This window comes from Mugil cephalus, chromosome 21, assembly GCF_022458985.1.
Source record: "Mugil cephalus isolate CIBA_MC_2020 chromosome 21, CIBA_Mcephalus_1.1, whole genome shotgun sequence".
In the NCBI taxonomy this organism is placed as follows: domain Eukaryota; kingdom Metazoa; phylum Chordata; class Actinopteri; order Mugiliformes; family Mugilidae; genus Mugil; species Mugil cephalus.
In genome coordinates, this window is record NC_061790.1 from 17,608,113 (window position 1) to 17,752,291 (window position 144,179).

The window sequence follows — 144,179 nt, forward strand, 5'->3', positions numbered from 1 at the left end:
ATGTGAACGCAGTCCTCATGGTAGCAATTTAAAAATAGCTTCTTCATTTATTTTTTTTCCCCACTTCTCTCTTTCATTTGTCATGCTATTGCACTCCTTCCATATTTATGTGCAATGATTAATAGGATTCCGCAGTACTGGACATTCAGTGCTAGCGTGACGTTAACAGCAGCTGTGGATTTTGTTCTGGCAAGTCGTTGATGAGAAGTGAGAGGAAGAAAGCAAGGACAGGGGAAGACAGGCGAGCTGCTTTTTCCACTCTTCATCCCCACTTTATTTTCTAACTTTTAGCAGAATATGTTTCTCTCTGTCTCTTGGGGTGACCTGACTTACGTCTGTCTTACAAATAGTCAAACTCAATAATTGTAGAGCTCTTTGTTATTCAGCGTTGGTGTGGAATGAACAACGGCGTTCGTGGTTCCGTATTGTTTTATGGGGTGTGGGCCTATAGAACGAGGCCCAGCCAGTGGAAATAACCAGAGGAGCAGCCTCACAAAAATAAAAGCTGTTCGGTGATATGACAAAGCCCCCACCACTTGGTTACGCAACAAGCAGAGGGCACTTGCACATGTTTTAAAGGCCCGTAGAAAACTCAGCCTTGTTAAAAAAAAACAAAAAAAAAAACAACAACACATGGTTTACATTTCTGGACTCTGGCCTTGACTATGCTGCAGAATTCGAGGGTGGGGAAGGATTGCATACCTTAGTACCAGCCTGCTCAAGAAGTGTTTTCTGCTTAATTTTCTAAATATGCATCATTCTTTGTTAGCTTAACTAAACTTTATTCTAAGATGTGTTCAAGTGTTTGCTTCAGTGGCGAAGTCTGTAAATGAATAGGGGAAACAAAACCTAATTGAATACATCATGTCTAATCTCTATTACCAACAGTTTTAATTGCGGGCCTTGGTGTTGGTGCATATTTGGGAACGATAATTAATCCCTGACCAGAGTCTATAAACACTGGGAGCCTTCCTTCATTCTGGCAGGGCCTTCATGACCACAAATGAGTTTTAGGAGCTCGTCCAGTCCACAGAGATTTATGACCCGACTCATAGTTAGAAGCTAGGAGAACAGATCAGGACATTGTTTTAGAGACCTCAGCATCTCTGTATACGATATATGCAGCAAATTACCTTTACGAACAATGAAGTCACAGTTAAAGTCCTCTACTCAGCTGCAGTTTTTTTCTTTTTCTAATGCTTGTATTAAAGAATTGAGATTCAGCAGTGATATTTTTGTAATGCCCGTATTCTTATGAAACTTAACTGAACAGAGCAACTTTGGAAAGACTGCGTGGTGCCTGGACTCGTGTGAAGTTGAAGCTGGAATAATTCCCCGTGTAACCATCCAGGAACAATGAGCTGCTGTCAGAGGATCATTTTAAGCTCTCTATATTTTAGGAGAAGGGTATTAACTCTCACTTTAAATGTTTAAATGCTTGGTTTACTTCACACACCAATGGCTGAAAAGAGGTGATAATAGTTTGAAACATTCTGTCTTATCACAAATCAGGGAAAATTTGGAAAATTACTACAATGTTCAGTATCAATTAGAGTTTAAAACCTGCACTAATCGAATGTATTAACAGCAACTGCACAGCATCCCACCGGATTTAGGGGATTCGAGGCAAAGTACATGCCATCCCCAAATTAGCAAAAGTTTGTCACAGAGTACTTTGAATGGGGACCCTTATAATGATCTTTATTAGTACTGCACTTTTTTACAAGTGCTTCCCAGAATCATAAAATTCTACAAAACATGCACATAAAACAAAGTTAATAAAAATAATATGTTTTAAGTGGTAATTTAAAAGAGTTCACACAGAGTTCATCTGAGGCCTGACTGTGAACGCGCTGTCACCTTTTGTTTTCAGCCGGGCTCCTGGGACGTACAGTAAAACTCTGCCAGAGGTATCTCAAGGTACGTGCTGACCTGTACGGTCGGTGACGAGGCACAGAGGCACAGCTACAAAGAGCTCTAAAAGTAATCAATAAGATCTCAAAATGGGTCCTAATACATAAAGAGAGCCAGTGGAGATCTGCTAAATCTGAAGTGAGGTTAACCTACCCCCTCTAAGCAAAGATTGCTTTTGTGTAGTTTAAAGTAGAGCTCATGACAACTATATCTACTACACAACTATGTGATGTCTATCCTACTTAAGATAGTACAAAACTATATTGTTTATATGAAATACACGAAGCCTGCAAAACTGGTGGTTATCAACAATTATGCCAGCTGTGTATCCTCTAGGATTCCAGTCACAGCATGTGCACTTACATTTATGGATCTAGTTTAAAGACATTACACAATTACAAAAACCCTCAATTGTATCAAATGTAACAAAGCAGAACAAATAGGCCCTATAAGGAGAGTGGACTTAGTGTTCTATGACTGTAAGTGTTTCACATTTTAGTATCATCCACACAAGTACGAACGGAAAGGGAAAAAAATACACAGAAATGCAAAGCAAATATGTGCCACACACACTCATCATCTCCTGCTGTGTTGTGTAGTAGCTGGTATTTCCTCACTAATCGTCTGGACATCTGCTCAGACTGTGAGACAATCCTCCTGTAAGAGAAAGAAATAAAAAAATCTACCCAAGTAAAAATTCCATCAATGTTGTTTCAGAAAGGCTTTTTTATTATTGCAAAACACAGTAGGTGCTTCCACTGTTATCGTTGCCACATTAGCTGTTGTGTGTACAGGCCTGAAAACATATGCTTTTAAAGCTTTAATAAAAGAAGAGGATGTGGGCTAATGGCCTTTTGCTTAGTTAAGTCACTGCCCTCTGTCAAGACTGAGAAGTATCTCCGGTATCTCTTCGCTGCACTTCCAGGCAGTGACAGTTTAATTGTTGTCCGGGCAATTTAGCCTGTCAGCGCTGTGCTTCTTGATCTGTTTGTCGTATTTCCAAATGGAGAAAGGGCAAAAGGAAGTTAGTACAGGGGGAAAAAAATATTGTATCTCTATAACATAGTGTGTTATTTGGTTTCATATTTTACATCTTGAATCATTCCTCTTTTGGACTGTAATTCATTCAGTATTTTCGTTTTGTTGTCAAAACACAACAACAACACAACACAACACAACAATTATTCATATTTTGCAAATGAAATGTTGAGTCCGTAAGATTAACACCCCACTGTCAAAACTCAGCTGTCCCAAGGATGTGAATGTCAAATCTCCAGTTGTAATGACAGACAGGGTGTGTCTGTGTTGAGTGCTAAATAGCAAAAGTGTGATTTTTCAGTTGCTAAATTAACTGTACCTACTAGATATAATGACTGTTGCAGGTTTATAACAGTCACTGTGAAGATGTAAAGAACACTCTCCACAGTTTCCAGCTGCTAGTGTGGTTGTAGACTATTGTAGACAATTAAAACTTTACATTTGACCAAGAAACATTATGTTCATCAAATATTTTCTCAAACTACATCCGATTCCGATTCCAAGGCTTAACTTTAAAACTTTTTTAAATTTAGGTTTAGCCAGGCAATTTGGCCATACTGCCGATTTTTAAAAGGCCTGCTCAAATGGCAAATATCTCTTCTTCTAAACCACTTTAATTTGACATGGAAACAGTCAGGAATTGTTCAATTGATGGCAGTGTAAGAGGGAAAAAGGGAAGTGATTGGTGTAGTATTAACTGTAGTACAGCTACTCTGCGCAACCTACGTATGTAGCCGATGCCTGTGTGAGCCATTTATACTTGTGCGCTTGTCCGTCTGGCTCACTGTGTAACAACACCGCCCAAACGTTAGTGAGTGCTGCATCTTTTTATGCCAGTCAGGTTCATTTTTACTCTACTCTATTTCTTTTGCTTCACTTTCAGCAATGGCGACTGACACGTTCTGTGAAATTGCGCAGAAGATGAATCACACAAATGTTTGCATCTCAACCTCCTCAGCTGACGTTTCCTCTGTGTGTTCCATGTTATTGGTCTCCCATGTTGGCCGTGTTGTTTCCTGAAGCTCCACAACGGCTCTTCTTTCTCAGAAAGTTGAAGCGGACTGGACCCTCCACTCAGCTGCTCAGAAACTTTTACAGGGCCACAATCGAGAGCGTCCTGTGTCCCAGTGTGACAGTGTGGTATGGCAGCTGCACAGCACAGGAAAGAAAGGACTTAGCTCTGGTGGTGAGGACAGGTGTTCCAGGAGACGGCCAAATCTGACGTTTGCAAACACAGACAGAAGCTGGTCATCCAAGGGGATAAATTCAGCTATGATCAGCTGGGATCTTTCTCTTTATTTTTCAACGTCTCTTTCAGTGTTGGCTGGCTCAGCACCTGCCATAGTTGAGTTGCCAGCATGAACTTATTATTGGGCAGGGTGTTTGTTTTTCAGGTGGCGTATCACATTTGTAGAGCTGAATGCAGCTCTGATCTTTGGATCCTGACTGTAGTAACTACAGATCAACAACTACAGATTAGTACACAAATGTATACAAATTCAAAATAATTCTCAGAGTAGCTGTAGTGTAAAATTGATGCAGAAGCATAAACCGCACATTAGTTGTAACTGGTCTGGATTTATTATTACAAAAGTGTAAGTAAGTGTACACAAGATATTTTTTTATAGTTTTGTTTAAAATGCAGAATTTACACATTTCTCCGGTGTTTGTTGATCCATCCACCCACCCTCACTTCCTCCCTTTCTCTTTTGCTCCCTTTTACAGTTGGTACAGGGAAATTTTGCTCCAGATAGACAGGAATCACAGCCAGTCCTTTTCCTTAAGCCATCTGAAGAAACAATTTCGTTCTGTTGTTTCATTCGGGGGGAGGACATTCAAACAGTGAGTTCGACTGGATTGATAAAAATCTGCAAGACTCATTGCACAAGAAACGTGAGGGCGTGCACTACCACAGAAATTACAGATGGTCAAAAGGTCAAAGTGGCATCAGCAGGTCTGACTGACTGATGTTCACAACAGGCAACATTCCTTTGCACAAAAATCAGGTTGAGCTTTTGATGGTGGACGCTATGGTAACTGTGACTGCAAACAAACAACCCAATTTGACCCTTCTGGTTTACACAAGCATTGGATCTTCCGCTTTCAAAAACTAGCCAGCTCCACCGCCACCACCGCTTCCAACAACTTAGTTTTGCCCTCCAGCTCCATCCATCACGCTCAATTTGTTTTCAAACATTCCTCGCCTCGATGTCTCACAGCCGTCGGTTGCAGCTCAACATTTCTCCGCTTTACAGCTGTCTGCCCGGCACTTGCAGCTTCAACATGTGGGAATCAACAAAAGCTGCCTGGATGCTGGGCTCCTATCCACTCAGGAGACCTGAAACCAGATGTGGAGCTTCCGTTCACAGTGTCCTGTTTCATCGTTTGCGCCAACAAATACAATATTTCAAAACCCTAAATCTTGATTTGCTGTCGAGGACAGAAATGAGTGATAGCCGTGGAAAACGTGTCCCCATATTTTCGTACAGTGATGAAATCTCGCCTTGCTCCTTGAAATCTGCAGTGGCTTGACTCTTCTCATCGTTTAGTTCTAAACCAAGATTTACCTTGTTAAGCCTAATTTGGAGGGTAGATCCAAAACATGCGTCTTTAATTTGGCGGCAGACGGATAAAAGCTGAAGTCTGCCTGGATTCCACGACAATTCCTCTGTCGTGGGAAGAGAGTTTGTGGCCACAGTGTTTCTATGTTTGGACGATGTTTACCTTCGTAATCAAGTTTGCTGGTACAGATTCAAATGTGCGTGCTTTCTCAATATTCTCTAAGTCAGTGAAAGCTGACTTTCTGCACACACATGCTGTAGAATATACAATAGTTACCCTTGTCTCGCTTCAGTTTTTGAAGTGGAAACTGATGGTTATTAACTTGAGCTGGTGCTGGATTTTGTTGGGGAATGTTTATGATACTACTTTAGCAGAGAGCGGTGCTGTTTTACAGGAAAAGGTGCTCACATGAAATATTTAATGGTTTTTGGTCTCTGTTTAATGCACATTTGCAAGTTCTGAAATATAGTTGAAATGGGCTTCACCTTACTCCTAGTGCCTGAACCATTTGCACAGTGCTATTACACCGATCAGACATAACATCATGCCGTCATCAGAGAAGGGACATGGACCTCCTGAGGGTGTCCTGTGGTGTCTGGTAACAGGATGTTGTTAGTGGGAGTCTTTGGGTCCTATGGGTTGAGGGGAGGGGCCTCTATGGATCATCCCCCAGTCTGTAGTCTAGTGAATTTGGAGGCCAGGTCAACACCTTGTGCTCTTTTCATGTTTTTTTTTTTTTTTGTTGTTCCTGAAGTGCGTCTGGGGATGACTTCTGCCAACAAGGAGCATCGTGTCTATGGGGTATACCAGGTCCAAAAGTTTCCCACCAGAACACATCATTTTCCCCACAACACACAATTTGTCACAATATGGTCAATGTTATTTACTCCTTCTCTCTGTGATTTTAATGTTGTGGCAGATTGGCGTATGTTAACCAGTGATTCTGGAAATAGATGACAAGGTACATTAATAACAGTGCTCCTCTCTTTTAGAATATTTATAATGCCCATTTTATTACTGCAACACAAATAAGTAAACCAACTGTTTTTTGTTTTTGTTTTTTTCTGCACTTTTTGCTTTTGGCTGTGATGTTGGTCGTTCCAGAGATCAGCTGTTCGGGTCGGTGGTGCCGTCTTTGCTCACGGGGAATGGGGGGTCTTTGGCGGCAGGACTGATGGACTGTGTGCACTTGATGGGACCCACAGGGAGTGTGTCATGAGAAGTGCTTTGGAGATCTGGTTCATAGGACCACAGTGCATCTGTGCCCAGCTTCACACTCTAAGGATGAACACACTCCATTTGAGTTTACATCCCTCCGTCAGCGACAAGGAAACACCATGCGACACAATCCATGCCACTGTTGCTATGCAACTGGCCAAACAACCACATCAGCTTGGACACTGTTTTGCCAACTACTTTTTGTATATTTGGTCATAATGCTGTAAATGTTTTGATTACACTGTTTATTTTTATTTTACTTTAGTGTAATCTCATCATGTTTTATCTCATTTTATTTCCCTCGTGGATCATTAAAGTCTGTCTAAGTCTAAGAAACCAGGTCTAAATAAAAAAACAAAAACAAAACACTAACTGTATGTAGACCGTGCTTGATGAGCAGGAAAAGATTGTATAAACACAATTTCAGAGTTGTGAATCCGTAGCTCTATGTTAAGTACGCCAAGACCTTGTCCACGTCTGCCTGGATGATTATTTCTTTCCTTTAGTTTTCTTCCTTATTAAAGTAATGGCATTTCTTCAAAGCTGGGTGTGATGTGAACACATTTCAAGCTTAACTGAAATCATTTTAATAACCTTTCAAAACAACTTTTAGATGAGAAAATTTATGGCTCAGTATTGTTATCTCAGTTCCCCTCTGTGCTCCCCTTAGTAAATAAATGACTTCATACCGACTCAGGGGTTATGTCACATAAATATTATGAAGAATCCTACTTAAAGTTAGGAAAATATGTTCATATTTTGAAAGAGATGTGCACACATGGCGCCCCCTCCATCTTGAAAGATTTTTTTCTGTTTACAAAATAAAAATCTCCAGTCAATGTTAAAACACATTAATTTTGTTGTTATTATTCATGACACACACACAGCATAGCGTTCATTGACCTTGCATGAGTCATGGTGCATTCAAAGCCCCCCCTCAAGTCACTCTGCTGCTATAACTTGATCCTAACCACCCTCCTTTATTTAAATTGTGTCCATGGCAACTAAGCTGAATCACATGGAAGCATAATTCCTCTCTCCCTAACACCCTCCTTCCTTTGATTTTCTGTTCCCTACACTGATCTCGTGAATAGCCTCTCTGGAATCCAGTTCACCCAATCCAGTTAAGGGTTTTCATGTTGAAAGTTGAATGAACCCTTGTCCGGCTCCATTTTCTTCCAGCGGCTACAGGTCCTGGAGACCCAAACCTCAGACCAGGTCGCCACACTTATTCCCGTGTGCAATGCAGGCCAGGCGTTTGAAGAATACGTGGAGTATAAGAAACCATATCTCTGCAACATCAGTCTCTGACAATAAAGGAATGAGTGGAATGCAAAACTGGTTACAGAATACATATGCTTTAAATCTATAGCTTCTCTAAAATCAAGAGATAATCTCCTTAAAACAACATTTATTATGTTGTAAAGCTTATTACAAGTGTGGCTGCAGAACTGAGATCATGAGGACATAGGAATCTGGAGGAGAGGCCTCAGGAGGTTAAAATTATGAGACATTACTTGGCTTTGCCTCCTAAACTGGTCCACCCCTCCACTGATTCGACAGTGATCTCTGCAGCATAATCTTGGCACATCGTCCAGTTCCTTAGAAAACCTTAATTGTTTTTGACACAGGCGTGCTTGGAAGTAACCCCAAGTCCACAGTTGTTTTCGGTTTGTTGGAGATCTTTGATATCTCTGGAGCTGGATGTGTGAGGTCCTGTGTGTTATTTTTGCCTCTTTGTGCACTTAAATACCGAAGATTTTTGGAATAAAATGTCAGAAACATCAGCGTTGACAGACGTGACTGGAAATAACAGACTTACTCACATTTCTGTCTCTGATAAGAGAAAAGAAATCCCTCCTTGACACGCTGAACCCTCCCCCATTCCTCTCGCATGCACACACAAAGACAGAAAAAGCTCCTATCCAATGAACACACACTAAAAACGTAGATCCATTTTTTGGCATGAAAGACATGCTGAGGTGTCCAAACGACTGTGTCTTTTCATGACTCACTCTCACTACTTTCACTATTCATGATGCTGTCTGTGAGAATTATTTTTGAATTCTTACTTAGAAATGCGTAAATCAGTATTTTCAGGTAACAGACCCTTCGCAGTCACATCACAATTATCAACGAGGGAGACGGCAACATGCTGGACAGTGTAAAGTTATAGATAGACGGGGAAATTCTAAAGTGCACAACAAAACTAAACAAAATTTTGCTATTCTATTTTGAATTTAAGCCATGGCTGAAGCGAGTCACAAAAGTAGGATGGCAAAAAGAGCGGTATTTGAGGATAGCAATAGCAGGGTTAGCTGCCGACCCCTACCTTCTTCCAACAGACGTGTCCCATTATGTCACAAACAGAGCATCCCCATACAGGTGCTGGTCTAAAAGCATGTGAAAGTCTGGATGCTAATCAGTTCTTTGTAGCTGCTTGGGTTACCAAATGCTAACAGAAGGGTGATGTCTGGTGCTTGTGGTGAGTGCCATGTGGTACTGGCCAAAAGAGTCCTCACTTTATTGCCTGAGGTCCACATGATCAAAAGAGATGCACAACTATACACACCCTCACAAACACCAGAGACGTGATGCTTTGGTGCCCTCATTCCAAGTTATGGAATCATGGCAGCTCTTGACCAAGTGGAAGATTTTACAAATGATCAATACAAGGATCCCGATTAGCTGGTACCATAGTAGCCAGCTAGTCTTCCTGGGGTCCACAAGGAACAACACAGAATATACACAAAAACGTCACATCCTAATACATTTTCAATGTACATTTTACAGTTAATCACAATATACCAAAAAGTTAAAAAGTAAAACCAAACATTTGAACGTTTCCACTAATCGTAAGCAGAGTTCTTTACACAACGGAATGAAACCACTGTTACTCATGTACAGCTTGTATAAGATATGATTTAATTTTCCTTTTAAATACCTGTTTACTTATGGTACAACTGAGGTAGTGAGGCAAAGTATTCTACAGAATTATTGCTCTAGAGATAAAAGATTGTGATAAGGCCTGTGTTCTAGGGTGAGGCACTTCCAGCTGACCATTGCTGGACCCTCTAGTACAATAGTTGTGCACAGTGTTTCTAAAAACAATTTGAGTGAATAAAAAGTCAGGCGCTTTACTAATCAAGACTGACTGAAACATTACGGCAGTGCTTGATGCTAACCAAATTAAAATGCTTTTTGTTTTAAGAACATTAAGAACGAACTTATTACAAGAAATCCAGTCATGTGGAATTTGCAGTTCCTTATTAAGGACATCATTCAATCCACACAACCCACCCACAACACAATTTCTTTAGGGAATACCAACAACCCACACAGCCAGACGGTAGTGTTAGAGGATAGTAACCAGTTTAAAAATGTGCTTCAACCGATAACACAATGTGTTATGGCAGCAGCCTCTATAGGAAGATCGCTGAACACATAGGTCCATGTACATGAATTATTTTCTATATTTTAATAAATATTTTATGGATTGTAAGAAGCAGTCTTAGTTTTCCTTCATGAAGAATTAACGGACACGGATTCTAACCTATCGAAAGAATTCAAGGGGCAGTATAGTAATTTAGCGTTAATAACCTGCCTCCATAATGTTAGGAGTACTTCCAAAGGAGACACATTTAAAAACTATGGTTCAAATTTTAGCAATTTAATGAAGCTCTATTACAGCCTCTCAGTTTAGTCCACAGACGGTATAAAAACTCCATAAAACAATGCAGTGGGAGGTAGAGCAGAGCGTAGTATTAATCAAACAAAAACGCAAGTGAGTCAGGAGGTGTGATCGAGTCATCGATTTTATGGCTCCGCGTGGCACCGCGTGGCTCCACGTGGCTCCACTCTTGGACCGTACTGGTTAGACTCTGGCTCCCAAGTGGCAAAATGATGCCGCCCGTATCCTTTGGAAAACAGTGTATTTGGCCAATGTAAGCTGATCTGAGTTCTCTGTGGGAAGAGTTGATTCAGTCAGTCCTGCTGGCAGTGGTAAACAAAACTAAACCATTGGCAGTACACTCACAGAGCTGTTCAAAATACATCTGTACCATCACCAAGATGACGCTAATGGCCTCCTTCCAACAAGTCAGGATTTAGCATGCAGACAACAGGGAACGCCAGATATTCACTTTTACTGTGATCTGTTTCTGAGTATTACCATAGTAGAGGGGCTGAGCTGAGCTGGTGTGGTTCCGAGCATGATGAGGTCATCTGTTTTATCATCGGGCCATCACGCAAGGGATGTTTTCATAAACCCCACAATGGGATGTTTAAGCCAGTGAGACTGGTCAAAAACATGTTCCAGCTGTTTTGCCGTTAATATGGATTCCCCTGGCGTCTGCGAATGTGCAAAGGGCCGGGCCCAGAGACGTCTTTTTCATGCAGTCACTGCTCTGAAGACAAAAAAGAAGAATAAAGTGTAGGCATTAAAAACAGCTGCTTAGAATTACAACCACACATTCATTCAGTTTGTGGAAAGTTACAATGAAAGATCCAATGAAAATGTCACCTATTGGGAAGCCTAGTGAGCGTGCAAATGCAAGCAGAAACGAGGGAGTGGTTCTAAAAGAGTAATATGTAATCAGGAAGTTAAGCATGTGTATGATTCATCATACATAAGTTATATACAAAAAAACCCAACAACAATTGAACAGACTTTTTAAACAAATGTAGAACACTGACAATCTTGAGATAATACAATGTTCGTTTGGAAACTTTTGGCATACATGTGTCTGTTACTTAGAAATGCAGCACCCATCTAGACCAGGCCAGGTACCCTCACCCAGGATGCGGCCTGACACACACACACAAAAACAGTTTAGGAACAACTAACAAAACATGAAGAACAGCACAAGGTGTTGACCTGGCCTTCAAATTCACTAGATCCCAAACTGATCAAGTGTCTGTGAGATGATCCAGAGAGGCCCCTCCTCTCAGTCCATAGGACCCAAAGACCCCCACTAACAACTTACAAACAACTTACCCACTTACCAGACACCACAGGACATCCTCAGAAGTGGGGGTGGTGTCCATTCTCTGATTAGTCACAACTGTTTTGGAGGCACAAGAGAGACCTACGCTAGGAAGGTGGTCATGATGTCATGTCTGACCAGGGTACTAAGTGCTACAAGCTGAACAGGTAATGCTGACATATTACTGTATCATCTTGTGAAGGTGTAAAGGCAAACAGCACAGCTACAGCACATCCAGCAAATATTAGTATTTGGAATTATGTGTCAACCCATTTGATGTACAGTTATAGCCAGCTCCATCTCTTCCAGCTAAATGTTGTAATGTGCAAATAGTACACAGTGGACTTTAAGAGTTTTGCTAACTGAAAACAGCTCCATGCTCCAGCTGGACATAATGAAACAGCGAGAGTGAACCAAAATTGTGAAGTTGTTTACCTTCACAGATTTAGTGCAATTACAGCTGCAAAAGCTTCAGCACTGAATCTTCCCCGTGGTCCTCAGCTGTAGACATGGGGAGGTACAGAGAAATACATTCTTTAATTGTCCTGAGTGATTCAGTTTCTGTGACATTGAATCTCTCATGCATTCTCAGGGAGATACAGGCGCGCCACCATGCAATCCTCCACCCTGACCTCTGAGAGTCTTTAGACAATCCTGGCAGATACATTTTCAATATTTTGCATCTCTTTTAAACCACTGTTGGATTCACTGCAATAAACATCTTTGTCATGTGTATTGGGTATAACGCTAAATCTGAACTGATCTTCTAAACAGCATTCAGGAGTGTATCCGGGTCCTGTTTCACAATGGATTGCTTCAGTTTCACTGTTGATTTGTGCTTGCCGTTTCTCCATCTGGCAACATTCCCATCATAAAACTATTCTGGTGAAAGGAGAACACAGACATAGAAAAAAATACCTGGCTCTCTTTGGGGCTTTTCAGTCTGGATGCTGCTTTTGGACCATAAATCCTATTTGAAATTTACCTTGAACTGGGAGTTGATGGGTCACACACAGAGCATTTCCCTTAGCTAGACAACTAGAGGAAGCCAAGGACAAAAGGAAGAAACACAGGATAAACTTCAGGGTTTTGGTCTCACGTTAACCTATACTGTTTTAATTATAATATGCATATACAGTAGAAGCTAATCTAGTATTAATATTTTATATGTTCGGCATATCATAAATATTGGTATGCAAGTACAGCAAATAAACTACTGAAGTGGGTTTTGTAAGCAGACTTATGGTAAGCTGGAGCTCCCATCAAAAGGGGTTTTTGATGTCTGCTGCAGTGAATTTGAATATTTTTTTGTCTGTGCTTCAGCTAAAAGTCAATCCACAACCTCACAGTAGCTTCACATCCATCTGCTTCATTTTGCACACATGCAAACGCTTATGTTCTGAGGTTGAAAGACGCCGACCTCAGCTGAGTAACCAAAGCATGCAGTATGGCTCCGTCGACGCAAGGCCTAGCGTAGTTTTCGTGACAGTTTTACAATCTTTGTGAATGTTGTGTGAGAGACTGAAAATTTGCTGTAATTTCCACTGGCTGGATGGAAAAACAAAAACAGCAGACTGGCCTGGTTGTTCCATTCAAATGCGGTAGTCGCTGGATCGGCACTAGTCAGTAGCAAATGAAGGCTGAGGAGACTCCTAACTGCCAATGACCTTGCATGACCTGATCACACTATTCTGTTTATGTATGTGTGGGAGAGCATGAGGTTCACCGAGAGAATGATGGTGAAAAACAAAATAACTGCACGTGGCAGAATAATTCTGTAATAAAATAATGAGTGCACAGTGTACGCTGATCAGTCACAACATTAAAAACCACTGTCAGGTGAAGTAAACAACATTTACCATCTTGTGACAATACACTGTTCTGCTGGAAAACTTTTGGACCTGGCATTCATTCATGTGGCTGTTACTTAGACATGTGCCACCCACCTAAACCAGGCCAGGTACCCCCACCCGCATAGCAATGACACTGACACACACACACACACACACACACACACACACACACACACACACACAAAACAGCACAAGGTGTTGACCTGGGCTCCAAATTCACTAGATCCCAAACTGATCAAGTATCTGTGGTCCCCTCAGTCCATAGGACCCAAAGACCCCCACTAACAACATTCTGTTTCCAGACAGATCGGTGTATGTGCTTTTTCTTGAAGTCATCACCATAGTGCTTCCTCATGGGTTTCAGGCTCTGAGTTCTCAAGTGTCTTGAGACATTTACTCTGTAAATAACACAGCACATAATTGAATTTCGAAGAAGGACTGCAGTCTATCCCACCATGCACACACAAGCAGACAGCATAAACAGCTCTTTCATTTAACAGACTCTTTGTTTGGCACATTGCTGCCACTTCAAGTCATTAAGTCCCTCTCTAGATCCAGGAGATGGTTTGTCTGTTCTGAGCTACTGTGGAAACACGACAGACTCTGCGGAAGAGGTCATGCTCCCTATAGAGGTTATGTACGTGACATACCGCAAGCAAAGTCCCCGTGATGTCGGGTGTGAGTGGCAAAAAGTGACAAATGAAACGTAGGCTTTAATAGCGTCCTACTGCCAAAGAAATGAGAAGTAAGTGGATCACTGCATTAGGAAGAAACGACTTCCTAATGCAGAAACCTGGTGTTGCGGTTCACATTTAGTGTCAGGTAATATTAATTTATGCTGTAATTTTTAATAAAGTCATACCTTAAGTTACTTCTTAAGTCAACAGTAACTATTTCATTTCCAACAACAAATAACAATAATTTTTCTTCTAATAGATTCTCCTTAATGGTATGAGGCTGAAGAGTCTCCCTGGCGCAACAAAGAGGAACAGATCTTTGGCATCACTTCGCAGCAGTTGTTCTCCTTCATTAGAACGTTTTACCTGGAGATTGAACCCCAAAAGTTTACGTGCCCTACTTACACGTCTTACCTGTTGCACTGTTGTCCCACACTTCATATCCAACTGCATTAATAGTCACATCCTGTGAGTGAGTGAGTGGGTTCTCAGAAAGCTTTGAATAGATACACACACAGAAAACAAAAGCATTCCATAATTCCAACTAACTTCCACTCTCATACCCTGTTGTTTCTACGTTCGCATATTTATTTTATGTGGAAACAGAGATAAAATGTTTTCTGTGGCTGAAGGAAGCATTGGGATGTTTGTTATCTTGCTTATTGTGACGGTTTCAAAGAGTTTGTATTTCTCTGACAACGCACAGGCTTGGATGATACATCTAAAACCCTGGACACTTTAAACATACTGTATCTGATAAAAGCTTGACAACTGGTTTGCAAAGTGCCGTGGCCTGTAAGAGGAAACCTTCACTCATTTAGATGTGGGGGACCTCCCTGCAGAGCAATTATTTCTGTGCTGGTTTACCAGGAATAGTATACATTTAGAAAAAAAGATCCTCATGCTGAATTATGAACAGACACATCTGCATTACAGCATTAGTTGTGTTGAAGAAGAGATGAGCAGGGTTTGGCAGAATGCTTGGCTTTTAGAGAACAACTTAAATATGGTGAACCACATAGCCTCCAGTAGCATTCTGCGAGTACCTCAGAGTCAATTTATCACGTCACATTTCATTTACTAGATTACTACTCTTTATATAAAAGAGGGGACATTTTCCTATAGTAACAAAACCAAAAAAGGAGAGAACAAATCCAAAGACTGTGTTCAGTTGTAGCTAGTGAGACGTGGGAATCAGTGTTTGCTGAAGCCTTTTGACTCATAACCTATGGTCATAAATCTAAATATCTCGGGCTCTGCTCTTAGTGGTCTTTGTGAGCACGGGACAGATAATGAGAAAATAGGCCCCTCGGCACAGAAATGTTATAGGTCTTTCCGGTCTCTTGCACACCAGAAATGAACTTCATTCCAAACACACGTTTTGTACTCGTTACTATTTTGCTTCTTTTTTTTTTTTCGCCGTTCCATGACCTGTATTTGTATGCTGCTATTTTTTAGTCCTGCTATGTCTTTATGTGTTATTTCACATTATATTTTGTTTCTCTTTGCACTCGTTCTGTATCTATCCGTGGTCATTTTGTTGTTTCTTTGTCTTCATTCTTTGCACTTGTTTTGTGTCACTTTATGTTGCATTGTCATATAAATTACACTCTCAGGTTCTGCGAAATTTCAGCTGATGAAGAAAATTGTCAGTTCCTACTAAGACATTCAGACCACTGTCCTTATATAAAATAACTTGCAGATTTAACTGTATTTGAATGAAAGGAAACCGTACCCTCAGCATGGGGTGCTCTACTTTGCCTGAGCTCCTTCTGTGACCAACGAGAAACAGACTTTAACCGAGGAGACTTTCAGCCAACCTTCCAGTAGGTGGTGCTGTTCTGCAACACACGAACCAACAGCTTAGTTAAATATCAGTGACTCCAGATCAGGTTTTGATCCCTAGTCAAAATGTGTGAAACTTTTTTTTATTTCTTTTAGCATAAAGAAAATATTCATCAACCCAGAGATTAAACCTGAACTCAATATACTGTAGGTTCACTGTGTGTGAACGAATACAAACACATGTTCAAGTGGTTGTGTTGGCACCAAATACGTCACCGACCAGAGCAGAACATTAGATTAATAAATTGACTTTACAAGAGAGGAACTGCCGGATTGAACTGCTGTGTATCGCATACGGGAGTCTCCTCAAATAACATCTAAATCTAATCCTGACAAATGGCTCCATGTAAGCAGAGGAGAGCTGATGCCATCTATTGATTAGTTCCACATTCTTTTTGTTCGGAAACATAGTGTTCTTTTCAAACATGAAGCAGACATGAAATCGTTGATGAAAATAACTCCTTATAGGTGCGATCCTTATAATCCTTGCTATTGTTTCTCTACATTCATTTGTGGTATTTGCGCAGCTCTGCAATGAAAAAAGACTGAAAAAATGAATACATATTGTTTTGTTCGTTGAAATGCAGCCAACAGCGGCTCACACACAGTCATGTTTGTTCAGTGCCTGCTGGATGACACTCTGGTCCAAATGTCAGATTAGAAAAAGCTGCTGTTTGGTATTTATTCCAAGCACACAGAGCCAGTTTAAGTGACATGGCCTTGCCTGTGTACAGCAGGTCTGCATTTAAAGTATTAGCTATTTAGAGGAGATCGTGAATGAATTCAGATACGAAGAGGAGAGCAACATTAAATCAGAATTACAGCAATGCAGACACTGATGAGCCTTTCTAGTTAAAAGGCATCACATGAAGCGCTGTTGGAAGACGTGATCAGAGGTTTACTGCTACCATCCAGTGGCAGCAATGATAAATTACAGTGGACAACAGACTAACAGACTGAATTTACAAAATGTTTAACTCAGTGTTGCCAGATATACAATAATTGTAGTTTAGTAACATATGTATATATATATGGTTTCTCTTTTAAGCACCACTGTGATAGATACAGTTTCATTGTATTATGTATGCAATGGCAATAAAGACTTTGAATCCTCTTGTTAGATTGTGTAATATAAGAAACTGGCATCCTAATAGCGAATTGTCTGTTTGTTTTGAGGAGGGAAGAGACAAATCTGACTTCTCTAAATAAGATACAGTTTTTTGAGAAAAAAGAAAAAAAGAAAGAGACAACTTTGAATGATTTCGTATGAAGTCAATGTTAATAAGCCAGCACTGCGTTCAACATAATTTAATCGAGGAATTGCACTTGGTTCTGTATAATTTTTATTAGTTCGAGTTCTGTGACAACCTGCAGTTTCCACTCTGCTTCAACCTGAGGGGATGTGTAATAAACTAGGGTAAAGCGTCTATGTGCGTATGAAAAACCCTTACAGGAGACCCTCGTTTAGAAATTCATACAGTCTGATAAGTCCATGTAGGCAACACTGTAATGAAGCAGTTTAAAGAGTGCTCTACGCACATTAGAGAGATGCAGGATATTTATAGAATAATTTGTATTGAAAAATCTTGACCTGCAAACCAACATGCACCAGCAAGAAGGGAGGGAGGAGAGATGGAGAAGTGGAATACTGTATTTTCCTAGTGAATGTCTCTTTCTATTTAGAGGCTTGTTGTAGATTCATATCTACTCATTTCTGCTTCAAACTTTAACAATTTAAACATTTAAAGGAACCAGTGCAGCCATTTTTCAGTTGCAGCCTCGGAACTATATGTAACGCGAACTGACACACATTCCACTATTATCTGTTCATGCTGCAGGTTCAAGTGCCTACCCTTACATGGTGTGGAAAGAGACCCGATGAAGACATTTATGTGAGGGCTCCTTCAACCATGTCACCACTTCAGTACTCCTCCAAACATGAGGACTCAAAGTTTCTCCCTGCGGGAACAGACGTGTGAAATCGGTGGTGGAAACTCCAGTGAGATTGTGTGACTGTATGACACTGAACAACGAAGTGAACACTGAGAGGTTGAGCCTGCCTGCGTTTCGTGACTTGGTGGAAGGGGAAGAAGTGTGGGAAGGTTTCCTGGCTGAGGCTCAGAGGGCTGTTGATGCTACACAAGGGGCTTACTAGAAGACATGAGAAAGCTGAGCTGCAATGGGACTGAACTGAGTAAACCCTGGGAAAAGACAAGATAAGAACAGATACCACCCTGATTCCAGCATATTTATATTCTCCACTGAAATACCACATGACTCTTCAGGATGTACACGTTTGCTTCAGTGAAACAATATGGCTCAAATATTGTTTCTTTCACATGCACGGGGAGTCAGACATCTACAGAAGAGGATTAGGGCCACTGTGGGGAAAAAAAGTGAGTTCTGACTTCTGACTAATCTCAGAATTCTGGCTTTTTTCTCAGAATTCTGTAGAATAAAGTCAGAATTCTGAGATTAAAGTCAGAACATATTTTTTTTTCTCACAGTGACCCTAATCCTCTTCCATAGACATCAAACTGTAAGAGTGGTAGTTTTTCAAAAAAGAATAAAATAACGCTGATGGGTACAATTACTCTCACTAAAATCCCATCACTGAGCAGAGATAGGCTAAATCACAATAGAATCTAAGAGGCTTGTGACGTATAGAGAAAACATCTTCTATAAAATGTTTGATGTCTTTACAACTTATTGTACCAGCAAAGCACTGAAGGTGCATATCTTTCCAATATCTCTAAGTAGCTGAGCTTTGCAAGCTGAACCTCACAATCGGAAGTGCCAGAAAGTGCAAGATGCACAAACATAGTCCAAAAAGAAACCAAAAGCCACACACTAGATTGTGGTGGAGACATTGCACTCAGAACAACATGTTCTACTTGGTAAGGCTGGTTAAAGACAGAAATGGGTAAACTGAATTAATTCATACAGACGCCTTTGATATCGTTACACTTGTGTGTCCGGTAACTTCATACATTTCATATTAAAATGGATATTTTAATTTTGTCTTATCTTTTGTTTTCTTAGTTGTGTTCATTTTTGTATTGAAGATTTTTTTATTTCATACAAAACAGAATATTCAGTTATTATTCACATATTTTTTCCTTATCATTTTACTGCAAATGTAATTTCATTTTATTCTATACATATATGTATATTTTTTGTTATAGTGACATTTTACCTTAAACTGATGATATGAGAACATCAATTGCATTACATTATTAATCTCTACACAAAGTATGTGTGCATATTTTAATTCACAGAAGAAAAAAAATCTATAAATGACTTCTGACATTTGTCATGAGAAAATATGAGACATAGTCAAAAGTATCAAATTATGACCCTGTTTCCCCAAGACCCTAAAAACAGATTTCAATTTGAAACTTTATGCCTAATCAGTATTTATTTATTGAAGTGTTTTTCTCCTCTTAGAGATATCTATTTTTGTTTTAAGGTGATATCACCAAATAGAGAGGACCACGGGAAGTTTAGAAAGGAAGACTCAGCTAAACTTCCTGCTCCACTTGCAGTTGTCATTTTAGTTATCGAACCACTGTGAAACCCCAGGAAGTAAACACCAGGAGTATTTCCTCGATTAGCATCATACGTCTTTTTGTTTGTGGGAAACTTCCAAACAAGGACTGAATGAATGAAATGAATGAAAGAGTAGTTCCTGCTGTCAGCTTGTGTGTGCACGACGGGACAGACGGCAGTTATTCTTCCCATTTTCAGTTCAATGTTATTTACATCTCAAATTGTCTCAAAGCACAGGGACATACACCGATCAGGCATAACATTATGACCACCTTCCTAACATTGTGTAGGTCTCTCTTGTGCCTCACAAGGGTCTTCGTAGGGTGTCCTGTGGTGTCTGGAAACATAATGTTGTTAGTGGGGGTCTTTGGGTCCTATGGGTTGAGGGGAGGGGCCTCTGTGGATCATCCCACAAATACTTGATCAGTTTTGTTCTAGTGAATTTGGAGGCCAGGTCAACACCTGTTCTGTTCTTCATGTTTTGTTACTTGTTCCTAAACTGTTGTTGTGTGTGTGTCAGGCTGCATCTTGCTGACGATGGCTGTTGGCATCAAGGAGTGTCATTGCTATGGGGTGTGGGTGTCCGGTCTGGTCTAGGTGGGTGCTACATGTCTAAGTAACATCCAGGTTCAAACGTTTCCCAGCAGAGCGTTGTATTGTCACAAGATGGTTAATGTTATTCTTGTCAGTGGTTTTAATGTTGTGGCTGATCAGTCACATATACTGTAAATATATAAATAAGTAGTAGTTTTATTACAGGTAAGTTAGCTGGCATCATGTATTAATATATGATGTGTCACATCAGGTTGGAAAAGTATGGATGACATTTATGTAGGAATGGATAGCTGTGAGCAATTAAAAAACAAGAATAGATTAAAGATTAAAATTTCTGTAAGAATCTATACTAATAATTCAATATTGCCCAGGTACTTTTAGCCAGGCTGTGTTGTAGCTGTAATGGAAATTATTTTGTAGTTCACGGCATGGTTTATGGGATCTGCTTTGCTTCTGATCAACCACTGGGAGGCCCCATTTGACACCTTCAGTTCAGCTCGTGCTTTGGAGTTCACAATTTAAACAAAACAACTAAATTCAAACTGGTTCTAAAGCTGGAAACGCTTCAAGTTTCCAGCTTCGCATACATTTCACAATCTTCTTGACAAAACACTGATACAGTAAGTGCCAGTGTATTTGCCTTACTGTTTCCTGGAAGAGCACTATCTCTGGACTACGTCTGAGGCCACATGATTTAACTGTGAAATAATTTCAAGCAGTATGACAGTTTATCACTGGAGTCTATTTGTGTTAAAGGAAGTGGACCAACTGCCTACGAAACAACAAACCGTCAGATGTAGCCCTGCATTAACAATGATTAACTGTTACAAGAAAATGACCACAGTATATAATATTGTACATAACATCTTATTATATTATTATTATATTATTATTATTATCATGACATAATATCTTATTAAAAAATAAATTTAACTAAATGCAAATAACTCCTAGCGTCCATGGACACTGACAGGCATCAGTGTTAATATTTACATCGGTTGACATATGGAAATAAAATCCTATTTTAATTCTGTATCACATGTAAACTAAGGAAAGTTATGCATATATTATGTATATTATATTATACATTCAATTATGTATTTAGCCGCTAACCAATATGGACAAGTCTTGGATTAAGTCTCATTTACTAGTACAGGTAGAATCTTATAGTAGTTATGATACTAGATATTAAAACATGTGTCTGCCACAAAGAAGTGTCTGTGACAAACAAGCTGGAAGAGGAAAGCCAGAACTCATGTATCACATTTTAAAACAAAATCAAAGGTCACACCAAGACCTTTGGGACATTTGCAGCGAAGCAAAACATTAGCTCATCTGGACTATTTTAACAGTGCTGCAATCAGACACAGGCAGCCTTAATCAGTCATGATGCAAAGCATATAGCGACAGTACATTATTATTATGCAAACCACTTCTGAAATTACTATTGCCCAAAGGCGAAGGGAGCCAGACATCCTATAAAAACATAAAGACTTCTATAAACAAGCAGCCCACGGACTGTCCATGGACAGTCCTTGACAGCACAGCACGGTCATCAACAGTGGTTTGTTTCTAAAGCACTTTCTTTATTTCCTTCCTGTTCATATTTATTGTTATTTATTACCCACACTACCCGTGCAATAACGATAATAATAGATAATAGATAGACAGGTTGATAGATACTTTATTTAGGGGAATTCAGTGTCCAGTAGCTACATCACATAGAATAGAATATAGCAGTAACAACATAGGATAATAATAATAATAGTATAACTATAGTTATAGTTTAGTTCCTCACAGGGAGGCGCTGTAAGGTCTTATGACCTGAGGGACAAACGACCTCCTCAACCTGTCCATGGAGCAGGACAGAGACAGCAGCCTGTCACTGAACAAGCGTCTCTGTCTGACTATGGTGTCCTGCAGAAGTGGTGGACATTGTTCATGATGATTTAGTTTGTTCAAGGTCGTTGTCTCCACTGGCACCACTAACGAAAAAAAGTCAGGTACAACATGTCCTGCAGCTTCTCGCAGATATTAAACGATCTTAGTCTCCTAAGGAAGTAGAGATGGCTCTGACCTTTTTAGTATCCTGGGTCTATGTTAGCGGACGAGTCCAGGTTGTGATCCAGCTGTGGACCCATGTACTTATAGGTCTGAACCACCTCTACACATACCCCATTGATGGCTATAGGCGGCTTGTGGGGCCTGTAATTCATGTTTACATTTGCACTTCATTTACTTTACTTTTAAAGTTGTGTTTACATCCTCCATGGATGGTTTGGAAAGTTCCAAACATGGGGCATAGTTTTTTGTGTATACCGTGTTCTGTACATTTCCTTTGCGATGCAAAAAAAAAAAAAAACCAGTGTGACACATCTCAGGGGAGGCAAAAAAGAACAGTTTCTTATCAGCCAGCTGAGCTGTGTGTGAAACAGGAAGTGTCCCAGTTGCCGTTACAGAAATTGGTTTTTATGATTTATTGCATTTTCTTGTGTGAGATTAATTAATTCGGATTAACTAGACGAAAGTCTATTTGTCAGTTATTTGCTTCATGGGATTAGTTGTGGTTATTAACCATTTCTAAACTGACTGTACACAACATTTACATGTATTATAGGCCTACAACAGATCCAGTGATATCCCTATTACCTTTTCCTTATACTCTTTAGTTATTAAATTTAGATAAACCTATTTATTATCAACTGGTATTACCAAACCAGTTGACTTTGTTTATATCATTCCCACCGCACCTCTGCAGATTTCATATTTTTTAACAGGTAACACAGGTACAATGAGCACTACATTGTCCTAGTCCATCTTAACAATGACCCAGTATCCGATACCAGCCAGGGAAACTCTACTTCCATCTCCCGTTGTTATGCCCTCTCCTGTCAGATGTATCGAGTTTCCCAGCCTTTTTTTTTTTGTGTGTGTGTGTTGATGTGTTGAACCAGTCAAACCTGAACAGTTAACAGTGGGGATCTGAATACTTGCGGGACTCAAACGATTCCAAGGTGATACTACTCAACAGCTAGCTATCCAGGCTCAAAGCGGAATAACACATGTGAAAGTGGTATGTGGGTTAACTGCTTATATACACAGACTTCCGTGTTGTGGATTGTAAAAGTTGTATTATTTAGTTGTTCGGCGGTAAAGTAAATGCAGCCACAAGTTATACCGGAGCCTTTCTACTGTTTAGTATTCAAACGGAGCCTGATTTACATTTCCTTCTCGTGTTACACAACTATAGGTAGGAGAGTGATTCGTTGAGCAGGAGCTCGGTCTCTCCCCTCGTTGGCTGGGTTGTACACGTCAGCAGTCAATAAGTTGTACTAAAATGTATCATAGTCCTATCACCCTCTTCCTGGTATGAGCGCGTTGACACATTTTACTTACTTCGGGTGAGTCAAATTAAACCAACTCCTCTTTTAACGCCGAACTAACACATAACTTGTATCGAACGCTTACTCACTCGGTTCGCTTTGTTCTTTTTTGTTTCGTTTTTTTTTCCCCCTCGCAGGTGGTAAAAAGGAGAGACGTAAGTGTTCGGCTAATGACAAGGCGTTGTGTTGTGGGGGACAGCCGTGGAAGAGGAGAAGGAGCCGTGGAGAAGCCACACGGTTTAAGACACGGTCACGCGACGTTGCGTGCGTCTGTTGGAAGAGTCGCACGAGGGGGGTACGATGGACAGACGTCTCAGATGAAGTCGCGCGCGACCCTGTGAATGGAATCCGCTGCTATCGTACTCCAAAGTTGCCGTTTTTATTTTTTAACTTTAAGAAAATGAGGTTCCGGATACACAAAAAGAATCTGCTGGTGCTTTTGGGTGTTTCCTTTGTATTGGTGACTCTCTTGATTTCGACGCGCGTGTTGATAGTTTCTGACAGCGACGTGAGCGACAGCGTCGGCGTCCTTCAGGTGAACCGTGGCGTGCGTTCCAGCGAACCAGTGAAGTTTAACTTCGCCTCGCTGTCAGAGTTGACTCAGTCCGTTTACATTGCCAATTACAAGCAGTGTGTTCACAATGCAGATAAGTTTCCAGGGGAACCTCAGCTGGTGCTGGTCGTGCAGGTCCACAACAGGCCTGAGTACCTCAGACTGCTCATAAGATCACTAGAGAGAGCCGCTGAGGTCCACAGCTTCCTCCTTATCTTCAGTCACGACTACTTTTCAGAGGAAATCAACACAATTGTGCAAGGGATAACATTTTGCAAGGTGCTGCAGATTTATTTCCCCTTCAGCATTCAGCTGTATCCCAGTGAGTTTCCTGGGCAGGACCCACGAGACTGTCCCCGAGACACATCCAAGGACAACGCTCTGAAAACAGGATGCCTCAATGCAGAACACCCTGACTCATATGGTCACTACAGGGAAGCCTTCATCACTCAAACCAAACACCACTGGTGGTGGAAGTTGCACTTCGTGTGGGAACGAGTGCAGGCGATGCAGGGCTACAGCGGCTTTGCAATATTTCTGGAGGAGGACAACTACATCTTACCTGACTTTTTCCATTTTTATAAATCAATGATAGAGTTCAGGAAGAAAGGCTGCCCGGACTGTGATATGCTGGCTTTGGGTAACCACAATGGCCTGACTGATTTTACCAGACTGACCAATAAGGTGTTGACCACGGGGTGGATGTCCACTAAACACAACATAGGCATGGGCATTTCCAGAGAGGTGTACTACAAGCTGATGGGCTGTAGCAACGAGTTCTGCACATATGACGACTACAACTGGGACTGGACATTGCAGCACCTCTCTGGAACCTGCATAACGAAGCCCCTTAAAGTGCTCGTAGCGCAGGGCTCCAGGGTTCTACACACTGGAGACTGCGGCCTTCACCAGAAGGAGAACTGCCGGCCTGAATGGGCTTCGCAGAGGGTTGACGAGGGCCTACAAACCGCCAAAGAGGGCCTCTTTCCTCCGTCTCTCGTCCTCAGTAGTGCAGAAACAGTGGAGCACAAAACGCACATGATGAACGGAGGATGGGGAGACATTCGAGATCACAGTCTATGCAATAATTACGCCAAACGCCTTTAAAGTTTGCCTTTTCTGCCATATATGTCAACAAGTATTCTTCAGACGTGCCATTTTAAACAAATTTTCAGGGTTGTAGAGGCCGTGATGGGTTCTGTTTTCACTCTGAGCTCTGATTTTTCTTGAGGAGTGTAACAAAGGGCTTCCATTAAAGTGGGACTGAATCTGTTGAAACATGTTGCATGATGAACACAATTCAACTTGTGTTTAAATCTTTCACTTTTTAGCCACACCAAAGCTGCACAGGTGCCAAAGTCATTCCTTTTATTCCTGTTGTGTGGAATGCACACACGCATTTGTCCTGTTTGGTTTCATGTCAGCAGGTTGATTTATCTCTGGATGTCTTACTGTCCATAGCATTACTCCAGATTTATTGATTGACATGAGAGCAAACTACTGTATATCTAGAATGTGAATATACAGTACACATGATAGTTTGCAAATTTTTTTTGCAAATATATTTCGTTGACTGGCAACACTGCACATGTTGTTAATTTGCAGGGCGTTAATCTTGTTGGTGTGTGTTGAAATAGTGTCTTGCATGAGTTTTAGCAAACATTGAGCTGCAATGTTCTTTTTTTTACATGTGCTTTTTTTCATGGTACGGTTGAAGTGCAACAATAAAAAGGCACATGTAATGCACAGGCTTAATCAAAAATTTTATAATAATAATCTACAGTATAATGGGAATGTTGTAGTTTATTCACAGCTTTTAAAGTTGACTATTGAATTTAAGGGTTTTGTACACATAATGGAATTTGTGTTACTGAATGTAACCTTCTGTTTTTGCCTGTTGTAACCAGGGATCAGACTTTGAGGTGATGTTGGCAGACAACACTTATTTAATCAGTCTCCTACTCAACATCATATTGATCCATGGTTGTAAAAGCAGGCCCAACATAGATTTTTTTCTTTTTTTTTTGGTGGGTGTATATTTACTTTCTGACATGCAAAACAAAGTGACCTTTGAGAGCCAAGATTTTTGTTCTGCAAATATCAGGGCCATCTATGATGCTGCATCATAAATTTGCACCTTACACACATTAGGATTTGTCTTAAAGTAAACACGTAAAACCTTCTGTCCCATTTTTTAAGTGCAAACAAGTAAAATTATATTTTTATTGTCTTTAAGTTGACCAAAAGTGCCTTTCTGCCAAAACTTGTTTTAGAAGAGATTTAAATGTGCACTGATAACACTGTTATGTAGTACTTCCATGGTTTCCAGTGCTGGGGCTCATAAATATCTTTTATATTTTATTGTAGTGTCTTTATTCAATAGATACTTAGAGGAAATGTGAATGTGGATTTCACCAAAATCTTCACTCTGCAGTAACAGCACTGGCATTGTATCAGGAACGGGTGTCAGTGGCCCCACATATGTGGTCTAATGAAACGGTGCACCCAGTGGTGCCTCGTGGATATTTCTGATGTAGAGATATATGGAACAAATGTGACAATGAAATAAATTCCATTCTATTTTTTTTTTTTTTAAGTCTGTTGAAAAGCACAATCACTTCAGAGCATGACAAAGGTTGCCTAATACACAAAGATGTCCTTTGTGAAACAGACTTTATCGGGTGTGTGTATGTATGTGTATGGAAGTGGGTTGTTTATAATTCCTGTTGAGACTGAGACCACAACATTTTCTTTGTTTATTTTTTTTCTGATCATCACTTGAAATGACTGTTAATTGTTCACATTGCCATATAGGAAAATAAAAATGTTGAATTCATGGTTTCACCATGGATTAAAAAATGACATGTAATATCTTCTTTTTTTTTTAAAGTTGGTGGATACACCTCAGGTTAATGTCATATTTTAGCAGTTACACAGCTGGTTCATGAAACGTATAAAAGTAAAAGTTTGAAATTAATCTCCAGGGAATCCGGCATTTTAGCAAATAGACCAATATGGCTTATGTTAATTATTGTAGTCAGTTGTCGCTGTTGCACTGCTAACTTTATGAGCTCATAATCTCTTGAACAACTTGTCCCAAATGTTATTTGATAGATATCTTTATTGTCAATGTACGAGGACAGTGAAATGCAAATGGAGCAAACCTATAAGATGCCTAGGATCCAAGAAACAAGGTACGAACTTAGAAAAACTTAAAACTTACTATTTACAAATGAACACTTTGCAGTTTCCCTTCCCCTTTCTTTTCTCTTGGTTTCTAGAAAACCAAGGGAAATAATAAGTAGACAAAACAATAATCCCAGGCAGATTATGTGTAAATTTGAAAACTGACATATCTTTGCATCTTCCTGGCTTTTCAGGATGGTTGAAAAAAAAAAAAAAAAAAAAAAAAACCTCGGAGATCTGTGGTATTTTCCGGATTTGTGTCAGGTGACTGAACAGTGCCGTTTCATTGGTCGGTTGCTCCTCCGTGTTTATTTCCGGAAGTAAGTTGTTGTCAGTCTCAGACTTTCCTTAAGGGCTTTTAAATCTCAAATCAACCGAGCCGGTTCGAAAGGTAAGTAGTGAACGTATATTGTATTAAAGAATTGTATTAAATAATAAGTTGTTTTAGCCGTGTAAACAGTCAGTTGACACGTCGTTTAAACGAACTATATTTACGTTTGTAGATGTAGCCAGTGTTAGCTGTTAGCCTTTGATTCTCGTATCTTACGTAATGGACTTTTGTCTGTAACAAACAATACATAGACTGATTTAAACACGATCCACAGCTCATTACAGTAGCCTGAGAGGCGTAGTGTGATTTTAATTTAAGTTTTAGTAAGGACAATTGGTTCCTTTTGAGAGTGCTAACGCGGCGACTGTTCGATGACGTTAGCCAAGATCGCACACTTGCTAGCTTGATAAATAACTAATTAACAATTAGTTAATTAATTAATTACCACGGAGGTCATCCACACCACTATTACATATCAAAATCCAGTAATAGTAACAGAGCTCACTCGTTGAACTCCTGTAACACTGTCTTTTTCCGCCTCTCTAGGTGTGTCCTCATTCACAGGATGGCACATTGGTTTCACAGAAACCCACTGAAGGCAACAGCGCCAGTGTCCTTTAATTTCTATGGCGTTGCAGGGAGCCCTGCTGCAAATAAGATATGCAAGTAAGTATTATCTGCACTTGAATGGGTCATGTTGTAGCGACAGAATTGATACACAGCTTTTGCTTAGTCCTCAGGTTGTAAGGGACCTACCGACGGCACACACCTGTTACTGATCACAGACCCCCTGTTGTGTGACAGAATTACATTTGAATTACATATGTGTAGCCTCTCTGAATACTGTAACAAAAAAAAAAAATGCTACCAAAAAACGGTCACACATTCTTATATTTCGTTGGATATTTCACTTTTAGCTTTGAATACAGCAACATTCACTGTAGCATTGTTTCGATAAGAATGTCCATCCAGTGTTGCATTCATTTTTAACCAAGATCTTGTATTGATGATGGGAGACTCTGACCACTGCGCAAAGCCTTCTTAGGGACATCAGGGACAACATCAGCTGAAAGATAATCACCCATGCATTAATTATCCAACAGGAGGCTCATACATATTTGCTTTGTTAAATCCAGATGGCTACTTTTTTTGGCCAAGCAGTGTACAACATCAATTAATTGCTGTGTGCTTAACACATTCAGTGACCTGAGGACGACCAGGGCAAGACTGCTGGATATGTTCACTGATGTCACCTGCAACCCTGAGATCATGAAAAATGCCACAGATGCATACTTCTCCCTCCTGCAAGGTATGCGCAAAGCACAAATGTGTGATATTATCTGGTCTTATAATCTTATTATCTGTCTTGTGACAATGTCAACCCTTAATAGAGTGGCCTGTTGGTGTGTCCTATCAGATTACGTGATCAGTGACAATCATGTAATTTAGTCAGACTTTCCTGAAACAAGCAGAACTTAGTGTTAATTTTATTTCCACAGTTTTCATAGATACCAAATAGGACTGAAATAAATCTGCATATGAGGGTGTACTTATCTATTATGTCCATTCGTTGGAATGAAGGAGCCAGAGAAACATGTGGTTTTCAGTTTAAACTTTTCACTCAGTGTAAATATCACATCTCTCCAAAAAAAGAGCTTAAACAAGTAAATAGAGAATGTACCAGCGAAGTGGAAGAAGAGCTTATTTCCAACTATAATAAGGAAAATTAGATGTTAATTGGTTAAAAGTCAGTTTTTATGCGAATACTTAGCATAATACTGCAGATATTAAGTGTGATATTGTTGTTTTTTAACCTCCAAACACTGATTAAAGAAAGGGAATTCAAACTTTTGAAAATTGTTAGATTAGTAAAGAACTAACCACGCCTTGTGTGCTGAATAGTAACAGAGTTTCATTTTTATGAATTGTCTTTCTCTGTGTTTGCCTTCTAACGTTGCATTACTTTGCTTTGCACCTAACCAGCTGCTTGTCTATTAAACCTTGGTTAATGATACACTAGGCTTTATCGCATCCTTGGATGGAACTACACAGGAGAACAAGATGAGGTTCATCCAGAACTTTAAGTGGACTGACACCTTACAAGGAAACACACCAAGGTAAAAACCTAGAGTGAATACACCTGGTTCTAAATTAGGTGGAAGGAATTTGTTGGTTTGAAAAAATGTCCTTCATTGAAAGATGGAGTGATGCCTTAGCTAGGTTATTACATATAAGGTAATATAAGGTTATTACATTTATCTGCTTGCTGTTGAGAACAGGTTCAGATACATGATGGAATTCTAAAATGAAGTACTCTGTAAAGTTGATCACTTCTTAAACTCAAATGCATCAAAACAGTTTTTTTGTTATTTATTTGGTTCAAGTGGCAGAAATGAACATACCAATCCATTTTCAGTAGTATTGGGCTGCTTGCTCTGTCTAATCCCATATCTTAACACCAACACTGAGTTCTGCTCTGAGCACCATTGTGGTTTGCTACCTGTCAAAAGTTGCCTAAAGAGTTAAAAACAGCAAGTGAAACAACGTTTTGTCAGTGCAAATTTTCAATCATGGAAGTGTTGTCTTGTGTAACCCACTGTCTCTTCTTGCCTCTCCCCAGTGCTCAGCAGGATGCAGTCTTTGAACTGGCCTCTATGGCTTTCAATGTAGCCCTCTGGTATACCAAGTTTGCCTCGAGACTAGCAGGGAAGGAAAAGTAAAGGCTTTTTTTGGCTCATTCTTGAACTCATTCTTCATTATTATTCATATATACATTTAATTACACGTAAATACACGTAGCTTTGTAGCACTACTGACCATGTTTGCCTCTTTATTAGTGTAACAGAGGCTGAAGCGAAAGACGTTCACCGGAGCTTGAAGGTTGCTGCTGGAATATTCAAAAATTTGAAGGTGAAGTGCATATGCAGGCACATTATTTTATGTAGAATTTTATGTAACCATAATGAAGTTGTGTTTCCACTCTCAGCCTCATACCCCATTCACACTGACAAATGTACGCTGGTCACTCTGCAGTCACTTTCTTGTGACGCTGGTCACAAGAAAGTGATGGGCAGTGGAATGAGATAAAGTACAGTATTCCAAGCAACTCCACATCAGAGGCTTGGAATACTGTATTTTCTCTAAGATAGCAGTTAGCGTTGCTAGCTATGTTGTTAGCATAAAGGCTACCATATCTGAAGCCTGGCAAGGTGGACTGTGAGAAATTTTGCCAGCATCTATCTGCTTTGCTAGATAACAAGAAAACATAACATATAAGTCCTCTCCACACCAATACATTTTACCACTGCACACAGATCTCATTCTAATTTGCACCATTCTTTCTTTAAGCAAATGAATTGATAGGTTCATTCGGTATGAAAAACCTGTCAAACCTGTTTGTTTTTGCATCTTTCCTACAGGAGGTCCACATCCCCCGCCTCATCACCCCGGCTGAAAAGGGCAGAGACCTGGAGCCCAGAGTGATTGATGCATACATTATCCAGTGTCAAGCAGAAGCCCAAGAAGGTAGCAGCAGCAGTTTCAACATCACTGTAACATAAATAACGGTGCTTACATGTGCATAGTGTAGGTCACTGATGATGATAACCCTCTGTCTTGTGCTGTGTTATGGCTTTTTAAAGCCTGATAGATTTCCTTCATTATTTGCAGATCTACATTCAACACACACTCTCCCTGTAATGGCTAATAAACCTTATCTTATCCATCCCACCATAACCTTAAACAATAGTAGATTAACATTTGTATTACCTACAATGGGAGTATAAAGTAAATGATCTTTTATTTATATAGCGCTTTTCTACCTATTGGTACTCAAAGCACTTAACTGTCACAGTGACATGTTTACCTACTCATTCACACAAGTGGACAGACATCACAGTCACGCATCAGTACCAGACATTGGGAGCAATTCAAGTTCAGGAGCAACCCCTTGCTAACCCTCTGGTTTGTGGACAACCTACCAACTTAGTGTTGGTTTGACCTCTGTAATGTTTTGATAATAATTCCACCACCACCAGTTTGTATCAATAGTTCAGGTCTTTCTTCTTTTTTAACAGTCACAATTGCCAGAGCGATTGAACTGAAGCACAATGCCACACTCATCGCAGCTTTGGCATTTGAGACGGCAAACTTCTATCAAAAAGCCGGTCAGTATTTTCCCATCTGTTTAAAGCATCACTGCTAATACTGTCATTTTGCAGGCTATTAAGAGTCAGTATTTGTCTTCCTCCAGACCACACACTCAACACCTTGGAGCCAGAGTGCAGCAGCAAGTGGAGGAAGTATCTTCAGCTGAAGCAGCACTTTTACATGGCTTATGTGTGTTGACACCTCTGTTTTGCATGAAAACTACTCTTCAAAGATAGGAAAAACAATCAACCCGTCTCAAAATGCCACTCCATAATTTTGTTTGCAGGCGTACTGCTATCATGGACAGACACTGCTGGCGAGTGACAAGTGTGGTGAGGCCATAAGATCCCTCCAAGAGGCAGAAAAGTGTAAGTACATCTACATATATTTTGGACAACGTTTGTTTCAACTCACCTCAGATGTGTGTATTTTTAAAAACTTCAAAAGCACATTAAACAAAAAAATTGTTTCCCTCAACTATAGGTAAGTATCTTGTCATTAACAGACCCTAGTCGTTTGGGTTTCAGGTGGACAACACCCAAATAGGTTCCTATTTAAACCTTAGAAGTGAAGAAAATGCTTGGATGAGTGGGGAAACGTAAAGAAATCCTCCCCGTCCAGTTTCCTTTCTTTCAACTTTCATACTCTGGCTTGACTAGTGACTGAGAACGTTCGCCGATAAAACCAGTACATGATGTGAATCAGCTTTATTGACTTTATAACAATATAAACGAGGAATTTATTCTCTGCATCTAACTCATCCTTGTGTACACGGAGCAAGTATGTTCTTGGAGCAGTTTAGTTGTTAGCTGCCTTGCCATCATGCATTTGCATTTGTATGTGGAGGGAATACGAACCAGTTCTGTAAGGACAGCTTCCCCTAGATCAGGGGTCTTCAACGTTTTTCAGGCCAAGGACCCCCAACCTGATGGAGAGATTAAGTAGGGACCCCCTACCTATTATGTGTTCTATATTAAACTCGGCCTATTGCTACTTATAAATACACATCATTGTTATCATTTTGTAATCAGTATTAAGCTATCCCTTATGTCTTCACTATTGGGGTTAATGTGTGAAATTTTATAAATATATATATATATATATAAAAATATATAAAAAATGTCTAATCAACTTTAGATTTTACCCCCCCCCCCCGCGCTGCCTCCGCTGACTCCCAGTTGAGGACTTGCGCTTTAGAACTGTTCCTCACAGGGCTCTCAACCATGACCATGCCATTGTTAACACCGTGCTCTAAACAACTGAGTTAACCTGAAAGCACAAGCGAATCAGAAGATTAGCTAATCAGAAGATGTTCATGTGACTCACACAAAGCATGCATGTATTGTTGACTTCAGTCTGTTGATTTTAGACTTAAGCTGCTACAGAACACGCTCATTTGGGTTCAGTCACAGTGAAGAATTGCTGTATGCGCATGTAGGCCATAACACAGGTGTTTCCTGCGTGTTTACTTCCTTTGTGTCGCTACAGTACTTTTGTACACGTGATGAAATAAGTCCCTTCTATTCTTTTGTATTAACACAATGACGTCTATGTTTAGGTTACTCCCGTGCTGAGGCGCTGTGTAAAGAGTACCGTCAGACCAAAGGCCCAGGCACCACGGCCAAACCGTCGGAGCAGCTGTTCTTCCTCAAACTGGGCGGCCTCATTAAGAACACACTGGAGAAGTGCCAGAGAGAAAATGGCTTCATGTGAGTCAGTCACAGCCAACACACATTCAAAGCATGCACGCCCTGTGCCGTACACGCATTTGAACTTAGATGAAAGCATCTCTGTCTTGAAGTGATGAACGGAAACATTTGTTCATTTTAGAAAATGTGCACTTACTTTTATTGATGACAACAGTTACTGAGATCATGTGACTTCAAGCGTGTAGCACATGTAAACACATTACCAACAGCTGGTTACTAATACTCACAACCATGCTAACAAAGCCAGACACACACAGCCTGTTCAGGTCAACTGAGATACTTCTGTTGCAGCTGCAAAGCATCATCATTTACAAATCTGAAGGATAGAGAACAGGAATAACTTTTTGGGGTTATTGCAAATACTTTTTTATCTTTTGAGGGTATACACTCATTTGCATGTTCATTAGGTAAAAAAAAAGTCCTGCACTAAATTCCTCTAGTGACTGTCCTGTTGTTCAGTCCATATTGAAATAGCATCAGAAATGTGTTTTATTACCTATATAATTAATTTGGAAGATGTAGTTTGTGGTGCTGTTAAACTGTATTCAGTTAAACTATTTAATTAGCAAATGTGTGATTCCACCGGCTAAAATGAAATATGTAACACAATGCATTTCAATAGTACTACAAATGAACACACAGTTAAACAACTCTCTCTGTTATTTAAAAAAAATGCTGAACACCATAGCCTCCATGGATACAAGGTTACTCTAGCGTTCCTAATGAGCTGGCAAGTGAGTGTATATTTCCCTTTTTCAGCTTTGTGCATAGCAGTGCTAGAAATAAAAGTGATGCATGTAGTCAGTTAAAGCCATGCTCAGGTAGCTGGCTCTTTTCTAACACAGTGTAGTAGAAAAGAATCCGCCTCAGGACTTCCTGCTGTTAGTCATTATTCTCTCTAAAACTGAACACTACAGCTTCAATTATTGTAGGGTATATCACACAGATAATCAGGTGCCACCTCTTTGCTTGAAAAACGGCATCGTCAAATCATTCCTCTTAGCTGTCTTTTCAGGTCTCCTTACACATATTGACATACACATGCTGAACTCAGTGGATTTCCAACTGCTCTTTGGTGTGAAAGTTAATAGTTTGGTGAATCTGACGTGAAGATTTTGCCCAATAAAAATATGAGAATATGAAACCTCGAACATATCTGAGTGCAACACTAAAGCCTGTGTGGAACCAAATTATTCAGGTATCTCAACCAACTCCTGTTCCCTCAGATACTTCCATAAAGTCCCAGCTGAGGCGCCGCAGCTGGAGCTGAAGGCGAGCTACGGCTTGGCTGAACCAGTCGCCTTTGAGCTGCCGCCTGTCAGCGAGCTGTGCACTCCTGAAGTCTACGCCACCTTCGACCTGACCAAAGGAGCTAAGAATGACAAGGTACTGCTGGCAGACAGCACATAACAGAGAGGCTCTAAGTCAGTGGTTCCCAACCTCCCCACTTGTGTCTAACAAATGCAGCACATCTAGCAAATGTTATGTTATTAGTACTGTTTTTAAGTCTTTTAAGTTTGCAGTTAGGACACTTTCTCCTAGCTTCATAAAATTACTCTCCATCTTTCTGACAACAGTGACTTCGATGAAAAAACTCTGCTGAGATGATGCCTTCATGAAAACTCTGAAATTCTACATTCCAATTTGGAAATTTTAGTGTTCCGATATCATCATGTTCATGTTACAGATCATCTTGGAAGAATAAAAAATAAGTTTGGTATATTGTCACTGTTTGCTGAGAATTCAAATATGTGCAGCAGCTATTTTTTATTTTGGTTGTAATTTCTGAGTTTGACAACTCAGAGCTCAGTTTTTCCCAAGTTGTCTTGAATGCAGCACCAGCTGCAGCTAGATCTCACCCAAACCCCACCCCCACTCCACTTTTAATTGGCTGGTCATGTTAGTTTGGGGAGGGAAAGCTGCGTTACTCTCATGCCATTGGTAGGTGAACTAAATGTTGATGTTTATGTTTTTTTAAATTGCGATTGAACAGCACACACTGGAAATCTGACACGGTGCCGGGATACTTTAAGCCCTGCATATTGCACATGTAGGAGACACATGCAATGCTGGTTAAAACTGGTGACTGCGGTGAAACAGATCAAAGCTGATGGTGAGCTCAGATCAGACAAGTTTTGGCGCCCCCTTTGTGATCTCTGGCGCCCCCTTTGGGGGGCCACGGACTCCATGTTGGGAACCACTGCTCTTAGTGATAGTATTGTGTTTCTGAGGGTGTATTCCTTCTGTGATTGTGTTGACTTTTCTTCACCTACAGGCCAAACCCAAGGACGAGGAGGTGAAACCGGTGAAAGAGCCAGATTTGAAGCCCCAGAAGGACACAGGCTGTGTCATCTCTTAAACTTCCTACTCATTACATTTTCAGCCTCATGCTTCAGTGCCATCGATTATAATGATGGTCTACATTTAGCTCCCCATGTGAACCTCCCTAGGGAAAAAAACAACAACATTTTTTTGTAATATAAATCCATGTTGTTTTACATTTATGCTGAGACATGTGTATTGTATCTGAGTATGACAGTCATTAACCCTGCATTTAAGCCACAGACACTTCACAGTATGTGGCCACATGCCTGAAACCTTTACCAAGTAAGAACAGTTCTTTCAGGGTCTGGCGAGTGATTACGTGTCAGCTGAAAGGACTGCTTTAAATTAGATGATAACTAAGGAGTCTTATAGGTAACATGTTTTTATCAGTGGTGCCTTTGGCTGCAACTTAAACCTGTTCTCCATAACCCCTTTCACACCTGGCCTGATTATAGATGACGCAAGTAAAAGAAACTGACCTATTCAATAAGCGGATCCAGTGCACATCCAAACAGAAACACAATGCATTTGTAGTATTCAGTGATAAATAGATGAGACTTATATGTTGAACTTTTAACACTACATAAGAACAGGTACATGTAGGAAATATTGCACTCCAACAATCAGCCTTTATATTACCAATTTAATACTTTCAGATTATTTAAATGCCGTTGAAGCAGATTTGTTCTGATCTAAAACAGACAAAAAAGTTCTGAATTCTGAAATAAAAAATCAACAGTTGAAAAGGGCAAGACTGCATGTGCTGCTGCTGGTGAATTTGGTTCGTTTTAGCTGTAGCAGTTTACAATCAATTCAGATCAAACAACGTATGTATTATAGTTTTTTTCTTTTGTACGTGACATGATGGAGCTGTTTTCTACTTTGACTATTCATTTAAGGAAACCATTACTGCATTTGACTCTCTTTACCATGAAGGCTGTGTATTTGGGGATATTATGCCTTATAACAGTAGTTCTTAATTTATTTCTGTGGCTATGTAATGATATTTAAACAGCTTAGCGCAGTATAAACTCATATATATATATTTTTTTCTTTTGCTGGTGTTGATTTTAAGTAAAATTCTTACTCCTGCTAAGTTCTCAGTCACAGTTGTCAGTAGTTGACGGCACTGTACATGTACTGACCTTTAGCCCCTTCTTAAAAGATCTGGACATGAGCATTTGTGTCTAAAACAGTTTTACGTCCTCCTGAAGAGCTGCCCCAGCTGCTCCACTGAAACCCCCCACTTTTAAAATAGAAGTCCAGTCAAATGAAGAGTAATACACGATTGCTACGAACTTGTATAAACTGTAATATACTGCTTATGTGCTCTGAATTAACCTACATGTATATTTGCCGACTCGGATCTAAACGTGAGGAGTAGATTGAACCAGACAAACTTCTCCACTCATTTCTTCATAGCACATCTTAACATGTTTGAGTTTGCATTCAGCTGTGCAGGCATTTCAGCTGGTTGAGATCCGTAGCATCCTCGTGGTTGGGTTCGCTATTCTTTAGCATGTAGTTCATGTAACTCAGATGTGTGGATGTAAGTGGGAAGCACCGCAGAAATCAGACGATGTGGATTCTTCATCCTGTTCAAGGTGACTGTTTATCATTAGGCCGTGTCACATCATCATTACAGTGTACTGTACTGTATCTCCTTCCTCCTCTAATGGTGTCCTTCATGTAAAATGTATTTCAAATGGTATTAAATCATCCCTAAAACTACTTCTTCTTTTATGTCATGTTTACACATCTCAAGTATCTCCCATCAATGACAGAGGAACTACAGACACTGGTAAAATGAAATAAAATTATAGATAAAGTTGCCAAACATTTGTAAACATAGGGCATGATATCATGTAGTTGCACCTAAGAAATAATAATAATAAAACAAAAATGTATAAAGAAATAAGGTAAGAGATATGAAGGAGGTCATGTACCAAGTCAGACAGATTTGTGACTGGCATAAAGTAGATGCTAAGTCTGTTATAGCTGCAACAGGCGAAAAATGGTACAAGCAACTACATGATGTTTATCAAAGCATAATCTGTCACTGAGCTTTATAAGCACTATGCTCGACCAGGAAGAACCTCCCAGGCCAGAGCCATCTACTTTACTGGAATTCACTGTTTGCTCTCTCCAAAGCACCAGGTAACTTGTCCACCTTCTCTTTGATCATATCATATTATTGTACAGAATGAAAGTATATTCAAGAATGTACCGCAGTCAATACGTCTGAAAGCACTGCCTGACAGCAATCTAAAGTCCATCCTATTTGGAAATTGATTTTTCTCTGTATGACAAACAAGAAACTTATTTAAGCAAGAAAAACAAATACTTTTTAGGGTTCATACTGTATATTATAATGCACTTATCTTTTGCACTGATGGGAGAGCTGCACCTCAATTTCGTTGTGTAATGTATATTGTTATATGCTACCGTGCAATGACAATAAAGACTAATCAATTCATTCAAAACAAAGAAGGTAAGATTCACCTCGGGTCTTACAATGTTCCTATATCACAGTGTTCCCATACCATCAGAGGTCGGTTAGACAGCAAGAGACATGTACAGTTGAAGTAAAATATTACATTTAGTCAAAACATTAATCAATTATCTTAAAAAACGAGCGTTTTAATACACAGGCGGACGCAGATTGACAGAAATGGTGTATTTATCGCCATCTGTTGGTTGAACAGCAGAAAAACGTTCCAACTTCAAGCCTAAAGGACAGGTTCTGACATCCACTTTGTTTGAGGACAGTCATTTCAGAAACTTTAGTAACAGAGTCTCCAATCAAACTGCATACTTTTAAAATGTCAGGTGCATTTGAACACCCGGAGAAACCCCAAGCAAGCTTGGGGTGAGCTTATAAACTATTCAGAGAGGGCTTCTGTCTTTTTTTCCCATGACCTTTGACTCAATCGCATATAAAATTATCCTTTGGCTTACTGTATCATAGACAACCTTGAGCTGGTTAGAGGCTGTTGAGCTGACTTTAGGGTCAATCTCAAACCTTATTTATCAGATAACAGACAGGGGTAGTGTCAAAAAGTGCATGGCACTGCAACCTTGTGCACAAAATGCCAACCAATCAGTAACAGCTTTCAGTCAAAGTCCTTAAGTTACTCTTTATAGCCAACATAAACCTCATCCAGTTCTAAAGGTCGTATCTTGTCTGCGTGTAAAGCATCGAAGAGACGTTTACCTGGTGATTTTCTGCATGATGATGGAGAGAGCACTGTTATTGTTTGGACTGGTGGCTCTGGCCACTTCATACGCAGTGAGTATTCATCTTTTACAGTTAGCATCATTTCCCTGAACTGCACTTGGACTGACATTGATTTTGCTTCATGCAGATACCAGTTTCAACTAAGGTACACGGTAGGTCATAAGTGAATCTTTGCTACAAGACGTCAAAGTTGTGAAAGAAAGAAATGTGACAGCTAGCTTTGTCTGTCTTTATTACAGAGGTGTATGAGAATGGTGAAGATGAGAATCCCATCCTAAACAAGGGTGAGCTGCAAAGCTGCATTGCTACATAATCCACGCACTAATGTGGAAATGTGTAAAATGTCGAGTAACTGGATAATTAACCCTGTTCTCACTTATGCTGCAGATTCAGACGACAGCCTCTTTGAAGGGGACATTTTGATTCCTGTAAGTTGTAATTAAAGGGAATCTTTTAGATGATCTCTGTTAAGAATTTGTTGATAAGTGCAATATGTATCTTAAATAATGTTTTTTTGTGTGTATTTGTGCATTGATTGGGCATTAAAATCACAGTTATTTAGAGTCATGTTTAAACACCTTGTGCATGCTACAGCAAGAAGGAAAAAATGCCCTGATTGACAAGAGATACAGATGGAAGTTTCCCATCCCTTACATCCTGGGTGATGACTTGGGTGAGTCGCTTTAGTATGCGTCACACACACACACGCACACACACACACATATATATATATACACACATATATATATACATCCATTGTTGTTTGTCACGCTCCCCAGATCTGAATGCCAAAGGCTGCGTCCACCAGGCGTTTGAAATGTATCGGCTCAAGTCTTGCATCGACTTCAAACCTTACGAAGGAGAGAAGACCTTCATCAAGTTTGTCAAGAGAGGAGGGTATGGCAAGACTTCCACTTTTGTGTCACTAGCTGTAAAACAAGCAAAAAAAAAAACCTCACAACTCACCTTCAGTCTCTGCGTTCAAGTTCATGCTATCTGGTGAACTAAAGCAATATGTGACTTTGTGTTAATGGTTTCAGTTTGATTAACTATTCACTTCTGACATTGAACTGGTATTAGGTGTTTACAACTACTGCACCTCTTGTTGCATCTACTGTGTACCACATATTCAAATACTTTACAGAAAGATAATTCATTTCCATAGTCCTGGAACTCTTTCTTCAGGACCTTATGTTGTCCTGAGGGGGCAATCAACGTACGTACTTTAGTTCAAGTGCTTTGCGACTTGTTTACCGTTGGTCTATTTCCTCAGTAGCTCTGGATGAAGCTTTGTCAAGACAACCAACTGTCGCTATGTCATCACTGTGCTGTCATAGGTGCTTCTCCAGCGTTGGCGTCCAGGAGAATGGTCAGATCTTGTCTTTGGGGAGAGGCTGTGACCACAAGGCGGTGATTGAGCACGAGCTGCTCCACGCTCTGGGGTTTTACCATGAGCAGTCGCGCACGGACAGGGACGACTACGTCGACATCTGGCTGGACCAGGTTACGCCAGGTCTGTCTAGCAGCTTGATCCTGCATCGTTTCCTTTCATGCTCTGTAAAAGTATTTTTTATCACAGAAATGATAACCTGCTGAATGACTATCCATCTTATCACCACCTTTCTGTGGTTACTTAAATACTGGAAATTCCCTTGCAGGACTTGAACACAATTTCAACAAATACAACGATGACTTCATCACTGATCAAAACACGGCATACGACTATGAGTCTGTGATGCATTACAGGCCGTTCTCCTTCAATAAGAACGAATCCATCCCCACTATCACCACCAAAATCCCAGAGTTCTACAACATCATTGGCCAGTACCTCGACTTCAGTGAGAAGGACACTCTGAGGCTCAACCGGATGTACAACTGTTGTACGTATATCTTGCCAGGGTGACCTTTATTGTTTGACCAGTTTCTTAACAGCTGATAGTGTGAGAATTGTTCGATAAACCTCCAAATCCCCCTCTCTTCCTCCATAGCTGGCCCGCTCACCCTGCTGGATCAGTGTACTTTTGAGTATGCCAGCATCTGTGGGATGATCCAGACCTCATCTGATGATGCTGACTGGATACATACCAAGAGCAGTGCGGGTGCTGAGGATCACACAATCCTAGGAAAGTGCACAGGTCAGAGCTGAGGAATGTTCCTTATTGAAATACCATTTACTGGCAGACAAAGCGAGAAAAAAAGAGCAATATTTAAAGAGAATGTTTTGTTTTTGTTTTTTTTCAAGATGCTGGTTACTTCATGCACTTTAATACTAAGACCGGGAAGCCCGAAGAGTCTGCTCTGCTGGAATCCCGAACCCTCTACCCCAAGAGGAAGCTTCAGTGTCTGCAGTTCTTCTACAAGATGACCGGTAGCTCCAAGGACAGGCTGGTGATCTGGGTCAAAGAGGATGATGGCACAGGAACCGTTCGCAGAGTGAAGAAAATACACACATTTTATGGTATTTGTTTAAAGGGCACGTCTATGCAGGGTACATTTTTCACAGTGAATGCCGGGAATTTTCCATCAAATACCTGAACACACAGCTTAGGTTAAAGGCAAATATTCATTCGAAGATTTGTTTAGCTGTTCGGTGGCCGATAGTGATATTCAAATCAAGTTGTTTGTAGACATCCTGAAACATAAAACTGCACAATTATGAAATGTGTTGATATTTAAGAGCTTCTTACAAGCACTCAAGCACTGTCATGGGAAAGTTTTGAACAGTGAAGGTTCCTCATGACCCTTCCGTTCCTTTTCCCCTACCTTTTTCTTCCAATGTTTATGCTAAGCTAAGCACAACCGATGAGTTGTATATTTCATAATACTCAGTGTTACACACTGGATCATTTTCTTTGCAGGGTCGGTTAACCTAAACTGATTTTGGTTCAAGCTTTCCCTTCATCATCTTCTAGTCTTTATGCTACGCTAAGCCAAGCTATTTGTTTTCTGGCTATAAATTTAAGGCCTGATATAAGAGAAGTTAAAGGTTAAAAGATTTGTTGTCGGATCCCTTTCCTTCTTACACAGCGGATTCTGACCATACATGGAAGATCGCCCACGTCCCATTAGAAGAAGGAGTGAAATTCCGCTACGCTTTCCAAGCTGTGCGTGGTGACCCCTCTGGCTCAGCTGGTGGCATCTACATTGACGACATCAGCCTGACCGAGACGCGCTGCCCCAACGCTGTGTGGAGGATCCAGAACTTCTCCAAGATCATGGAAACAGCTGACAGCACCACTGTTATTGACAGTCCTCGTTTCTACAGCCCTGAAGGCTACGGTTACGGTGTCCGCATTATGCCCTTGTCAAGTTACAGTGATTATACGGGGAACTACGTCGGCCTGTACTTTCACCTGGCCAGCGGGGAGAATGACATGGTGATGCAGTGGCCAGCTGTAAACAGACAGGCCACGTTGGTGGTGATGGACCAAGACCCAGACATTAAGCTGAGGATGTCCTCTGCTCGCAGTCTCACCACTGACATGAGTAGTAAGTACATTTTGTGGCCAGAGGGATTAGAATAAGAACAGTGCACTATGATGACACAATACTGGACCATCTGTGCTTATTCGTGTTTAGCTGACCCAACAAACCATATAAATGTCTTCTGTACATTTCTGTAAGAACTAAAGAAAACCTTTGGATCATGTCAGATGGACCAGCCTTCATGTCAAAATCACCCTCTAATATTTACCTTGCATTTTGAACCATAAGGCTGTATCTACACCAGTTTTCAGCAACATGAGTGCGCAACATGGCTGCTGTTTGTGGTCTACACTGTCTCCTCACTTAGTGATTCTGCCCTTCTGTTTCCTCTAGTGTCAGATGGAAAGCTACTTTGGGACAATCCCTCGAATGTGGGGAGTTATGACTCCTCCTGTGATTGCTACAGAGGCACATCGTGGGGTTGGAGGAACTTCATCAAGCACTTTGACCTGAGGAGGCGCAACTACCTCAAGAACGACGATCTCATTATCTTCGTCGACTTTGAGGGTTAGTGGGCCATGCCGTATGTGAAAATGTTTGGTGTTTTCAGAGACATTCAAATGATCTGTGGCCAGTGAGCAGACAGGTCATAAAATGTTCGTGTGCCCACAGACATAACATCACTAATCAAGACTGAAGTTCCCATTTCCGGGTAAAGTCACGCAGACTTCTGCCATGAACCAAAGGTAAGACATCCGACATGTTTCTGTTTCACTTGGCAAGATAGCATCACATAATTATGTGTATTCTTTGTTTCATTTCTGTTTAGAAAGGAATGCAGCACATGAAGTGAACGTGATGAGAAAACTCTGAAGATGAAGAAAGAATGGACAAACACTGCAGTATCACAATAAGATGCAAAATAAAACATGTTTGGTTATATTTAGTATAAAAATATGTACATAACATATATGTTCTTAAAAGTATGCACTAGCTTTGAATTGTGTTATCACTGAAGTACTGTCTTAATTAAAGTTATTAAATTAAACTCGAACAGCGAACAAGCATGTGTTCATTTGTCAGTGTTTTTTTTATTTTTTATTGTTGTTGTTTTGCATACATGGCAGTCACCATGTGGGTGTTTTATGTGCACCTTTCCATTTATTAAATTTGACTGGATGAATGCAACTTTAACCAACATGAACTTAAGGAACACCAACACATAATGATCGATGTGGCCATCACACAGAGTATAATTTACATCTACACTCACTGGCCACTTCGTTAGGTACAACTGTTCAATTGCTTGCTAACACAAATAACTAATCAGCAAATCACATGGCTGCAATTCAGTGCATTTAGGCAAGTAGAGGTGATCAAGACAACTTGCTGAAGTTCAAACCGAACATCAGAATGGGAAAGAAAGGGGATTTAAGTGACTTTGAACGTGGTATGGTTGTTGGTGCCGGACGGGCTGGTCTGAGTATTTTAGAAACTGCTGATCTACTGGGATTTTCACACAAAACCATCTCTAGGGTTTACAGAGAATGGTCCGAAAAAGAGAAAATATCCAGTGAGCGACAGTTGTGTGGATAAAAATGCTTTGTTGATGTGAGAGGTCAGAGGAGAATGGGCAGACTGGTTGGAGATGATAGAAAGACAACAGTAACTCAAAGAACCACTGGTTACAACCAAGGAATATAGAATACCATCTCTAAATGCACATCACGTCCAACCTTGAAGCAGCAGAAGACCACAACATGAAAGCATGGATCCATCCTGCCTTGTATCAACAGTTCAGGCTGGTGGTGGTGGTGTAACGACGTTTGGGATATTTTCTTGGCACACTTTGGACCCCTTAGAACAAACTGAGCATGGTTTAAATATCACAGCCTGCCTGAGTATTGTTGCTGCCCATGTCCATCTCTTTATGACCACAGTGTACCATCTTCTGACGACTACTTCCAGCAGGATAATGCATCATGTTACAAAGCTCATATCATCTCAAACATGACAATGAGTTCACTGCACTCCAATAGCCTCCCTAGTCACCAGATCTCAATCCAGTAGAGCAGGAGATTTGGATCATAGACATGCAGCCAACAAATCTGCAGCAACTTTGTGATGCTATCATGTCAATAATGGACCAAAATCTCTGAGGAATGTTTGTTTGTAATGCTGTCTGTGGCTCTAGAGGAGTCACCCATGAAGACAGAATCCTGATAGTGTCATCAGGTTCTACCAAAAAGAACGTTGTATCATGGGAAATGTAGGGTCTACTGTAGACATGTATCACCACCTCCAACCAGCTTTTAAGATCAATCAAAGTTATGACCATTAAATTGCAACTCAGCGTTAAGTAGACAGAATTACACTAAGGCTGGAGGCATCATCTTCTTAGAAATCTGCCCTAGCTTTATATAAAAGCCTTGGCTGCTGAGACTGCTTAATTTTTGACTATTGTTTTCAAAACCTGTGTTGCGTTAGTCCCTGAACTTTATATACTGTAGGTGCAATAATCATTACATTGCTTCTTTAATATCACCAGAATCAGCTGTGTTGACAGATCATGCATAACAGGAAGATAAGATAAGGAAAATCTAATAAACACCATAATCACCAGGTTTATGGACCTTTACTTCAGCCTGTGTCACTCAGTCTGAAGTGTGACACGTGTGAAATGGCAGTTATCCATTAAAAACTGTAATCCTGATCAAAGTTCTTCTCAGGCTGCTGTCTTTATGGGCATGTTTACAGTGGCATCACAGAAACACGATTCTGTGTGAATAGAGACATGGGCTCTGGAGACTGTTTGAAGAAAATTGCGGCTCTGATTGCGGTCGTTGCGGTTTTGAAGGTAGGGAATCTTTTAAGAATTCAGAGAAATGGGAAAGGTAACGTCCCTGCTGATAGTTTGACTTATGATGAATCTCTTGTGTGCTAGGTGCAAGCTCTTCCGACGCCTACCGGTTGGTTTCTTTTAACTTTTTCTGACAACATGCACAAGCTCTTTCTTTTCCTTTCTTTTCTTTTCTTTTCTTTTCTTTTCTTTTCTTTTCTTTAATTTTAATATTAAGTTTATCCTCCAGGTAATGATGCAGATGCAGGTGAACTGAGAGACGACATACCTGACATCAACAGAGGTATGGTGTTTTAGCCCTATCTGACGCTGATACACTGTACTGATTTCTGGATATTCATGTTTTGTTTTGTTTAGTTTTGTTTTTTAAAAAAATGCTCTGTGCACATTTTTAGGGTTGAATCATCTGTTTGAGGGAGACATTGCTGGTAATGTAAGTATGCAGAGTCGAAACTGTACTTGTCAACAACCAAAAGTCAAGAACTGAATTCTGTCAACGTGTCCTGCAGCCCAGCAGAAATGGAATCCTCGATCAAACAAGAAGATGGACGTTTCCCATCCCTTACATCCTGATGGATTCTTTAGGTACACTGTGCATGACGGAATACATTTTTACCAACGCATATGTGGATGAACGTGTACTGATTTAGAAATTGTTTACTCTTGCTTTAGAGCTGAATGCCAAAGGTGTGATCTTACAGGCGTTTGAAGAGTACCGTTTGAGATCCTGTGTGGACTTCAAGCCCTATGAGGGAGAAACCACTTACATCTCATTTACCAAGCTGTCTGGGTGAGCTGCAGCGCACCACCCTGACTCAGGCGCGATCTCTGCTCTTGCTCAACTTCATGGGCCTTGGGCCTGATAAGTCATCATACTTGAGTCATAAAAGTTCAGTTTATTTGAAGGGGGACAGCATGAGACAAGTAACGATTTTCAGTGTATTAATTGCAGTGGATGGTGGGCTGTACACCCCAGTTTGGAGGAGTAGATGAGTGCCTACATAGAAGGAATGAACCACCATGAATGGATTTTTTTTTTTTCACCTAAAACAGTCAGTCTTAGTTTAAATGTGTGGTATATTTGCAATATCAATCAATTAATCAATATATCTATCTGTTTGTCAAACAATCAAACTTTATTCATAAAGCAATTTTCATACAAAAGATGCAGCCCAAAGTGCTTTCATAAAAAAAAAAAACAAATACAATAGACCCAAGAGACCACACAGGTATGTAAACACACAGGCACACACACGAAAATTTAAAAACACTGAGGAATTAAGAACACCACCACCTTGAAGTTGAGGACACACTACAGACATAAAAATAACTGTATACATTATAACTATAATTTAGTAATGGTCTAAAGGATATAAATAAATACAATTCAATTAATCAACTATAAATGTAAAAAAAATAAATAAATAAAATGAGTTAAGTTAAAATGAGTTAAAAGTCAGACTAAAAAGATAAAATACTAAATAAATAAATAATATAGTAACGAGACTTAAGGGTAAAAATAATTTAAAAAACAAAAGTAAAATTAAGTTAAAAGTCAGACTAAAAAACAGAAAACGATAAAATAAACAAAATTCAATAAATAACCAGACTAAAAGGTAAATAAAATACAAAAAGGTAGGTCTTTAGTTTGCTTTTAAAAACGTCCACATTGTCTCCTCAGGTCCTCAGGCAGACTGGTCCACAAGCGGGAACCATAACGGTAAAAGGAGGCCTCACCATATGTTTTGGTTAAAAAGTTTGGAGTAGTTAAAAGGACGCTGCCTGAAGACCTGAGAGTTCTAGAGGGCTCATAATGTTAAAAGCAAATCACATAAATATTAGGACCAAGACCATTAAGAGCTTTAAAAATCATTAAGAGGAACTTACGATCAATATGAAACAGCTTTACTGCTTTCATTTCTTTTTCATTATACCACGTAGATTACATACATTCCTAGTCTACCACTGCCTTGATTGGTGGTGTTTAGTTGCTTTAAAGGAGAGTAACATAACAGCTTCAGTTACCCATTGGAAAGGACTGTGTACCATGAAGGTAAAACCGCGATAACATACAAAATCTATCATACAATGAAACTGATACTAACTTATGGATAAGCACTTCATATCAGCCTACTTAAACATCGTGATGTCCCTTAACCAAAGATTAGGAAATGCGATGGGATGCTATTTAAAGCTCAAAATAATAACAATGACATGATTTATTCAGGCTGATTTTATTTATTTATTTTTTCATTTCAACTGTTCAGCTGCTGGTCATATGTTGGAGATGATAAAACGGGCCAGAATGTGTCCATCGGGGCCAGGTGTGACAGTAAGGCCGTTGTGGAGCACGAGCTTCTCCACGCTCTGGGCTTCTATCATGAGCAGTCTCGTTCGGACAGAGACGACTACGTTAAAATCTGGTGGGACCAGATCGTAGAAGGTGGGTCCCAGTTATTTCACCTTTGTTAAAGATGACTGCGTGTAGAGTCCTCAATGAGAAGCCTATCAACCAACCAATGCAAAAGTGTTACATTTACTGAATTGTAGATGAAGGCAGTTGTCGGTCTAGACGAGCTAAAAATAATTCTAAGTTTGCAACAAAAGGTGAGGCATTATAACTGTATTAATTTTATTTAACTCATATACAAACAACGGATGTATTTGGTCTGAATAAGAGTGTAGCACAAAACACAAAACTGAGACAGTTTCATCAGTGTCATCACTTAACTTAAAACATGCCTCGAATATATTAGATACTGTTACAGATGTGTTTTTGGTGGGCTTTGGTGATTTCATGGATGGATAAGGTCCATATACAGTCACACACACACGTTAATGTTACGTTCTCTGACCCCACAGGGATGGAGCACAATTTCAATAAGTATGAGGATGACTTCATCACTGATATGAACACGCCATATGATTATGAGTCCATCATGCACTACAGACCGCTTTCCTTCAACAAGAATGAAAGCATCCCCACAATCACCACCACCATACCGTTCTTTAATGAGGTTATTGGCCAGAGGCTGGATTTCAGCGCCGAAGACATCACAAGACTCAACCGCATGTATGACTGTGGTGAGTGTTTCCCCCTGCTGACTGCATAAAGGTTACTCTGGTACCTGGTTAATGTCATACATTTGGCAAATGAATGTGGCAATGGGTCACTATTACCTTACTCAAAAGACAAATCATGTTACGTGTTGGTGTAAGCAAACTGCTGAAGAAGAAGTTGTAACACCAGAAATGTAAAAATGTTCTTAGAGCTGCACAGTATTTTCACTGGCTCAAACCTAGGTAACCCTAACCCACAAACAATCACCACCTAACGTTGTAACACTTTTCAGATTTTTGGTCTGTGTTTGGAGTTTTGAATTTGCTCTTCCCAACTATATAACCAGCCACAGTTGGAAGAAAAGTCAGATAAATAAGTTCTACTAAAGCCACCTACCACTACCACATGGCAATCTAGCAAATGAACACAACTAAACATTTAGCTGTTGAAGAGCAAAATATTCTCAAGGGTTAGCGGGTGGTAAAAAGAAGACTAAATGTTTACGAGCAATGGTGGGAGACCAGACCCCTGTTAATGTTGGTCCATACAACATTGGTCCACCACGAACGCATAAAAAGCCACTTGACACAAACATGTTGTGATAATGTGTCATATTTTCAGAAATCCATCACCATTGTGGTAAAAAACTATGCTTATTGTTTCTTTTAAACAGAGTCCTTCAATGCTGCCTTAAGGCACAGTTTGGTGTAAAGTGACTTATTGTGTCTTTCTGTTAATTACAACCAGTGTTGTATCTATCCTACAGTTGTAATAGTTAGTAATAAGAAGTGGTGACTACTTCTTTCTGACTAAATCATTAACTGTTTACACTGGGGAATAAGTTACTTACAATTTATAAGTTTTTAAAAATTAACAGCAGATGCAGCTCCGCCAAAGGACTAGCTGAAAGGAGGAGGCTTTTTGAGTGTGCAGCTGACTGAAATGTGTTTGGACGCAGACACAATATAGAGCTGCTTCTTTTACTTTTGTTATTGTGTCTAGTGAACTACGGTTAACATTTGTATGGATAGGTAGTGCTTTCTGTTTTGTGGGCTGGCTGCTGATAAGTTTTCTTTTGCAGCAAACACACACACTCTCCTGGACCAGTGCTCATTTGAGCTGATTAACATCTGTGGAATGATTCAGAACGAGGAGGACAACGCAGACTGGATCCAGACACTGAGCAGTCCAGCAGATGCTGATCACACCCTGGCAGGTCGCTGCAGAGGTACGTAGAAAATTTTGGAGTGCAAAGGTCTTATAGTAATAAAAAGCACAGGTATTGGTTACTTTTGTTACTAAATACTGTTGCAGTGAGATATGAGTAATATTATGTACAACTCAGTAACTGAAACGTATACTCATGGCCACGTTTCTCTTTAAAGATTCCGGTTACTTCATGAAGTTCGATACCTCTTCTGGTGCAGCTGGTAGTAGCGCCTTGCTGGAGTCACGAATCCTCTATCCAAAGAGAGACGAGCAGTGCCTGCAGTTCTTCTATAAGATGACTGGAGCAGCTGGGGACAAACTTGTGATATGGATCAGAACTGATGACGGGACAGGGACTGTACGCAATGTCAAGAAGATCTATACTATTACAGGTATAAGACTGAAAATCTTTTTTTTTTTTTTGTTCCTGAGTTTGTATTCCTGTCTTTCTATGTTGTGGCTGGTCTAAAGACAGATTACATCAGCACTGGGCAATGGCCAATAGCCTACGTGCTGGCGATTTTTCTGAGTCTGCTTTTTCTCCCTCCATTTACATGGTAAAAATAACAGTAATGAATGTTACAAGTGTCAATTTAACCAAAAACATAAACATTTATTGAACTCAAAGAATTCTAGGGGAAGAGCTAAACAGCTTAACAACCACACAACAGCTCCAATCTAAACTGTGGACAGTGGTTGATTGACAACCTGCACTATTAGTTTACCAGAGAGAGGACAAAATATCAGCTAGCAAACTCTGCATGGGCTACATGGGTATGCAGCATCTCTGTCTTTAAATAAATAAATAAATAATAATAAAAAATATATATATGTGTGTGAGTGTGTGTGTGTGTGTGTGTGTGTGTGTGTGTGTGTGTACAGGTGAATGCACCCGCGTATTGGCCAATACTGATACCAGTAAAAAACAGAAATATCGGCCCGATATATCGGCCAGCCGATATATTGGTCGATCTCTAGTTCATGGTGTGATTCAAGTAGGCTAGTTAACCACTTACTTTCTGTCTCTCAGGTGATGGGGATGACGCCTGGAAAATAACCCACGTCACTCTCAAGGTGACAAAGAAGTTCCGCTATTTCTTTCAAGGCATCAGAAGTTCAACCACCTCCTCAGGTGCCATCTTAATCGACGACATCACTCTCACTGAGACAGTTTGCCCCAGTGCTGTATGGCAAATCCGCAACATCACCGCTGTTCTCGCCACCACTCCTTTTGGCCATCCACTTAGAAGCAAATGCTTCTACAACTCGGAGGGCTACTCATTTGGTATGAGTATTTACCCTAATGGAAGATCGGCCGACTACCCGGACTATGTTGGCATGACCTTTCACCTCTGCAGCGGGGAAAATGATGCAGTGATGCAGTGGCCAGTCAAAAACAGGCAAGCAACCATTGTTGTCATGGACCAGGATCCAGATGTTAAACTAAGGATGTCCTCCACGAGAAGCTTCACCACAGGTACCACAAGTGCGGGCATAGAAAGCTAACTGGCAGGATGAATGTGTTAGCTCACCAAAGGTACCACTGGTGGTGGTGAGGTAGTACAGAGACTTTTGTTGCGAATCAACATTTTAATATTACAAGAACACTGCATGACATTACAAGATAACATTACAAGAGTTGCATGATTTGGCTCTTCAGTTGAATTCAGCTTTACAGAGATTTTTTTTTTACTTTTACGGGCCACAAATGTATTGGTTTGATTGAAAAATCTCGGATGAACCCACCACACTGAACAACAGACAGCACTGGCAATGAGCTAGTGAGCATAGTCGGACGTTCAGCTGCTAAAGACCTGGTTTTCGGCAAGCTTGGGATCTTAAGTTGTCCTTGGACCTTAAACTGCCCACCAAATCAGCTGCTGCTTTAAAAACACCTTGTTCAAGCCCTTACACTGATCAGCCACAACACTGAGACCACTGACAGGAGAAGTAAATAACACTGACCATCTTGTGACAACACAATGTTCTGTTTGGAGCTGGCCTCCAAATTCACCAGATCCCAGACTGATCAAGTATCTGTGGGATGATCCACAGAGGCCCCTCTCCTCAACCCATGGGACCCAAAAACCCCCACTAACAACATCCTGTTACCAGACACCACAGGATACCCTCCATGTCCATTCTCTGTTGAGTGACAACTGTTTTTGAGGCACAAGGGAGACCTACACAATATTAGGAAAGTGGTCATAATGTTATGCCTGATTGGTGTATTTCCATGTCTTATATTGCAACAAAAACATCACAGACCACCATACATCCCCTCTTGTTCCTCTCGCATCATGCCCTACGCAGTTTGTGTGGTTCATCTCCAAAAAGCTCTGATACTCTCTGTGGGTCACATCTGAATCGTACTTATTTCCATGCACGCTCACACATACAAAGAATTTGTCTTAGTGTAGTAAATAATACAGTATACACTATATACAAATTATATTTAGTCTGATTGCAGATGATTGCAGCCAGTTTTTCGAAGTTTATCATGAAGAATCCTGTGAATTCTGAGCATCTGTCTTTGCACTTTGACACCTTCATTTCAGCCTTAAATATGCAGATTTCATTTCAGTCTTTCCTTAACAATGTTGCCCCACAGATTCTGATGCCATCTGGAACAAGCCTACAGCCACATCAGGAGCTGAGTGGGATGACAGCTGCAAGTGCTACCGTAGTCGTGATTATGGCTGGAGCACGTTTATTTCTCACAATCAGTTGCACAGGAGGAGCTTCCTCAAAAACAATGATCTCATTATTACGGGTGACTTCAACGGTGAGCATATTAACTCCTTTACCTGGCAACACCAGGCTATTACTCTTATTAACATCCATATTAACCTGATGTTTCATTAGATTTGACCCACTTGATTAAGACCGAGGTGCCTGTCAAACCGGCTCCAACGAGCGAAGGCATTGCTGTGGAGAAAGACGTCAGTGAGTTGGAAATTAAGCCGGAGGCTCCAAAACACAGGGAAGCACGTGCTGCCAACCCCTGTCACTCTAACCCGTGTTTTAACGGAGGTGTGTGTGTGGAGAGTGGGGGGATAGCCTCTTGCAGGTACGTACAGTTGTGGACTCATTTAACATCCTCACTTCAAAAACACACTTAGCTTCATTAACTAAGTCAGCTTGTTGCAGTGGAAGTTTGTGTACAGACATGCATTCAAAATTGCCACAAGGTTTATGATACATGTTCACAACCCAATTTTGATCAGCAAACACAGAAACATAAGCAAAAGCCCATGACCTGGACCGGACCCTGAAACTCCTTACATCCCCATTTGATCATACAGCTACAGGTTGCACCCAAAGAAAAACTGATAAGACATCATCAATTGGTTGTAGCCACAAGTGTTGGTATAGTCCATAGTCTGTATATAAATATGGACAACATGTCCCCACTCCCTTTGATTGACCAAACTGATGCTACTTTCTGTGGGATATGGGTGACACTATTTTGCAGGTTTGGAACTGCCCAGTACTGTCCAAAAGTGTCTCGTTATCAATGACCCGTCCACACTTCCTCCAGACTCGTTTTCTTTTAATAAATACTGTGCTCTGTTCTATTTCCTGTAGTCACAACGAAATGGATTATTTACTGTTTATTTATTTAATTTTCCTACTTTCACTGTCTATGTCTATGGGACAGCTCTATAGAGTGGTTGCCATGGAAACTGGTAGTTATCATAATGTCACCCCCTAAATCAAAATCATCAGATAATTTGACACTTGAACTTACATCAGGATTATATAAACTACCTAAAATGACAGAAACTAGGACACAAGGCTACGGGCAAGTCTAGCTGTATGTACAGTATATCACTACATTACGGTTAAAAGCAATTTCATATTTAAAGGATCTGTCTGTTTCTTTCCAGGTGTGCAACAAGCCAGGCCACCTACTACACTGGTAAGTGGTGTGAGAACACGAAAATAGACGAAAGACTTCTGGGAGCTCTGATTGGTGGCACAGCAGGAACTTTAGTCCTGACGCTGGCCATTTTCAAAGTCATCAGGAGAGCTCAGGAGTAACGAGTCCGCTGCTTTCTTCCCAACACAAACAGAGCAACACTGGACATATTAGTAGCCTATTTATTAAATGGTTCATGTAAGTCCTCACTTCCAGATATTACTTATAGATAGATATTACAAGGCACACTTATGTTCCACATACGCTTCAGAATCAGAATTACTTTAATGATCCCAGGGGGAAATTACTTTTCGTTACAGCAGCTCCTACTCAAAGTGTACTGGTGTTCAGAACAAAGAGCAATGAAGGCAATAAGAATAAGTAGACATTATAGTTAGAATACACGCATCAATGTGAAAAAAATTATAAGAAATATATATAAAAATATGTAAAAAAAATTTGGATTACATCCCCAGTTTTGCATAATGAAATATAGTAAATGTATGTAGTAAAACTGTACGTTCAGTCCGTCACAGTCACATTTTATAATGATTATAGTGGAAACAATGTCAAACCGTATACTGTACATACTGTAACAACAGTGGTTCTGTGTATAAGTTTGGTGTTTCCATGCTGAATGTATTCTGAACATTTGGATTGAAATGTATCAGCAATAAAAGACTGAAAATTGCTCACGTTTATTTTATTGCATATTGGAGATACATGCAGTGCTTATACAGATATATTATACTTATTATATAGTACATGTCAAATGGTGCACATTTACATTTACACTGATCACCTATACAGTTTTTGTGTTTCCGTCAGTGCAGATTTAAAACCTCTCAGCAAAGCTATACAGTAACATTTCTCTATCTGTATTACACAGTCCAGCAGCATCTCTACGCCCAAAGAAATAATAGTAATGTACTGTCAGTTTAATTTGTGGACAATGACAATGATAGGGGCTATGCATAATATCATCAAAACTTCCATTCTAATAGTTAACATTATTATATCTAATAGACAACCAGCTATACCAGTGCAGCTGCCTAGAAACTGTCCTATAACACAATGAAAACTCTCCTGTAGGATACAAGCGCAGCTGCGCCCATATTAACCGCTGTTTCTACCTTCACAGTTTGAAAAGTAGAAATAAATGTGTTGAAAACCTGGACTACATTCACAAACTACCAAAAGACGTTTTGTCCCTACACAGGGTTCAAAGTTAATTGAGAACCATTTGACCTTTGACTTGGCACAGCCTGTAAAGACACTATGCTTACTGGAGCTCGATATTGCTGCGACAAACTGTAGAATGTGCATTATGATCACAAAAGAGTGCGCAAGCGTGCAGCATCTTATTAGTGGTGAAATACACTAAGAACAAGGCTCATTTTCTTAAGTAAAAGACTAGGAAGGAAACATTTGAACTGCTAAAAAATGGGATGTGATAAAGAATTTCTAGTCATGCTAAGCCTGGGAGCGTGTCTCTGTCAGTGTGTTGCAAAACATTAAGAGATATTTTGAGCAATCCAATATATTTTTACATTCAGCTCAACATTGTTGCATTCAGTAACTTATACAGCATATGTATGAAATCAGTAGTGTAATTCTGAAATTTTACCTAAGGTTTTCTTAGGTGCGTTACAGAGAAACATATATTCCACACATTTAACAGTCACATTCGTGAAAGCATCACTGCTGTGATGTGTGCCTCTGGCTGTCTACATGGCACATCCATAGATCCTAGCCGTAAGTAATGGACAATACATGATTTCACCTCATTAAACATTTATATCTAGGAATGTAAAAGTGTTCTGAAAGTCACAGAAATAGATGTCTATCCTAAAGATGAACTGTCTCTAATAGCTTTCTATACAATAGGTTTAGCTACCTAAAATAAAACTTTTCATCAAGTGCTATCATGGGGTAAAATTAATCCAGTGAATATGATAAAAATTAACTTGACAGCATATTGATGTTAGCAGCAAACACAACTGCAGAACACAACTAGGGGAATCTACAGAGCTGCCAGCATGACTATGAACTACTGTTAGAGTTTTACGACTTTCCTTGATGATGCAAATGAACACAGACTTCCTGCCAACAGTTTTATTTTGTTAACCTAGTTTGTTAATTTATTTGTGGAACCAAAAAGGCCGTCATCTAGTTTGGTTAACAAATGTGGTGCGATGGTTTTTGCTCAGTTTTGATCAATGCAAACAAGATGCCGTGTGTTTTATGACAGAAAACCTGTGTGTTTGTGCACTGATGCAACTGCATCTCAAGCAAACATCCCAAAAAGAAACTCCAGCCTTTACACTAAATTAACTGTACCTAAATGCCTAAAATGTCACATATATTGGCACGTTGTGTCACAGGTGATGCCTCAAATGGAATCAGAAAGTAAAAAATAAAAAATAGTCTGTTGGTGAAATTGACCTTGTCCTCATTTGTCTTTGGTGTACATAGTGGAAGTCAAATTCTTGGTACTCTCACTTTTTCCTTTTGACTTTGCCTGGGTGGAGATAGAAAAAGAGTTATGACGCAGGTTTAAATCATCTTTAGATATAATCCTGAACATATTGTTACTGTATATATGTGTGTATTGTACGCATGTGTACTATACCTACCGTTATGATCTTGAACAGTTCCTGTCTGACCTGAAAATGGTAACACAGATACAATACATTATAAATCTGCTTTGTGCTGAACACTAAACATCTCATGTCCATTAGACTTCAGCGAGATATTTAGCAAATAACAATAATTGAAAATGACACAAGCCATTGTTGGCAAAATAAAAATCCTACCTTCGTCTCCGCAAAACACCCCGTTATCAAAATGAAAAAACCCTGCAAGAGAAATGAAGAGGTAGGTTTCACACTGTTTTTAGAAGCAGATAATTTTGAGGAAAAAAAAATGTATACCACATTTTCTGGCTTTTTTCTTATAATTTATACTAAATATAGTTTGCAGAAATGTACAATATCAACCAAGGTTCCACCAGTCCAGCACACAAATATTACTTAATGAGCTTTTAAGTCTTTAGGTCTTTTGGCTTTGGCATCACCAGTTCCTACAAAATACATTTTTAATGAAACTGCTCTTATAAATCGATTTCTCTCTAAGCCTCCGACTAAATACAATTTCTTGCATATGCGATTCTGATTTAACACAATTAATGGATAGGTTGCGTGTGTGAGTGCTGATCAGTTTTGAACCACACCTATCTCCTATGAGTGTTGCTTTACCTGGAAGGAGTTCAGGATGGTGAAACTGTAGTTCACAATTTCTCTCATTGGGTCCTCGTCGTTCATTGTAATCAGAAAGAAGCCAATAATCCATGTTACTCCAAAGACAGGTGTTAGGAAGACCACCACTTTAATTATGCTTTTGGCTGTCTCCTTGTCATCTGCCTTGCTGTTGTCAGGGACCGAGGACTTCATCAGAGTAACAATGACGACCACCATGGAAAAGAGATTGGTCAAAATTACTGTTCCCACAGGGAGGATAAAAGCGTGAATGGAGCCCACCAAGAGTTTTTCATAAACCAGCCAACATGATTTCTTATTATAGTAGGGCTGGTCGGTGTATTTACAATACACATAGCTTGACCCCACAATCAGGATTGGGCAAACGTAGCCCACAATGCTGGAGAGGAACATAAAGACTCTTTTCCTCAGTGGACTGAAGACAAAGATGAGCTGGTGGACAAGCATGACGCTCAGACACAGCATCCAACAGAACTTGGCTAAGAAAAACAGGTGTTTGCCTACAGTGAAAGCTAGGCATAGGTTTTCACTGAGTTCCTCACCGGAGGCGGAAGCCAAGAAACAGCCATCGGCAAGCAAAAGGAAAGTGGCAATGTTCACCAAAGCTGTGTGACGGAAATGCGAAAGATTGGTCTTGACCACAGCTGACCACACTATGAACTCAATGATGAGAAAGATCAACAAGGAGCAAATGGACACCCCAAGGCCTACGTAGGTAATGATGTCCAGTTCGGGAGAAGGTATGTTGCTCCTGGACATGAGGACAGAGAAGGAAGTCAGGTGGTTGCATTCACACAGTGTGTAGTTCACATCAGTCTGGTTGGCTGTACATCCTGCATCCGACCACTCATTTGACGTGGTGTTCCAGAAGACACAGCGTGCATCTGTGGTGATTAACCGGTCATTGGGAAAGTTCAGTTTAATTTGTATGGACGAATTACTGCTGTTCTGCATTGTGGCTGATAATAAGAGGCGGTTAGGGTCAGTATTTTGGAAGTTGTTCCTTAATTTCTCCATTAGATTTCTCACAGCCACGGTTTTCACCAATCCGGTAGTATTTTGCAGACTCACATCAATGTCAAACACTGATACATTGCAGGAGCTACTTGAGCAGAAACTGAGGTCTAGGTTTGTACTGTTAAATCCAGTGCTGTTGTCGACCATGACATTCTTCACCAGATTCTCCATAGACACGAGGTATTTTGAAGACATACTATGACGAATTGTTTCATTTACATCGGTCCAATTGGAGTTCAACATGTTGCTTGCAGCACTCACTAAGTTCTGAAACAGAATTAAACAGAATTATTGTGGTGCAAAACTCAGTTGTATTTGAGAGACACTTTAGAAAGCTGAGCAAGTTATCTGAAACGGTATTCCTTGAGAATCTTCTCCAGCCAGCACAGTACAAGGAAATAACTGAAGCCTATTCACATACAAAAACAGGCCATTAAAACAAATCTTGCAGCCAATAAACAACATTTAAATCTACTCAGTTGGCTACCTGTGGAAGGGTTTCCTTAGCTACATGTGAGAATGATGTACAGTTTTAGTACAGACAGAGCTTCCTAAACCCCAACTTGCTGTTGACCAATACTTTAAACCATCTTTTGAGGCTTCACCAATAAGACCGTTGTGCTGTGACAACCTAACCTGATTCTGTCACACAGATATACACATGTATGTGGGAAGAAAAGCATAACCCTAGTCGCTGATCAGAGATGGTCTTAGTAATTGATGGCTTTAACCAAGTGGATTTATTTTTGTCCACTTTGTAGTTGAACAGCGGTGACGCTATTTCAGATTACTTTACTTTCTGAACCTTTTCAAACCCGGTGTAGCGGGGTTCTTCTCCCGTTCTACAGGCTGGCTAAGTTTTAGAAGAATTTGTTTACTGAGCATCAGGTGCTTGTGGACAATGCGGTACAGACAAGGACTACAGTCACAAAAATCATTTTGGTTTGTCAGTCAGTTTCCTATTATGTACTTGTGGAAAAGCAATTCAACTCATTTGACACTAGACCATACTATACCTTTGGTCATAAAATGACAACTAGAATATCTTCATGGACAAAGGAAACAATGAAACATGCTGAGGATTAAAAATAAACAATGTCCCCATATAGGACCTTATGAAATAAAGGTACATAAAAGTAAAGCAACTTACAGGAAAGACACTCTCTGACAACTGTATCGTTGCTGATGCCTCAGACATTACATTCAGAACATTGATGGAAGCGCTGACATCGGCTGAATCTGCATCGTCAGTAGAGTTCGATTCAGAGGTGTTCTTGAGTCCTTCAAATATATTCAGGGCCACCTCCTGGGTAGCCCCTAGTCCCTTGATGAAGTTCTAGAAACAAAACAAAACAACAACATAAAATAAATAAATAAATAAAAAAATACATACAAATAAGTTCCCCTCCCTAAAATTTTGAGGAGGTCTACAACCCCATTTTAAATAATACTAGGACACCAGGCAACATCTATTTATAAAAACTGTTTTATTATTTTAGAAGAAAATTACATGAATTTTACATTTGATGCCAACAAAGCATGTGGGCGGGGTACAACTCTGGAAGCATTTGGTGGAGACCATGAGGTTAAATGAACGGCATCGTGGTCTAAGTATAAACCACACATTAATGCTAAGGTTAAGCTTATGTAATGTCATCCAACTTTCCTAGCATGGCATAATAAAGGCCTGAAATGTTTTAAAGACTTTTACAAGGATGGTATTTTTCGCAGCTTTACAGATCTCTCAGGAGAATTTCATTTCCCACCTTCTCATCTTTTCCAATACTTTCAAATTAGACACTGCGCTTGTGTGGTGTACTGTTCATGCCACCTTCCTGATGTCTTCAAATTAAGAAAAACACCCTAGGAGGTGGACTGTATGCCTTGTTCTTAATTCTTCGAGATGCACAATATTTCTATGGTATCAATATGTACTGTTACTTGTTATACAGAGATGATGTGATACCCAATGTGAAATGGATATACATTTCTGTTGTAATGTGCATTACCTCCTAATAAAAATATGTAAAAAAAAAAATAAATAAATAAATAAAAAAGTGTCAGAGCAAAGAGATTGAGCTTGATTTATACTGTTGTTTGCGGTTGTGTATAACAAAGTTTGCCAGTGATTGCTTTGAGTTACATAGTAACTCAGGTGAATGTCACTAATTTCTGACATACATGTCTGATCAAGTCCGTGACCTTAAAAGTTTCAGTACAACAAGTAAAGCCACACTCACCTCAGCTGAATCCAGGACTTTAGTCAGCTCTATGCTGACACAGGAGGAGAACACGTTCTGCCATTTAGCAGCAGTATCACAAGTACGTGATAAATAGCCAGTCTTGCCCTCTGGACATTTCCGAATAACCACTGTCTCTCCCACTGGGGTTTTTGGCCACGACACACCATTTACCTCTCCTGACTCGCAAAATTGGGAATCAGCTTGGAAAAAAAAAAAACAACAAGAAAAAGCGAAGGAATTATTAGTTAATGCAAGCAATATCAGTGAAATTCAAACAACAAAGGTATCCAATATAATTTTATACTAAAGACAAGCTGAATTACAGCTGGTTAAATGCACCGTATTCACAAATAACTGACAACAGTCACATACGATAGATTACTGGGATGACCACGTATGCAGTTTTATTTTGGCCCTTCTTGTTTGTAAAAATGATGGTGGTATTTTGCCCATTCGTGGTTTTCTGGCAACTGACGTTAGATGTAAAAGTGTAGACAATGTTATCTTTCTCCGCTGTAACAAAAAAAAAAAAGAAAAGAGGTTGTCTACATGAGTTGTGTAGGACCAGTGCCAGTTGAAACGTATCATTTGAAGAAAATCTTGTTTTCGATACTGGAATGAAGATGACATGTGAAGAAACATTTTAGGTTTGTCTTACTTTTGTTTTTTAAAGTGTACACAAGACAGTTCATGCACTTGACTGCATATGCCTCTGGTGTTTGTCGGATGGTGGTAGAAACGGTCACGGAGTGGTTTGGGCATACCACGGTGAGGGGGTTTATTTCCATGGTGATCTCATCAGGTAGGAGTGCCACATTCAGCTTAGTTTTGGCTGTATGCCTGACCGACCCTTCAATAAATCCACACTCATATATGCCTGTAGGGAACATGCATGTATATTACATTGTATTTCTAAAGCTGTGTGGATAATGTGTCTTTCTGTCAGAAATGTTTCTCTGGCACATTTGTCTGAAATTGTCTGAAAACACTTAAAGACAAACAAAACTGCTGAATTCTGTCCCAAAAATGTTCTGTAAAGGAAAAACCAATCAATTTCAAGCTGGAAAAGTACTCAGACAGTATTACGTAAAACTACAAATGCAACCTTTAAAAAAAATGCCTTCCACTGTACTGGGATTCAAATAAACTATTAAATAATAATCTCTTAGCAATAGTTCTGTTGATACCTGTATTGTGTTCTGACGAAGGGAGCAATTGACAGAATATTGTCATGATGTTGTGTTAAACCTTGGTTTGCTAAGTGTTCATAAGGTAATCCGGATAAAGTAATCGAGACACACCTACAACTCTATGTTTTGTGATTGGTCATAATTTGTATTTCTGTAAAAAAAAAGTGGAGCATGGACAGCGAGTATGGGCACTAGCACTTGCGTCTGTTCTGTGTTGTTCATGTACATGTGTTTAGCTTGATCAGAAGACCACTTGAATTGTCCAACCTCTCTAACAGAACAGGATCAGCTCGGTTCATTTGTACATTTGAGTGAAATTGTGTTCACATCAGCCCAAATTAACCAGCCTTAGGGATAAGTGAAAAGGAACTGACCTCAGAATGCTTGTGTGGTTTAATGGAAATTTTAAAATGTTTTTTTAGTCCGCTTAAGGCAAATTTAATACCAAACTTGTGGTATTATACACTTGAGATTTGGATGCTACAGCCTCTCTGACGGATATTAAACGGTGAATTCAGGGCACTTGAATGGCTTATAATCATCATATCTGTATCCCGTAGAATGTGAGATTGGCAGAATGTATATGAAGCTGAAAAATGTGCACAAATTATGAGATTTGATCAAGTCAAAAAAGAAAATTTCCAATAAAATTTGTAATATTCAACATTGTCAGCGTGACACTTGCCTTCCCAGATCCCGGTCACTTTTTGGAGCGTAACTTTAACACAAGATTTGTAAATCTCTGTTGCACAGCTAGTGTGTAATTGAACCACAGTGCCAGTATTGAGCTCGAAGCGTTCATTGTGTCTGGTCATGTTCCAGCCAGCACTCCCTGTGGCCTCCTCAAATGTGCAGTTCATTTCTGGTGTAGAAAGGTAGCACACTGTTGTCGGTGGGGCATTTATCTCGACCATTCCTGTGCAAAATAAGCAAAATAAACACACAAAAACAGATACTTCCAAGCTCCTAATCCCATGCTCATACCCTAAACCAGGGGTTCGCAAACTTCACAGTGCCATGGCCCCCTTTAAAATCTGAAAATCTCTCGCGGCCCACCCAACAACTCTGATCAACACACAAGAAGAATTATTTCTTTAACCATACTTAAGGTCCTAAACCAAAGAACTCATGCTCAACATCCTGAACTAAATCCCAAAATTCTAAACTCATGATCATACCCAAAGCCCTAGGGATGCGTACCAATACTACTACCGGTACCATAATGGCACCAGTGCTGACGCAAACAGTAGTAACCAGACCGAAAAGCAATGCAGATCTGCTTCATTTCCGTGCCACTGATTTTATATTTACAGCCCCCTGAGCTCTACTGCAGCAAGTGTTCGAAAGCGATATTGTTCAAGGGAGGTAACACCTCGAATTTGATTGAACATCTGACATCATCTGACCCATGATCAAGATCCTAAACCCATGCCAAGAAACCTGCAGAGGCAGAGTATTAGCCCATGAGTTAGAAAATCAACAAGTGTGATGTGATGAAATCACCAGGTTGCTCTTACGAAACATTATACTTAGTAACACACTGAAAGCACACACTACACCTTAGAAACAATCATGATCTGAAAAAACAAACAAACAAACAAACAAAAAAAAAACGTTTTACCAACCTAGAGTGTCGACAAAAACTTCAGCAACAAGACTGGTTTTCAGTTGCGTTATCACTGACTGAAGGACATGGGTGCTGAATTTGACACTGACAGGTGCCTCAAATTCAACAACGTCCGGGGAGATTCTGGAGAGGATTTGAGGAAAGATGAACAGTCAATGATAAAGTGTCCATTTGCATGTCCACATCTGCAAGGTATTTCATTGTAACACATGAACACATTTAAAACAACATTTGAAAAACGTCCTTATCCATTGTGTATACATTGGCAGCTCTAGAATAGGTTGCGAGTCCACAAATAGACAGCATTACAAAATATCCAAGAAAAATTTCGACAAAATGATTGTCTGTAGTTTGTAGACAGGACTGCAAAATATATATGGTTCGGCAATATGGACACTGGTATTAATTATAAGTTCTACATTTAAAACAATGGTTTGGGGGGGTTGAACACAAACTACAATCTACTTTGTTTTGTGAAAAAAGGTGAAAATATACTGCAGATTGTGTGTCTGAAAAAACAAAGAAATCCATATATTTGCACTGTACCTGGTCACATTCACATACTGTACTGCATTCAGTCCGTCAAAGGCCTTTGTAAGCTTTGAAGAGAAAGAGCATGAAATCATTTATATTTGGTTCATGTATCGTACTGTCAAACGGTTTCAGCAATATAACAGAATGTAACGTGTAACGTGATGAAAGTGAGAAGTACCGTGTTTGTTTTGGATTCATCCCACGTAGTACTATATATTGATCCATTGATGTGAACTGTGTTGATTGCAAATATTAACATTAGTTTAAGTTCTGATATCAAAAAACATCTTCCCACATGGCAAAAAGCAAATCTACCAACAAACAAAAGTGGCACATACACACTTTTGGATCGTCTAACAATGTTATTCCATTGTGTCAATAAGTTGCAGAATGCCACGAAACATTTGGACCAGTACTAGAAAAAACGATAGGACACTTGTCACACGTCAGGGCATTTACCGTTGAATTTGGCAACGCAGAGTGGTGTGATGTTGGAGACATTTCCTTTGCAAGTTGTCTCACGGCAGCAACTGAAATTGTAGCACACTTCGTTGCTCCACACATACCCAGAAGAGCAGTTGCAACTGGTGTCGTCTCCAATGATCAGACACTCTAGAGAGAGAAGCACAAAAACAAGTTAAATGTAAAGTAAAATTTTTTTACTTTACTGACTTCAGGTTTGAGTGGCAACAAGTCAGGGACTATAGTATTCTGCTAATAATCACAAGGCAAGAAACTTCATTGTCATTACAACGTCATATGATTGTCTGGAAACAAAAATGTCTAAAGCACCCCCCCCCCCGTACCCGTTGATTTCAAGGGGGCCAAACCAGTAACCAGTAACATTACGACATCTGTCTTTTATTTTCCACTTTGTTTTAATGCAAAGAATTACACGTCCATTGTGAAACCGTTACATTTAATCTAGCTATCCTTTAAATAAAGAGTTTTATAAACGAACCAGCATAGCAGGATAGCTTAGATGGTCCATTCTCTAGTTGGCCAGACTCTCTCTAAAATACGGCTCTGCTGTGACTTAACCAACACAGCCCCCAAACTATAAACAGCAGTAACGTTTATTTGAAAATTGCAGTTAAAGGCGGGGTATGTAAAATCTGTCCTGCACCCCACCTCTGCTCCTTCTTGTTTACAGCCGCACCCTCCTCCTGAATGTGCTTAAACCCTAAACCCAGGCTCTTTTTCAATGCGAAAACAAGTCAAATGGTGGAGTCAATGGAGAAGTCGACCACTGAGCCTTCATTAGCAATGGGAGCGAATGCGCATCAGCTTATGTGAAGTAACCAACAGTGACACACAAGACAGCAAGGCTCATGATACCGTCACTGGGTGATTTTTATAAAGCCTATAAATACAACCCGAAGTCAATTTTTCTCTCATAACACTTGAATGTCAATATGCTAACATGCTATTATCGAATGTGGACAAAATAATGCCAAAAATAAATTACATACCCTGTCTTTAATGTCTCTGTCATTTTCACACTGCAAATTCAGCCTGCGGGCCAGATTAGCCCGCTGATGGACAGGTTGTGGCACCCTGGCCCTATGTTTGACACCCCTGACCTAGGTCCATTATTTTAATCAGAAAACTAAAAACCAGCTAAATTATGGATGGGTAACTGGGTTCAATAGGACTTGTGAGGAAAAACGTCATAGAAAACCAGCAAGAATCAGGGTCCACCTCCTGACCAGTCAGCTTTGAGTAAAAAAGTGAATTGCAAAAAACATCTTGTTTGGCTGGCTCTAAAAACGCTAAAAAGTTAACCCCCATATCACAGCAGAAATAAACATGTCTCCATGTTGCTACATGGAATTATTTTGATGTCCACTGTGTCGTCTGGAACTCACTTGTTTAAATATATAGTGGTCACTACATGGGGCGGATATTTAAAAGTCCTTTTCTGTACTGGATAGGATCTATTGCTATAGCTACATGTCATACAACACAGTGGACGATCATCCCTCATCCCTTACACAGCCACACACTAGCCAGTCAGTGTAAGTACTAAAAAGAAACTGTTCTCAAAGTCAAGGTGGCCACCAGGACTTCAGAAATGCAGAGCATATCCCGCCAATCCTTCTAAAAAAAGAGATTGTTGCACGTAGGAAAAAATATGATAGCGATAGCCAAGGAAGTTTTGATTTCGCGTACATCTGTCCACTAATCTGGACATCATTCATCACTGTAACTGACCTACAAATCAAATAATTAATGTTGTTTTTATAATATTTTATGAGGACTATCTCCATTATGGGTCCGTAGCTTCGTGTATTGTCAAGTTCCAGCTCAGTGTTAGATGAAAAAGCCTTACCAGACGAGTGAGGATGATGCCAGTGGCAGAGAGGACAGTAAGTGTTGAAGTAACAGAACCAAAAGATGTCTTCATGCACATATCAGTGGTGAAATTTAGTGAAACTTTATATCTCAAAGTGTCACTGTAAGACTTTTGTTTGTTGCACGGTAAACGTTTGCAGCATTTTGCATTAGATTAAAGAAGAAAGTGCCTCTGAAATGTACCTGCTATCAGTTCAGTGTTTGTGAGGGACACTGATACGTCGTTAATAGTGAGGTCAGTGCCATTCAAACTTGACAAGACAGTCTGGGAATCCAGCGTGACGTTACTCTCCACCATCAGCTCAGCAATGTAGACATCTTCAACGACAAAATACGATGTGTTATAGAAAAGACAAATTTGTACTAAGAATAGCTATGCAAATTAAAAATGGATGGTACGAGACAGACAGGAGCTGCAACAGCTTTTTCATTTTATGTGTATGTGTATGTGAGAAATTGTGTTTTTACTTTTACACAGCTTGTGAGAGTTACAATGAATAATGAATGAATAAGCAGAACAGAACATCACTTCAAAAATAGTCATGAGTGCTCGACTGTCAGCAAGTGACTCACCTTGCGCTAGCACCTGCGACAGCAAAAAAAAAGAAAGAAAGAAAAAGAAAGTCAAAGAGCAAAATCAGTGTTTGCGCCAAAATTAAAGTTGTTAAAAATCAACATTTTGCACATACAAAGTTGGATTTTGTCATTTTAATTTTAGAATGCAAATAAAATATTGTGCTGTAAAAGAGAGTATACAACATTAACATTGGACACGAAATAGTGCTGTTATAAGTATATAATGCAATATATTGTTTAAGACATTATACTAATAAAGATGCCTACCTGACGGCAGATGTACACAGCTCCAATCAGAAAAACAAACACCCTGGAACACATTTTGTTGTTTCTGTGATGGGAGACGCACAAGAGACATAAGTGAATAATTAGAATCTAAATAGAAACACTTGCAGATGCTTGGGCAGTGAAGAGCACATGAGTACGTGCAAACACTCCTAAATACCCCTAAAAGGAAGTGTTTGTACAACTGCATGCCTGATTACGATCAAAATGGATACTTAGAATGGTTAATAATAATTATGGCAACTATTTCATCTTTTGTTTAGTGCGTCACAAGCAAAACTGTAGTTTAGGGTGACTCAGGTATCAGCTTTGGCACTGCATTAAGTTTTCTTTAACTTTGCCAGCTTCTAAACATCTGCCTCTTCAGCTGCATAAAGCTTAGCTGTCTTTATGGGCGAGTTGGTTAGTCCGCTGTTTGGTTCAGAGCAAGGAATATACAGGATTGAGGAGAGCAGTGACAGCGAATTATAATATATTATTATAGCGACGTCAAACCAAGCTATTAAACATTATAAGGCAGTAACACACTCATAGCTGAGTTGTTTGTGTTTGCCAATATGCAGAACACAACTAAGGTTCATGGTTAGCGAATAGGAAAAATAGCTTTTAAGACCATTTCCAGCTTGATGACAACAATCAGTGAAAACTTGTCAGTTCTAACCAACTGCGTGTACTGCTTTCGAGTTTATTTGCCATCTAGTTATCCGTGCCTTTTCTCACAGGATGTAAAAAGGATTTAAAATTGTGGAGTCGCGTCATTTTTCTTTGACTTGTCACCCACTGTCTTGGCATCACTCCTGGTCTACACTGAATTGTTCTGCCCGTCTGACAGTATTATACCATGTTTACTCTAATATCCTTTTAAGCAGCTAATCTATTTGTTTTTGTTTTAGTTTTCCTTTCATACCATAGAGAGCTTGAATGTATCTAGGAAAATTTCTTTGCATTACTTTGCATTTGATGAGCTTTGGCTATGAATACACACAATGGGTTGGTGGTTTTCACTGCCTCTAACAGTGTGCTGTTCATCACTGCCCACATTAGCCGCAATACGGTCAAAGGCTTGTTGATGTGATACACTGCAAATACACAGATGCCTCCTATACACACATATGCATACATAAAATAGCTCAGCAATTTTCTGTTCTTTGGTCTGTGGAAGGATGGAGTTGCTATTAACAATACAGCACTACAAGTGTTCCTTACCATGGGAATAACGTATACATTCTTGGCAAAACATTTGCTTCTACTGCAGCAACAAGAAGAGCTCTCCGATTCAAACGTTTGGGCTATTTATTCAACAGGTCAGTGTTTTTCATATAAGGTTATCAACAGTACAGTCCGCTAATAGTAAGATCTCGCCTCATTCAGATTTCATTAAAAAAAAAAGCCATGAATACATGGTTCTCACCTTGGCTTTACTCTCCACTGCAGAGGAAAAAGAAACCCGGACAATCCGTCAACTTTTCTTGCAATTAGTGAATAGAAATCTGACGGTACTCCATATCTGTCAGACGCACATCAGAAATAGAGTCAAAGTAAGCGAGTGCATCTGTCACAGAGGCTAGATTAGGCTGGAGAGGGAGTGCGTGGTGAGGGTGGTGTGTACCTGTTAAGGTGGGTGGGGGAGTTACGGGACACAGTGATGTCCCGGCTTTGTGCTGAGGGACCATTTGCATTGATGGCGTGTCTCCATGTCAGCAGGAGTGGTCAGTAGGAACAGCTTTCCATGTGTATTTGTCTATCAAATCAAGCAATGACTGACCTTCGGGAGGTCACAGATCAACAGCCTGTCTCATGGCACACATCAGTGTGTACAGCTGGCATCACAAAACCCCCCAGTGATCTGTAATGACCACATACAGTAGCTGCTTACTGGTTGGCAATTCAAGTATGTCATCGCTAGTCACATGCAACACAGAGATCCAGCTCAGAATTCATCAGAGGTGGAAAGTATATTTATTCTATTACTGAACATGTGCTTCATTTGACTACTGAATTTTACACTCCTTTATCTGTGCGACAGATGACTTTCCAAATAAAGACTATAAAACTTAAGAACTACAAAGCACATACAGTATACAGTACATGGAATACAAAACACAAGGCAGAAAGCTACACCAATATAATCCGTCAGATTGACATAGGCCGTTTATTATCAAGAGAGAACTGGTTCTCGCATAGATAGTGACACAACAGGTGCACACACACATGCGTGCACAAGTGCACCCCTGCAAACTCTGCTCTTTGCATTTTCTCTTGGTTTCCTTACTCATTTAAATGAAACCTAAACCCGTGACATCTGCATCTGGCATCTCAAGGAGGGGCGTGAGGGTTCTTCCAGCTTTGGAAATAGCTCGTCATCTTCAGTCAAAACCAAAACCCCTCCCTCGTCACTTTTTATCCTTTTTATGTTTGCTGCGTGATGAAGTGTGACAGAGCCCACCTTTCAGGACAATCCTTTTGTGTGTCCCTGTTTTTCTGTTTAGGATAGCAGCCTAACACATCTGCATATTTGCATTGCAGAAAACATGATATAATGAGACTGTGAACCCTGTAAGTAAATTCTAAAAAGGAATATTAGACATATACCTATTGAATGAAACCCTACAGTGATGTTTGCACTGTAACACGTTTATACCTGTGACTACATGTATATCCTAATTGAATCCCAAATTAATATTATTTATTTAATTGTTGACAGTGACAACTTAACATGTGGTTTAGTGTCGTGTTACCTGTCCCAAAGAGTCGCTTCTCATATTTACATATGGCAGAAAGAAAAAGAGAGACCACGTCAGAAACCACAAATCAAGTGTCATATTTCATTTGCTTGGAACCTGTTGTGTAAAAATAAATATTTCCATACTTCCTGTTTCCATATGTTCATTCATAGATCACATGTGACAGTAAGAGCTGTCACAAGGCACTGTCCATCTGTTACAGAAACCAGGACACTCTCAAAAGCACATTCGAAATTCTGAATTTACGGTATGACACCACAAAAGGCAAGGATGAAAGACGAAGGAACTACTGAGATGGTAAAGTCCTGGTCGTCTTGCAAGAACTCCACATTTGTAGCTTTCTTAGTATTCTGACCTTTTTGCAGAATGATGCCTGTTCAAGACATACCCAAAGTATGAATGCTGTTCATAAACAGTTCGTTTGACATATCTCTTTCTTTGTCCAAAACACTGAAACAGCTCTACATAGATTTTTATGGAACTAAAACTAGTTTTTGGACTGAAAGTACGACTGAAATGGACAGTTTGGATTCTTTTAAATACAAAAGGGGAGTTTTGACCTGAATAATACTGATTGTTGGATCCATATGAGGCTTTTCAGGTGACTTTTCAGGTCCTCTCCAGGACAGGTAGGTTGTCTCACTGTCCTGCTAGTGTTTTGTGAGCTAATGCCTTACTTTGCTTACATGAAGCACGTGGTTTACGTATTAAAGCAATGATTTCGAATGGTTTCAATCATTAAACGCAAGAATATGAAAACGATCTAATTTGTGAATTAAAACTAGCCGTGTCTGGTAACTTTCGTGTAGCTAGCTTAAGCCATCTACGGGTAATCTACGGTGTCTGCACGATATGCGGTAACATAATGTCTCATTAGGCTGCTTTAAACAAAAACACGTGATTTGCTTATGTGTTTTCAATCAAACCTTTCTGCATAAAAAACAAATCCAGCTAGAGCACTAAAGATTTGCCTCTGTTCTTCTTGTAGTTGCTGTCAAACCATCTCCTGACCTCTGACCCTGAATCACCTCACCAACCCAAAGGCACTTTTAAGAGCCACATCTCTAGGACCACGCCGTGCCACTTTTGTGGCATGTTTCACGTGTTTCATGTGTTTGTGTAATGTGCTCAGAACATTGATAATCATTCTGATTATGTGTGTTGGTTTAAATGAAAATAAAGTCAACTAAATGCATTCCTTTTGTCTTTACTGTCCAGGCTCTCATTTCATTGTGCCTCATATTTGTTTATAATAGTCTTATATCCACAACACCTCATTTGCACTAATTTACCTAAAGCTGACAAATAACACCTATGATATTAACATTGTGCATATGGGGTAAAGATGCCAGACTCAGGACTTAGTTCATTGCACCTTTTAATTACTCATAGTAACTTATATCTGTTAATAATAGTGTCACATTCTTGTCACTTTACTTAGCACTGACAAATAGCACTTATGATATTGCATAGATGTTTATAACTGTGTGCTGTAGGGAGATGTATACATTATTATAACTTTATTACATATACTTATAACTACAGATATAAAGCACTATAGGCGAAGTCAAAACTCAATATGCATTACTGCACATTTAGCAAAGCAAAGTAGTTATGATGCATCATAAAATTAACAAGTGACTAGGCAGATATTGACATATTTATGATGCACTATTCAGATTAAAATTATAATAATTCATAACCAGTTGTCATAGTGCATCATGAAGTTGGTTATGACGACTTGTGAATATGTATAAATGGTAATAATGACCATTATAATGCTTTATAGACACTTTATAAAATATTATGAGTGCATTCATAGGGCATTATAAATACAACCTTCATAGAAAGTGTTACCTATCCTTCCAGTCATGCAATGTCCTGGAGCCAGAAGTTTGTTCAGGGCCGTATAATTTACATGCAGTTAAGCAGCAAGACATTGCTGCTAAGTCAAAATAGCCTCTTGTTAAAACATAAAGGTGATGGCTGCGACTTCCTTTACCGGCTGCAATTAAATTTGACTGAAAGAATCATCCAGGACAATTCATCATTGTGAAGCCACACCTTGGATAAACAAGTTCGCTGAACCGTGTAAGACAGCCTTGGCTTGTGTAACTGATTTGAGTTGCAAAGTAAACAAAAAGAAGGGCCAGTTTGCATTGACAATGTAGAGATTTTGTTAATTAAAATTATTGAATACTATTAGATTTCCAACAATGAAGGAAGGACCTTTCGAAAGTACAATTAAAAAAACTCCAATATTAATGCACATTCACTCCAGCTTGTCTCTTTTTATGTAATATTGCAGGTCTCACATGTGCCTCTCCTCCCCTTGTGGGGAAAAAAAGTCACCATATTTGGTTGGACCGCCTTTAGCTTTGATTCCAGCAGCATTCACTGTGGCACCGTTTCTATAAGAAGCTTCTGCAATGTCACAAGATTTATTTCCATCCAGTGTTGCATTCATTTTACACCAAGATCTTGTATTGATGGTGGGATGAGTCTGAGCAGTGCACATCCGAAAGATTCTGAATGAGGTTAAGGTCTGGTCTCTGTGGTGGCCAATCCATGAGTGAAAAATGATGCCTCCTGCTCCCTGAACCACACCTTCACTATTTGAGCACCATGAATCCTGACATTGTCATCTTGGACTATCTCCGTGTCATCAGGGGAAAAAAATCCATTGATGGAATAACCTGGTCATTCAGTATATATACAGATAAGGTAAGGTATGATACGATGCGATGCGATGTGATAAGTCGGAGCTGTGTGCTGCCCAAACTGCTGTTGTAGTGGGCACAAAGGAGCATCTCAGCTGCACATTTGGGAAGACGTTTTTACAATGAAATTTCAGCATTTCAAATGAAGTAAAATAATAATAATAAAGCTAATGAAGCAAAAGCATATGATATTTATTGGAATTAATAGCCATGCCCCGTGAGCACTAGATGGGGCAGTGCATAGTATTTGCACTGTAAGCAACAAACCCATCTTTTAAAACACTAAGAGACCAAAAACAAGGCCATTGCTCTTAGCTTTGCCCAGATCACCAAATCAAACACAGGTGGAGAGCTAGATTTTCTTAGACTGACTGAGCAGCTCCTAAAAGGCAGTTGTCTTGATGACCTTCAAATTTACCATTTGCTTACGAAATGTCTGCTTTACATCCTATAGTTCCTTCACCAAATTCTCCAAAGTAGTACATGAATTGTACATAATGGAATTGTACCAATTGCTTTCTCATGTTTGTATCATCTGTGGGTGTTTGGGGCTGCACTGTGGTGTGGTGGTCAGCACTGATGCCTCACAGCAAGAAGGTTCAGGGTTCTCTGACACCAACCTCCTGTCCTCTAATCTCTTATAATTTCTTTTCTATTACTAACTGCTTGTGTCTCCCTCCATATGAGCTGGGTTCTGTTCAAGGTTTCTTCCTGTTGAAAGGGAGTTTTTCCTTGCCACTGTCGCTCTCAGACTGCTCTGGAGGTTTCAGGGCAGGTTTTGTAAAGCGCCTTGAGACAATTTGTATTGTTATTGACGTTATATAAATAAAATTGAAATGAAATTAATTAATGTGGGGCCTTTCTGGGTGGAGTTTGTATGTTCTCCGTGTGTGTGCCTCCCACCGTACAAAGACATACTTATTAGGTTCATTGGTGATTCTAAACTGGCCATAGATGTGAGCGAGTGTGAATGGTTGTCTGTCTCTCTTTATTGGCCCTGACATAGACTAGTGACTCTCGCCCAGTGACAGCTGGGATAGGCTCCAGCCCTCCCGCAACCCTCCCGAGAATGCGGTTACAGAAAATTAATGAAAGATGGGTTTGTGATCGACAGGTAAACCTCCATTCCTCTTTTGTACAAAAATCAGCCCGGATCAGAAAGTGACAGGTGACCACTTCCTCTGAGCATAAACAACAACAACAAAGCACAACACTCAAACTAGATAGTAGCGCACATGCCGTATCACCAATAGTTTGCGCCAGAACTGCTTTAATAGGGAAATGATGTCCTAGTGGCTGATTTGCTTTTTATTTGTGTCAGATTTGCCTGTGACAGGGCAGTCCAGAAATTGCACCTTGTAAGGGCTGTCGATAGAGCACTGATACAAATCTGTCATCACATTTCATATTAGGGGGGTCAATTAGATTTCTGTCAGAACACTGGACTGTGTCTCCATACCAGCTCGCAGACACACAGTCCTGGATTGAAGATCAAGTAAATAAGAATTCTGTATCCAGTGTATATTTGATGACATGTTACAGTGGGATGAATTGATCATTAAACTAAATTAGGAGTTGGGTTGTGATATTTTGGGACAAGCGAGTATTTCATGCCCAGCTGGGAGATTAACATTGTACATGGACACATTTCATGAAAAAGTAAAAAAAAAAAAAAAAAAAAAATTCAATACATCCAAGATTATGCGTATGGTATCCCATTTAGATCCAGAACTGGGTTTACTAGGTAATCTTCAAATTATCCTTGAAGAAAATTAAACCAAATTCACAGAATTTGTGACATGGAAATCTGATTCTCCCATCCTCATTTCTAGATGGTCCCTGGAAATGTTGTAGACAGTTGTATACCTCAAAAAAACACATATAACATAAGGAAAGGATACAGAATCTTTTGAAAATCTGGCAGCCATATCTTGACCTTATAAGCAAATTGGTGATGAATTGTGAACTCATAAAATGGTGTGCTCTGTGATTTTTCTGTGACATTATTTTTCAGTACTTTGGCTCTTGTAGGATCCTGTGAGAAGTTCTGATTGTTTGCTGTTCACAAAGAGTGGGGGGAAAAAACTCTAACAGGGTGACCAGTGATTTTATCACAGACTTTTGAAGTGCTATGGAGCCGGTTAGCAGGCTAAAAGAATAAAAGGAACAGATTAAAGAGGAAGTGAGCACACTTTCAATAAAAGAATGATAGACGGTCACTTCAAAGGATCTCAGCTCCCTAAACAGATGTTGCCTGCAATGACATTTCTAAGGATCTCCTCTATGTTGGGAGAGAACCTCAGAGAGCTATTGAAAATGGTGTCTGTATTCTTCCACTGGCTGCCCTTGTCTCATTGTGGATGCATACATATCCTCATGTAGTGGCCACAACGGGCAATTGCACCAGAAACAAAATTACTGTAATAAATGACTTCAAACATTTACAGACAAATCTTCCTGCATACAGAGGGGAAGTGGATCAGCTGGTCCTCTGACTGTGGACTTTAGGAAGGGTCTCCCATCCACCTCATCTCTTACCCTCCTTAACAGGACCATCCCCGTCGTAGACTCTTTCAGGTCCCTAGGGTCCACAATCTCACAGGACCTGAAGTGGGTCTCCCACATATACTCCCTCAGAAAGAAGGCCCAGTAGAGGTTGAACTTCCTGAGCTGACGCAGGAGCTGCTGATCGTATTCTACTCTGCTATAATCCAGTCTGTCCTGACCACATCCATCACGGTCTGGTTTGGATCAGCCACCAGACAGCACAGGGACAGACTGCAGAGGACAATCAGGTCTGCAGAGAGAATTATTGGCACTGACCTCCCCTCATCCAGGACCTGTACCGGCCCAGGGTCGGGAAGAGGGCCGGTAAAATCTCCTTACACCCGGGACACCTATTCAGACTCCTCCCCTCAGGCTGGTGTTACAGAGCACTGTACACCAAAACCACTCGACACAAAAACAGTTTCTTCCCCTGGGATGTTGCTCTGGAGAACTCTGAGCAGTCACACAGTGTGTGACCAAATAACTCTCACTACATGTACACACTACTGTTCAAATTCAATGTATACATCTGCTTCTATCGGTATTTTATTGTGAAAGTCTCATTTATGTTGTACACTTTTTTCTATTTTTCATACGTTTTTAATTTTTCTGCTTATTCAAGTGCTGTTTTTATTTTCTTGTACCATTGAGCAAAGTGACTGGAGTCAAATTCCTTGTATGTGCACACATACCTGGACAATAAAGTTGATTGACAAATATATTTGCAAATTTGATATATTTTATTTTATTTATGATGAATTCAATTGAACACTGAATTAAAACTGCTCTATATTTACAACATTTACAGTTGTTCCCATTCTAGTGTGTAATTCCAGTTAGGTTCAGGGCCATAATTGTGCCTCATTTGAAAATGCTGTATATTCTTAATTATGCTTTTACCAAGACATAATTTAGCTGTTCTCCTTCATATCTAGTGGGTAACTGTTTAAATGAATACTACACAATAAATAATCTAACATAATATAATAATAATAAAATAACTGTGCTTCAGCTTCGTAAAAAAAAAAAAAAAAAAGCGTTTTAATATTGTGGCTGGTGGCAGAAGAGAGTAGTTTTACTCATTCTACGACTCTGGAACACTGTTTATGCATCCGCATGTTTCACCAACAATGGCATCACATTCTGCTGATGAACTCAGTGGAAAAACAATCAATATCCCTTGAATGATTTCATTTTTTTGTTATTGCTGAAGATGGTATTTTGCTTTTTTCTTATCTTATGAAGTCCTACTACTGTGTGAATGAATGGTAGGGTTAAATGTAGAGACTTTTTTTTTCTTTTTTTTTTTTTTTTTACCACGAGGAATCATTAAATAAAACAAAAAATACTTAATATATGTCCCATTGTGTTCTGGGCGAATGTAAATGTTTTGTATTTTAGCTTTTTTTTTAAAATCTGTACTCAGGTAATATTACACTACTTGGTTTGACAACATAAATTTCAGTTTCAAATAGAAAGTATCTGAACAGAATGTGGAGGAGAAGCTGATGGCTGATCACAGTAAGGTTTTAGATCTTGTCACTTATCACAGGAGGATATCAACATCGAACTGAATTTCTCAACACAGTGGGTTTATGAATGCACCCCATTGAAGTGAGTAACAGTAATGTTACGGTGCATTTCAGCACTACGTTGATATCAGCTGTGTCAGAAGCATTAAGGAAGAGGAGATATGCACTTAGTACAGTATATGGTCTTTGTAATGTCATGTTAGAATTATCCCCATACACACACAGCCTTTCTTGAGATGGTGCTGACTCAAAGCTGTACTTGTTGGTCACATCACCTACAACAACAAACCTGCTTGTTATAGTTAAATTGATGATGCACAATTTTACCTAGTACTCTCATTAATCCTAGAGTCATTATGCAAATCCATCAACCAAATAGATCTGGATGACGAAATCTTGCAACTAAAACACGACAAAAAATGGTCTTTTATGTAGATGACCAGGTAAAGAGGCTTGATGTTTTAACTGTGCAAATTATATTACTGATGAGCAAGAGCAATATAGGGTAACCCTGAACAACCTCTCAGATTGCTGGTGGTGTCCACCGATTCCTCCTTTTGCCTCAAGTAAAACAAGGAAGGTATGGTCTTAGGAATTCCCCAACGACTGGAGTCCCTCCGCTCACTGTTGTTCTCACTTCGACTAGAAGCATTTCAATTTTAAAATTTGTGACGTCAGACAAACTGATCCAGCTGAGCGATCAGCTACTACAATATTTACCTCGCAGACAGAAATATTTTTAACATTGCACCAGATCAGCAATTCAATTTGTAAAGGAGGAATCCCACAAAGTCAGATGGCTTTTCAAATGTTTTAATTATAATTACCAACATGATTTCATTAATCACCAACACACAAAAAAGCAATTATCATTTCTGCTTTCAGATGAGGAACAGATATATAACATATTACATATAAACATATTGTCAGTGGCAACATATACACAGCAAAACAAATGAAGTCATGCTAATAAAATGCATGAAGATATGTCACATGCGGTAGGAACAAACATATTGACTTAAAGTAGCAGCAGAGGCTCCTTGATTAAAATAAAAAAACAAACAAACAAACAAAAAACAGAAGTAATTGCTGACACCTTTACCTGTTGGAACTAAATGAACTAAATGAGAATAAAAGGATCATCCAGATCAGCCACACTGTGAGTAAACAAGATCTATGTTAAACAGCCTTGTCTTGCTGATTTGAGTTGCAAAGTAAACCAAAAGAAGAATTTGCATTGTCGATTTTTTTTCGTTTGTTTTTGATTTCCCGCAGGGTTTCACAGCCTTTACACAAGCTTGTCCAAACCCGGTCTACTTGAAGCCCTTCCAGTGCTGGTGCTCTACAACAAAAGTAAAAATGTGGTCCATTACAATATCTGAAAGCAACCACTGAGCTGGAAAAAATAATTTTTCAGAAACCAGTTCTTACCGTTGTCCCTCTGTTGTGTCGCTATTCTTAACATTGACCATACCTGTAAAGATACATCTCTGAAATAAGTACACTAAAATAGCATCAAGCATTTATTTTCAGAGGCAACTGTAAATTTCAATGTTGGTAATTGTTTACAATGTTTTGGGTTTTTAACTTTCAGACTCTTCACTTCAGTCATATCAAGCTATATTTGTTCAAGATGTCCAGCAATAGGAAGCTTGTGTTCCTTACATAAGGACATTGCTATTATACTTTCTTGAACATGTAGAGGAATGTGAAAATATGTCCTTTTGGCATCATTAACTGACACAGAGACAACATGAACTGGCCTTTAAAGGTGACAATTTATCCAGTTATCTGTATATATTAAAAGAGGGATTTGATTAAAATGTTGAATATTGAGAAGTACATACCTTTTTGTCCAAAAGTGTTCCAAACACCAATATGAAGAAACCCTTTATAAAGAAACACAGAGGAAAGTCAACTATGAAGGGTTCAGTCGTAACAGACTAGCTCACTATTTGTACTACCTACATTATTTAATGGATCCAAATCTATTATATAGATTATTTCATTAGTAAATACTGAATTTGTACCTGCAGTGAGTTGGACAATGCAAATGCAATATGGATTCCTCTGATGTTTGGGATGGCTAATGTTCCGACTCCCAGAGCCCAAGTTAATCCAAAAAACGGTGTAAGCACAGTCAAACTCCTGGCAATGACCACAACAACATGACTCTCAGCTGTTTGTGCAGCATCAATCCCCACCCTTCTCACAATTTTATATATCACCACAGCAATGATTAAGAGGTTTATCAGCACTATTGACAGCACAGGTATCACAAATGCCAGTAGAGCCCTTGACTCAGCCCACTTGAGCCAGCAGGACCCAGTACTTTGGATGTATTCATCTTTGGGTGCAGTTACAGCTATGGTGGTAGTTGCAATGATGATGGGTGCCCCATAGCCTAGAGAGAACCCAATAGCCAACATAGATGTTTCAGACAAACCCCCTTCAAAGACAGTGACAGTGCGGTAAAGCAACAGCAGACCTGATGCTAACATCCAGAAGAAGAGGGATAAGTAGAAAAAATGGATAGAAAATGTAACTGCAGTGCATTCTAGGATGTACATTTCCTCCACCTCTGAAATGACTGCTCCGATGATAAACCAAATGTCTGCAATCAGAAGAGACATTGCAATGTTAACAATGGAAACATGACGCAGGTAAGACGTGTTGTTTTTTCTTATTTGTCTCCATATGGTAGCTTCAACGATGAGACATATGACCAAGGAGCCGATGGATATGCCAACTCCAATGTAGGTTATATACTCCAGGACAGGGTCATTGAAACCACTGGGTGACATAAGGATAGAGAAGGAGGTCAGATGGTTGCAGTTGCAGGTGACTATTCCTTTGACACTGGATACCAACTCACAGCCCTGGTCATCCCATCCTCCAAGACCATCAAACAAGCTGAAGTTCCAGAAAACACATTTAGGATTGTCAAGAGTGTTGTTAATGACATCAAATGAGAGTGAGATATTATTGATGGTGCCACTGGACTGAACAAGTACAACCCTGCCATTGATAATGTTGAGGGATGAATTGCCTTCGTCTCTTGCAGGGAGTACATTGTGCATTGAGGAGAATGTTATAACAGTGATTGACTCATTTCCTCCACCAGACTCTGGTATGTCTATCTCAACTGAAGAATTGAAGTCAGCACAGAAAGTGTCTGTGAATATAGTTTTGTTCAAGATAATAGAAGGAGTATCAATGTTAAAAGTGCCATTGGTAAGGCCGTATGTTATAGTCTCAAGAGACTGCAACAATATTGAGCTGACACTTTCAGCGGTGGGGTCGTTACTTCTTGTTGATGATATGTTTCTGGTATCATTGGTGTTCAGAGACTTCCATGACTCTCTGGCCCCATCTGTGGTGAGAGCACCTACAGTTAACAGCACATCCTAAATAGAAAGAAAAGAAAGTATTAAATCTAGAAACATTTACTAGTTACAACATTTAATCCAAGCAGACTAAGTCACTTACCTCCATTGAAGTTCTGCTTATTGAGATATTTAAAGATAATGATGTGTTGGCTACGTTTCTGAGTATTTGAACAATGGACCTGATGGTCGCAGGAGATTCAGTCACGTTCTGAGTAAAATTGACAGTGGTGTTGCTGACCTCATCCAACAATTCTGGCAGTGAATTATTATTAAGGGACTGTGAAAGCAGAAAATGAAGATTTTATGGATTATGTCAAGGATCCATTTAAAGTTGGAAAATTCAATCACAATGTCTAGACATTTTGAACCCAGACTTCCATTATTGGGTTAAACAATTGTTTAAATGAGCATAGCGTAATCAATGTTGCATATTCTGTAATTTACCTATTTATTGTACACTGAGCATAAGACATTTAGTGAACTGTGTCATTTTAATGTTTACTGAAGCAACAACTTTTTTTAATAATAAAAAGTGAAGAACTGAGGCTGAAGGAAGGCCCCAGCTAACGCCATCATCTGGTGACAGAAACAGCTGGAGAACTGGATCACCTGAGACTGCACAAAGAGCTCCTGAACAAGTTTAATGATGCAGTTGTCTTGGCGATCTTCAAATTTTCCATTTTCCTTACAAACTGCTGTCTTCTCTCCCACCTTGTCTGGTTCACATGGTGCAACAGCTGTTTGACCTTCAGTTGCATTTCCAAATTCTTCATCAAACAAACACACAAATTCTAGAGGGAAAGAAAGAGATTTTGAGGTCAGTGCTTGTAGTAACAGGAAAACATATCTGGACCCGATTTGTATTAAATATGCTTTAACATTTGGGTCAGCACTCACCATCTTTTGAAAATGTCACTTTTATCTCTTTTTTATATTCTGGATAATCAGTTGATTGACAAGTGAGCTTTCTTTCCTGGTTTGTTGTACAGTTATTAGGGGCCTTAACCGAATAAGTAATGGTTTGTTTTTTTTCAGCTGACAAGTTCAGAAACTGAACCTTGTAAGGACTGTTGACAGAGCACTCCACTTGCACAGGTCCATCCGCACACTTCACATTTGCTTGGAGTGGTTTCACTTGGATTACAGGTGACTCTCTGAAAGTGATGGATCCATTGGACTTCTCTCGGAACACTGAACCGTCTTTCCGTATCAGCTTGCATTCATAAAGTCCTAGAATCAATGAAGCCAGTGTTACTGAAACAACAGCATGGCCATTTTGTTCCACTAGGGTTGTTGGAATACTGTTGGTTGTCCTTTCAGTTAAATTCAATTCACACAAATGGAGTTACACTCTGCCATAACCTAAAACTCTAAACTAAAAGACAGTTTTAGACTAGATAGCCATCTGCTGCTGCAGCATGTTAAGGCACACATAACCACATCCTTAACCACTTTAATATGAATGGTGCTCTAACAAAGCCATTGTTGATCAGAGGCTCCTGTCTCAAGGTGTGAATGGGGTTAGCGACAGAAGTTAAGACTGGATTGTAAATTGATGGCAGATTATATCTCAGTTCACCACCTCTGTTTTTCCAATCTAACACACGTCTTCCTTGACATCTGTGCATTTGTGGATTGGTTTCTCCAATGTACAAATCAGTAATTCCTTACCAGCCGTTGATGGCAATTAGTGGCACTGGTTCTGGTGCCTACAGAAATTAGTCAAGCAAGTTTCTGATGGGTTTTACCCACAGATTTTCCTATTTAAACCTCAACTTCCCACCAGTCTCTTAGAACTGAATAAGCTACTCAGATGAGGGGTGAAACTCAAATCTTCTCAAAACTCTACAAGTCCAGTTGCCTTTTTTTAAATGCCTTTTGGGTTATATATAAAAATATAAGTCAGACATTATAATCATATTCGATTTGGGTCTTACCAATGTCAGTTCTGAAGAATCTTGACACAGTTAATGTTGCCGATCCGTTCTGTCTCAAAAATCTGTGGTCACTATCTTCAAGTATGAGACTGCCATCACGTGTCCACTCAGCAGTCCAGTTTGTCCCAAAATTAATCTCCACTGGTGGAAGGCTGCAGTTTACAGTCATAGTATTATTAAAGAAGAATTCTTTTGGAGCAAACGTCAAGAATGCTGTACCTGGATGGACAAAGAACATCACACAATTACCATAAAACCATCCAACACAGAGACTATACACATGAAAATAATCACACATGTATAAAACTGCCTTACTGTCAAATATCACAGGGTAATTCTGTTCTGTCAACTCTGTAAATAATCCAGATATAAGTGCTGTAATTTCTGGTAGTGGAAAAGACGTAGCACTGACAGTAAAGTTAACAATGGTGCTTCCGTTCCTGTAATACACAAATGAATATCAATAAAAATCCAAAAAAGCAGTGACAATGTCAGTAAATTAAGACCACATTACATGTGATCTGGAACCATGATGCTGATCTCTATTTGTTACACACAAAAAAGTGTTAAGACCCGGTTTTAGTTGACACTACCTTTAAAATACATGACTGACTTCTGCCCTGTCCCTTTTCTATTTAACATTAACTTAAAGATGCAGTGTGTAGGTTGCAACCAACAGAATGTCCCTGAATCACATCTACCTTTCCAAGTGTGCAGAAGAAACTAAGGTGATTGTCGCTTCAAAAAAGGCCAACTCTGTAGCTGCAGACAATAACACATGTAACAAAATAACACTATTTGAAAAAAAAAAAAGAAACTTCAAAAAAGTACTTACTGAAATGAGATTAACGTCGCTGACTGAAAAGTTGAGATGTGCTTCTTACACTGGTTTTGAATCTATTTGACAGATTAGCATATCAAGCCAGAATTAATCACATTCATTGGATCAACACTGTGACATCACTGAGTGATATAGACAGAAAAAAAGCCTTAACACTTACTGACTTATCAATGTCTTGGTAAACTTTACTGCTTGGATTGTTGTATGAGGGTTTGAAATCCATGTCCAGGGTAAGAGTAAAGGGCCTCACTTCAGGTGTGTGTAAGATGGGTGTTGCTGTGCTGGATGTTGTTGTTGTTGTTGTTGTTTGTATTGTTGTGTTTCTGGTGCTCATCAGTGGTATTGTTGTAACTGGTTGTGGTTGTTTTTGGTGTTGTGAAGTTTTTATTGTAGGTGTTTGAATGTTTGACATTGTTGTCATAATTTCTGTTGTTGATGTGGCGGTGCTCGTCATTGGTGTTGTTGTGTTCAAGGTAGACGCCACAGATATTGTTGTATTTACCACTGTTGTGGTTATTTGTGTTATGTTTAAGGCAATTGACATTGGTACTATTGTGTTGGGCATTGTTGTTGTTATTGGTGTTGTTATGTTTGGCACAGTAGGCATAATTTCTATTGTTGTGTTTGCAGTGTTCATCATTGGTGTTGTTGTGTTCAAGGTAGACGTCATGGATGTTGTTGTAGTTGCCATTGGTGTTGTGTTCAAGGTAGATGTCATGGGTGTTGTTGTAGTTGTGTTTGAGGTTGTCATCGTTGATGTTATTTTGGTTAGCATTTTTGCTGACACTGAGGTTGTTGTGTTTGACATTGTCGTAGTTGTGTTTTGCATTGTTGTGATTGGTGTTGTCACCCTGTGTGTTATTGAGTTTAGCAATTGCGTTGCCTCTGAGGTCCCCGTGTTTGTAGTTGTTGGTGACATTGTTGTAGTTGTGTTTTGAATTGTTGTGTTTGGAATTGTCACCATGGATGTTATTGGGTTTAGCAACTGTGTTGCCTCTGAGGTCACCATCATTTGTATTGTTGTGTTTCTGGTGCTCATCAGTGGTATTGTTGTGACTGGTTGTGGTTGTTTTTGGTGTTGTGTAGTTTTTGTTGTAGGTGTTTGAATGTTTGACATTGTTGTCATAATTTCTGTTGTTGATGTGGCGGTGCTTGTCATTGGTGTTGTTGTGTTCAAGGTAGATGGTATGAGTGTTGTTGTAGTTGTGTTTTGCATTGTTGTGTTTGGTGTTGTCACCATGGATGTTATTGCATTTAGTAACTGCGTTGCCTCTGAGGTCCCCGTGTTTGACACTCTAGGCATAATTTCTATTGTTGTGTTTGCAGTGTTCATCATTGGTGTTGTTGTGTTCAAGGTAGATGTCATGGATGTTGTTGTAGTTGCCATTGTTGTTGTGTTCAAGGTAGATGTCATGGGTGTTGTTGTAGTTGTGTTTGACGTTGTCATCGTTGGTGTTATTGTGGTTAGCATTTTTGCTGACACTGAGGTTGTTGTGTTTGACATTGTCGTGGTTGTGTTTTGCATTGTTGTGTTTGGTGTTGTCACCCTGGGTGTTATTGAGTTTGGCAATTGCGTTGCCTCTGAGGTCACCATCATTTGTATTGTTGTGTTTCTGGTGCTTGTCAGTGGTATTGTTGTGACTGGTTGTGGTTGTTTTTGGTGTTGTATAGTTGTTGTTATAGGTGTTTGAATGTTTGACACTGTTGTCGTGATTTCTGTTGTTGAGGAGGCAGTGCTCATCATTGGTGTTGTTGTGTTCAATGTAGATGGTATGGGTGTTGTTGTAGTTGTGTTTTGCATTGTTGTGTTTGGTGTTGTCACCATGGATGTTATTGCATTTAGTAACTGCGTTGCCTCTGAGGTCCCCGTGTTTGACACTCTAGGCATAATTTCTATTGTTGTGTTTGCAGTGTTCATCATTGGTGTTGTTGTGTTCAAGGTAGACGTCATGGATGTTGTTGTAGTTGCCATTGTTGTTGTGTTCAAGGTAGATGTCATGGGTGTTGTTGTAGTTGTGTTTGACGTTGTCATCGTTGGTGTTATTGTGGTTAGCATTTTTGCTGACACTGAGGTTGTTGTGTTTGACATTGTCGTAGTTGTGTTTTGCATTGTTGTGTTTGGTGTTGTCACCCTGGGTGTTATTGAGTTTGGCAATTGCGTTGCCTCTGAGGTCACCATCATTTGTATTGTTGTGTTTCTGGTGCTCGTCAGTGGTATTGTTGTGACTGGTTGTGGTTGTTTTTGGTGTTGTATAGTTGTTGTTATAGGTGTTTGAATGTTTGACACTGTTGTCGTGATTTCTGTTGTTGAGGAGGCAGTGCTTGTCATTGGTGTTGTTGTGTTCAATGTAGATGGTATGAGTGTTGTTGTAGTTGTGTTTTGCATTGTTGTGTTTGGTGTTGTCACCATGGATGTTATTGCATTTAGTAACTGCGTTGCCTCTGAGGTCCCCGTGTTTGACACTGTAGGCATAATTGTTGTCGTGATTTCTGTTGTTGAGGAGGCAGTGCTCGTCATTGGTGTTGTTGTGTTCAAGGTAGACGTCATGGATGTTGTTGTTGTGTTTTGCATTGTTGTGCTTGGAGTTGCCACCGTCTCCATTTTTGGTGACACTAAGGTTGTTGCGTTTGACATTATTGTGTTTGGAGTTGTCACCATGGATGTTACTTGGTTTAGTAACTGTGTTGCCTCCGAGGTCGTCGTGTTTGACATTATTACCATAATTTCTACTGTTGGGTTTGAAGTGCTCATCATTGGTGTTGTTGCGTTCAAGGTAGATGTCATGGATGTTGTTGTTGTGTTTTGCTTTGTTGTGTTTGTGGTTGTCATCATTTGTGTTATTGTGGTTTGCATGTTTGCTGACACTGAGGTGGTTGTATTTGACATTGTTGTTGTCACTTCTATAGTTGTGTTTGCAGTGCTCGTCATTGGTATTGTTGGGTTTTGTAATGTTCCAGTCACTGTTGTTGTTGTGTTTAAGGTAGACGTCATGTTATGAAATGTCATCGCTGCAAATCAATCAGAAACCATTAGGATCAACAGAAGCTCTTCATTGCTAAATATTTTAGCTCAGTAATTACAGATTGTGTGGAACAGAGAACAAACTAAAATGCTGTCCATACCAGTTGGAGTTGGGGTTGGTAATGCCATGATATCTGTGGAACATTAAAGATTCAGTTATTCTCCTTTCTTTCCAGAGAAACTCCACATCTTCACTTAAAACCAACATCAGATCAGACTTAGTGGTAACTGTCATAGTTTCTTTGTTTCCTGTCTGTCTTGCCTCCTTGTGTTTCTGTCATGATTATGTCTGTATCACGTTTTGAGTTTCCTGTTTGATTTTGTTAAGTGTCTTTATTTCCTGTCTGTTGTGTTTCCTCATGTGTCCTTGATTACACATTGGTTTCTCCCCGTTTGATTGCCCTGTTTTGTCTCACCTGTGTCTTGTCATCCCTCAGCCCTCGTGTGTATTTATAGCAACTCCAGTGTTTTCCATGTAAAAATATTTTGACTAAACATGTCTTGTTTATTAACATTAATAATTAGAAAAAAAAAAATGGTCAAACGTAATCACTCTGCATGTGACGGATTCCTCTCTTAATACATGTGGAAAAGTCAACTACTTATCTTCCTTTACAAAAGCATTAATCATCCTGTCTGATCTGCGATAGCAGATTCAGAAGAGGCACGGTTGCGTTGTACTGAGTCTGACTATGATAATTGTCTGTATTAATCATTTACTGTGAGACAATACAGTTGTTTTTTGTGTGTATGTTCATTCATCTAGAACGTAACCAATAACTACACATGTATCGGTAAATGTAACAAAACAATGACGTAGCCTAAATATTGTAGGAAGTGCGCAGTATAAGTACACACAGTGTGTGACACAATGGTGTGACAGCCCTCAGTGCTACCTGTTTGACTGATGTTTGGCTGGCAGTACTGGCCGTCATCTGGGATGCTGTTAATGCATCCACATGTTCTATCAACAATGGCGTCACAGGCTCCATGTTTAATGCAGGTGTCATACGACCAAGCAAAGCTCTCTGCACATCTGCACCAGTCTCCAGTCATAGTTGATGAACACACTGAGAAGATAGCAGACACAGCAGCACACATCTCAACCATTGCTGTTAGAGTGACAACACATCAAGCTTTTGTTAAACTACTGAGCAAAAAACAAAAAACAAAAAACAAAAAAAAGGATATATATTTTACCTGTTGTAACTTCACTGCTTGTGATTTCACTTGTGCAGTTGATTGTTAATGGAAAGCTGAGGTTGTTCAAAATCATTTGAAGATTCTCCTTGTTAAAGACGCTGATAACAGCTTGGAGCTCATAATCAGTGAGATCTAAAGTAGAAAGAGACATGATCAGACACTGTGTCAATATTGAACAGATCATCAGTAGCAAGGAAAGAAGAGATTCACTGATAGGTATTTATTGCTCTAATAATCAGTTCAAAGGTGTATAATAATCAGTCAGTTAGATAATAGTTGATGCACTAAAATGTGACTTACTTGCTCTTTTTTCTCTGACATGAATGGGGGATCCTTTTGTGTTGTTTGCTTCCTGGAAAAGGCATCAGACTGTACAGATTAATAACTGCAACTAAAAACAAATCATCATCTACAAAGATAAGAGTATGTTTAGTGATCAAATCCCATTACAGGGTATATACTTGAAGTTAATTTCAATAAATTTTGAAGACTTTTTCAAACTTCTTTTTAAAACCTCACGCCACATCGAATTGTACCCACTTACATCAGTGAGACTCTTAGTTTATAAAGACTATAGACTGTGACTATCATACGACCAGGTAATACCATTTAATTTTTATTATCATTAAAACCACGTCTTCATTACTTGCTTTTTCAAAATAAAATTTGGTTAAATTATTTCAGTGTGGGTACTTAAATAATTACTTTTTGAAGACTTTGAGCAGATTTCAACAATAACGTGATAATAATGATAACCGTGATAATTTTGGGCATAACAATAATTAACCGTGAACTTGTGATATGACATAGGGTGAGTTCGTAATATGCATCAAGAGTGCCAGGGCTTACTCGGGGCACTCTCTGGTCTTTTGAAATGTTGTTTGTGCCTCTAAATTTCCATCCTGTACGTTCTGGCGTTCTCAGAGACAATTAGAAGATTACTTATTAAGGATCTTAACTTCCCCAAAATTGAATGATCAGCTTGTAACACTTTTGAAGACCCCGCGGACACCCTGCATTAGTTTCAGTATCTCATGGTATAAAACTCCAGCCTCTAGTGTTAGTACTGATTAATTCCTTCTCTCACCTCATAGAAGACATTCAGAGACTCTCCATTTCCTTGATTCGCTTGAATGCAGCACATAGTCAGAAGAAAAACCACGTATCCTACAGCCTTTGGTAAAGCCATCCTGACTAGAGTAAATACAGCAAACACAATCACGTTTCATTATTAGATTAAGTAGAAACATGTGCATTTATATATTGTGGGGGGGAAACCTGTGATCATTTTTAAAACTACACATTGTGATGATTTCTTATTTGCAACGCTACCAGGAAGAACAGATACCTTAGTTTTTACCCTTATAGACTTTAAAAACATCAGTGACAGCTACACATACTTAAGGACAGACTTAACAGATATGGCTCAGGACTGACATCAGGATGGTTAGTTAAGTAGAATTGTTGTTTTTGGGGGTTGTAAAATGCTGCAATACTAAAAAAAAAAAAAAAAAAACACAAAATATTCTTACACAGTGCTTTAGACAAACAGTGTATCACTGAATTAACCCTTGGGGAAATTAGCGGAAAAAAAATTATAATTTCCATAAAACTCATTTAAATGAGTATTTGCATATTTAAGGGCCTCTACATGGTTAATGATTGGCAGCAACATTGAGTTTGATGCATCATTATGTTTTCCACATTATCAGACTAAAAAACTCACAGGTGCAGATCCTTGTCACTCGAGCTCCTACACATCTCCATTGCCCATATTCAGTGTAACTTGAAATACATTGACTTAAAACACAGAGAAACTAGTTTTCAAACATATCTGGAATATGGAGATATAAGCACCTCACAATATGTTGTAGTAATATGTCATAGTTGTTAAATTAGTTGATGCCGAATTACACTTCCTTCTGTGCAAATTCTGTAGCTAATCTGGTTTGCATATGTGATTTCCTGCCTGCATTTAACAAGCGACTATATGTTTTTCAAGCCCTGAAGTTATAGGTCCATGCAATGTAATATGTCATGCCATTTGTATAGCAGTACATCACAGTAGCTAGTAGGTAGCAAAATACGGTTGGCTGGTTTGGTTAATTGTGAGAATCGAAATACACAGATCAGGCATAACATTATGACCCCTGACAGTATGCAAATAACATTGACCATCTTGTGACAATTTAATGTTCTGCTGGGAAACTTTGGACTTGGCATTCATGTGGATGTTACTTAGACATAGCACCAACCTAGACCAGTCCAGGCACCCCCACCCCATAGCAATGACAGTCCTTGATGCTAGCAGCCATCCCCAGCAGGATGCAGCCTGATCCAGACATGAAAACGGTTTGGGGAGAACTAGTTAGAAAAAAAAAAAAAAAAAAAAAAAAAAAATATATATATATATATATATATATATATATATATATATACAAATAAAATAAAATAAAAAGGATGTAAATGTTTCTTTGACTATAGATGGAGTTGACATTGAGAGAGTGTTTGAGTTGAGGTTTTTGGTTGTAGTAATAGATGACAATCTGACATGGAAATCTCATATAGCCTATATTAAAACAAAGACTTATAGAATATCCCTGTTCTGAACAAAGCAAAGTATGTGTGTATGTAATGTATTGCGAATTTTGTATTTATCCCTTATTCTGACATATTTAAGTTATTGCTTGGAAGTGAGGGGCAATACATTTATGAGTAACATAAGGCCTTTGTTTATTGTACCGAAAAGAGCAGTAAGAATTATTCACAAAGTGGATCCACGAGAGCACACCAACACACTGTTTATCAAGTCAGGACTTATGAAACTTCAAGATTTAGTTAAGTTAAGTTACACAAATTATTAGTTATGTATGGAACAAAAAGCAAAGTACCACCAGAAAGTTTGCAGAAGTTGTTTGTTTTTAGTTTAGAAGATCAGGACAGTAGAAGGAAATTTCATTTTAAACATAAATTTGAAAGGACTACTTTAAAACAGATGTGCATTTCAAGACAAAGAATCGAAGATGTGTGTTAATATTTTTCAGTTTAAAAAAATATAAAAATAGAATATTTAGACTGTATGAGCATGATGAATTGTGGCTATTATGTACATTGTAAATTAATGTCTGAGTGTTTGTGTTTAAGAAATGGGCAGGTATTATAAGAATTTCTTCTTCATGCTACTCTTCAACAACCTTTACGAGATCTAGTCAAGCAGTGAATGTAAAGTATTCTTTTTAAAAAAATAAAACTTGGTTAAAAGACTTCAGTGTGTGTGTTCAGTATTTTTTGAACATTTTGAACACATCTAACAATGCTGTGACAATATCGATAACCGTGATAATTTTGGTCACATATGAAATTTTCATATCGTTATATCTGTAATATATATAAATTTCAACTTTTGCACATTTCTTCCTCATTTCCTTCATTTCTGACATTGTGGTGGGTTTCCTCACATGAACTGCTTGCTGCAGGTTCTTCCACTATTTCTACTGGATTAAGGTTCACCTCATTGACAGATGTTGTGACATTTTCTTTTAGAATAGGCTGGTATAATTTAGAATCCATTCATTTTTTCTTTAATGAGCCATCCCAGCCCAGAGGTTCAAGAATGTTAACATGTGCCCATGTGAGAGAAGGCTTTCAATTCAAACAAACTATCAGAACTATCAGACCATTACTTTCTGAACATACCTTCAGTTTCTTATGTAACTTATGTGCTCGCCCTGTTGGCTTCAGGGAGAGTTTCTAGCCGGGTTTTGTAAAGCGCCTCAAGACTATTTGTATTTTTATTGACGCTATGTAAATAAATCTGAATAAAAAATAATTAAATGGTGGATTACAAGAGCCTAGGATTTTTATTTAATAATTTAGATTAATTTTTCATATAGCTTTTGTAGCGATCTCTGTTGGTCAACCACTCCTGTGGAGGGTAACAATCGTCTTTAATCTCCTCCATTTGTTCACAATCTGACTGAACGTGGATTTGTGGATTCCGATCTCTTTATAGATGTTTTTTGACCTTTTCCAGGACAACAACTCTTTTTCTGAACTTCACAGAAAACTCCTTTGTCCGTGTCATCATACACCTCCACAAAAACAGTTCACCAACACCTTTGTCTCATTACATTGATTGCAAACACTTCTGAACAGATAGACTCTAATTCCACTCTATCCTAGTTCATCCTATCCTAGTTAACTGAGTTGTCTTTGACTAGCAAATCTAGATTAGATTTGCTCAAATTAGCATACGTCTTGCTACACTTGTAGAGAATTACCACTTATAATAACGCATGAGTGAAATGTTAGGAAGATTTTTACCTGTCTTTGTCTTCTTCCCGCTGAAAAGGCTCTTGTCAGGAGGACGAACCATTTGACTGCACTACTCCAGATACACAGACAAATATTCACTCACGGATTATTTGTTAACTTCCTGAGATACTTCATGTGACTCCCACACCTGCTTTTTCTTTTTTTTCTTTTGGTAAAACAAGCCACACACTGTGTTAGCGGTAGGGCCTATAAAGCCTATTAAACACATTTTGTGTCATCACATGCAAATTCTAGATGTAAAATAGTACTGTAGGCCAACCCTCAGAAGGCCCAGATACAATGATACAATGTCTTATGTGTCCTGTTTCTTCTTTTTTCTCCTGAGCAACACCGCGGTGAGGTTTTGTCCTGTTTCATTTTTGTCTCATGACAATCTATTTTTGATACTATTTATCCCGATGAAGATGTAACCAACAACTTGGCGGTGTTTAAATCAGCTCCACCTTTGCCAATGAACAGTATAATGGTTGATTTAATGGTTTCATCCATCTAAACGGGTGACTTACACCTGTCCAAACTTTAAATTATAGGACATCCTTGATAATTAGGTGACAAGAGGCAGAACAAAACGCAATTCAAACAAAAGTCGCGAAAAAGTAAAAACTCACCCCGAAATCACTGATGTCGACTAGCACTGGATTAATAAGCCTATTATCAGATTATCTCTGTTACGAGAATTATGGTAGGTAATTTGCAGTGTAATTTTTACTTCACAAATCACGGACATGGACATCGCACGGGATTAAGATCACAGACGACTAACATGATTACCGGCGGTCCCCAGGTAAAACTAATCCCGTGTGAATAGGGCGTCAAAATACCTCACAGGGTAATTCTTATAAAGCCTGTAAACACAGGAAGCAAAATCAAGTGTTCTCTCACAATTACTAAATGCTAACAGACTACTGGCGAATTTGGATGAAATAACGCTAAAAATAAATTACATACCAAGGTCCTCATGTACAAAGACTTGCGTGGGTTTCCTACTAAAAATGTTCACGCGTTCAGAACCAGAAAACCCAACCTACCCTAACCCTACTAAACATCTGTGGGTATACATGAATCCAAGCACTTGTCCCTTGTGTCCCAATTAAAGCTGGGCTATCAATCTAAATATCGATAGTATCAATACCAAGTCCGGTATCGGTATCTCAAATCCTCCCTTCACAGCAGTATTCCCACAACAAATTCCCCTCTCTGAGCAATTTTTATATTTATTATTTTTGCTTTTGTTTACTTATTTTGCTTAACTGACGACTGTTACTGACTTTATTTTCCATTGGTGTTGTGTTGTTGACATTGTCATATATGTATTTTTGTTAAATAGTTTTTCTTATTTTGCAATAATGGCTTTTTTTCTAAAACGATTGTGTGTAGTGAAAGGGGAATTATTTAAATTTTATACAGTTAAATTGTTTCATACTGTAATTGGTTAAGAAAAAATGGTTTATTTGCCTACATATTTGTCCTGTATTTTATCATAATTACCAATCAACTAAAAGCAAAATTGCGAAGTTATTCAACACTTATGACATTTCAAGAATAAGAGTCAGTGATACTAGCCCAGTATTTATTTGATATTGGATGGATACCAAAATTCCAGGTATCGCCCAGTCCCAGTCATTGACTGTATATACTATGGACAAACCCATCGTGACATCACCCATTGGATTCTGAACCTCAAAAATGAAGCCCGAAGTGGGCGGAGCCAATTTGGATGAGCTTTACTCCACCCACACGCGGATACTCCACATATGGATATAGGAGGTTGTGTCGGACCTTGAGAACCACCCCCCAAAAAAAACGTTTTGGTCTCAATGGTTTAGTCACTATTCATGACAACTGTACGGGGGGCGAATGTTTTTCCAACTCGTTCATTTAATTTTTATCAAGGTTTAGGCTCCACCCACTTTCGGACTTCATTTTCGAGGTCCTGAATCCAATGGGTGACTTTACGATGGGTTTGCCTATAGTATACACAGCCACTGGTCCTAGTCCCAATTAAAGTGGCATTGAGCGCGCACATGTTGAAGTACCCTAACCCTCCTTGTCCACGCCCCATTTCTTCTTCTTCTTTTTTAATGGTGGCTGGTAAACAAGTGTTAGGTTTATTACTGCCACCATCTGGTTTGGAGTATGAAGCTGGGCAGTTTACAAATTTAGGTTAAATTCTATGACAATCCCTGTGCTGTGCAAAAACCTAAATATAGTCATATAAACCACACCCACAGATTTAATGATTTCATCCCTGGTGGAAATGGATGAATATTTCAGCGACATCTCCACTTTGCTCCCAAACATCTGTCCAAACTTTGATTTGTAGCACATCCTTCATAATTCTTAAGTAACAGGAAATCTTGGAGATGCTGATTCACAATGGATATCTTTTTCTTAGGACCTCTGTGTTACGAGAGTTATTTACAGTGCAAATTAACAGTGCAATTATGACTTTACGGAGATGACCGATTTGCACGGTGACCTCTGACATAGTTACAGATTACAGGAGGTGGGCCGCTGTTAGGTAGGCATGAAGTGGAGGAAGGCTGCCCACCCAAAAAGAATAGAATAGAATATTCATTAACACACAGGATGAGGTGTTATGATCCCTTGTGCCATGATCTGAGTCAAAACTCCTTTAGAAGCCTAGTCCAACTGGAGAACCGACCAGCAGACCAGCAGTCAGCTACCAACTAGCCTAGCCAGCAGCAGTAGGTAATAGAGATGATGGGACATGCGACTACACTTCAACCAACATCTCTCCCATCTGCCAATAAGAGAAATAAGATACCACCAGACACCAGTTACATAACCTAGTCCACAGCGACAGGTAATAAGAGGTGGTGGGACATGCAACTACACTTCAACCAACACCTCTCCCTTCTGCTAGGATCAGAAATAAAACACTAATAGACATCAGCTACTTAACCTAGCCACGGAATAAAAAACAAGAAAACACCAGCTAAATAGCTTAGCCAACAGCAGTAGGTAACAAATGATTGGACATGCGACTACACTTCAACCAACATCTCTCCCCTCTGCCAAGATCAGAAGTAACATACAAGAAAGCACCAGCTAACAAGTCTAGCCAACAACAGTGGGCAGTATGCAGCACATCATTGGGCTTTTCAAGTCAGCACCTCCCTTCACCTATGTTTCGTTAAGTTAGGCCCACGACACGTCAAGAAGTTAACAGTGAGCTCCAAATAGAATGCCCTTTAGTGTCATGATGCAGTGTACAACAAGGTTGGAGAGCTCCTCCTTTTCAGTGCAAAAATAATTTTCAATAAAGTATTATGACAGTTTCCCAGCATCACCTCTAAGTGTCGCCAAAGTATCAACAGCTTTAGATACGCACGTTTAAAATTGAAATAATGAGTCTGAAATGAGAATTACAATTAAACTTGTATTGTATGATTTTGATACGTTCAATGTAGTTCTTAAATTCAGTTTGAAACACAGGAAAGAAAGGTCAACCATTTAGCCTTATGGATAGGAAATTTTGCTATTAGATAATCAGATTAGTTAAGTGTTGAAATTTTCACTGCTTATTATAGTATAATAGTACATCCTTGGCTTCCAAATGAATTGGGTGGTTGGATTGTAGGGTGATATAATTTAAAAAAAAAAAAAAATTCCAAAACAAAAATTGGGAAAATTGACATAAAAAAGGTGCTTAATTGTTTCTTCTTTAGTGTTAAAAAATACACATTTGACATAAATTTTGATAAATCTTGACAGATGTGTTAGTTGGGTAAATGTGTATAATTTTAAGTTGAACTTCTTTGATTTTATTGAAGATAGCATATTTATGAGGAAGGAACCATGTTGTTTTCTAATTAATATCAGAGAAAGAGGAGTTCCATACAAATTTTCCTCTCGGCGTGTATCGCGTTCTTTTCCTGGGAAAAAAATGATTCTTTATAGGCTTATTGTTACAATGGTGACTCATAATGTTTATACCATTAATGAAGAGGGGGAAGTCGACTTCTTCTGTCTCTTGCCTTTCAAAATGTCCTTTTATCAATTGGAGAATTCCACTGGGAATAGCTTTTATCACCATTTGATATTCTTTATAAGTAACCGGCAAGATTTTGGATCTGAGAAATTCTTCATAACTTCACCACCTTCACCATTTTGTAAATCTTCCAGGTGAATTATTTTTATGTCAATCCAGGGTTTCAGGTATAGTGACATGTCTTTCCTTGTTATGAATTTGTTGTTTCGGATTTGAGCATCAAAATTGTCTTTTGGGAAGAGGCAGGGCTTGACGTCAGTAGTTGTAATGGAATTGTACTAAATGCTTTCTCAAGTTTGGACCAGCTGTGATGGGGTGTTTGGGACTGCACTGTGGTGTGGTGGTTAGCGCTGATGCCTCACAGCAAGAAGGTTCATGGTTCTAATATACACACAAAATACAAACAACAGATAGTAAGAAAAAAAACAACAACAGACAAACGAGGATTGAAGAGCAAAATGACCATGAGTAGTGTCCACATTAACATCAACCATTACACCTGCCCTCCGAGAGACAGAGGCAAAGCAAAAATAATAAAAAAAAAGTGTTTTAATATTGTGACTGGTGGCAGCAGAGAGTAGTTTTACTTATTCTACAGATTGTGACTCTCATAAATTTCTACTACTATGTGAACGAATGGAAGGGTTAGATGCAGAGATTTTATTTTATTTATTTATTTATTTTACCACAAGGAATCATTAAAGAAAACAAAAAAATACTGTATGTATGTCTCATTGTGTTCTGTGCGAATGTAAATGTTTTGTATTTTAGCTTTTTTTTTTAATCTGTACTCAGGTAATATTACACTACTTGGTTTGACAACATAAATTTCAGTTTCAAATAGAAAGTATCTGAACAGAATGTGGAGGAGAAGCTGATGGCTGATCACAGTAAGGTTTTAGATCTTGTCACTTATCACAGGAGGATATCAACATCGAACTGAATTTCTCAACACAGTGGGTTTATGAATGCACCCCACTGAAGTGAGTAACAATGATGTCACGGTGCATTTCAGCACAACGCTGATATCAGCTGTGTCAGAAGCATTAAGGAAGAGGAGATATGCACTTATTACAGTATATGGTCTTTGTAATGTCATGTTAGAATTATCCGCATACACACACAGCCTTTCTTGAGATGGTGCTGACTCAAAGCTGTACTTGTTGCTCACATCACCTACAACAACAAACCTGCTTGTTATAGTTAAATTGATGATGCACAAATTTACCTAGTACTCTCATTGATCCTAGAGTCATTATGCAAATCCATCAACCAAATAGATCTGGATGACGGAATTTTGCAACTAAAACACGACAAAAAATGGTCTTTTATGTAGATGACCAGGTAAAGAGGCTTGATGTTTTAACTGTGCAAATTATATTACTGATGAGCAAGAGCAATATAGCATAATCCTGAACAACCTCTCAGATTGCTGGTGGTGTCCACCGATTCCTCCTATTGCCTCAGATAAAACAAGGAATGTATGGTCTTAGGAATTCCCCAACGACTGGAGTCCCTCCGCTCACTGTTGTTCTCACTTCGACTAGAAGCATTTCAATTTTAAAATTTGTGATGTCAGACAAACTGATCCAGCTGAGCGATCAGCTACTACGATATTTATCTCGCAGACAGAAATATTTTTAACATTGCACCAGACCACAAAGTCAGATGGCTTTTCAAATGTTTTAATTATAATTACCAACATGATTTCATTAATCACCAACACACAAAAAATCAATGATCGTTTCTGCTTTCAGATGAGGAACAGATATATAACATATTACATATAAACATATTGTCAGTGGCAACATATACACAGCAAAACAAATGAAGTCATGCTAATAAAATGCATGAAGATATGTCACATGCGTTAGGAACAAACATACTAACTTAAAGTAGCAGCAGAGGCTCCTTGATTAAAATAAAAAAACAAACAAACAAACAAAAAACAGAAGTAATTGCTGACACCTTTACCTGCTGGAACTAAATGAACTAAATGAGAATAAAAGGATCATCCAGACCAGCCACACTGTGAGTAAACAAGATCTATGTTAGACAGCCTTGTCTCGCTGATTTGAGTTGCAAAGTAAACCAAAAGAAGGATTTGCATTGTCGATTTTTTTTTTCATTTGTTTTTGATTTCCCGCAGTGTTTGACAGCCTTTACACAAGCTTGTCCAAACCCGGTCTACTTGAAGACCTTCCAGTGCTGGTGCTCTACAACAAAAGTAAAAATGTGGTCCATTACAATATATGAAAGCAACCAATGAGCTGGAAAAAATAATTTTTCAGAAACCAGTTCTTACCCTCGTCCCTCTGTTGTGTCGCTATTCCTAACATTGACCATACCTGTAAAGATACATCTCTGAAATGAGTACACTAAAATAGCATCAAGCATTTATTTTCAGAGGCAACTGTTAAGTTCAATGTTGGTAATTGTTTACAATGTTTTGGGTTTCTAACTTTCAGACTCTTCACTTCAGTCATATCAAGCTATATTTGTTCAAGATGTCCAGCAATAGGAAGCTTGCGTTCCTTACATAAGGACATTGCTATTATACTTTCTTGAACATGTAGAGGAATGTGAAAATATGTCCTTTTGGGATCATTAACTGACACAGAGACGACATGAACCGGCCTTTAAAGGTGACAATTTATCCAGTTATCTGTATATATTAAAAGAGGGATTTGATTAAAATGTTGAATATTGAGAAGTACATACCTTTTTGTCCAAAAGTGTTCCAAACACCAATATGAAGAAACCCTTTATAAAGAAACACAGAGTAAAGTCAACTATGAAGGGTTCAGTCGTAACAGACTAGCTCACTATTTGTACTACCTACATTATTTAATGGATCCAAATCTATTATATAGATTATTTCATTAGTAAATACTGAATTTGTACCTGCAGTGAGTTGGACAATGCAAATGCAATATGGATTCCTCTGATGTTTGGGATGGCTAATGTTCCGACTCCCAGAGCCCAAGTTAATCCAAAAAACGGTGTGAGCACAGTCAAACTCCTGGCAATGACCACAACAACATGACTCTCAGCTGTTTGTGCAGCATCAATCCCCACCCTTCTCACAATTTTATATATCACCACAGCAATGATTAAGAGGTTTATCAGCACTATTGACAGCACAGGTATCACAAATGCCAGTAGAGCCCTTGACTCATCCCACTTAAGCCAGCAGGACCCGGTACTTTGGATGTATTCATCTTTGGGTGCAGTTACAGCTATGGTGGTGGTTGCAATGATGATGGGTGCCCCATATCCTAGAGAGAACCCAATAGCCAACATAGATGTTTGAGACAAACCCCCTTCAAAGACAGTGAGGGTGCGGTAGAGCAACAGCAGACCTGATGCTAACATCCAGAAGAAGAGGGATAAGTAGAAAAAATGGATAGAAAATGTAACTGCAGTGCATTCTAGGATGTTCATTTCCTCCACCTCTGAAATGACTGCTCCGATGATAAACCAAATGTCTGCAATCAGAAGAGACATTGCAATGTTAACAATGGAAACATGACGCAGGTAAGACGTGTTGTTTTTTCTTATTTGTCTCCATATGGTAGCTTCAACGATGAGACATATGACCAAGGAGCCGATGGATATGCCAACTCCAATGTAGGTTATATAGTCCAGGACAGTGTCATTGAAACCACTGGGTGACATAAGGATAGAGAAGGAGGTCAGATGGTTGCAGTTGCAGGTGACTGTTCCTTTCACACTGGATACCAACTCACAGCCCTGGTCATCCCATCCTCCAAGACAATCAAACAAGCTGAAGTTCCAGAAAACACATTTAGGATTGTCAAGAGTGTTGTTAATGACATCAAATGAGAGTGAGATATTATTGATGGTGCCACTGGACTGAACAAGTACAACCCTTCCATTGATAATGTTGAGGGATGAATTGCCTTCGTCTCTTGCAGGGAGTACATTGTGCATTGAGGAAAATGTTATAACAGTGATTGACTTATTTCCTCCATCAGACTCTGGTATGTCTATCTCAACTGAAGAATTGAAGTCAGCACAGAAAGTGTCTATGAATATAGTTTTGTTTAAGATAATAGAAGGAGTATCAATGTCAAAAGTGCCATTGGTAAGGCCTAATGTTATATTCTCAAGAGACTGCAACAACAATGAGCTGACACTTTCAGCGGTGGAGTCGTTATTTGTTGATGACATGGTTCTGGTGTTCAGAGAGTTCCATGACTTTCTGGCCCCATCTGTGGTGAGGGCACCTACAGTTAACAGCACATCCTAAATAGAAAGAAAAGAAAGTATTAAATCTAGAATCATTTACTAGTTACAACATTTAATCCAAGCAGACTAAGTCACTTACCTCCATTGAAGTTCTGCTTATTGAGATATTTAAAGATAATGATGTGTTGGCTACGTTTCTGAGTATTTGAACAATGGACCTGATGGTAGCAGTAGAATTAGTCACGTTCTGAGTAAAATTGACAGTGGTGTTGCTGACCTCATCCAAAAATTCTGGCAGTGAATTTTTATTAAGGGACTGTGAAAGTAGAAAATTAACATTTTATGGATTATGTCAAGAATCCATTTAAAGTTGGAAAATTCAATTACAATGTCTAGAGATTTTGAACCCAGACTTCCATTACTGGGTTAAACAATTGTTTAAATGAGTATAGCGTAATCAATGTTGCATATTCTGTAATTTACCTATTTATTGTACACTGAGCATAAGACATTTAGTGAACTGTGTCATTTTAATGTTTACTGAAGCAACAACTTTTTTTAATAATAAAAAGTGAAGAACTGAGGCTGAAGGAAGGCCCCAGCTAACGCCATCATCTGGTGACAGAAACAGCTGGAGAACTGGATCACCTGAGACTGCACAAAGAGCTCCTGAACAAGTTTAATGATGCAGTTGTCTTGGCGATCTTCAAATTTTCCATTTTCCTTACAAACTGCTGTCTTCTCTCCCACCTTGTCTGGTTCACATGGTGCAACAGCTGTTTGACCTTCAGTTGCATTTCCAAATTCTTCATCAAACAAACACACAAATTCTAGAGGGAAAGAAAGAGGTTTTGAGGTCAGTGCTTGTAGTAACAGGAAAACATATCTGGACCCGATTTGTATTAAATATGCTTTAACATTTGGGTCAGCACTCACCATCTTTTGAAAATGTCACTTTTATCTCTTTTTTATATTCTGGATAATCAGTTGATTGACAAGTGAGCTTTCTTTCCTGGTTTGTTGTACAGTTATTAGGGGCCTTAACCGAATAAGTAATGGTTTGTTTTTTTTCAGCTGACAAGTTCAGAAACTGAACCTTGTAAGGACTGTTGACAGAGCACTCCACTTGCACAGGTCCATCCGCACACTTCACATTAGCTTGGAGTGGTTTCACTTGGACTCGTGACTCGTGACTTGCACAGGTGACTCGCTGAAAGTGATGGATCCATTGGACTTCTCTCGGAACACTGAACCGTCTTTCCGTATCAGCTTGCATTCATAAAGTCCTAGAATCAATGAAGCCAGTGTTACTGAAACAACAAAATGGCCATTTTTTTCCACTAGGGTTGTTGGAATACTGTTTGGTTGTCCTTTCAGTTAAATTCAATTCACACAAATGGAGTTACACTCTGCCATAACCTAAAACTCTAAACTAAAAGACAGTTTTAGACTAGATAGCCATCTGCTGCTGCAGCATGTTAAGCCTCACATAACCACACCCTTAACCACTTTAATATGAATGGTGCTCTAACAAAGCCATTGTTGATCAGAGGCTCCTGTCTCAAGGTGTGAATGGGGTTAGCGACAGAAGTTAAGACTGGATTGTAAATTGATGGCAGATTATATCTCAGTTCACCACCTCTGTTTTTCCAATCTAACACACGTCTTCCTTGACATCTGTGCATTTGTGGATTGGTTTCTCCAATGTAAAAGTCAGTAATTCATTACCAGCCGTTAATGGCAATTAGTGGCACTGGTTCTGGTGCCTACAGAAACTAGTCAAGCAAGTTTCTGATGGGTTTTACCCACAGATTTTCCTATTTAAACCTCAACTTCCCACCAGTCTCTTAGAACTGAATAAGCTACTCAGATGAGGGGTGAAACTCAAATCTTCTCAAAACTCTACAAGTCCAGTTGCCTTTTTTTAAATGCCTTTTGAGTTATATATAAAAATATAAGTCAGACATTATAATCATATTCGATTTGGGTCTTACCAATGTCAGTTCTGAAGAATCTTGACACAGTTAATGTTGCTGATCCGTTCTGTCTCAAAAATCTGTGGTCACTATCTTCAAGTATGAGATTGCCATCACGTGTCCACTCAGCAGTCCAGTTTGTCCCAAAATTAATCCCCGCTGGTGGAAGGCTGCAGTTTACAGTCATAGTATTATTAAAGAAGAATTCTTTTGGAGAAAACGTCAAGGATGCTGTACCTGGATGGACAAAGAACATCACACAATTACCATAAAACCATCCAACACAAAGACTATACACATGAAAATAATCACAAATGTATAAAACTGCCTTACTGTCAAATATTACAGAGTAATTCTGTTCTGTCAACTCTGTAAATAATCCAGATATAAGTGCTGCAATTTCTGGTTCTTGTAAAGATGTAGCACTGACATTAAAGTTAGCAATGGTGCTTCCGTTCCTGTAATACACAAATGAATACCAATAAAAATCCATAAAAGCAGTGACAGTGTCAGTAAATTATGACCACATTACATCTGATCTGGAACCATGATGCTGATCTATATTTGTTACACACAAAAAGTGTTTAGACCAAGTTTTAGTTGACACTACCTTTAAAATACATGACTGACTTCTGCCCTGTCCCTTTTCTATTTAACATTAACTTAAAGATGCAGTGTGTAGGTTGCAACCAACAGAATGTCCCTGAATCACATCTACCTTTCCAAGTGTGCAGAAGAAACTAAGGTGATTGTCGCTTCAAAAAAGGCCAACTCTGTAGCTGCAGACAATAACACATGTAATAAAATAACACTATATTTGAAAAAAGTATTTGATAAAAGTACTTACTGAAATGAGATTAACGTTGCGGACTGGAAAGTTGAGATGTGTTTCTTACACTGGTTTTGAATCTATTTGAGAGATTAGCATATCAAGCCAGAATTAATCACATTCATTGAATCAACACTGTGACATCACTGAGTGATATAGACAGAAAAAAAGCCTTAACACTTACTGACTTATCAATGTCTTGGAAAACTTTACTGCTTTGATTGTTGTATGAGGGGCTGAAATCCATGTTCAGGGTAAGACTAAAGTTCCTCACTTCAGGTGTATCAAAGATGAGACAGTTAAACATTACATAATATAGATAGAAGGACATTTACATTTTTATTGGCCTAGCACATGTTCAGCATTTTTACAGATTCCTGTATTTCCTTATTTTTGCTTCTTCTATGACTGTTGTGTCACTCCGACTTTCTCTCTGGAGATCAATAAAAGCACATATTATTTGTCAATTGCGCTCAAAAACGTTTCAGTCAATAACAATAAAGGATCAGACACTATCCTATATGCATGGAACTGCAATAACCTAAGGAATAAATAAACGTTTGTAAAGTTATGTATGTTAAAATGAACACAATTTTTCCTACATTTAGCTCCAAATACAAAATATATATATATTAAATCTAAATGTTAATGTTAAATATAAATATAAATGTTAATTCTAATTGTTAAATGTAGAGCTTGATGGAACAAAATTTTTTTAGCTAATATGCTAATCGATGCTGCCGTCCACCAGAATTACCAAAATAAAAGCTTCATTCTAAGCAGTTTTGTGATGAGACTGTGCCTCTGTCAGAGGTTTCTCTCTCTGTACTGCTCTTCGCTGACTTACTGTGTGCATTTCCCCGATTCGTTGGAAAATGTTGGAGGAGCGATTTTTTGACTGAAATTCAGGCTTTCATCAACGCATCTACATGTTCAGGTGCAGCACAGCAACTCCTTCCAGCTCCGAACCATGACAGATCCGGTAAGTTTGTCCTCCAACTAGCGTGGAGGTAAAACTATCTACTTAAAACTAGCAGCAGATGTAGCCGACTCTTTGCTACACTAGTTAGGGATCAACGTCCCTTTACGAAGCTTATTTGTTTTGATTCTGTAGCGCCGTACTGTCTGCTGAACATTTTCAGTCCACATCATCTTAAAGCAAACACGTCTATATGTGGACAGAAATGTTTCTTCAGGGCTTCACCTGCTCTGAACATGACTTTAAAGACTGTGGTTCCTTGTGTAAGACCGTGACTGTGAAGGTTGGACTCAGCAGGTGCATTATCCAGGAGAAGAACAGCTACAGTTCAGCAAGTACATCGTGTCCAAATTTCATGTGCCTCTTGAAAACTTAATGAGGGAAGACTGTCTTATTCGGAGGTTATGGGCACAACCAAAGGAGGTTTCAACAGAGCAGCAACAACGGCAGCCATGGTTACACACCCATTTTTTTATGAACTGCCATGAGTATTCTGGAAATAAAGCTTATTCTGTCACCTGATATTTAAAGTTGCGGGCTGATTATTTTCATAAATTCAAAATGACCATGGGAGCCAAATAAGAGCAGCACTGCAATAATCTGAGTGTGTTGTCCCGTAGAGACAGTGCAGTGCATTGTTCAGAGCTGGCGGAGCCCTAAGGAGAAATTTCTGTCCAACTAAACTTGGAAAAAACTGTGTGTTCATTTTAACATGCACAACTTTACAAATGGCGCCCCATTGGAGCCTTGGCAATTTGAATGATACATCTGTTATTCATGGTTAGTGAAATGGCAAAATATCATATATTTACCCTTTTGTATAATTAATGTTCACTGAAAGAAAGATTAATGAAATCGTATGTTTGTCAACAATGGAACCAAACATGCTGCCTACAGGATATTTCTAGATTATAGATCACACAAGATGGTGTTTTTGTATACTACATATTCCAGGAACTACGTTTTTGATCCAGCGTTTTCCAAGTAAAATCTTTTGAACAAAAGTTTCTCGTTTGTTAAAAATAAGAATTAGGCAAAAAAGTGAGGTCAAATATGTTTGTGACAGGTGCCTCGCTTCATGCATGTGGAAAGGTCAACTACCTGACTGCCATTACAAAAGCAAAAAATTCATTTATCTTCCTGTCTGATCTGTGATAGCAGATTCATCCAAGGCATGGTTGCATTGTACTGAATCTGAATATGATAATTGGCCGTATTAATCATTTACTGTGAGACAATACAGTGTTTTTGTGTGTGCATGTTCATTCATCCAGAATGTAACCAATAAATACAACTGTATCTGTAAATGCAATGGAACAATGATGTAGCCTAAATACTGTAGGTATAAGTGTGCAGTATAAGTACCTCCAGTACACACAGTGTGCGACACAACGGTGTACTATGTGACAGCCCTTAGTGCTACCTGTTTGACTGATGTTTGGCTGGCAGTACTGTCCGTCATCTGGGATGCTGTTAATGCATCCACACGTTTTACCAACAATAGCGTCACAGGCTCCATATTTAATGCAGGTGTCATACGACCAAGCAAAGCTCTCTGCACATCTGCACTGGTCTCCAGTCATAGTTGATGAACACACTGAGAAGATAGTAGACACAGCAGCACACACCTCAACCATTGCTGTTAGAGTGACGACACATCAAGCTTTTGTGAAACTACTGAGCAAAAAACAAAAAACAAAAAAAAAGGATATATATTTTACCTGTTGTGACATCACTGCTTGTGATTTCACTTGTACAGTTGATTGTTATTGGAAAGCTGAGGTTGTTCAAAATCATTTGAAGAGTCTCCTCGTTAAAGACGCTGATAACAGCTTGGCGCTCATAATCAGTGAGAGCTAAAGTAGAAAGAGACATGATCAGACACTGTGTCAATATTGAACAGATCATCAGTAGCAAGGAAAGAAGAGATTCACTGATATGTATTTATTGCTCTAATAATCAGATCAAAGTTGTATAATAATCAGTCAGTTAGATAATAGTTGATGCACTAAAATGTGACTTACTTGCTCTTTTTTCTCTGACATGAATGGGGGATCCTTTTGTATTGTTTGCTTCCTGGAAAAGGCATCAGACTGTACAGATTAATAACTGCAACTAAAAACAAATCATCATCTACAAAGATAAGAGTATGTTTAGTGATCAAATCCCATTACAGGGTATATACTTGAAGTTAATTTCAATAAATTTTTAAGACTTTTTCAAACTTCTTTTTAAAACCTCACGTCACATCAAATTGTACCCACATACATCAGTGAGACTCTTAGTTTATAAAGACTATAGACTGTGACTATCATACGACCAGGTAATACCATTTAATTTTTATTATCATTAAAACCACGTCTTCATTACTTGCTTTTTCAAAATAAAATTTGGTTAAATCATTTCAGTGTGGGTACTTAAATAAGTACTTTTTGAAGACTTTGAGCAGATTTCAACAATAACGTGATAATAATGATAACCGTGATAATTTTGGTCACAACAATAATTAACCGTGAACTTGTGGTATGACATAGGGTGAGTTCGTAATATGCACCAAGAGTGCCAGGGCTTACTCGGGGCACTCTCTGGTCTTTTGAAATGTTGTTTGTGCCTCTAAATTTCCATCCTGTACGTTCTGGCGTTCTCAGAGACAATTAGAAGATTACTTATTAAGGATCTTAACTTCCCCAAAATTGAATGATCAGCTTGTAACACTTTTGAAGACCCCGCGGACACCCTGCATTAGTTTCAGTATCTCATGATATAAAACTCCAGCCTCTAGTGTTAGTACTGATTAATTCCTTCTCTCACCTCATAGAAGACATTCAGAGAGTCTCCATTTCCTTGATTCGCTTGAATGCAGCACATAGTCAGAAGAAAAACCACGTATCCTACAGCCTTTGGTAAAGCCATCCTGACTAGAGTAAATACAGCAAACACAATCACATTTCATTATTAGATTAGAAACATGTGCATTTATATATTGTGTGGGGGGGAAACCTGTGATCATTTTTAAAACTACACATTGTGGTGATTTCTTATTTGCAACACTACCAGGAAGAACAGATACCTTAGTTTTTACCCTTATAGACTTTAAAAACATCAGTGACAGCTACACATACTTAAGGACAGACTTAATAGATGTGGCTCAGGACTGACATCAGGATGGTTAGTTAAGCAGAATTGTCGTTTTTGGGGGGTAAAATGCTGCAATACTAAAAAAAAAAAAGCAAAATATTCTTACACAGTGCTTTAGACAAACAGTGTATCACTGAATTAACCCTTGGGGAAATTAGCGGGGGGAAAAAAATCCAGGGCCTCTACATGCTAATGATTGGCAGCAACATTGAGTTTGATGCATCATTATGTTTTCCACATTGTCAGACTAAAAAACTCACAGGTGCAGATCCTTGTCACTCGAGCTCCTACACATCTCCATTGCCCATATTCAGTGTAACTTAAAATACATTGACTTAAAACACAGAGAAACTAGTTTTCAAACATATCTGGAATATGGAGATATAAGCACCTCACAATATGTTGTAGTAATATGTCATAGTTGTTAAATTAGTTGATGCCGAATTACACTTCCTTCTGTGCAAATTCTGTAGCTAATCTGGTTTGCATATGCGATTTCCTGCCTGCATTTAACAAGCGACTATATGTTTTTAAACCCCTGAAGTTATAGGTCCATGCAGTGTTATATGTCATGCCACTTGTATAGCAGTACATCACAGTAGCTAGTAGGTAGCAAAATACGGTTGGCTGGTTTGGTTAATTGTGAGAATCGTAATACACAGATCAGGCATAACATAATGACCACTGACAGTACGCAAATAACATTGACCATCTTGTGAAAAGTCAATGTTCTGCTGGGAAATTTTGGACCTGGCATTCATGTGGATGTTACTTAGACATAGCACCAACCTAGACCAGTCCAGGCACCCCCACCCCATAGCAATGACAGTCCTTGATGCTAGCAGCCATCCCCAGCAGGATGCAGCCTGATACAGACATGAAAACGGTTTGGGGAGAACTTAAAAAAAAAAAAAAAAAAAAAAACATATACAAATAAAATAAAATAAAAAGGATGCAAAATGTTTCTTTGACTATAGATGGAGTCGACATTGAGAGAGTGTTTTAGTTAAGGCTTTTGGTTGTAGTAATAGATGATAGTCTGACATGGAAATCTCATATAGCCTATATTAAAACAAAGTGTATGTAATGTATTGCGAATTTTGTATTTATCCCTTATTCTGACATATTTAAGTTATTGCTTGGAAGTGAGGGGCAATACATTTATGAGTAACATAAGGTCTTTGTTTATTGTACAGATATGAACAGTAAGAATTATTCACAAAGTGGATCCACGAGAGCACACCAACACACTGTTTATCAAGTCAGGACTTATGAAACTTAAAGATTTAGTTGAGTTACACAAATTATTAGTTATGTATGGAACAAAAAGCAAAGTATCACCAGAAAGTTTGCAGAAGTTGTTTGTTTTTAGTTTAGAAGATCAGGATAGTAGAAGGAAATTTCATTTTAAACATAAATTTGAAAGGACTACTTTAAAACAGATGTGCATTTCAAGACAAAGAATCGAAGATGTGTGTTAATATTTTTCAGTTTAAAAAAATATAAAAATAGGATATTTAGACTGTATGAGCATGATGAATTGTGGCTATTATGTACATTGTAAATTAATGTCTGAGTGTTTGTGTTTAAGATATAGGCAGTTATTATAAGAATTTCTTCTTCATGCTACTCTTCAACAACCTTTACGAGATCTAGTCGAGCAGTGAATGTAAAGTATTCTTTTTAAAAAAATAAAACTTGGTTAAAAGATTTCAGTTTGTGTGTTCAGTACTTTTTGAACATTTTGAACACATCTAACAATGCTGTGACAATATCGATAACCGTGATAATTTTTGTCACAATAACCGTCATATGAAATTTTCATATCGTTACATCTGTAATATATATAAATTTCAACTTTTTTAGATGTTTTTTGACCTTTTCCAGGACAACAACTCTTTTTCTGAACTTCACAGAAAACTCCTTTGTCCGTGTCATCATACTTTCCATTTTATCCTAGTTCATCCTATCCAAGTTAACTGAGTTGTCTTTGACTAGCAAATCTAGATTAGATTTGGTCAAATTAACATACGCCTTGCTACACTTGTAGAGAATTACCACTTATAATAATGCATGAGTGAAATGTTAGGAAAATTTTTACCTGTCTTTGTCTTCTTCCCGCCGAAAAGGCTCTTGTCAGGAGGACGAACCATTTTACTGCACTACTCCAGATACACAGACAAATATTCACTCACGGATTATTTGTTAACTTCCTGGAATACTTCGTGTGACTCCCACACCTGCTTTTTCTTTTTTTTCTTTTGGTAAAACAAGCCACACACTGTTGTGTTAGGTGTAGGGCCTATAAAGCCTATAAAAAACATTTTGTGTCATCACATGCAAATTCTAGATGTAAAATAGTACTGTAGGCCAACCCCCGGAAGGCCCAGATACAATGATACAATGTCTTATGTGTCCTGTTTCTTCTTTTTTCTCCTGAGCAACAAGACACATAATGTCCCACCGCGCTGAGGTTTTGTCCTGTTTCATTTTTGTCTCATGACCTCTGGTTTGTTTTGAAAAGTAACTCTCATTTCAGGTCACTTGCCCATCACCACTGTGTCTTCCCACCTGTTCCCCATTTCCTGTATGTGTTTATAGGCTATATAGTCTGCGTCTCCCCTTGCCTTGTGCCAGAGTGTTTTGTCTGTCGTCATGCGATCACCACAGCCATCCATTATCCATGGTTTGTCTCAGCTTTGTCTGTCTCTTCGGGATCTCAGGTAGAGCAAATCAAGAGTTCTCCACAAGCGCTCACTGAATTCTCATCCAGATGTAAGCTACTGCCACAAAATAAGTTTTGATTCCTATTTTGTTACCGTATCAAATTCATAGACGTCTCACTCCACAGTGTGTCAGAGACAGTTATTACTTTGCAAATTGGAATGGATTATAAAAATACATTTTTGATACTATTTATCCCGATGAAGATATGACCAACAACTTGGCGGTGTTTAAATCAGCTCCACCTTTGCTGATGAACAGTATAATGGTTGATTTAATGGTTTCATCCATCTAAACGGGTGACTATCCCTGTCCAAACTTTAAATTATAGGACATCCTTGATAATTAGGTGACAAGAGGCAGAACAAAACGCAAATCAAACAAAAGTCACGAAAAAGTAAAAACTCACCCCGAAATCACTGATGTCGACTAGCACTGGATTAATAAGCCTATTATCAGATTACCTCTGTTACGAGAATTATGGTAGGTAATTTGCAGTGTAATTTTTACTTCACAAATCACGGACATGGACATCGCACGGGATTAAGATCACAGACGACCACCATGATTACCGGCGGTCCCCAGGTAAAACTAATCCTGTGCGAATAGGGCGTCAAAATACCTCACAGGGTAATTCTTATAAAGCCTGTAAACACAGGAAGCAAATTCAAGTGTTCTCTCACAATTACTAAATGCTAACAGACTATTGGAGAATATGGATAAAATAACGCCAAAAATAAATTACATACCAAGGGCCTCATGTACAAAGACTTGCGTGGGTTTCCTACTAAAAATGTTCATATGCTCAGAACCAGAAAACCTAACCTACCCTAACCCTACTAAACATCTGTGGTTATACATGAATCCAAGCACTTGTCCCTTGTGTCCTAATTAAAGCTGGGCTATCAATCTAAATATCGATAGTATCAATACCAAGTCCGGTATCGGTATCTCAAATCCTCCCTTCACAGCAGTATTCCCACAACAAATTCCCCTCTCTGAGCAATTTTTGTATTTATTATTTTTGCTTTTGTTTAATTATTTTGCTTAACTGACGACTGTTACTGACTTTATTTTCCATTGGTGTTTGTTTGTTGACATTGTCATACATGTATTTTTGTTACATTGTTTTTCTTATTTTACAATAATGGGTTTTTTTCTAAAACGATTGTGTGTAGTGAAAGGGGAATTATTTAAATTTTATACAGTTAAATTGTTTCATACTGTAATTGGTTAAGAAAAAACGGTTTATTTGCCTACATATTTGTCCTGTATTTTATCATAATTACCAATCAACTAAAAGCAAAATTGCGACTCCGACACGACCCACTACGTCCATATTTGGAGTATCCACGTGTGGGTGGAGTAAAGCTAATCCAACACGGCGACGGTGGGCTCCACCCACTTCGGACTTCATTTTCGAGGTCCTGAATCCAATGGGTGACTTTACGATGGGTTTGCCTATAGTATACACAGCCACTGGTCCTAGTCCCAATTAAAGTGGCATTGGGCGCGCACATGTTGAAGTACCCTAACCCTCCTTGTCCACGCCCCATTTCTTCTTCTTCTTTTTTAATGGTGGCTGGTAAACAAGTGTTAGGTTTATTACCGCCACCATCTGGTTTGGAGTATGAAGCTGGGCAGTTAACAAATTTAGGTTAAATTCTATGACAATCCCTGTGCTTTGCAAAAACCTAAATATAGTCATATAAACCACACCCCCAGATTTAATGATTTCATCCCCGGTGGAAATGGGTGAATATTTCAGCGACATCTCCACTTTGCTCCCAAACATCTGTCCAAACTTTGATTTGTAGCACATCCTTCATAATTCTCAAGTAACAGGAAATCTCGGAGATGCTGATTCACAATTGATTTTTTTTTTCTTAGGACCTCTGTGTTACGAGAGTTATTTACAGTGCAATTTACAGTGCAATTATGACTTTACGGAGATGACCGTCAAGAAGGCTTAACAGTGAGCTCCAAATAGAATGCCCTTTATTGTCATGATGCAGTGTACAACAAGGTTGGAGAGCTCCTCCTTTTCAGTGCAAAAATAATTTTCAATAAAGTATTATGACAGTTTCCCAGCATCACCTCTAAGTGTCGCCAAAGTATCAACAGCTGTAGATACGCACGTTTAAAATTGAAATAATGAGTCTGAAATGAGAATTACAATTCAACTTGTATTGTATGAATTATTTTGATACGTTCAATGTAGTTCTTAAATTCAGTTTGAAACACAGGAAAGAAAGGTCAACCATTTAGCCTTATGGATAGGAAATTTTGCTATTAGAATAATCAGATTAATTAACATAAAAATTGACTGTGATCTCGAACTGAAATTGACATAAAAAAGGTGCTTAATTGTTTCTTCTTTAGTGTTACAAAATACACATTTGACATAAGTTTTGATCAATCTTGACAGATGTGTTAGTGGGGTAAATGTGTATAATTTTAAGTTGAACTTCTTTGATTTTATGAAGATAGCACATTTATGAGGAAGGAACCATGTTGCTTTCTAATTAATATCAGAGAAAAAGGAGTTCCATACAAATTTTCCTCTCGGCGTGTTTCGCGTTCTTTTCCCAGAAAAAAAAAAAGATTCTTTATGTGCTTATTGTTACAATGGTGACTCATAATGTTTATACCATTAATAAAGAGGGGGAAGTGACTTCTTCTGTCTCTTGCCTTTCAAAATGTCCTTTTATCAATTGGAGAATTCCACTGGGAATAGCTTTTATCACCATTTGATATTCTTTATAAGTAACCGGCAAGATTTTGGATCTGAGAAATTCTTCATAACTTCACCACCTTCACCATTTTGTAAAACTTCCAGGTGAATTATTTTTATGTCAATCCAGGGTTTCAGGTATAGTGACTTGTCTTTCCTTGTTATGAATTTGTTTTTCCGGAATTGAGCATCAAAATTGTCTTTTGGGAAGAGGCAGGGCTTGACGTCAGTAGTTGTAATGGAATTGTACTAAATGCTTTCTCATGTTTGGACCAGCGGTGATGGGGTGTTTGGGACTGCACTGTGGTGTGGTGGTTAGTGCTGATGCCTCACAGCAAGAAGGTTCATGGTTTTAATATACACACAAAATACAAACAACAGATAGTAAGAAAAAAAACAACAACAGACAAACGAGGATTGAAGAGCAAAATGACCATGAGTAGTGTCCACATTAACATCAACCATTACACCTGCCCTCCGAGAGACAGAGGCAAAGCATCAGCTCGGTGGTGAAGCAAGAAGGAGTCAGAGTTCAGGAGTTGGACTGCTGTGGGAACAAAAGTGGCCCTCCTCCTTTGCGTCCTGCAGATACAGTAATATGTGTGAGGGCTCCTGTAGGATCCTGTGAGCAGATCTGATCGTTTGCTGTGGGGAAAAAAAAAAAAAAAACTCTAACAGGGTGATTTTAGCACAGACTTTTGAAGTGCTATGGAGCCGGTTAGCAGGCTAACAGAATAAAAGGAACAGATTAAAGAGGAAGTGAGCACACTTTAAATGACAGAATAACGGTCACTTCAAAGGGTCTCAGCTTCCTGAGCAGATGTTGCCTCGGATGACATTACTAAGGATCTCCTCTATGTTGGGGGAGAACCTCAGAGAGCTATTGAAAATGGTGTCTGTATTCCTCCACACATTGTCTCATTGTGGATGCATACATATCCTCATCTACTGGCCACAACATGCAATTGCACCAGAAACAAAATTACTGTATTACATGACTTCAACATTTACTGACACATCTTCCTGAATGAAAGTCAGGATCATCACTGACAAATATATTTCATTTATCTTATTTTATTCATGATAAATTCAATTGAACACTGAATTAAAACTATATTTACAACATTTACAGCTGTTCCCATTCTAGTAATGTGTAATGTGTAATTCCAGTTAGGTTCAGGGCCATAATTGTGCTTCATTTGAAAATGCTGTATATTCTTAATTATGATTTTACCAAGACATAATTTAGCAGTTCTCCTTCATATCTAGTGGATAACTGTTTAAGTTAATACTACACAATAAAGAATCTAACATAATATAATAATAATAAAATAACTGTGCCTTAGCTTCGTAAAAAATAAAACAAAAAAAGGATTTTAATATTGTGGCTGGTCGCAGCAGAGAGTAGTTTTACTCATTCTACAGACTCCGACTCTTATAAATTTCTACTACTATGTGAACAAATGGAAGGGTTAAATGCAGAGATTTTAGTTTATTTATTTATTTATTTTACCACAAGTAATCATTAAAGAAAACAAAAAAATACTGTATGTATATCTCAGTGTGTTCTGGGTAAATGGAAGTGTCTTGTATTTTAGCATTTTTTTTTTTTATCTGTACTCAGGTAATATAACACTACTTGGTTTGACAACATAAATTTCAGTTTCAAATAGAAAGTATCTGAACAGAATGTGGAGGAGAAGCTGATGGCTGATCACAGTAAGGTTTTAGATCTTGTCACTTATCACAGGAGGATATCAACATCGAACTGAATTTCTCAACACAGTGGGTTTATGAATGCACCCCACTGAAGTGAGTAACAATCATGTCACGGTGCATTTCAGCACTACACTGATATCAGCTGTGTCAGAAGCATTAAGGAAGAGGAGATATGCACTTATTACAGTATATGGTCTTTGTAATGTCATGTTAGAATTATCCCCATACACACACAGCCTTTCTTGAGATGGTGCTGACTCAAAGACATACTTGTTGGTCACATCACCTACAACAACAAACCTGCTTGTTATAGTTAAACTGATGACGCGCAAATTTACCTAGTACTCTCACTGATCCTAGAGCCATTATGCAAATCCATCAACCAAATAGATCTGGATGACGAAATCTTGCAACTAAAACACGACAAAAAATGGTCTTTTATGTAGATGACCAGGTAAAGAGGCTTGATGTTTTAACTGTGCAAATTATATTACTGATGAGCAAGAGCAATATAGCGTAACCCTGAACAACCTCTCAGATTGCTGGTGGTGTCCACCGATTCCTCCTTTTGCCTAAAGTAAAACAAGGAAGGTATGGTCTTAGGAATTCCCCAATGACTGGAGTCCCTCCGCTCACTGTTGTTCTCACTTTGACTAGAAGCATTTCAATTTTAAAATTTGTGACGTCAGACAAACTGATCCAGCTGAGCGATCAGCTACTACAATATTTACCTCGCAGACAGAAATATTTTTAATATTGCGCCAAATCAGCAATTCAACTTGTAAAGGAGGAATCCCACAAAGTCAGATGGCTTTTCAAATGTTTTAATTATAATTACCAACATCATTTCATTAATCACCAACACACAAAAAAGCAATGATATATTTCTGCTTTCAGATGAGGAACAGATATATTACATATTACGTATAAACGTATTGTAAGTGGCAACATATAAACAGCAGAACAAATGAAGTCATGCTAATAAAATGCATGAAGATATGTCACATGTGTTAGGAACAAACATACTACCTTAAAGTAGCAGCAGAGGCTCCTTGATTAAAATAAAAATAAAAAAAAAACAAACAAACAAAAAACAGAAGTAATTGCTGACATCTTTACCTGCCGGAACTAAATTAACTAAATGAGAATAAAAGGATCATCCAGATCAGCCACACTGTGAGTAAACAAGATCTATGTAAGACAGCCTTGCCTGATTTGAGTTGCAAAGTAAACCAAAAGAAGGATTTGCATTGTCGATTTTTTTTCGTTTGTTTTTGATTTCCCGCAGTGTTTCACAGCCTTTACACAAGCTTGTCCAAACCCGGTCTACTTGAAGACCTTCCAGTGCTGGTGCTCTACAACAAAAGTAAAAATGTGGTCCATTACAATATCTGAAAGCAACCACTGAGCTGGAAAAAATAATTTTTCAGAAACCGGTTCTTACCGTTGTCCCTCTGTTGTGTCGCTATTCTTAACATTGACCATACCTGTAAAGATACATCTCTGAAATGAGTACACTAAAAATACAACAAACATCAAGCATTTATTTTCAGAGGCAACTGTTACGTTCAATGTTGGGAATTGTTTACAAACTTTTTGGGTGTCTAACTTTCAGACTCTTCACTTCAGTCATATCAAGCTATATTTGTTCAAGATGTCCAGCAATAGGAAGCTTGTGTTCCTTACATAAGGACATTGCTATTATACTTTCTTGAACATGTAGAGGAATGTGAAAATATGTCCTTTTGGGATCATTAACTGACACAGAGACAACATGAACTGGCCTTTAAAGGTGACAATTTATCCAGTTATCAGTATATATTAAAAGAGGGATTTGATTAAAATATTGAATATTGAGACGTACATACCTTTTTGTCCAAAAGTGTTCCAAACACCAAAAGGAAGAAACCCTTTATAAAGAAACACAGAGCAACGTCAGTGATTACAGACAACAAGTAGTGTAGGTAATACAGTACAATATACGGATCAAAGTTAGTACCTGCAGTGAGTTCAACAGTGAAAATGCAATTTTAAATCCACGATTTTTTGGGTCAACCATGGTTCCGACTCCTAGACCCCAAGTTAATCCAAAGCATGGTGTGAGCACGGCCAAACTCCTGAAAATTACCATGAGCAAATACCTCTCAGTTGTGTGGGCAGAACTCTTCCCCACCCTTCTTCTCAACATTTTATATATCACCACAAGAAGGATTATGAGGTTTATCAGCACTATTGACAGCACAGGTATCACAAATGCCAGTAGAGCCCTTGACTCATCCCAGTTGAGCCAGCAGGACCCGGTACTTTGGATGTATTCATCTTTGGGTGCAGTTACAGCTATGGTGGTGGTTGCAATGATGATGGGTGCCCCATAGCCTAGAGAGAACCCAATAGCCAACATAGATGTTTGAGACAAACCCCCTTCAAAGACAGTGAGGGTGCGGTAGAGCAACAGCAGACCTGATGCTAACATCCAGAAGAAGAGGGATAAGTAGAAAAAATGGATAAAAAATGTAGCTGCAGTGCATGCTGGGATGTTTGTATTTGAAATGACTGCTCCGATGATAAACCAAATGTCTGCAATCAGAAGAGACACTGCAATGTTAACAATGGAAACATGACGCAGGTAAGACGTGTTGTTTTTTCTTATTTGTCTCCATATGGCAGCTTCAACGATGAGACATATGACCAAGGAGCCGATGGATATGCCAACTCCAATGTAGGTTATATAGTCCAGGACAGGGTTAATGAAACCACTGGGTGACATAAGGATAGAGAAGGAGGTCAGATGGTTGCAGTTGCAGGTGACTGTTCCTTTCACACTGGATACCAACTCACAGCCCTGGTCATCCCATCCTCCAAACCCATCAAACAAGCTGAAGTTCCAGAAAACACATTTAGGATTGTCAAGAGTGTTGTTGATGACATCAAATGAGAGTGAGATATTATTGATGGTGCCACTGGACTGAACAAGTATAACCCTGCCATTGATAATGTTGAGGGATGAATTGCCTTCGTCTCTTGCAGGGAGTACATTGTGCATTGAGGAAAATGTTATAACAGTGATTGACTTATTTCCTCCATCAGACTCTGGTATGTCTATCTCAACTGAAGAATTGAAGTCAGCACAGAAAGTGTCTATGAATATAGTTTTGTTCAAGATAATAGAAGGAGTATAAATGTCGAAAGTGCCATTGGTAAGGCCCGTTGTTATATTCTCAAGAGACTGCAACAATAATGAGCTGACATTTTTAGTTGTGGTATTGTTGTTCAGAATTTCCCATGACTCTCTGGCCCCAGCAGTGGTGAGAATACCTACAGTTAACAGCACATCCTAAATAGAAAGAAAAGAAAGTCTTAAATCTAGAAACATTTACTAGTTACAACATTTAATCCAAGCAGACTAAGTCACTTACCTCCATTGAAGTTTTGCTTATTGAGATATTTAAAGATAATGATGCGTTGGCTACGTTTCTGAGTATTTGAACAATGGACCTGATGGTTGCAGCAGAATTAGTCACGTTCTGAGTAAAATTCATGGTGGTGTTGCTGAGCTCAGCCAACAATTCTGGCAGTGAACTACTATTAAGGAACTGTGAAAGTAGAAAATGAAGATTTTATGGATTATGTCAAGGATCCACTTTGGAAAATTCAATCACAATGTCTAGACATTTTGAACCCAGACTTCCATTACTGGGTTAAACAATTGTTTAAATGAGCATAGCGTAATCAATGTTGCATATTCTGTAATTTACCTACTTATTGTACACTGAGCATAAGACATTTAGTGAACTGTGTCATTTTAATGACAGTTTAATGCAACAACTTTTTTTAATAATAAAAAGGGAAGAACCCCAGCTAACGCCATCATCTGGTGACAGAAACAGCTGGAGAACTAGATCACCTGAGACTGCATAACGAGATCCTGAACAAGTGGAATGATGCAGTTGTCTTGGCGATCTTCAAATTTTCCATTTTCCACCTTGTCTGGTTCACATGGTGCAACAGCCGTTTGACCTGCAGTTGCATTTCCAAATTTTTTATCAGACAAACACACAAGTTCTTTTTGTATTTGTATTAAATATGCTTTAACATTTGGGTCAGCACTCACCATCTTTTGAAAATGTCACTATTATTTCTTTTTTATATTCTGGATAATCTGTTGATTGACAAGTGAGCTTTCTTTCCTGGTTTGTTGTACAGTTATTAGGGGCCTTAACCGAATAAGTAATGGTTTGTTTTTTTTCAGCTGACAAGTTCAGAAACTGAACCTTGTAAGGACTGTTGACAGAGCACTCCACTTGCACAGGTCCATCCTCACACTTCACATTTGCTTGGAGTGGTTTCACTTGGATTACAGGTGACTCTCTGAAAGTGATGGATCCATTGGACTTCTCTCGGAACACTGAACCGTCTTTCCGTATCAGCTTGCATTCATAAAGTCCTAGAATCAATGAAGCCAGTGTTACTGAAGCAACAGCATGGCCAATTTTTCCACTAGGGTTGTTGGAATACCATTAATTGTCCTTTCACAATTCATTTAAATTCAATTTATACAAATGGAGAGTTAGACTTTTAAAACTACTACACTTACACTTTTAAAACTCTTAACAGAAAGCCAGTTTTAGTCTAGATAGCCATCTGCTACTGCAGCATTTTAAACCACACATAAACGTACCTGTAAATGACACTTTGCTTTTTTTAGAAGTTGCGTTCTCCTTAGTTTTAAATATCACAGATAACAGAGATGGAAATTATTTACCTTATCCAGCAATAACTTCCATTGTCTTTAAATAGGATTATAATGAGAGAATCAGCCATTATCAGTGAGTCATTCCAAGTTTATAGTTTATTTCAAAGATGGTTTGTTAAAGGCATATGTCTTCCAAGACAACAAAAAAAAGTAGTGTTTCTGGTATCTGGTATTTCCCTGAAGGAAAGAAATATAATTTCCGTCAGCATTTCTTTTAAAATAACACTGACACTGACTGGAGTGCTTGTCTTTTGATTTGTCTGGTTATCTTATGTCAAGTATGTGTGACCCATGATTTATAGCAAGCCAGTACTGCCACTCTATAACTTTCCACTTTAAAGGTCTGCCATGCAGCCTCCCGGCATTATTACACACTGATAGACACACTATAAGACAGTAATAAAGACAAAATATTCAGACACACACACACACACACACACACACACACACACACACACACACACACACACACACACGGACAGATAGACAGACAGATGGATAGAAAGACAGAGATGTGGCTGTTAAAAGTGCCTTTGGGTTGGTGAGGTGATTCAGGGTCATAGGTCAGGAGATGGCTTGACAGCAACTACAAGAAGAACAGATGCAAATCTTTAGTGCTCAGAGGTCAGGGGTCACGGACTAAGGAATGACATTTCTACAATAATAATAATATTAATAAAAACGATATTAAAATAATATCTGAAGGCATTGCCAGCGTAATGGTATCTTGCCGTACATAGGAAAAATAAATGCAGACATTTCTAGCGAATTGGTTAAATGCCAACCCGGTCTCACAGTGGATGTGAAACTGTCACGAAAATTAGTCTATTGTTTGGTGCCTGCCAACCGCTGCCAACATGATTTTTCTCATGTTTTCATACTGCTCGAAACGAATTTCAAATTGATGTATTTCAATTGGAAGTTATTTCGTGCTATGAGGACGACTGTCAATGTGACACTGCGCAATGAAGGGGTTTGATTTTATTTCTTTTTTGAACCTTAATTACAACGGTACAGGACGTTTTATTCACCAGATATTCCTCGAGGAATGTGAAATAGGATACACGATCGTGTATCCTATTTCACTTTGGTTAATTATTTAGATTAGATTTGTAATGGTCTTGATTCGGGTTTTAATGTAACCTCAATTTTGCTGCAGGATTCGGCACTTTGAGATTTGACAAAAAAAATGAATTTCTTTATAGAGGATCGCTAGAAATGTCCACAGTTATTTTTCCTATGTACGGCAAGATACCACTACGCTGGCAATGCCGTCAGATGTTATTTTAATATCGTTTTTATTAATATTATCATTATTATAAAAGTGTCATTCCTTAGTCTGTGACCCCTGACCTCTGAGCACTAAAGATTTGCATCTGTTCTTCTTGTTGTTGCTGTCAAGCCATCTCCTGACCTCTGACCCTGAATCACCTCACTAACCCAAGGGCACTTTTAAGAGCCACATCTCTGTCTTTCTATCTGTCTTTCTATCCATCTGTCTGTCTATATATCCATCTGTGTGTGTGTCTGTCTTAATATTTTGTCTTTATTACTGTCTTGTAGTGTGTCTGTCAGCGTGTAATAATGCCGGGAGGCTGCATGGCAGACCTTTAAAGTGGATGTTTGGTGGCATCATGGCAACACCTGAAAGTTATAGAGTGGCAGTACTGGCTTGCTAGAAATCATGGGCTCTGATTGTTTATAATAATCTTATATCTATTTATAACAACACGTCATTTGCACTACTTTACCTAAAGCTGACAAATAACACCTATGACATTAACATAGTCATTTATAATATTGTGCATATGGGGTAAAGATGCCAGACTCAGGACTTAGTTCATTGCACCTTTTAATTACTCATAGTAACTTATATCTGTTAATAATAGTGTCATATTCTTGTCACTTTACTTAGAACTGACAAATAGCACTTATGATATTGCATTGCTGTTTATAACTGTGTGCTGTAGGGAGATGTATACATTATTATAACTTTATTACATATACTTATAGCTACAGATATAAAGCACTATAGTAGAAGTCAAAACTCACACTATACATATTTAGCAAAGCAACGTAGTTATGATGCCTCATAAAATTAACACGTGACTGGGCAGATATTGACATATTTAAAATGCACTATTCAGATTAAAATTATAATAATTTATAACCAGTTGTCAAAATGCATCATGAAGTTGGTTATGATGACTTCTGAATACGTATAGATGGTAATAATGAGCATTACAATGCTTTATAGACACCTTATAAAATATTATGAATGCATTCATATGGCATTATAAATACAACCTTCATAGAAAGTGTTACAGAAAAAAGCATTAAAAAGAAAGTATCAAAAAAACGAACAAAAACAACAGAGGAGGTGAACGGAGATCTGCCATCAATTTACAGTCCACTCCGTTCACACCTTTAGACGGGAACCACTCACTGACAATGGCTTTGTTAGAGCACCATTCATAGGGAAACTGGTTCCCTTTTTTAAACACTTTTTGGGTTATATTTAAAACAACAGTATTATAATTTAGTTTCAAATCAAGTTAAATGATGTCTAGATTCTATAAATCAGACATTATAAATACATTCAATTTATATCTTACCACTGTCAGCCGTCAAACATCTTGACACAGTTAATGTTGCTGATCCGTTCTGTCTCAAAAATCTGTGGTCACTATCTTCAAGTATGAGATTGCCATCACGTGTCCACTCAGCAGTCCAGTTTGTCCCAAAATTAATCCCCGCTGGTGGAGGGCCGCACGTTACAGTCATACTATTATTAAAGAAGAATTCTTTTGGAGCAAACGTCAAGGATGCTGTACCTGGATGGACAAAGAACATCACACAATTACCATAAAACCATCCAACACAAAGACTATACACATGAAAATAATCACACATGAATAAAACTGCCTTACTGTCAAATATCACAGGGTAATTCTGTTCTGTCAACTCTGTAAATAATCCAGATATAAGTGCTGTAATTTCTGGTGGTGGAAAAGACGTAGCACTGACAGTAAAGTTAACAATGGTGCTTCCGTTCCTGTAATACACAAATGAATATCAATAAAAATCCAAAAAAGCAGTGACAATGTCAGTAAATTAAGACCACATTACATCTGATCTGGAACCATGATGCTGATCTCTATTTGTTACACACAAAAAGTGTTAAGACCCGGTTTTAGGGGACACTACCTTTAAAATACATGACTGACTTCTGCCCTGTCCCTTTTCTATTTAACATTAACTTAAAGATCCAGTGTGTAGGTTGCAACCAACAGAATGTCCCTGAATCACATCTACCTTTCCAAGTGTGCAGAAGAAACTAAGGTGATTGTCGCTTCAAAAAAGGCCAACTCTGTAGCTGCAGACAATAACACATGTAATAAAATAACACTATATTTGAAAAAAAAAGAAACTTAAAAAAAGTACTTACTGAAATGAGATTAACGTCGCTGACTGAAAAGTTGAGAAGTGCTTCTTACCCTGGTTTTGAATCTATTTGACAGATTAGCATATCAAGCCAGAATTAATCACGTTCATTGGATCAACACTGTGACATCACTGAGTGATATAGACAGAAAAAAAGCCTTAACACTTACTGACGTATCAATGTCTTGGTAAACTTTACTGCTTGGATTGTTGTATGAGGAGTTGAAATCCATGTCCAGGGTAAGAGTAAAGGGCCTCACTTCAGGTGTGTGTAAGATGGGTGTTGCTGTGCTGGATGTTGTTGTTGTTGTTTGTATTGTTGTGTTTCTGGTGCTCATCAGTGGTGTTGTTGTCACTGGTTGTGGTTGTTTTTGGTGTTGTGTAGTTTTTGTTGTAGGTGTTTGAATGTTTGACATTGTTGTCATAATTTCTGTTGTCGATGTGGCGGTGCTTGTCATTGGTGTTGTTGTGTTCAAGGTAGACGCCACGGATGTTGTTGTATTTACCACTGTTGTGGTTATTTGTGTTATGTTTAAGGCAACTGACATTGGTACTATTGTGTTGGGCATTGTTGTTGTTATTGGTGTTGTTATGTTTGGCACTGTAGGCATAATTTCTATTGTTTTGTTTGCAGTGTTCATCATGGGTGTTGTTGTGTTCAAGGTAGACGTCATGGATGTTGTTGTAGTTGCCATTGTTGTTGTGTTCAAGGTAGATGTCATGGGTGTTGTTGTAGTTGTGTTTGACGTTGTCATCGTTGGTGTTATTGTGGTTAGCATTTTTGCTGACACTGAGGTTGTTGTGTTTGACATTGTCATAGTTGTGTTTTGCATTGTTGTGTTTGGTGTTGTCACCCTGGGTGTTATTGAGTTTAGCAATTGCGTTGCCTCTGAGGTTCCCGTGTTTGTAGTTGTTGGTGCCACTGTTGTGGTTGTGTTTTGAATTGTTATGTTTGGAATTGTCACCATGGATGTTATTGGGTTTAGCAACTGTGTTGCCTCTGAGGTCACCATCATTTGTATTGTTGTGTTTCTGGTGCTCATCAGTGGTATTGTTGTGACTGGTTGTGGTTGTTTTTGGTGTTGTGTAGTTTTTGTTGTAGGTGTTTGAATGTTTGACATTGTTGTCATAATTTCTGTTGTTGATGTGGCGGTGCTTGTCATTGGTGTTGTTGTGTTCAAGGTAGACGCCACGGATGTTGTTGTATTTACCACTGTTGTGGTTATTTGTGTTATGTTTAAGGCAATCGATATTGGTACTATTGTGTTGGGCATTGTTGTTGTTATTGGTGTTGTTATGTTTGGCACTGTAGGCATAATTTCTATTGTTGTGTTTGCAGTGTTCATCATTGGTGTTGTTGTGTTCAAGGTAGACGTCATGGATGTTGTTGTAGTTGCCATTGTTGTTGTGTTCAAGGTAGATGTCATGGGTGTTGTTGTAGTTGTGTTTGACGTTGTCATCGTTGGTGTTACTGTGGTTAGCATTTTTGCTGACACTGAGGTTGTTGTGTTTGACATTGTTGTAGTTGTGTTTTGCATTGTTGTGTTTGGTGTTGTCACCCTGGGTGTTATTGGGTTTAGCAATTGCGTTGCCTCTGAGGTCCCCGTGTTTGCAGTTGTTGGTGACATTGTTGTAGTTGTGTTTTGAATTGTTGTGTTTGAAATTGTCACCATGGATGTTATTGGGTTTAGCAACTGTGTTGCCTCTGAGGTCACCATCATTTGTATTGTTGTGTTTGTGGTGCTCATCAGTGGTATTGTTGTGACTGGTTGTGGTTGTTTTTGGTGTTGTGTAGTTGTTGTTATAGGTGTTTGAATGTTTGACACTGTTGTCGGGATTTCTGTTGTTGAGGAGGCAGTGCTCGTCGTTGGTGTTGTTGTGTTCAAGATAGATGGTATGAGTGTTGTTGTAGTTGTGTTTTGCATTGTTGTGTTAGGTGTTGTCACCATGGATGTTATTGCATTTAGCAACTGCGTTGCCTCTGAGGTCCCCGTGTTTGACACTCTAGGCATAATTTCTATTGTTGTGTTTGCAGTGTTCATCATTGGTGTTGTTGTGTTCGAAGTAGACGTCATGGATGTTGTTGTAGTTGCCATTGGTGTTGTGTTCAAGGTAGATGTCATGGGTGTTGTTGTAGTTGTGTTTGACGTTGTCATCGTTGGTGTTATTGTGGTTAGCATTTTTGCTGACACTGAGGTTGTTGTGTTTGACATTGTCGTAGTTGTGTTTTGCATTGTTGTGTTTGGTGTTGTCACCCTGGGTGTTATTGAGTTTAGTAATTGCGTTGCCTCTGAGGTCCCCGTGTTTGTAGTTGTTGGTGACATTGTTGTAGTTGTGTTTTGAATTGTTGTGTTTGGAATTGTCACCACGGATGTTATTGGGTTTAGCAACTGTGTTGCCACTGAGGTCAGCATCATTTGTATTGTTGTGTTTCTGGTGCTCGTCAGTGGTGTTGTTGTGACTGGTTGTGGTTGTTTTTGGTGTTGTGTAGTTGTTGTTATAGGTGCTTGAATGTTTGACACTGTTGTCGTGATTTCTGTTGTTGAGGAGGCAGTGCTCATCATTGGTGTTGTTGTGTTCAAGGTAGATGGTATGAGTGTTGTTGTAGTTGTGTTTTGCACTGTTGTGTTTGGTGTTGTCACCATGGATGTTACTTGGTTTAGTAACTGCGTTGCCTCTGAGGTCCCCGTGTTTGACACTGTAGGCATAATTGTTGTCGTGATTTCTGTTGTTGAGGAGGCAGTGCTCGTCATTGGTGTTGTTGTGTTCAAGGTAGACGTCATGGATGTTGTTGTTGTGTTTTGCATTGTTGTGCTTGGAGTTGCCACCGTCTCCATTTTTGGTGACACTAAGGTTGTTGCGTTTGACATTGTTGTGTTTGGAGTTGTCACCATGGATGTTACTTGGTTTAGTAACTGCGTTGCCTCCGAGGTCGTCGTATTTGACATTATTACCATAATTTCTACTGTTGTGTTTGCAGTGCTCATCATTGGTGTTGTTGCGTTCCAGGTAGATGTCATGGATGTTGTTGTTGTGTTTTGCTTTGTTGTGTTTGTGGTTGTCATCATTTGTGTTATTATGGTTCGCATGTTTGCGGACACTGAGGTTGTTGTGTTTGACATCGTTGCTGTCACTTCTATAGTTGTGTTTGCAGTGCTCGTCATTGGTATTGTTGGGTTTTGTAATGTTCCAGTCACTGATGTTGTTGTGTTTAAGGTAGACATCATGTTATGAAATGTCATTGCTGCAAATCAATCAGAAACCATTAGGATCAACAGAAGCTCTTCATTGCTAAATATTTTAGCTCAGTAATTACAGATTGTGTGGAACAGAGAACAAACTAAAATGTTGTCCATACCAGTTGGAGTTGGGGTTGGTAATGCCATGATATCTGTGGAACATTAAAGATTCAGTTATTCTCCTTTCTTTCCAGAGAAACTCCACGTCTTCACTTAAAACCAACATCAGATCAGACTTAGTGGTAACTGTCATAGTTTCTTTGTTTCCTGTCTGTCTTGCCTCCTTGTGTTTCTGTCATGATTATGTCCGTATCACGTTTTGAGTTTCCTGTTTGATTTTGTTAAGTGTCTTGATTTCCTGTCTGTTGTGTTTCCTCATGTGTCCTTGATTACACATTGGTTTCTCCCCGTGTGATTGCCCTGTTTTGTCTCACCTGTGTCTTGTCATCCCTCAGCCCTCGTGTGTATTTATAGCCCTGACTCCCTTTTATAATTTAACCTGGCATGGTGTTGTTTGTTGTGATTGTACACTGTGATATTTGCTGGATTCAAGGCAGTCGGTGCTTGAACGCACATTTCACAACCCCTTTTGAGACTGTACCTTTATTAGGCAATTTGACTTGGTCCCTGAAAAGGGTGGTGCCCCAAGGTTTACTACTTGTAGTAACTATTTATAAATATTATTGATTATTTCCCATAATTATTAATATTAACTACCAAGAATCAAATTTTGCCTCCTACTGGAGCCCAACAGAAGTCATCATTAAATATATTTAATGAGAGGTGTCTGAACCAACAGTGTTGCTACTGCAGGTGGGAAATGAAGCAGGATATTCACAGATTATAGAAGACAGAAGAGGGTGTTTTTCTATAGCACGTATTGCAGGAACTCCGGTGTTTTCCAAGTAAAAATATTTTGACTAAACATGTCTTTTTTATTAACATTAATAATTAGAAAAAAAAATGGCCAAACGTAATCACTCTGCATGTGACGGATTCCTCTCTTAATACATGTGGAAAAGTCAACTACCTATCTTCCTTTACAAAAGCATTAATCGTCCTGTCTGATCTGCGATAGCGGATTCAGGAGAGGCACGGTTGCGTTGTACTGAGTCTGACTATGATAATTGTCTGTATTAATCATTTACTGTGAGACAATACAGTTTTTTTCATTCATCTAGGACGTAACCAATAACTACACATGTATCGGTAAATGGAACAAAACAATAACAATAACGTATAGTTACTCATAAACAGTGGAATTAGTGAGAGCTAAGGCAGAGAGAAACATGATCAGACGCTGTGTCAATATTGAACAGATCATCAGTAGCAAGGAAAGAAGAGATTCACTGATCAGTATTTATTGCTCTAATAATCAGCTGTTGTCTCTGAGGTTGCTGTGTTTGACAGTTGCTATAATTTCTGTTGTGTTTGCAGTGCTCTTCATTGTTGTTGTGCTTTTGTTTTACTCTGTTGTTTTCATCACCAGTCACCAGTTTTGTGTGTGTCTCCTTACATGTACGATGCAGGGCTTAAAGTATTCTGGCACCGGATCAACGCTTAGAAAAAAAAATGAGGGATATTTTCTGGTTCGAGCAGTCAAGTTCACCTACCAGTGGAATAAGAGTAAGGCTAACTAACATAATCAGAAGTAGGGTGGGGGTGGTTAAATGTAATGGAACAAAACAATGACGTAGCCTTAATACTGTAGGAAGTGCACAGTATAAGTACACACAGTGTGTGACACAATGGTGTGACAGCCCTCAATGCTACCTGTTTGACTGATGTTTGGCTGGCAGTACTGTCTGTCATCTGGGATGCTGTTAATGCATCCACACGTTTTACCAACGATGGCGTCACAGGCTCCATATTTAATGCAGGTGTCATACGACCAAGCAAAGCTCTCTGCACATCTGCACCGGTCTCCAGTCATAGTTGATGAACACACTGAGAAGATAGCAGACACAGCAGCACACACCTCAACCATTGCTGTTAGAGTGACGACACATCAAGCTATTGGAAAACAACTGCGCAAAAAATCCCAAAAAACAACAAAAGGATGTTTTACCTGTTGTGATGTCAATGCTGGTGATTTCACTTGTGCCGTTGATTGTTAATGGAAAGCTGAGGTTGTTCAAAAGCTGTTGGAGACTCTCCCCGTTGGAGACGCTGACAACAGCTTGGAGCTCATAAACAGTGGAATTAGTGAGAGCTAAGGCAGAGAGAAACATGATCAGACGCTGTGTCAATATAGAACAGATCATCAGTAGCAAGGAAAGAAGAGATTCATTGATAGGTATTTATTGCTCTAATAATCAACTGTTGCCTCTGAGCTCGTCATTGTTGTTGTGCTTTTGTTTTGCTTTGTTGTTTTCACCAGTCACGAGTTTTGTGTGTGTCTCCTTACGTGTACGATGCAGGGCTTAAAGTATTCTGGCACCGGATCAACGTTTAGAAAAAAAAATGAGGGATATTTTCTGGTTCGAGCAGTCAAGTTCACCTACCAGTGGAATAAGAGTAAGGCTAACTAACATAATCAGAAGTAGGGTGGGGGTGGTTAAATGTAATGGAAGCAGAAATTACTGCTTTCAAAATAAAAAAATAGCGACCATATTGTGACCATTGTGACCATATACCGAACTTATTTTTCCTCCAAGTTAACAGTAAAAATAATAATAACTAATATTAGATGTAAGTATGTAAATTTTGCAATTTCTGTATAAATTGAAACTGAATTAAATGGTTAAATTGCTAATCGAATAATTTCTCAGATTAAATTGCCCCTCCCCAAGAAAACAATTCGGGGTGCACAGGGTGGATACAAGATACAAGTGGGGGGGGCTCCAAGGGAAAAAAGTTGGGAACCACTGTACGGGAACAACAACAACAAAAAAAACTATGACACTATGCTATGTGTATGGAACTGCAAAGTTTCAGGAGCAGGACCACATTCCAACTGCACCTCTTCTGGCTTAAATACCCGCCTAACTTACTCCTCCTGTTTTGTTCTTTCATTCCCATTCCACTGAATGGACAATAAAACCAAACTTTTCAATGCTCTAATTTCGGAATGTCAGAGTAATTCAGCCACCACCAGCGCTCTTCGGGATGACGTCATCACAAACGACACAGCAGAGGCCAGTTCACCCCTAATACCCATCAGAAGGTGCTACCAAGACAACAGAAGCGGCTTCACAGAAGAGGTTCCAACACCAAAACACTAGCCATTTCTTCAACAACAGCTGCTCTTTCACACTGGGCCTCAACAAGTAACCTTGGCACCGGGATGCCAGCGTCTTCCATTTTTCTCCAGCATTATCAGCAGCTTGGTCTTGCTGGGTCACCGGGCACCTGGATAAATTACCCGCTACACAGCATCCATAGTCACATCAGCAGGCTTACTTTGGGCGGCCTGGCACCGGGATGGTAGCCCCCTCAAATGCACAACATCCACAGCCACTTCAGCCGGGTTTCACTGGTTTGTCTGGCACCAGGATGCTAGACCAGGATTCCCTCCTCCACAAGCAGTTCTTCCACTAGGATCATCCAGTCTCTCTTACCAACCTTTACAATCCCAGAGGGCATCACCCGCATATACTTTGGCCTCAAAAAATCCTCTCATCACCCATCCTACCTCTTTTATCTTCCATTCCTCCCCAGTCCCCGCCAGTCTGATTGTTCACGGTAATTACATTGATCTTGGTGTTCTTCTCACGTCTTCCCTTCATCAACCTCCAGCAGCTAGATATTTGGAAAGTCAAGAGGACCATCCTTACCAGAGGAGCAGGTCAGCCTCCAGATCCAAGGAACTTACACCCTTTCAGGGACTTTATGTGCTCCCTGCCGACAGGAAATGGAGGACCTTGATCTCAATCAGTCTCAACTTTTCATACCGAGCTCCAATTTGGGCTCCATCTCTCCAACTGGAACGGGATCTCTTTCTTTTACAAGGATGTATTGATTCACTCTCATGATATCAGCCTGTTCACAGACAATGCCCTATCAGCCAGTTTTGGTGTTTCTACTTTTCTGCATTCAGTTTGAACATAAACCCTTCCTAATCCTTGGCAGCTACTTATGTTACCATCTGTCCTAAAGTGCATCCCACTAGCATGCTTCATTCATCTCTAAGGACAGATTGTTTTGGTTCCACTGGCATTTTTGTCAAGTTCTTTACTTATCAGGCACCTCTCCCACTAATTGCTGTGGTCACTCCTTCATGATAGGAGCCTCGCCCTCATGAAATAGCATCTCAGACCACCTAATCCAGTCCCTAGGTCGATGGTCATCCCAAGCCTACCATCGTTACATTTGCTCTGACCTCAGTGACCTCAAGTCCACTTTATCCCTCATCAAATAATGCCATTTTGGGGGGGTCCGTCATGCCCGGGAGTCACAGTGGATTCTTTCACTAATCGAGCTTCACCAGATTGCACTCAAATTATTCCATAAACATAATCATAGTCATCCATATTCATTCGTCAACAAATTGTCAATCCATCCCTCTGGTTGGAAGTGTGGTCCTTGCTAGTGAAACAACTGCTTTATTTATTGTTAGTTAAATGGCAAACTATCATATATTTGCCCTTTTTATATTATATATTCCTTAAAAGAAAGATAAATATTGTATGTCTTTGAACAATGGAACCAAACATGCTGCCTACAGCATACAGATATTTTTAGATTATAGACGACACAAGACGATGTTTTTCTATATCACATATTCCAGGATCTACACAGTTGTCCTAGTTTTCTATCCAGCATGTACACAGCAACACACACACCTCAACTTCTGAGTGACGACACATCAAGCTTTGGAAAACAACTGAGCAAAAAAAAAAAAACAAACAAAAAAAAAACAAAACAACAACAACAACAAAAGGGTGTTTTACCTGTTGTGTTGGTGATTTCACTTGTGCCGTTGATGACTGTTGTCTTTGCAGTGTGCTTCATTGGTGTTGTTGTGTTCAAGGTAAACGTCATTTGTGTTGTTATGTTTAAGGCAGTCAACACTGGTACTGTTGTGTGTGGAATTGTTGCTGTTATGTTTGCAACTACAGGCATAATAATCGTTAACGGAAAGCGGAGGTTGTTCAAAATCATTTGGAGACTCTCCATGTTAGGGACACTGATAACGGTTTTCAGCTCATAATCAGTGGAATTAGTGAGAGCTAAAGTAGAAAGAGACATGATCAGACACTGTGTCAATATTGAACAGATCATCAGTAACAAGAACAGAACAGATTCACTAATCAGTATTGCTCAACACAAAGGTGTGGAATAATCGATCAGTCATCTAATAATTGATGCACTAAAATGTGACTCACTTGCTCTTTTTTCTCTGACATGAATGGGGGATCCTTTTGTATTGTTTACTTCCTGGAAAAGGCATCAGACTGTACAGATTAATAACTGCAACTAAAAACAAATCATAATTTACAAAGATAAGAGTATGTTAGTGATCAAATCCCATAGTTTAAGCATCTCATGGTATGAAACTCCAGCCTCTAGTGTTAGTACTGATTAATTCTTCCTCTCACCTCATAGAAGACATTCAGAGAGTCTCCATTTCCTTGATTCGCCTGAATGCAGCACATAGTCAGAAGAAAAACCAGGTATCCTACAGCCTTTGGTAAAGCCATCCTGACTAGAGTAAATACAGCAAACACAATCACGTTTCATTATTAGATTAAGCAGAAAACATGCGCATTTATACATTGTGTATAGTGTATATCATTTTTAAAACTACACATTGTGATGATTCATTATTTGAAACGCTAGCAGGAAGTCAACAAATACATCTTTTTACCTTTATAGGCTTTAAAAACATACAGCAGTGACAGCTAAACACACATAAGGAGAGACTTAACTAAAGTGAATAAGAGATACTTTGAATAATATTAAGATACTGTTAGTCCCCCTTTTCATCAGTAGGCCATAGAGAATATATTTTCACAATTCTAGATTAGACACTGATGCGGTTGAACACATGCTGTTGCTTTTCTCAGAGGAATTCTCAAAATGGTGTTGACGTATAACAAATATGATCCAGGACTGACAACAGGATGGTTAGGTAAAAGTAAAAATGTCACTTGCTTTGGAAAAATGCTGCAATACTAAAACAAAAAACAAACAAAAAGGTTATTAGCATATTCTTATACAATTTAATTTATTTATGAAACAATGTATCAATCAATTAATTAGGGGTCTGAAATTCAGTATTATATATAAATTGTATTATTTTATCGTCTTGGGACAGAGGTAGGATTCTGGTGAGTGGTAGGTGAATGGTACAACATTACACAAATAAGACGGGGCTTTCACCTCCTTTTCTTTCTGACTTATTAGGAATCCAGTTCTTTATTTTTCAGAACATGCCAAACTGCTGATTTGGTCATTCGTAATAACTGATGGATTGTCGTGCTGTCAACTTTACCTTAATGTTATAAATATATTGAAGGAATTTCCCACACCTGCCACTGAAACAGTATTTGAGTGTGTCCAGTTATTACCTCTGTCCCCTTGAGAAACAAAGAGCTACTGTACATACTGAGAAACTATAACTGCTACACCTCTCCACCGCCCATATTCATACACAGAGGAACTAGTTTTCAAAAGTAACTGGAACATGGGGATATAACCACCTCACAATATGTGTTCATAGTTGTTAAATTAGTTGATGCTGAATTACACTTCCTTGTGTGTAAACTCCAGAGCTAGCTGGTTTGCATATATAGACTTTGGATCCAAAATAGAGGTACTAAGGAAATGCGTTATCCATGCTTTCAATGAGTGCTATGGTGTTTTCCCTCCCTTTTCACCCTCAGCCTTGCCTGCATTTAACAAGGAACTATGTTGTTTTTCAAGCCCTTAAGTTATGTGCATTTCTAACATGACGGTGTGAGTACAGGAGATATGTAATGCCACTTGTAATACAGTACATCACAGTAGCTAGTATGTAGCAAAATTTGGTTGGCTGGTTTGGTTAATTGTGAGAATCGAAATCCACAGATGAGGCATAACATTATGACCACTGTCTTCATGCGATCACCGCAGCCATCCATAGTCCACGGTTTGTCACTACTTTGTGCTAAGAGTTCTTGCCCTGGTGGTTTCATTCAGAGTTTCTAGCTGCGTTTTGTAAAGCGCCTCAAGACTATTTGTATTTTTATTGACACTACATAAATAAATCTGAATAAAAATTAATTAAATTTAAATTAAATTTAAGTTTACGTGAGCCTAGGATTTTTATTTGATATAGCTTTTGGAGCAATCTCTGTTGGTCAACCACTCCTGTTGAGGGTAACAGTCGTCTTAACCCATTTAACCCCACTGGCAACAATAGTGACCACACTTTTTTTTAAACCCTTTTTTTTTTAACCTTAGTTTGAAAAAATAAATAAATAAATGCAACAATTGTTGCAGTATATGAGGAGTATAAAACCTACTTTTTCACTAACATTTTATGTACTAGGGAGGTCTAAGGTATGAGATGCATGCACTTATGGGTTAAATCTCCTCCATTTGTTCACAGTCTGACTGACTGTGGATTTGTGAATTCCGATCTCTTTATGCAGCCTGATGAGGAACAACAACTCTTTTTCTGAGCTTCACAGAAAACTCATCATACACCTCCACAAAAACAATTCACTGAACAACACCTTTGTCTCATTACATTGTTTGCAAATACTTCGTTAACAGATAGACTCTAATTCCACCTTGATATCCTAGAAGTGAACACTGGAAACTCACAGATATGTAATATTTGCATTATTATTACATTTGCAACATTTTTCAGATTAAACAAACATAAAGTATATATTTTTGTTTAATTTGGTTAACTGGGTTGTCTTTGACTAACAAAACTAGATCCAGGCTAGATTGCTCAGATAAGCATATGCTTTGCAACAATAGTAGTAAAAGCAACTATTTGTTGCACTACAATAGTAGGTGCAACAAATAGCAGTAACAGCAACATAAATAATAATTACCACTTATAATAATGTATAAGTGAAATGTTAGGAAGATTTTTACCTGTCTTTGTCAGTCCGCTGAAAAGGCTCTTGTCAGGAGGACGAACCATTCCAGACTCCAGATGCACAGACAAATATATACACAAAAAAACTGTTAACTTCCTGGAATACTTTGTGTGACTCCCACACCTGTTTAATAGGTCAAACAAGTCACACACTGTTGTGTTAGCTGTATAAAGCCTACAAATGGTACTGACATGCAAATTCTACATGTAAAATAGTAGGCTACTGTACGTCATCCCTCAGATCTGGACCATGGCCCACATCCATTCTCTGATGAGTCAGTACAGTTTAGGAAGCACAAACCTGCACAACATTAGGAAAGTGGTCATAATGTTATGCCTGTTGTAAGGCTGGGCAGAATGCCAAAAATTTATATCACAGTATTTTCCAAAATTCCAACTGTGTCACAGTATTTTTTTTTTTTTTCACTCATAATCATGTGTTCACAACACTGATTAAGGATGGACTATTTTACTGTGATGATGAGTATTTTCTGCAGAATAATCCCACACCAGTCGTAAAACAGGTTTGCATGGCCCTGTGTTAACATTGCCTGCTGATATGGAAATCCAGGGACATTTACAGCACGGAAAGAAAAAGGAAAATTAATCATTAAAGGTTATCAAGATGAAATGGAGAAACTGGTTTAATTAAAGTTTAATTTATTTTGACACATTCATTCGTCATTTATTCATAGTTTTTTTTTTGTGTATTATAGGAAATGGGGAGGCAGGGGGGCTGACATGTAGGAAAGGGCGCGCTGTGGCCTCAATACAATACAAACCCCTTCATTGCGCAGTGTCACATTGAGAGTCGTCCTCATAGCACGAAATACATCAGTTTGAAATTTGTTTCAAGCAGCATGAAAACATGAGAAAAATCGTGTTGGCAGGCACCAAACAATAGATTAATTTTCGTGACAGTTTCACATCCCCTGTGAGACCGGGTTGGCATTTAACCACTTCTTTATACAGGGTTGCTAGAAATGTCCACATTTATTTTTCCTATGTACGACAAGATACCACTACGCTGGCAATGTCGTCAGATATTATTTTAATATTGTTTTTATTAATATTATCATTATTATAAAAATGTCATTCCTTAGTCTATGACCCCTGACCTCCTTTCGTCTAGCTAGCTTAAGCCACCTACGGTTAATCTGCAGTGTCTGCATGATATGCGGTAACATAATGTCTCATTAGGCTGCTTTAAACCTTCTGTATTGATTTAGAAAAAAACGTGATGTTTATTTGTTTTCAATCAAACCTTTCTGCATAAAAACAAACCCAGCTAGAGCACTAAAGATTTGCCTCTGTTCTTATTGTAGTTGCTGTCAAACCATCTCCTGACCTCTGACCCTGAATCACCTCACCAACCCAAACGCACTTTTAAGAGCCACATCTCTATCTTTCTATCTGTCTTTCTATCCATCTGTCTGTCTATCTGTCCGTCTGTGTGTGGGTGTCTGTCTTAATATTTTGTCTTTATTACTGTCTTGTAGTGTGTCTGTCAGTGTGTCATAATGCTGGGAGGCTGCATGGCAGACCTTTAAAGTGGAAAGTTATAGAGTGGGAGTACTGGCTTGCTAGAAATCATGGGTCACACATGCTTGATATAAGAAAATACAATGTATATGAGTGCTAAGTAGGTATATTTTGATTATGGGGAAGTCGGGTGTTGAATGATTCTGTTGCTTGGCGACTACTGTGGGGCTGTTGGCCTATTTACTGTTATATGATTTCACACAGGTTTTATGCCTGCATCATATCATTTGCAAGACTGGCATGCATATGGAAATTGATATGAAATATCAATTGAACATATGAAATTCATAATAACCCAAAATAGATTTCAGTGGCATTGTGAGTTTTGTTCCAATGATAACCACCACGTCATAGTATAAGACCACGCCATGCCACTTTTGTGGCCTGTTTCACATGTTTCATGTGTTTGTGTAATGTGCTCAGAGCATTGATTATCATTCTGATTATGTGTATTGGTTTAAATAAAAATAAAGTGAACTAAATACATTCCTTTTGTCTTTACAGTCCAGGCTCTCATTTAATTGTGCCTCATATTTGTTTATAATAATCTTATATCTATTTATAACAACACGTCATTTGCACTACTTTAGCTAAAGCTGACAAATAACACCTATGATACATTTATAATATTGTGCATATGGGGTAAAGATGCCAGACTCAGTACTTAGTTCATTGCACCTTTTAATTACTCATAGTAACTTAAATCTGTTAATAATAGTGTCATATTCTTGTCACTTTACTTAGAGCTGACAAATAGCACTTATGATATTGCATTGCTGTTTATAACTGTGTGCTGTAGGGAGATGTATACATTATTATAGGTTTATTACGTATACTTATAGCTGCAGATATAAAGCACTATAGGCAAAACTCATCATGCATCACTATAAACATTTAGCAAAGCAAAGAAGTTATGATGCATCATAAAACTAACAAGTGACTAGGCAGATATTGACATATTTATAATGCACTATTCAGATTAAAATTATAATCATTCATAACCAGTTGTCATAATGCGTCATGAAGTTGGTTATGAGGACTTGTGAATACGTATAGATGGTAATAATGAGCATTACAATGCTTTATAGACACCTTATAAAATATTATGAATGCATTCATAGGGCATTATAATTACAACCTTCATAGAAAGTGTTAAAAAAAATTTATTTAGCTGATCAGTGTGTGCATCTCCAATAGCAAGATGTACAAGATCAATAGCAAATCCTTGAAACCCTGAAATGCAAAGCCTTCCAAGCTCAACACAAGGGCAGCTAGACACCTAGAACCTCAGAAACCAAGATCAGGGGATGGGCATTCTCAGTCTGGAAGACATGAAAGTAGCATTACAAACAATCTTTGCTATGACCGCCACTGAGACCAAAAAGCAGGAATATGCCACAGCAACCCATAACAGCCCTAGGAGATGAATAGCTGCAATGGGTTGCGCAATATCCTCCACTAATAAAGATGTTGAAGGGCAAGATCAAGGCAACGCTGAGAGAAGGTAGCTAGCTATTGGGACAACAGAAAGGTGTGATGAGAAAGTTGTTGGTTTTTTTTTTTTTTGAAGAAGCTGTAAATCAGGCTGTGAAAAATTATACTATAGGCCAACTTCAAACCAAATGCATAAGTCAGGGGAGTATATCAAGGAGATGACGGGGAGTCAGTAAATGGAATGCCCTATTAAATTGTCTTTTTAGAGGCTTTAACTGTAACTACAAAAATGTTTTTCATTCATCAACTCACAATAGAAAGCAATTATAGATCTCTGTTTTACAAATTAAAGGCATAATTAGAGATACATTTCAGTCACAATGTCAACTGTAATCAATTGCAAAACAGATTAAAAAATTTGTGAGGAAATATGTAAGTCTAGTCTTAGAGTACAGAAAAGTTCAATATTCAAATCAGCTGTAATGTGTGAATAAAAACGTGTTAGGGTCCACTTGGGTCCACATTGCTATATTACATAGAGTCAAGCAGCAAAACAGAGTAGAAGTCATCCCTATTTTTGCTGCTAAGTCAAAGTAGCAGCAGATGTTAAAACAAAAGTCCAATTCCAGTTAATCTTATCAATAATGGACTCTTCCAGTAGTGGAAAATAGACTCTTATGGTATAGTTAATCACAGCCAGTGTGAATACATGTACACACTTATTTTAGTGAGCAGAATGACCAGAGCAGTCTCCAGATATTATTATGTGTTTGTGAAAGAGTCACTGGATGTTGGACCAGATGAAACGTTGTAGCCATCTGAAAACCAGCAAAAAAACAACATGAGTCAGTCTGTGGCACAACAATAAAACAGCAGAAACAGTACTAAAACAAGAGACAGTAGGCAATGTTTCCAATACATGAGTGGATTTCAGTCTTGCCCTAACCAACTGATTTAACCACTGGCACACCTAATAAGAACTGTATTGTTTCAGTCTTAGTTCTTTCTTAAAATGGCAACTGCAAATATCTCCATAGTGGTCTATTTGGTGCTATCCATGACAATAATGATAGATGTGTTTCTGCACCTCTTTTCTCAGAGATCTTTTCATAGTTTCTTGAACCAAACCAACGTTTACTTGCAAGTTTACTTCACACAGAGCTGTTTTACTGATTCAGCTCTGCATGTGTGTCTCTGGCAAAAAGCAATTCATCTTTCAGCGGGCATCAGCTCAATTACCATTGTGTTATCCCATTCGGTGAACAATAGCGACTGACTTTAAGCAAATGTATTTAAATGAAACTGTAGAGACTGTGACGACTATACCTCTTTCTCGTCTCCAGTTCCGGAAAAATCCCAGTCCACTTGAAAAGTTTGCAGCACTGGTGCTCTAAAACACAGGTAACACTAAATATAGGAACCACCACAGCATTTGAAAAGTCACTAATGAGATATAGAAATACAAATAAATAATAAAAAAAAATACCTTACCCTTGATCCGCTTGTGAAATTTTGTGTTGCAATTGTTAATTCTGACCGCACCTGTAGAGTAACATCTCAGAAATTAGTACACTGCTATACCACAAGCATAGGGCATTTATATTTAGAGGAAACTGCAGTGTAGTGTTCAGAGTTGAATTCTTTGAAATGTTTTGGGGTTCTAATTTTCAAGCTCATGTCTTCAATCAAAACAAACTATATTTGGTCAACTTCTCCAGTCAAACACCATAAGAAAGGAGATACCATGAATTGGCCTTTGTAGGTGGAAGTTTATCCTGAGTGAACCTTGCTAGAATACTTAATAAGTCTTCACTTATTAAACCACACACTAATTACTTACACATTATTAAAGATGTGGATTCTCCATCAGTACATGGATCTGATTCAATCAAGTTAGAATATTGAGACGTACATACCTTTTTGTCCAACAGTGTTCCAAACACCAATATGAAGAAACCCTTTATAAAGAAACACAGAGTAAAGTCAACTATGAAGGGTTCAGTCGTAACAGACTAGCTCACTATTTGTACTACCTACATTATTTGATTGATCCAAATCTATTATATAGATTATTTCATTAGTAAATATTGAATTTGTACCTGCAGTGAGTTGAAAAATGCGAATGCAATATGGATTCCTCTGTTGTTTGGGTTGATCAATATTCCGACTCCTAGACCCCAAGTTAATCCAAAAACTGGTGTGAGCACAGCCAAACTCCTGGCAATGACCACAAGAATGTGCTTCTCAGCTGTTTGTGCAGCATTACTCCCCACCCTTCTCCTCAAAATTTTGTATATCACCAAAAGAAGGATTATGAGGTTTATCAGCACAATTGACAGTGCAGGTATCACAAATGCCAGTAGAGCCTTGGACTCATACCAGTTGAGCCAGCAGGATCCGGTTCTTTGGATGTATTCATTTCTGGGTGCAGTTACAGCTATAGTAATGGTTGCAATGATGATGGGTGCCCCATAGCCTAGAGAGAACCCAATAGCCAACATAGATGTTTTAGACAAACCCCCTTCAAAGACAGTGACGGTGCGGTAGAGCAACAGCAGACCTGATGCTAACATCCAGAAGAAGAGGGATAAGTAGAAAAAATGGATAAAAAATGTAGCTGCAGTGCATGCTGGGATGTTTGTTTCCTCCTTTGAAATGACTGCTCCGATGATAAACCAAATGTCTGCAATCAGAAGAGACATTGCAATGTTAACAATGGAAACATGACGCAGGTAAGACGTGTTGTTCTTCCTTATTTTTCTCCATATGACAGCTTCAATGATGAGACATATGACCAAGGAGCCGATGGATATGCCAACTCCAATGTAGGTTATATAGTCCAGGACAGGGTCAATGAAACCACTGGGTGACATAAGGATAGAGAAGGAGGTCAGATGGTTGCAGTTGCAGGTGACTGTTCCGTTGACACTGGATACCAACTCACAGCCTTGGTCATCCCATCCTCCAAGACCATCAAAGAAACTGAAGTTCCAGAAAACACATTTAGGATTGTCAAGAGTGTTGTTAATGACATCAAATGAGAGTGAGATATTATTGATGGTGCCACTGGACTGAACAAGTACAACCCTTCCATTGATAATGTTGAGGGATGAATTGCCTTCGTCTCTTGCAGGGAGTACATTATCCATTGAGGAGAATGTTATAACAGTGATTGACTCATTTCCTCCATCAGACTCTGGTATGTCTATCTCAACTGAAGAATTGAAGTCAGCACTGAAAGTGTCTGTGAATGTAGTTTGGTTCAAGATAATAAAAGGAGTATCAATGTCAAAAGTGCCATTGGTAAGGCCTAATGTTATAGTCTCAAGAGACTGCAACAACAATGAGCTGACACTTTCAGCGGTGGAGTCGTTACTTCTTGTTGATGACATGGTTCTGGTGTTCAGAGAGTTCCATGACTCTCTGGCCCCATCTGTGGTGAGAACACCTACAGTTAACAGCACATCCTAAAGAGAAAGAAAATAAAGTATTAAATGTAAAAACATTTACTAGTTACAATATTTAATCCAAGCAGACTAAGTCACTTACCTCCATTGAAGTTCTGCTTATTGAGATATTTAATGATGATATAAAACTGGCTACATTTCTGAGTATTTGAACAATGGACCTGATGGTATCAGGAGATGTAGCAACTTCCTGAGTTGAGTTGACAGTGATGTTGCTGAGCTCATCCAAGAAATCTGGTAGTGAAGCAGCATTCAAGTTCTATGAGATGTGAACAGAAAGAATTACAAGCCACCTCAATGATCAAATGCAAGATCTGATTAACAATTCCTAGACTTTTTTGACTTTGTAGAATATTTAGGTTAGTGAATGTACACAATGGTTTATGTAATGTCATTATTTTAAAATGTATTATTATTATTATTACTGTTACTTGATGTTCAGTTTTTATTTGTTGGGCTAAATGTGCACAAACTATGCAACAGGGGGGGCATTTGCATTCCATCTCTAAATGCTTTAAAAGAGTGTCTTAAAGGCGTCAAGGTTTAGAGTGTAGTTGTCTTAGTCGTTTAGTTTAGTGTCATAAGCAGCTGGAGAACATGGTCACCTGAGATCGTTTCTGTAGGGTCTGAATGGCCAGATTTACACCATCTAGAGAGAAAGAAGAAGGTTGTGATCTCAGTAATTGTAATTGCATGAAAAGATATCTCATCCTGAAATGTAATAATTGCTTTTCTTGGATAAGCACTTACTGTTTGTTGGAGTGGTGGGATACACGTTGAAACTGGATTTCTGCCGGAAACCTGAATCGTTATCTCGGATCAGCCTACATTCATAAAGTCCTGGAACCAAGTAGTGGTCATAATTTTATACAGTATAAAGTCAGCATTGTGAAATGATAAAAACTAAATATGTTGGATAACATTATTATTTTAGATATTTTATATTATGCATACCCTGCTAAAATAAAATAGAGGAACACTATAATCAGAGTATACCATCAAGTCGATTAAACTTTAGGGATATTGATCTGTCAACTTTGAGGGCGTTGTTAATCAGTTTTGACTGCTTTGGTGTTAATGAAATTAACAACAGGAGCCGTAGAGGGGCAACAATGAGATCACCCCAAAAGAGGAATTGTTTTTTGGATTTTTCACTAGTTTTGCATTTTTTGCTCAATGTTGGTTTTTGACTGTAGGGGAAATATTCCTCAATCCAATCGGAACTTTGCACAGCTCAGAGAGAGGACCCCTATGCAGCATATGCATTGTATTGTATGATTTGAGAATGTCACAACTGACTACACCACATTCAATTTGTATCTTACCATTGTCAGCTTCGGAAAATTTGATCACTGTTAATGTGGCTATCCCATCTGGTTCTGAAATCTTGTGATTTTCATCTTCTTGTATGGGGTCGAGATTATGTTTCCACTCAGCTTTCCAGTCTGTACCAAAATTGAGATTCTCTGGTGGGGGTCCACATGTCACATTCACTGAATTCTCAAAAAATACTTGAGTTGGCTCAAATTTGAAGGGGTCTGAACCTTTAAAAAAATAAAAATCAACATACTGGTCAGGGAAAAATTACATACCCTACTAAATATTTCTGACATGCCAACAAATGCAAATATGCTCATTTTTACAAATCACTACAATACAAAACTAACTTACTGTCGAATAAGATGGGGTATCTGTCTTGCAGTGTTGTAAATAATCCAGTTTTAAGTGCTTCAATTTCTGTGTCTTGAAAAGATGCAGCACTAACATTATAAATAGCAATGGTGCTTCCGCTTCTGTAAGACAAAATTGAATCCCAATGAAATAACAAAATAAAGTACAAATCCATTAACTTAGCCATTTTAAATCTGGCCATTAACCGCCACCTAGCATTTCAAAATCTATTCAGAAACAAACAGCAAGTGGTTAATATTCAAAGCTTCAAGTTGTGACTGACTTGGAATAAGGCCCTTGCATTGATATCCATCCTGGGCAATCCAGTCACAAGTGACCAGCTTAAAGTATGTATGTGAACACACCCATGATACACTGAGGACACATCTGAGTGATCTGATCTCTGAACACGGGCGCAAAGTGGTGTGGTGGTGACTCTAAATTGTCTGTAGGTGTGAGTGTGAGTGTGAATGGTGGTTTGTCTCTGTGTTAGCCCTGTGATAGATTGGAGACCTGCCCAGGGTGTATCCTGCCTATTGCCCAATGACAGCTAGGATAGGCCCGAGGCACTCCATAGGACAAATGGCTACAGAAAATTAAGGAATTATCTCTTGACTACATCTGGTAAATATTTGATACTACATTTTTTCAGTAGTGTGAACACACAGTCACGTTAAAGGCCACTTACTCAGCAGGGGTGCTCTTGCATAAGTGGGGTGACTTAGACTTAGTGGCTTTAGTGCTCAGTAATATCTGGTGTCTTTATTTACCTTTATTAGTGGAGATTTTTTTATGTCACAAAGTTTTCAGGGTTCAAGTCATAATCTCAGCTTTGTGCAGGCAGTAAAATAACCAACATCAGGGTGGAGATCAACAACTAAGAAATAACTTATCACATCAGATTTCAGTGAGAGAGAGAAAGAGCAAGAGAGACATCACAGTTTGTTCCAGAATATGGATCATTTCTCCTTAACATTCACACCATAGTTCTGATACAGAAAAAGAGTTCAAAAACTTTGGTAAAATGCATCAAACGCAGTATATTTAATTAAGAAACAGTACAGAGTCCTCAGCCATGATAGAATGATAGTGGGATTTAAGCTAGTGGAAGATTAAACGTATGTGCTAGTTAAACAGATGTCACTATCTTAGGTTACTGTTGTCAATTAATTGCTAACAATTGCTAATTCTCACTAAACACAAATAATGACATTCCAACCTGCCTCAACAGAATTATTAACCAAGAGACCACAGTACTGAACAATTCATCTTGAAGGGTTTATGAATGGCAGTACTAAATTTCAAATTTCATGGCAATCCATTATGTATACAGATTCTTATATAGAGAGATGATTACACCCTTATAAAAATGGAATTATGAATGTTAAAACAGTTTTGGTGTACTAAAATAAAACTTACATGAATGAAATTAACTCTGCTGATTGTAGAGTTGAGATGTGTTCCTCACTTTCATTTCGAATCTGAAGAAATTGATATAGGCAAACCAGGATTAAATATCAAATATCGTAGGCTGAACATTGTGATATACACTTATTAAAGGGGAGAGATGGAAGAAATATTTAATACTTACTGCTGAATTAATTTCTTGGAAAGTTTTACTGCTTGGGTCATTTAATGAAGAATTGAAATCCATGTTTAGAGTTAAGGTAAACGTCCTCCTTGTAGAAGGAAGGGCTGGTGATGCCAATGTTGTCGGCATTTGTATTGTCGTATTTAACATTGTTGTCATTATTGGTTTTGTTGTGCTTGCAGGTGTTGTTGTTGTTGCCATTGGTGTTGTTGTGTTCACCATTATTGTCGGCATTTGCACCGTTGTGTTTGCGGTTATTGTCATTTGCGCGGTTGTGTTTGAGGTTGTTGTCGTAATTAGGTTTGTTGTGTTTGGCACTGCTGTCATTATTTCTGTTGTTGAGTTTGTAGCTGTCACTGGAGTCGTGTCCGTCATCACTGCAAATACATCAGAAACATTAGCATCAATAATGTTGATGATAAACAGTTTAGTTCAATAATTACAGAATGTGTGGAACTGGGAACGAAGCAAAATGTTAAGAGAAGCCATTAGGGACATTATCCAGAACTAGCCTCCCCCATACAAATATGAACCACCACAGATTTTCAAAGGGGCTCATGTCCAGGGATTGAGCTGGACACTCTAAGACCTGGATACTGAGCTCCTGCAGTCAAGTTCTACTGGCCCTGGATGTGTAGCAAGGGGCATTATCTTGTTGAAAAATCCAGTTTCGTGAAGGAACAGTGCACGTGCAGAAGGGAGCATGTTGGTTTGGAGAATGGCACAATATTTGACAGAGTTCAATTCAATGTGCCATCACAGACAGTGATACCACACCAGCAGCACTCATTCATCCAGACCATGATACTGCCTCCACCATGTTTGAGAGTAGGTACTGTACATGTTGGAGATAATGCTTCACCTGGTCTTCTGTGTACCCACACATTAGCAGGAGAAAGATAAAGCTGGAAACTGGAAACTCATCTGACTACAGAATCTTCTTCCATTTCCTGATTGCCTAGTTTTTGTGTGCTTGGGCCTAATGACACCGGGTTAACTTGTGTCTCTCATTGATCAGGAGCTTCTTGACAGCCTTGTAAGCCATGATCTAAAAGTCGACCACGTACAGTGCAGATGGAACACTGGACACTAGTTTGATTTGACCGCTGCTGTTGGAGCTCCTGTGATGTCAATCGGTGGTTTTCCCTGCACATGCGGATCAGGATGCGGTATTTTCTTGCTGAAGAAACCCTTGGACACTCAGATCTTAGTTTGTCTTAATGTGAATTTCTGCAGAGTGGATCCAACTGCTGGAGGACTGCATCTGCACTTTCTGGTGAACTGACAGCAGCTATACTCTCCCTGACTGAGAATCTGTATCTTCAGGTGTGTTTCCGGTGTTAGGTTCCTTATTTTAGCCATTTTTGTCTCTGAAGAACTTTCAAACGTGCTGGCTTTATCTAGACACAAAGCACGGCAACAGAAAAATGGGTCACTGGTACCAAAATGATCCAATACTCAAAATATCTTCTTTATTTTTATGGAACCAATCAATTTAATTTTTTATAGCTGTTTTAGGATTTGTTTAGTATTTTGTCTGTGACTGTACTATAAGAAATTGCACTTGAAAAAAACTTAAGAGTGATTGTTAATGAAATATTTCACAAATGCATGGGGTGCCCACCACTGTATGTTTGAGAGAATTTCATATTTGTATCTGAGAGTGTTTCACAAGCATGTGTATGAGGACTTCAATATAGTATGTGAATGAGTTTGGCTTCATGCGTATTTCAGATGCTAGTTCTAAATAA

General features: G+C 38.9%; 8 protein-coding genes across 9 annotated transcripts in view; 4 read left to right on the forward strand and 4 right to left on the reverse strand.

Annotated features, from left to right (window-relative positions):
* The first annotated feature begins 23,183 nt into the window (after positions 1-23,183).
* On the forward strand, positions 23,184-26,994 carry LOC124998853 (alpha-1,6-mannosyl-glycoprotein 2-beta-N-acetylglucosaminyltransferase). Its single transcript, XM_047573460.1, has 3 exons — positions 23,184-23,269; positions 23,447-23,597; positions 23,717-26,994. Exon 3 carries the CDS (start codon positions 23,980-23,982, stop codon positions 25,237-25,239), a length of 1,260 nt encoding a protein of 419 aa, XP_047429416.1. The 5' UTR covers positions 23,184-23,269; positions 23,447-23,597; positions 23,717-23,979; the 3' UTR covers positions 25,240-26,994.
* Positions 26,995-27,564: 570 nt separating this feature from the next.
* On the forward strand, positions 27,565-37,563 carry brox (BRO1 domain and CAAX motif containing). The gene is made up of 13 exons (XM_047573461.1): positions 27,565-27,709; positions 28,196-28,315; positions 28,852-28,958; positions 29,670-29,766; positions 30,270-30,365; positions 30,487-30,559; positions 31,069-31,174; positions 31,726-31,815; positions 31,902-31,987; positions 32,085-32,166; positions 33,357-33,507; positions 34,734-34,893; positions 35,783-37,563. Exons 2-13 carry the CDS (start codon positions 28,215-28,217, stop codon positions 35,864-35,866), a joined length of 1,233 nt encoding a protein of 410 aa, XP_047429417.1. The 5' UTR covers positions 27,565-27,709; positions 28,196-28,214; the 3' UTR covers positions 35,867-37,563.
* A 1,429-nt stretch (positions 37,564-38,992) lies between these two features.
* On the forward strand, positions 38,993-43,560 carry mep1a.1 (meprin A, alpha (PABA peptide hydrolase), tandem duplicate 1). The gene is made up of 14 exons (XM_047573794.1): positions 38,993-39,121; positions 39,198-39,222; positions 39,310-39,354; positions 39,458-39,498; positions 39,665-39,743; positions 39,850-39,967; positions 40,408-40,583; positions 40,729-40,950; positions 41,059-41,205; positions 41,313-41,528; positions 42,098-42,559; positions 42,890-43,063; positions 43,169-43,242; positions 43,326-43,560. Exons 1-13 carry the CDS (start codon positions 39,062-39,064, stop codon positions 43,210-43,212), a joined length of 1,809 nt encoding a protein of 602 aa, XP_047429750.1. The 5' UTR covers positions 38,993-39,061; the 3' UTR covers positions 43,213-43,242; positions 43,326-43,560.
* Positions 43,561-45,215: 1,655 nt separating this feature from the next.
* On the forward strand, positions 45,216-54,239 carry mep1a.2 (meprin A, alpha (PABA peptide hydrolase), tandem duplicate 2). Its single transcript, XM_047574531.1, has 14 exons — positions 45,216-45,353; positions 45,441-45,465; positions 45,586-45,639; positions 45,752-45,789; positions 45,866-45,941; positions 46,029-46,146; positions 47,624-47,799; positions 48,219-48,440; positions 49,499-49,645; positions 49,803-50,018; positions 50,657-51,103; positions 52,238-52,411; positions 52,492-52,696; positions 53,517-54,239. The coding sequence occupies exons 1-14, from the start codon at positions 45,291-45,293 to the stop codon at positions 53,668-53,670; spliced, it is 2,115 nt and encodes a 704-aa protein (XP_047430487.1). The 5' UTR covers positions 45,216-45,290; the 3' UTR covers positions 53,671-54,239.
* On the reverse strand, positions 54,237-62,226 carry adgrf3b (adhesion G protein-coupled receptor F3b). Its single transcript, XM_047574384.1, has 8 exons — positions 61,962-62,226; positions 60,745-60,963; positions 60,084-60,286; positions 58,994-59,179; positions 56,806-58,110; positions 56,365-56,406; positions 56,185-56,214; positions 54,237-56,069 (listed from the first exon to the last, which is right to left on the reverse strand). The coding sequence occupies exons 1-8, from the start codon at positions 62,188-62,190 to the stop codon at positions 56,001-56,003; spliced, it is 2,283 nt and encodes a 760-aa protein (XP_047430340.1). The 5' UTR covers positions 62,191-62,226; the 3' UTR covers positions 54,237-56,000.
* A 14,767-nt stretch (positions 62,227-76,993) lies between these two features.
* LOC124998604 (adhesion G-protein coupled receptor F1-like) lies at positions 76,994-82,396 on the reverse strand. The gene is made up of 10 exons (XM_047573013.1): positions 82,358-82,396; positions 81,838-81,962; positions 81,523-81,741; positions 80,483-80,815; positions 80,195-80,376; positions 79,686-79,862; positions 78,227-79,603; positions 78,044-78,085; positions 77,628-77,670; positions 76,994-77,538 (listed from the first exon to the last, which is right to left on the reverse strand). The coding sequence occupies exons 3-10, from the start codon at positions 81,689-81,691 to the stop codon at positions 77,510-77,512; spliced, it is 2,352 nt and encodes a 783-aa protein (XP_047428969.1). The 5' UTR covers positions 81,692-81,741; positions 81,838-81,962; positions 82,358-82,396; the 3' UTR covers positions 76,994-77,509.
* Positions 82,397-96,607: 14,211 nt separating this feature from the next.
* LOC124998605 (adhesion G-protein coupled receptor F1-like) lies at positions 96,608-102,551 on the reverse strand. Its single transcript, XM_047573014.1, has 11 exons — positions 102,140-102,551; positions 101,974-102,035; positions 101,460-101,584; positions 101,145-101,363; positions 100,087-100,436; positions 99,799-99,980; positions 99,290-99,466; positions 97,843-99,207; positions 97,660-97,701; positions 97,244-97,286; positions 96,608-97,154 (listed from the first exon to the last, which is right to left on the reverse strand). Exons 5-11 carry the CDS (start codon positions 100,424-100,426, stop codon positions 97,126-97,128), a joined length of 2,178 nt encoding a protein of 725 aa, XP_047428970.1. The 5' UTR covers positions 100,427-100,436; positions 101,145-101,363; positions 101,460-101,584; positions 101,974-102,035; positions 102,140-102,551; the 3' UTR covers positions 96,608-97,125.
* A 32,861-nt stretch (positions 102,552-135,412) lies between these two features.
* LOC124998603 (adhesion G protein-coupled receptor F5-like) overlaps positions 135,413-144,179 on the reverse strand; it is a 15,937-nt gene continuing 7,170 nt past the window's right edge. Inside the window, exons 9-21 of one of the 2 annotated variants that reach the window (XM_047573011.1) lie at positions 142,429-142,805; positions 142,257-142,318; positions 140,838-140,959; positions 140,492-140,710; positions 139,917-140,006; positions 139,772-139,815; positions 139,249-139,425; positions 138,079-139,166; positions 137,799-137,916; positions 137,616-137,657; positions 137,191-137,241; positions 137,026-137,089; positions 135,413-136,517 (exon numbers count right to left, since the gene is read on the reverse strand). In XM_047573011.1, the coding sequence (XP_047428967.1) occupies positions 136,462-136,517; positions 137,026-137,089; positions 137,191-137,241; positions 137,616-137,657; positions 137,799-137,916; positions 138,079-139,166; positions 139,249-139,425; positions 139,772-139,815; positions 139,917-140,006; positions 140,492-140,710; positions 140,838-140,959; positions 142,257-142,318; positions 142,429-142,805 (2,510 nt within the window). In that variant the 3' untranslated portion in view covers positions 135,413-136,461. Of the gene's footprint in view, positions 136,518-137,025; positions 137,090-137,190; positions 137,242-137,615; positions 137,658-137,798; positions 139,167-139,248; positions 139,426-139,771; positions 139,816-139,916; positions 140,007-140,491; positions 140,711-140,837; positions 140,960-142,256; positions 142,319-142,428; positions 142,806-144,179 lie in introns of both variants that reach the window. The other variant, XM_047573010.1, reaches the window with a different exon arrangement.

Excerpts from the sequence above, each read along its gene's own strand:
- LOC124998853 (XM_047573460.1), top strand. The coding sequence starts at position 23,980 with ATGAGGTTCCGGATACACAAAAAGAATCTGCTGGTGCTTTTGGGTGTT.
- brox (XM_047573461.1), top strand. The coding sequence starts at position 28,215 with ATGGCACATTGGTTTCACAGAAACCCACTGAAGGCAACAGCGCCAGTG. Across the intron at positions 28,959-29,669 it reads ATACTTCTCCCTCCTGCAAG|GCTTTATCGCATCCTTGGAT; the intron begins GTATGCGCAAAG and ends ATGATACACTAG. Across the intron at positions 30,560-31,068 it reads GAATATTCAAAAATTTGAAG|GAGGTCCACATCCCCCGCCT; the intron begins GTGAAGTGCATA and ends TCTTTCCTACAG.
- mep1a.1 (XM_047573794.1), top strand. The coding sequence starts at position 39,062 with ATGATGATGGAGAGAGCACTGTTATTGTTTGGACTGGTGGCTCTGGCC. Across the intron at positions 39,744-39,849 it reads CATCCTGGGTGATGACTTGG|ATCTGAATGCCAAAGGCTGC; the intron begins GTGAGTCGCTTT and ends CACGCTCCCCAG. Across the intron at positions 41,206-41,312 it reads AATCCTAGGAAAGTGCACAG|ATGCTGGTTACTTCATGCAC; the intron begins GTCAGAGCTGAG and ends TTTTTTTTCAAG.
- mep1a.2 (XM_047574531.1), top strand. The coding sequence starts at position 45,291 with ATGGGCTCTGGAGACTGTTTGAAGAAAATTGCGGCTCTGATTGCGGTC. Across the intron at positions 45,466-45,585 it reads AGCTCTTCCGACGCCTACCG|GTAATGATGCAGATGCAGGT; the intron begins GTTGGTTTCTTT and ends TTTATCCTCCAG. Across the intron at positions 47,800-48,218 it reads GTGGGACCAGATCGTAGAAG|GGATGGAGCACAATTTCAAT; the intron begins GTGGGTCCCAGT and ends CTGACCCCACAG.
- adgrf3b (XM_047574384.1), bottom strand. The coding sequence starts at position 62,190 with ATGGTCGAGATAAATGCCCCACCGACAACAGTGTGCTACCTTTCTACA. Across the intron at positions 59,180-60,083 it reads AAGTCCTGGATTCAGCTGAG|AACTTCATCAAGGGACTAGG; the intron begins GTGAGTGTGGCT and ends TTTTGTTTCTAG. Across the intron at positions 56,070-56,184 it reads AACTGTTCAAGATCATAACG|GCAAAGTCAAAAGGAAAAAG; the intron begins GTAGGTATAGTA and ends ATCTCCACCCAG.
- LOC124998604 (XM_047573013.1), bottom strand. The coding sequence starts at position 81,691 with ATGACTGTAAACTGCAGCCTTCCACCAGTGGAGATTAATTTTGGGACA. Across the intron at positions 80,816-81,522 it reads ATTCTTCAGAACTGACATTG|GACTTTATGAATGCAAGCTG; the intron begins GTAAGACCCAAA and ends CATTGATTCTAG. Across the intron at positions 77,671-78,043 it reads GAACACTTTTGGACAAAAAG|GTATGGTCAATGTTAAGAAT; the intron begins GTATGTACTTCT and ends GTATCTTTACAG.
- LOC124998605 (XM_047573014.1), bottom strand. The coding sequence starts at position 100,426 with ATGCAAGCTGATACGGAAAGACGGTTCAGTGTTCCGAGAGAAGTCCAA. Across the intron at positions 99,467-99,798 it reads AGCTCTTTGTGCAGTCTCAG|TCCCTTAATAAAAATTCACT; the intron begins GTGATCCAGTTC and ends CTACTTTCACAG. Across the intron at positions 97,702-97,842 it reads CATTGTCCAACTCACTGCAG|GGTTTCTTCATATTGGTGTT; the intron begins GTACAAATTCAG and ends TTCTTTATAAAG.